At 46.8% G+C, this 119690-nt stretch overlaps 1 protein-coding gene across 3 annotated transcripts; it reads right to left on the bottom strand.

The window, feature by feature from the left end:
- Window positions 1-31798: 31798 nt before the first annotated feature.
- ZNF652 (zinc finger protein 652) lies at window positions 31799-91297 on the bottom strand. Of its 3 annotated transcripts, none has more exons than XM_032320022.1 (6): window positions 90944-91297; window positions 50575-51761; window positions 47748-47895; window positions 47285-47400; window positions 46697-46841; window positions 37887-38398 (listed from the first exon to the last, which is right to left on the bottom strand). In XM_032320022.1, the coding sequence occupies exons 2-6, from the start codon at window positions 51481-51483 to the stop codon at window positions 37887-37889; spliced, it is 1830 nt and encodes a 609-aa protein (XP_032175913.1). In that variant the 5' UTR covers window positions 51484-51761; window positions 90944-91297. The 3 variants fall into 3 exon arrangements, with proteins under 3 accessions (XP_032175915.1, XP_032175913.1, XP_032175914.1); XM_032320023.1 differs by lacking the exon at window positions 90944-91297 and adding an exon at window positions 90440-90926; XM_032320024.1 differs by lacking the exon at window positions 90944-91297 and having other exon boundaries at window positions 31799-38398; window positions 50575-51483.
- Between the last annotated feature and the right edge of the window lie 28393 nt (window positions 91298-119690).

Raw genomic sequence — 119690 nt, 5'->3', positions numbered from 1 at the left:
CTGGATGATTGATTAAAATCTTTTTCCCTCAGACTATCAGCTCCACGATGATGGGGACAAGAGCAGGTTTGCTCCCATTATGTCCCCGGCACCTGGCGTAGGCCCTCGTCTGGAGTAGCTGCTCAAAAACATTTATTGCCTGAATGATTATAAGACCCAGTCTCAGCTACTTAGGTGGGGGGTGGCCTTAGGCTGGGAATGACTCCATACAAGCTACCTCCCTTAACCTGGGCCATCTGACTGGAGATATGCTTGAAGGAAGGGCTGGCAGCTCAGCTTCTCTTGAGCAACCCGCCCCAAGGAGGAACCTTCCCATCCCCCAGTCAGGTCTGTGCTGTTGGGAGCTGGAGAAAATGCACCCTTAGAATAAGAGTCCAAGCAAAGGGAGAGTCCCTGGTATGTTCAGTAGGCTTTGTAATTTACAAAACACTGTCCGTAATTCACATTATTTTCCTGATGAGGAAGGTGAAGCAGAGAGAGGTCAGGGGACAAGTGCAAGGTGGCTAAGGCAACGCTTGAATGCAGGTCTTTCAAAACCAGCCAGTGTTTCTGAGGCCATTGTGTTGTACCAGGGGGGAGAAGCATTGCCCACCAGCAAAGCTGCCAAGAGCCTGGGGCTTTTGTTCCTCTTGATTCGTCCATCCATGTAGGCACACATGCACTCATTTCTTCAGGAGATGCAGGCTCTGATCGTGCCTCCGCGGGGGCCCCAGTCGAGCGTTCTGGAACAGTGGTCCCCCTGTGAATGGCCTGAGCTTGCTGGAGATATTTTTTTTGTGTTTACATATAAATGTGCATTTTTCATGTCAACTTTCAAAAGGTTCTCTGACACCACTTAACCTTCCCTCCCTGCTCTGCGAAATGTTTAAGAACCACTGGTGTCATACAGACTAACTCAGTATAAATGGACAGCAGTCCGTGGGCTCATCAGCCTGTCCTGCCTGTTTGGGTGACTGAGGCCCCAGCACGTGACCATCTCTGGCTCCCAAGAGATGAACCTGGTGTCTGGACCACATGAGTCATCCACTGGCCCCACTGACTTGGGACAGAGGCTCTTAGCCATGGCTCTGGGGAGAGAACCCCACGGAAACACACACACATGCGCACACACACGTACCCAACATCCCCAGCTCTACAGCTCCTGACTCCAGGAAACTACTTTGGTTTTGGTTCTTTCCCTTCAATATGAGTAACACACAACACCGCCCACAGGGGTGACATTTGCTGAGGGCTTGAGTGTGTCAGACTCTGTGATGCCTCCCTCCTCGCCCACCCCCCTTTTAAAAAATTTGTATTTAGGGGCACCTGGGTGGCTCAGTGGATTAAGCCGCTGCCTTCGGCTCGGGTCATGATCTCAGTGTCCTGGGATCGAGTCCCGCATCGGGCTCTTTGCTCGGCGGGAGCCTGCTTCTCTCTCTCTCTCTGCCTGACTCTCCGCCTACTTGTGATTTCTCTCTCTGTCAAATAAATAAATAAAATCTTTAAAAAAAAATTTGTATTTAAATTCTAGCTGGTTAACATCCTCCTAGTCTTTTTAAATCCCCACAACAGGCCTCTGAGTGGAGGAACTTGCCCAAGGCCTGGAAGAGGCAGACATGGACGTGGGATGGGGGTCGAGGAGAGCTCAGTGTGTTTAAGATCCTTTGGGATGGGGCTCCTACTAGCCCCTTTTGGGAACGAAGCCTAGATGCATCCTGCAAGAGTCAGTTCTTTCTTTCTTTCTTTCTTTCTTTCTTTCTTTCTTTCTTTCTTTCTTTCTTTTTCTTTCTTTCTCTTCATACAATTTCTTGAGCATCTTCTATATGCTGGGGATGTGTGGGGGCTTAGTAGCCGGCCTCCAAAATGGCTCTGATGAGGCCTCCATCCTAGTGTCCACACCCTCCGGCAGCCCCCATCTGCAAATACTGTGCCAGGGTGAGTGTGCTTGACCCATGGCGTGGGGCAGGTCTCTTCCAGTGTGAGTTATGACAGACTGCGCTTGGTTTAAGACCCAGGAGCGGTCTCTCACTCTCTTGTTCCCCCTCAGCTGCCCTGCTGTGGACAGCCCTGGCCCTGCAGGGGAAACTCACAAGGAAAGGAGCTCAAGCCTCAAGCCAGCAGCCAAGGCAGACCCGAGGCCCATCAACAACCACATGAGTGAGTCTGGGTGCAGCCCCCAAGCCCGGGTCAGGCTCTGAGATGACAATAATCTTGACAGGACTCTTGGCTCCCAGACACTGTGGAGATAATACACACTAGTTTGAAGCTGCTGAATTTTTAGGGTCATCTGTTACACAGCAAGAGAGAACCAGAGATACATCTGTAAACACAATTGCCATGGTTCTCACATTCTATTAAAGGAGGCAACCAGTGGAAGGAAGGAAGGAAGGAAGGGAGTGGGGGGAGAGGGAAAGAACCCAGTATGTCAGTTAGCAGGAAGTGCTATGGAGACAAATAAAGTAGGGAAATGGTAGGGGGAGCGGGGGAGGGAGCTTTGCTTTAAAAAGGGTGGCTAGGGAAAGTCTGACTGATAAGGGGCCAGTTAAGCAAAGACCTGAGGGAGTGAGCCTTGTAGAAATCTTCAAGATTGGGGAAAGAACTTCAGGCAGCACAAACAGCACGTGCAAAGGCCCTGGGGTGGAAGCATATCTAGATCATGTCACCTACCCAGCACATAGACTTTGTTTGGCTACTAGATTGATTGTCTTCACCAGGCCTGTCTTTGACCATCTCATCCCATGGCCTCCAGGAGTGGGAAGTGGCATGCTGGGCCCCCACTTCTCTCTGGTTCTCTCCCTAAAAGGCTTGGGCCCTCGACCTTGGCTCTGTGGCTGTATTCCTAGGACTGGGTCTCATGTTCTCAGGAGGTGGAAGTAACTGCAGCGACAGATCTTCCTAGCCTTCAGTCAGGGCTGGTGATCTGGGGCAAATCCAAGTGAGACTGCAGGACGAGAGAAGTGATGGCGGAAATGCAATTGGGACACAGAAATACTCCAATTTCAGAAGTCCTCCAATAATGTATGGGGCTAACTGGTAGAATCATCTAGCTCCATTCTCTTGCTGTAATTGTAGGTTATTCTTTGCCATTTACCTGTTTAGAGCAAGCAAGATATGAAGGGTGTCTCTGTGTCCTAGCAAAAGTGCCCAAAGCTGCCAATTTGATATGCACACCCACCTTGCCTCTTGGTAATAGATGTATTGCTTGGTAAGACCTGAGGGCTGCCTCTTTCTGTGCCCTCCTCCTGCTCAACCCAGGGATGCCTGCCTTGTCCTACAGTACATCCTCAGAGCCCCTCAGGGCTTCCCAAGCAGGCCCATGGCCATAGCAACCGTATTTTCCAGAGATCAGGGCAGTGAGCCTGAAGTGATAGGTAGAGACACAAACACAGGAGCTGAAGATGGGGATTTCTGGGAGAATGAAGGGCACAAGTAGCAGTGAGCTCTCCAAGAGACCTACTCATCCTCCGAGGGGCAGAGAAACTGTTCATTTATTCATTCATGCATTCTTTCAACAAATTTTTCTTTTTTTTTTTTTTTTTTTTTTTTGCATCAACAAATTTTTCTTAAACCTATCGTATGTCAGGACTGGGCTTGGTGCTGGAGAAACAATGTAAGCAAGACAGAGTTCCTGCCCTGGGATGCTTCTAGTCTCCTGGGGAGACAGACAGGTGCATCAGCGGGGGCCTGGTGATTCTGGTAAACATGGGAGGGACACCCATCACAGTTCAAGGGGAGGACAAAAGAGGAGTATATAGGTGTATTGACGTCAGGGGAAGGTTCCATGAAAAGTGACAATGACTTCTTTTTTTTTAAGAAGAAACAGAGAGCACAGGTTGGGGTAGGGGCAGAGGCAGAGGTAGAGGGAGAGGCAGGCTCCCCACTGAGCAGGGAGCCCTACCCAGCGCTCCATCCCAGGACCCCGGGATCATGACCTGAGTCAAAGGCAAACGCTTAGCCAAATGAGCCACCCAGGTGCCCCAAGAAGTGACTTCTAAGCCAAGACCTGCAGCATGAGTAGGAGTTAGAGGAAGAAGAAAACTATATCCAGGCAGAGAGAGAGTTTATGCAAAGGTCCTGAGGCGAGAGAGGTGGTAGAAAGAGCAGAAGGTAAAGGGTCTTGTGAGCTTCATCCCTAAGGGCCATGGGGAAACCACGGAAGGTTTGGAGCTTGGGACAGACACAATCACATCTGTGTTTTAGAGAGATCACTTTCATTGCTGTTACTGACTGCTCCTCCTCCTTCTCGTGGCCCTGTGGCCCTGTGGCCAAGCAGGGGCCTTGGGGGAGAGTGCTGGCCAGGCCAACCCAGTTCTCAGAGTGCTGGGGGGATAATGGCAGGCTCTTCTCTCTTCGGCTTCCCTACCGCACCTCAGCAGACTTCAGGGTCAGGTTCTGAGGGCTGCTATATTGGGCTGTTGTGGTGAGGGTTCCATTCCACCGCTGTCCACGCTGGGCAGGCTGCCCCCCGGATTGAGGGGTTATTTGTATCTTCTGGGTGGCGGGGCCTCCTCCCCAGAGCCATGGAACCCAAGATAACAGGGTAGCCTGGGAGCTGTTTATGAAAAGGCGGTCTAGGAGGGGGTGGGCAGAGCCCACGGGGACGGGGACTGCTGCCACAGATAGCAACTGGGGCGGGGAAGGCTGTGTAAATTACAGCTCCCGGAATAGAAGGGCCCAGAGGGAGTGGCGGGGCATCGTACCAGGGAAGCACTGGCGGCCGGCCAGGCCTGACCGGGCTCCGGGCCCCGCCGCAGGCAGAGGTGGGGTGGCCCCAGGGCTGGTGGCAGGGAGGCTCCTGGGGTTTGAGAGAGAACCCACCTGGGGTGACCTTCCAGGAGGGGTGAGGGCCATGAGTGGAGGGCAAGGCTGGGCTAAGGGAGGGGGTCTTGCCTGCCCCTGGAAGAGAGGATATTTCACAAGTGAGTGAGAGACGCTGTAAAAAGAACTAGGATGGGGACACCTGGGTGGATCAGTCTGTTAAGCATCTGCCTTCAGTTCAGGTCATGATCTCAGGGTCCTGGGATCGAGCTCCGTCTCGGGCTCCTTGCTCTGTGGAGAGCCTGCTTCTCCTCTGCTTGAGCTCTGTCTCTCTGTCTCTCTTTCTCTGACAAATAAATAAATAAAATCTTAAAAAAAAAAAAAACAAGAATGGCAGGCATCATCACAGCAGCTAGGTTAGGCAGTGCTCTGAGCGGCAGTGTACATCAGGTCTCCCTCATGGCTCCCCGTGACGTAGGTATTATGAGACCCACTTTATAGATGAGAACACTGAGGCCCATTGAGGTCAAGTATGGGCCAATTGGGGCTAGTGAGTGATAAACTTAAGATGCAAGTCCAGGTTTGTCTGACTTCAAAGCTTGGGCTGAGTCAGGGAGGCTGTTGGAAACCTTCGTCTCCCAGACTCAGTTTTCTCCTCTTTCTCGCGGATCACGGCTTGCTCTGGACCAGCCTCCAGAGCTGTAGGGATCACACGGGGACAGCATGATGTGCTGGGAAAGCTGCAGGTTGGAAGGCCTGGCTGAAGTGTGTGACCTACCCACCGCCTCCGTTTCTTTATCTGTAAAATGGGGATCATTGTAGGTAACTCAGAGGGTCCTCAGTGAAGCTAATGAGAATATCTACATGTGAAAGTATTTGTATTTTTGAAGGCAGATTGTAAACTGGAAGGTGCCACATTTCAAGTGATTAGGATGTGAAAGCCCAGTACTTACAAAGGCAATGATTTCCAGTTCACTAGGGGAGCTCACAACATCTTCCTTAGCTTAATCTTTTATTTTATTTTTTAAAAGCTTTTATTTGTTTGACACAGAGGGAGATGGTTAGAGAGGGGAACACAAACAGGGGGAATAGGAGAGGGAGAAGCAGGCTCCCCACTGAGCAGGTAGCCTGATGCGGGACTCGATCCCAGGATCCCGGGATCGTGACCTGAGCCAAAGGCAGATGCTAAACTACTGAGCCACCCAGGTGCTCCCCCTTTACTTAATTTTTAATTTTTAAAAAGATTTTATTTTATTATTTATTTGACAGACAGAGATCACAGTAGGCAGGGTGGGGGAGAAGCAGGCTCCCCGCGGAGTAGAGAACCCTATGTGGGGCTTGATCCCAGGACCCTGGGAGTATGACCTGAGCTGAAGGCAGAGTCTTTAACCCACTGAGCCACCCAGGCGCCCCCCCTTTTACTTAATTTTTAAAAAGATTTTATTTATTTATTGCGGGGGAGGGGCAGAAGGAGAGAAAGAGAGAAAATCTCAAGCAGACACCGCACTGAGCGTGGAGCCCAATGCAGGGCTTGATCTCATGACCCTGAGATTATGCCCTGAGCTGAAATCAAGAATTGGATGCTTAATGCACTGAGCTACCCCAATGCCCCCTGGAATATCCTCCTTTAAAATGAGGATTCAGGGATGCCTGCCTGGTTAGCTCAGTTGGTAGAGCATGTGACTTTTGGTCTCAAGGTCATTAGTTCAAGCCCTACCTTGGGTGCAGAGATCATACAGATAAAAACTTAAAAAAAAAGTTAAAGTAAAATGAGGAATCACCCCTTTGTTTATCCTTGGTAGATATTCAGTTTTCCTATAGGTTGTGGCTTAAAGCAAGGCACACCTGCATTTAAAAAAATGTATTATTATTTATTTATGTATTTACTGGTGAAGGTTTGGTGCCTTGAAACTCTATTCTTCTACTGCTATACCCAAGGTGCTGACGCTGAGGACGATCCCCTTCCCTCCAAACCCCCAAGTTCCCAGCACCACCAGCTGTTTCCTGAGCTAGTGGGTCTCCATACAGAGACATAGGTTTGGGGTGGATGACGCTTGTCCCCAGGCTACTACTGCTGGCTTTCTGAGCCTCCTGCCCTGCCTCGTGGGTTACTTAATGTCGTGCAAGATCCTCTGGTCTGCCCCAGGGGAAGTGCCGCAAGGAACCTCAGAGACTAGAACTTGCTGAATCATCTGCGGAGCCAAGGGCAGGTTAAGGGGACTGAGTCCCGGAAAAGGAGGTGACACCTGTCTGGCATCCTCACCAACGCTCCCCTCAGGCTTGACTGCCTCCTCTCTCTTTCTCCGGAGTACCACCACGGCAGGGAGTGCAGAACCACACCTTCCACCTGCAGATAACTCATCCCTAGCCCTGGGCAGTCCCTTTCCAAGGTCAGGTCTTCCCCTCCCCCGCCTCCCTGGGCCTGGGAGCTTCAACATCTACTTGGCCGCTGTCCTGGTGAGGGTTATGATCGAGCTGTTAGGACTGCTCATGGCTTGGGGAAATGCACCAGATGTGGCTGGCTCCTATCGCTGTCCACAAAATCACAGCTCCTGGCCAGCATGCGCACTGGGTCTATCCTAGGGAGCATTCCATGGAGAATAACCAAGACAGAATCCCTCCTGCACGTACTCGTTCCTGTGTGAATGTTTATTGCATACCTATCGTGTATCTGGACGTATTCTATGCTCCAGGGCTACAGTTTTGCCCTCATGGAGATCACATCTAAAAGGGAGAGGCAAACAACAAGTAAATATACCGAGTTCCAGAAGGCGATGTGTGTTACAGGGAATACAGAGAGCGGGAAGGGTACTGAGAGGGAGGAGGGGTGATCCTTAATCAAGGGCAGCTGGAAGCCTCACGGATGAGCTGTGGGAACCATGAGGGATCCAGCGGTGCAGACAGCTGGGGAAGAGCCTTCCAGCAGAGGAAACCAGCAGCAGGAGGCCAGGGGTTGAGTAGGGGGCAGTGGCTGGAAGGAGAGAGGTGTTCTCCAGAGAGAAGCAGGTTTGAAGGATGGAAGTTGAGTGCTGTGAAGATTTTCCTAAATTCTTTTTTTAAAAGATTTTATTTATTTGCGGCTCCTGGGTGGCTCAGTGGGTTAAAGCCTCTGCCTTCGGCTCGGGTCATGATCTCAGGGTCCTGGGATCGAGCCCGAGCCCCGCATCGGGCTCTCTGCTCAGTAGGGAGCCTGCTTCCCCTCCTCTCCCTCTACCTGCCTCTCTGCCTACTTGTGATCTTCTCTGTCAAATGGATGAATAAAAAAAATCTTTAAAAAAAAGATTTTATTTATTTATTTGACAGAGAGAGAGAGAGCACAAGCAGCGGGGAGTGGCAAGCAGAGGGAGAGGGAGAAGCAGGCTCCCGCTGAGCAGGGAGCCCAACATGGTGCTGCGTTCCAGGACTTGGAGATCATGACCTGAGCCAAAGGCAGATGCTCAACTGACAGAGCCACCCAGGCGCCCAGATTTTCCTAAATTCTAACTCAAGTCCCTCAAGCCAATGAGTTTAATTAAGCTGGATTAAGGGTTCAGGTCCCGATTTGCTGTTTCTTTGACTCTGACTTCACCTCACATCTCCAGGGAGAGTGGCTGAGCTTCCCTTGGAAGGCAGTGTTTCCTGAGCTCCTGCACAGCCCCAGCCTACCCTCTGCCTCTCCACACCACCCTGTCCTTTCCCACTCCCCCTCATCAAAGAAGACTCGCTTGCCTGCCCACCTGCCTTTACCCCTCCCCAAGCACAGCCCTGCTGAATGTCCTTATCACCTTCTGTGTCTTCTCTCTCTAGCTAGACTGAGAGCCCCAGTGGGTGGGACTCGACTCATTTTCAACTGCTTAGAGTTTATTGCCCTGGGCACCACACAGGTCTCTGTAAATACGCTTGAATTGATTCAGATGTGGATGCTCAAAATGGGCCAGCTCTCTTCCTGGGGCCGCATGGGCTCCAAGCAGCCTTCTGTGTACACCAGCCCTCCCATGGGCTTGAGGGATATGAGGAGGGCTGGAGGTGATCAAGCATGGGGGCAGAGGGAAAGCAATCTGGGGCTGACATTAGGAGAGTTGAGCTGGAATTTCTGATCCCTTTCCCCCACTCGGGACTTGACCATCTGCATACTAAAATCCTGTCACCTCTAGGACGTCCCACAAGATGAGACTGTGGTCTTTCAACCCCTGGGTCCCAATGAGGTGTCCCAGGAGCTGCTTAAGGCAGGGGAGGCTCAGTGAGTTCCCTCTGCCCCACTCCCATTCCGACAGGGGGAGGAACTTGCTTTTATTTATTTTACATGTGTGTTTCCAGGGATGGTTTCATTTCAAAAGAGGATTTCCTTCTAAGGACACACACACACACACACACACAAAACACGCATGCGCACACACTCTGCAAAACATCAATATAGCTGAAAGCGATAGAAACCTTGTTTCTGGGGTGCCTGGGTGGCTCAGTGGGTTAAGCCTCTGCCTTTGGCTCAGGTCATGGTCTCAGGGTCCTGGGATCGAGCCCCGCATCGGGCTCTCTGCTCAGCAGGAAGCCTGCTTCTCCCTCTATCTCTGCCTGCCTCTCTGCCTACTTGTGATCTCTCTCTCTCTCTCTCTGTCAAATAAATGAATAAAATCTTAAAAAAAAGAAAAAGAAAAAGAAACCTTGTTTCTAGGGGCACCTGGGTGGCTCAGTCGATAAAGCGTCTGCCTTTCGCTCAGGTCATGATCCCAGGGTCCTGGGAGCCCCACACCACTGCTTCTCCCTCTGCCTGCAGCTCCCCCAACTTGCGCTCTCTCTCACAAATAAATAAACATGATCTTTAAAAAAAAAAAAAAGAAAAAAAGAGGGACGCCTGGGTGGCTCAGTTGGTTAAGCAGCTGCCTTCGGCTCAGGTCATGATCCCAGCGTCCTGGGATCAAGTCCCGCATCCGGCTCCTTGCTCAGCAGGGAGCCTGCTTCTCCCTCTGCCTCTGCCTGCCATTCTGTCTGCCTGTGCTCTCTCTCTCTCTGATAAATAAATAAAATCTTAAAAAAAAAAAAAAAAAAAGAAAAAAAGAAACCTTGGCTCCAGAGCTGGTATTATCTGACCAGGGCTGGCCTCAGCCTCCTCATCTAGAAATAGGAGGCACATATGGAAATATTTCTCCAACCACAGGACGGTAGCTGTCCCGTCCCTCAAAGCAGTATTTTCTGACTATAATGTTTGTGACTGGGGAGCAGCTACTTTGGTGATTCTGACTCTACACACCAGGTCTTGACAAACACTACTTTTTAGAAAAACTCCTACCAGGGAATGATTTCTGGAAGGATATGTAAGGAACCAGTAAGGGCGGTCAGCTCTGGGGCAGGGAGCTGGGAGGCTTAACGTCGGGACAGGCAGGAAGAGTTACTCCCACTGTATTCTCGAATTTTGTACCATGTGCCTGTGTAGTTGCACCACATACATGGATAAATAAATGTGAGCGGGGGCACCTGGGTGGCTCAGTGGGTTAAGCTGCTGCCTTCGGCTCAGGTCATGATCTCAGGGTCCTGGGGTTGAGTCCCGCATCGGGCTCTCTGCTCAGCGGGGAGCCTGCTTCCCTCTCTCTCTCTGCCTACTTGTGATCTCTACCTGTCAAATAAATAAATAAATAAATAAAATCTTTAAAAAAAATCTGAGTGTATTTGAAAAACAAGTTTAAAACACTGAAAGCATGGTTTGAGTACAAGTTAAGAAATCGACACCACTGCAGACTGGAGCTGAACCACAGGGAAAGCCAGCAAACTTGTTCCCGAGGCCTCTGGGAGGACAGAGTGACCCAGGGATCTTAAGAGAAGGGGCGGGGGAGTCACCCAACCAACCTCTCCCTCAGGCAAAGCAAAAGGTGGGTGAGAGGGCTGGCGCATGTTTCCCTGCAAGGAGCTGCCAACGATGGCAGAGGTGTCAAAGCAGCAGAACACACAAGCCCAGGAACAAGTACTCCTGCATGGGCGGCCCCGCCTCGCCCCGCCCCGCCCCACTCTGGAGACAGACACTTTATAGCAAGTGCCTCCAGGCTTGGTGCTAATCTGCGGGCTGGGCTGTTCCCACCCTCCAATGTCAATCCCTCCAAGGCAAAATCCCGGTCTTGCTTCTCCAGTGTGTCTCCACCCCTGCGCCCCAGATGCACCCGCTTGAGAAGACTCTCCGCTGCCCCCCGCCAGGCAGAGGGGTGCTGCCACAGCCATAGCACCTGGCCACCAATACCTCACAGCTTAGACTCCGCCTTTTCCATTCCAGCTGGGCTCCGGATCCCCTTATGGGGGCAACGTTAGGATCATCTTGGTCTTCTGCCACCCCACCAGCCTGGGGAGGTGGCCAGCTGCTCCTTATCACACAAGCAGATGCGGAGAGACTTGGAAAGGGTTGATAACCCCACTTATTTTCTCCTGTTGCTTTGGTCATTATTAGGAATTTGTTAGGAGAGAGGGACGGGCAAAGGTATACCTTTAAGCTTATGTAATAACCTTTTTATTGTGTACTCCTATGGGCACAGGAGCTGGGCAGGCAAGTATAATTGTGATGCAGAGAAAAGGAAGAACACAACTTCTATGGGAGGCTGTTGCTTGCAGGGAAAGTATCCAGGAATATCAGGGCTGGAAGGCTTCTCTCTTACATAGATGGGAAACTAAGGCCCAAGGTCCACAAGGCTCAGGCCATCTTTAATAAGATTTATTAAGGAGAAAATAGGAGTGTTTGTTCTTAGCCTCCAATACTAATTGAGTGAAGCAGGGAAAGGTGGAGTCTGGGGGACAGATGGGGGTGGTGGTGTCCTCCTACCAAAGGAGGGCGGGGAGCCCAAAACAGGATCCAGGACCTCGGTCCTCCCTCCCTCATGCTTGGTGATCCTTAAGATTGTCTTTTCCTCCCCAGACCACGAAGACAGAGAAAGAGGGAGATTGGCCTGTCCTCTTCTGAGCCCAGAGCCTCACCCGGGGGGAACAACACTGAGGGACAGGAGTTCTCTAGTTCCTGTTAGTTCTGTTCCTTTAAGTTCTGGTGATGTGCTGGCCAAGTCCCTTCTCCCCTCAGTTTTGCCACCAGCGAAATGGGGTCTCTGTCCCTGCCACACTGCGTCGGCCAGGATGGCCTAGGAAGATCAAAGGAGAGGAGGGCAGAGGCCAGGTTCTGTGTCTGGCTGCCCGGAAACAAGTCCCTCCCCGCCCCCCCAGGGCCGGTCCCAAAGAGGCGTCTGGAAATTGCACCGAGCCAGCCAGTCTGGGAGGGAAACAATCGGCAGCCCCGACGCCGGGATCCGCGGACACAGAGCAGCTTTGCGGACGGCGGGGGCGGGGGCCAGGGCGGAGAAGGCGCGTGTCGCACGCACTCCGGGTCCCCACGGGTGGCCGCGGCCGCCCTTCCTCCCGGCGCTCGGCTCGGCGCGCGGCCCGCACGGCCCCAAGCGGCCCGGGCGCCCGCCGGGCGTTCCCCCTCCCCCCGCCCCCCGCTGCCTGGCGTGTGGCCCGGGGGGCCGAGCCGGTTACGTCCGGGAAGGACTAGCCGAGCAGCCGCGGGGACCCGGCGTCCGGCGGGCAGCGGTCCCCGCCCAGCTCCGGGCACGCCTCTGCGGGCGCCACGTCCCGGCGCGGGTGCGGTCCCCGGGCGCGACGCCCTCTCGGGGCGGGGTGGGGGCTGAGGTTGGGGGAGGCAGGCCCCTCGCCCGCCGCGCTCCTGTCCCCAAGAGGGGGCGCTTCCCGGACCCCCTTCACCGCCCCGACACTCGGTCAGCTGAGAGCTGGCAACTTGGGGGCCAGAAGCAAAGCCAACCGGGAAGAAGGGGCGCCGACGACCCGAGCCGGGGGGCCCTCCTCCACGGCCCCTCCGCTCGGGACGGCCGCCCCTGCCCCTGAACAAGCCAGAGCTAGCCCGTGAACTGTAGGATGACCTCCCACGCGGAGGAGGGTGGAGAGAACCTCCGGGTCTACCTTGTGGCTTGCGGGATGAGAAACCCAGGTCCCGAGAAAGGCCCTGACTTGCTCCAGGTCCCCACTCTAAGTCAGCGCCTCGCCCACGTCTGTGTCGCCCAGCCCAGGGCCCTTTCTCCGACACCCCGTACCCTATTTCAAATTAAATCAAATCCACCCTTGGGCTAAGGACAGCCAGACTTTTTGCCAAGAGTGGTTTGGCTAAATTAGTGAAATGCCAGACAAAAAAAATGGAAGGTTTCTAATAAAAGCTGTCTCCTCCGGCGGGGGTGTTCTCGGCGCTCACCCACTGTCTCCAAGGATCACCTGCTCAGCCTTGACAGAGGCAGGCAGCTCACTGCGGCAACACCCCCGCCCCGCCCCCCCTCATTTCTTGCCCCACCCCCTCCCCACACACAATGGCATTTTCTTCTCTGGTACCTGGAAGGGGCAGAAATGCCCAGCGGCCTCATATGACCCCTTGCCTGTGTGGTTTTTTTTGTTTTTTGTTTTTTGTTTTTATTCTTCCCCCTCCCCTTTTCTCTACCCTTAGAAACTGGCCAGGGCTGGGCAAGTGGGGATAGGAGAGGGATTTGGATCTTCTACTGTCTTTACCTCTAGCTAGAGTTCTTGCGTTCTACCCATTGCAGATCTCAAACTGTGATTACATGTAGATGTCCCTTGGTTCCCAGTCTTTACCAAGGGCTAATTTAACTATTGTCCAAACACACCAAGGCATGGTTTCAAACCACACCAAGGATGACTCTTTGCTTAAAAGTCCCACATCAAATGTAGCTCCTCCTAGATCCCAGGCCTGTCCCCCTGACTGTTCAGTGAGGAAATGGCCAGCTGCCCTGTGGTGGTAGATTACAAAACTTGGCTTAGTCAAGGCTGTCTGGGTCAGGGTAACCCAGAAGTGGAACCAAGAACCCCAGCTCAAAGTCTAGATCACCTTCAACATGTGTGGGATTGAGCAAATTATTCAACCCCTCTAAGACTTTGCCTCCAACCCCACTCCCTATTGGAGAACCACTCTGTCTTCTCACCTGTTAGGAAAACAGCATCTCATCTCACAGCGTAATGACTGACCTCAAGACACTTTTGGGTGATTGATCTATACTCACAGAAGGAAGAGAGGCACTTCTAACCTCCCAGTCCTTGTCATACCTGTGTGTATAATGTATATAAAGAATTCTATGTCCCTGATACCAGTTCTGTTGAGGGTTTAGGAATCCTGGGTCTTCTGCCTCTTTGTGTATCTCAGCCATTAGGGCCCAGTCCTGGAAGAAAGACTGATGTCATCACAGACTTTTAAATAGGGAAGCCACCTTCAAGATCATGCATCCTGACCCTCTCTCTCTCTCTCTCTTTTTTTTTTCTTTTAAAGATTTCATTTATTGGGCACCTGGGTGGCTCAGTCCCTAAGCGGCTGCCTTCGACTCAGGTCATGATCCCTCAGTCCTGGGATCGAGCCCCGCACTGGGCTCTCTGCTCAGTGGGATGCCTGCTTCTTCCACTCCCATTCCCCCTGCTTGCGTTCTCTCTCTCTCACTGTCTCTCTCCCTCTGTCAAATAAATAACATCTAAAAAAAAAAACCCACAAAGATTTCATTTTTTATTTGAGAGTGAGCAAGAGAAAGAGAGAGAGATCACAAGCGAGCACAAGCGGTAGGACGGGAGATGCAGAGGCCGAGGGAGAAGTACACCCCCCACGGAGCAGGGAGCCTGATACAGGACTCGAACCAGGACCCTGAGATCATGACCTGAACCAAAGGCAGGCGCTTAACCGACTGAGCCACCCAGGCACTCCCACTCGCTCTCTCATTTTGAAGCCATTCCATAGTCATTAATATGAATATTGAGTATCTGCCATGTGTTACCACTGAAGACTGTTCTCTTCGCTCAGGCTCACAGCGGGACTAGGAGATAAGTCAGACACTAGTTATAAACAGTGTGAGAAGAAGTGTGACAGTCATGTGCAGGGCATAGTCGGGACCAAGGAGGGACCAGCTCTGCTGGGGGAAGAATCCAATATACAGAGAAGGTGATAGCTGAGCTGGATTTTGAAGGACAAATGGTTGGCCCAGAAAGGTGGGTTGGGATAGAAGCTGAGTTGGGACTCCAACCCTGTTTCCTAGGCTGGTTGGTGCTCTTTCCTCGAATGGCCACTCTTTCTATCACCCTGAGACGACTCCCTAGGGAATCTGAAGACCTGAAATCCCAGCTGCCTGACTTGGGGCACCCATGCCGTAGTCTGGGAAAGGTCATGATGCTATTCAGCCTTGACCCTGCATCCATCGGCAAGACCAGACCAGCCTGGGCAACAGAGGGAGGAAATAAGAGCCAACCCATCCATCAGACAGGCCAACCCATCCATCAGACAGGCCATGCCAGGCAGCAGTGAAGATTCGAATCTTTCAAATTCTTGGCATAGCCTGGAGGGAAGCCAGGGTCTCATTCTGTTTTGCCTGGGCAAGGAGAGGAAGGAAAGGGAGGTTCCATTTCTTTCTCTACTCATAGGCACCAGAAGTATAGCCTGGTGAATCGAACAGTGGATTCTTGGTTGTCTGTGTATGGCTTTTCCACCAGAGGGGAAACTGTTTCCCAGACTTCCTGGTCCTTGCCATCTGGCATGGGGTGCTCAGAGGAGGCAAGTGTTTTGGTTCAGGACAAACCCAACTCAGAACGGCAACTGGCTGGGTTAAACGTGCAATTATAGAACAAACATCCAATAAAAACTTAGTTGGAGCCGACTGCTCTTTTTGGATTAGTCTCTATATTGCTTCCCTTCCTTTAAAATATGAATGAATTGGAATTTTTACATTATTTTAAAAGACCGGCATATGAGCACTGGGTGTTATACGCAGCTGATGAATCACTAAACTCTACCTCTGAAACTACTAATACACTCTCTGTTAATTCATCAGTTTTAAATTAAAAAAAAAAGCCTGGAATAAGAGAAATATGCAAGCGAAAGGATGAGAGAGGAGTGTTACAGGGAGGTCTTGGGACTGACTTCTTGAGGGGCAGAGCCACAGCAAAGCCGTGAACTTGCAGGCTGGTTTCATGGCCCCTTCGCTCTGGGGGGAGTCAGTTTCCTGACCTAGAACACGAGAGCTGAGGACCCAGGACCCCGAGATCATGACCTGAGCCGAAGGCAGATGCTTAACCAATGGGGCCACCCAGGCGCCCCTACAGAATTCTGACTCTTGAACCTTCACCTGCCTGATTTCATCTCTGCCGGGTGGAAAACAGTGTATCCTGGTGACCATCTCGCACATCAATCTAGAACGCCAGACTGAAGGAATATGGCCAGGGTGGAGAAGCAGAATTGTGTGCCCAGAACCCAGACCTGAGTGAGTGCTTGCAGAGTAGGGACAGGGAGGATGGTCTCAGGGACAGACAGAGGGAGGCTCTTGGCGGTGGGTGGGGGCGTGGCTAGAGGGAAGAAGGGGAGGCAGAAGAAGGACTAAGGACAGATCTGCCTGTGGCTGGTGAGGAGGCCTTGATGAAACCTGCTTTCCTGTCATTCCCACAAACTGTGGTTCAACTCATGTTCAACTCATGGGGCAGCTCTTGGGATCCACCAGAGTGGGTCCCCCACTTCTGGGAAGGGTTCAGATTCTCCCTCATTGGTGTCCTGAGCTGAAGTTCCCAGCTCTCTCTGGGACCTGTCCCCAGGATCTGAAAACTTGGATCCTAAAGAAGTGGAAAAACCCAAAACCCTTGAAAAGGGTTCTGTTCTTTCACTCAAGACAGTGGGTGTGAGTCCTAATAGACCCAACCCAAACATGTCACATCATCCCCAAATACATAATTCTGCTCATTCTCCTTGTGGTGGGGATCTGGGCAGAAAGACGGGGCTCCCCCACGACGAGAAAGGTAAATAAAGGAGTCTTAATTTGTAACCAGCTCTTGTTTGAAGTTCTAATTTTGTAGGTTGCCAAGGTGAGCATTATGTTGTGGTCTAAGATTGGCTGGCATCTTATTTGCTAACCCAAGCCGCCGTCATTGACCTTAGCCAGCCTACATTCCTGTTCTTTAAACGTTCTGTGGCTCCAGGGCTGCCCTGGGCTGCCATTTTCCTAATGAGTTCGCTGGATTTTAATCCACCACCAAGATGGCCACCGGGAATGGCTGTCCTGTCACGTGGGCCCCGAGGGAGACCTCACAAAACCCAGCTGTGAAGTCACAGCCCCAGTCAGAGAGCAGCTCGGTGCCATCCTAAACTAATTGTCATAAAGTCACAACCAGAAAGCAAGGAAAGTCCTTTCTGCACACAGAATACCCACGGTTCTCATTTTTCAGGTCAACATGCCTGACTCCAGGGGAGTGTCCCTCAGTCCTCTGACAGGAGAATCTCGCATTTGTCTGCTTCTGGCCCCCTGATTGTGGTCACTTCACCCCGAGGGGCTGCTGGGGACTGTGTTTCTGCATTCACCCTATGGGGACCCCTGCCCCTCTGCCCCCCGCCCCAAATATCAATACCTATCCATTTCCCCAAGGTGCTTTGTGTGTGTGTATGACTTCCCAGTGAAAGTCTTCTTTGGCTTGGTCTGTGCCCACCCACTCAGGCTGGCCACGTTCTGTGGTTACCATTCCTGCCATCCCACATACAACGTTATGGAACATGACTTACCTCCATTAACCCCGCGCACCAGTGGGCGGCATGGAATCCTGGTCTGCGGGGTTGAGGTCCTGAATGGTTTTCTCTTGCCTGGTCTCCCATTTCCCATCAAGTCCATATTAGTGCCTACCACACAACAGGGGCCTGGGACAGGTTAGCAGTGGCCTTAAATTGGGTTCCCTGGAAACTGATTTGGGAGCTGGAGGCTTACTGGTCACCCCACTGCTCCTTTTTTTTTTTTTTTAAATTTTAAAGATTTTATTTATTTATTTGAGAGACAGAGGGAATGAACGAGAGAGAGAGAGAGAGAGCACAAGCCAGGGGGAGAGGCGGAGGGAGAAGCACACTCCCTGTGGAGCAGGGAGCTCGATGCTGAGCTTGGTCCCAGGACTCCAGGATCATGACCCAAGCTGACAGCAGATGCCTAACTGACTGAGCCACCCAGCCACCACCCCCCCCACCCCGCTCTCTCTCTCCCTTTTTTTTTTTTTTTTTTAAATAAGCCCTCAGATAGTGATGTTGGCACAGGCCCCGTCTTAGTCAGGGCTCTACTGAAGGAGACAGGAAGACAGGAGGAGGTATCTCCCTCTCTAGCTGCGCCTTTATCTTCATATCCATCTGTATCATCTATCCGGAGATTTACCGCAACAACCGGCTTGCACAATTGCAGGCACCAGCCAGATGAATCCAAAGTTCAGCAGGCAGGCCCACAGGCTGAAGCTCCAAGGCAGGAGCAAGCACGGAATTTCTTCTTCTTCAGGGAAACCTCGGTGTTGATCTTAAGGCCTTTCAACTGATGAGATGCGGCCCACCACACTAGCCAGGATGGTCTCCTTTACTTAAAATTAATTAACGGTGGATATTAAATCGCATCACAGCAACACCTAGATTAGCATTTGGCTGAATAAGGGCACTCTAGCCTAGCCAAGTTGGCACACAGAACTAACCATCATGGGCCCTGTGGCAGGAAGGGCAAACCCATTCTCGGAATATGTGTTGATTCCAGTCATGATTAATTGTTGCTTCATCAATTGGAAGGCATCCAATCTAATCAACTTGTCATCAAGTGGCTGGTTGATTTTTTTGAGGGATGGTGATGCCATGTTAGGGGCATGGCATTGGTCTCTGAGAGATTTGTTCGTAGTAGCAGGATGAATCTTGGGAGTGGGAGCCCTTGCTAGCTGGCCCACTTATAGCTTTCATTAGGTACTCCCGTGGGTCTCCATTCATGCACCTGTTGAGTGAGGACTGGGCTCACCAATGTCAGGGTCTGGTTTATGTTCACTGGCCCGGTATTGGGTCTACTTAGTCGTGTAAATGCATTAACCATGGAGGAAGCCCAGTGATGGGCGTTAATGTGTAACGTGAAGATCTTCACATCTCATGCCCCTTCCCACAGGCCTGCCCCCCCATCTCATTACCATGCCTCTTTGTCCCTGATCTTTCAAACTTCCTCTCTCAAGCCCATGGCCAACCAGTCAAGCCATTTGTGGCTATCCATGTCTCTGGTATATTCCTACCTTGGGCTGTTTTTCTTTCCACACAGAGTCAATGCCCAGGTCCGTTGCCAAAGCTCTGCCTACTGGGAGTTTCCCTCGCTGCTGTTTTTCAAGATCACCCAGAGTAGGACCGTCCATAGTGTAGGCAATGTCTATTCCAAGCTTGCATCCCGCAAGCCAGCTGATCTGTGAACCAAGCTCTATGCTTTCCCCTCTACCTTCTGATGGTCATAAAAGACCCTCCAGCCCCACACCCTCTCCCAAATAGCCACCACACATGTGAGCTGAAGGCGAGGTACCAGTGTCAACAGTGGTGGCTTGCATGGGGTGCTGGGCCACATGCCTGTGTAGCTTGCGCCAACATCTTACCCATGTCCCCTGTTTTTGCCCAAGTGCACTCCTGGATATATATTCTTTGCATCTTAGAGTGCTGCTAGGCCCGTGTGACTTTATGCATTGGTGGGTCTGACAGCACTGAGCTCATGAGGGAAGGTTCTGGCTGCATAAACATTGATGGGCATGGTCAGGTGTTCTGTTTCTACCAGGATCCAGCAGCCTTCCAGAAGCTGTTCTGCAAAAGGTTTCTAATGATCTTACACAGATGGCACGGGCCCGTGTCTACATAATTCTCCTAACGGGGTTTGCCATAAGCTCCGCATAATTTCTTCACAGATGCCTCTAATGTCACAGCTGTAAAGCCCTCACCTGGCAAGGGGTAGGCCTGCTCGCCCCATGGCCTGGCCCTGCTGAAGAACCCTTTCCTATTCCAGACCCCGCTCGAAGTTGGCCTCACTCTGTGCCATCAGTGTCACGAGCTGAAGTAGGATGACTCAAGTATGGAAAGATGCCTCCAGAATCCAGAAGGGCCTCATAGGCATTACGCTTATTTTTGGGAGGTGAGAAGTGCAGGAGGAAGTAATGTGCCCTTTATTTCAGACACCCTGGATCGCTGGGTCTCTAGACATATCACTGGTCCTGCAGGTACATAAATCTTAAGGCTTGTTTCTCACCCTCTGGAGTATACATGTCTTAGCAAAGCCTCAATGTACTTGCCGCTTCTAGCCCATTGGTCTGGTTAACATGATATCACCAAGAGTCGGTCACTGTGATGCTCTCCAGAATGTCAGGTAGGTCCCTTTGGACCATATTATATCAGAGGGAATCGGGGGTGGTAACACAGGTAGGGGGGAGGGGGAATTAGACCATAATGTACACGTTTATCCATCTAAATGAATGTAAATTTGTCCTGATTCCCTTTGGCAGGGAGGGAGAAGAAAGCATTCAGTAGATCAGGGGCCATAAAGCAGGTGCCCAAGGCCATGTCAATCAGCTTTAGCCAAGACACCGCATCTGGCGCCCCCATTTTCTTTTTTTTCTTTGGCACCCTCATTTGGTCCATTTGAGCCCCCTAGGCTCTGTCTGGTTTTTGCAGGGACAGATTGGTGAATTTAATGAGGCGATCTTCGAGACGGCCGCTCCTGACATGTTCTGTTACTTCCTTCTCTGCAGATCACTGCCCCTCCCCCACCCCCAGATGTGACCCAGCCCTTCATTATGATCCTTGAACTCACCTCCTTCTGATGCTTGCTGCCATCTGGCCTCTGTAACCTAAAGATCCCATCATCCCCATTGCTGTTGGGGAGTCTAGGCCAACCTTATAGCACGCTGCAGCCCTTGACCCCAACCCAGAGGCATGGCGCAGCTCCTGTCCGTACGTGGCGGCTGTCTCCTGCAACTTCACGATATGGAGCTTGGGTCCTGAGAGTCCAGTCCACGCGGTCATCTGAAGGGGGACGTTTCATAGGTAAGTACTGGAGTCTAACAGGGACCAGAGTAATGAGGCACTGGCGAGTAAAATAACCAAAAAAACAAAAACCCAAAAATACAAAGAGAAATCAACAGTATCTAAGAATAGCAGATAAAAGGACCAGCCACTTCCCCTAATACTGAGATAGAGCCCTTAAGTGGGCTCCCCAGGGCTGAGACCTTTATCTCATCAAGAGGACACAGTCATGGCTCATCGAATGGCAGGAAAGTCGTCTTGCTGAGCAGATGGGTCTTGTGGGAAATTTGCCCTGCAGAACTCACCAAGATCTGCCCTCTGGGATGCCTGGTTTCCCAGGCGTAAGGAGGTCAGTCACTGGAGGCAGTCCATGCTCTAGTGTCTGAGGGGGTTGCTGGGGAAGCTGCTGGCCACTGGGTGTGTTGATGGCCAGGTCTTAGAACCAGACACTGGGGAAGCTGCCTGGGGCCACGGAAGTCAGAGGCTGGAGAGACTGCGGGAGCCTGCCAAGAGATTCACCCTAGAACCAGGAAGAGAACCCCTTTCTCCTGCAATGGATCAAAAATCGACAGCTGGCCCAGGACTTTTCTCCCTTTAGCAAGGCCAGTGCTTCCCTAGCTGGGTTGTGACTTGACCCTCATTACTGGGCTGGAGGCCAGGGGAAGGGAGGGGTCGATCCAGGGGGGTAGAGATCCACATTAGCTTTCACCAAGAGGGGGACGTTATCCTCTTGCCAGGAGGGGTGGACCACTTCTGCACTCCCAGAGGGTGAGAGGAAATATGGAACTTACTAGACCTAGATGTCCCCAACACAAATGTCAGAGTCCCACCCCTTCCCAACCAGGGTCTGGACCTTGTCATAGTGGCTTCTCCGTGGATAAGAATTCAACGTTATCTGGAGCTCTGCTGCTTTTATAAGTCAGTCTTGGGTCTGATCTTCAGCTTTTCTGCTTGCTGGCCACAAGAGACGAGAGTTGCTTCTTATGACCCCAAGGCAGTTAGATTTCTATTGCTGCATAAAAATTACCAGAAGCCGGGGTGCCTGGGTGGCATAGTCAGTTAAGTGCCTGACTCTTGGTTTTGGCTCAGGTCAAGATCTCAGGGTGGTGGGATCAAACCCCATGTGGGGCTCTGTGCTCAGTGCAGAGTCTGCTGGAGATTCTCTCTCTCTCTCTCTCCCCCTCTCCCTCTGCACCTCCCCCTGCTCTCCCTCTTTCTCAAATAAATAAACAAAATATTTTTAAAAAAAATTACCACTAGTGGGGTGCCTGGGTGGCTCAATGGGTTAAAGCCTCTGCCTTCAGCTCAGGTCATGATCCCAGGGTCCTGGGATTGAGCCCCGCACTGGGCTCTATGCTCAGCGGGGACCCTGCTCCCCCCCCCCCACTCCTCTGCCTCCCTCTCTGCCTACTTGGGATCTCTGTCAAATAAATAAATAAAATCTTAAAAAAAAAATTACCACTAGCAGCTGCTTAAAACCCCATCCATTGATTATCACGCAATTCTGTAGGAGTCTGGGTGGGCCGGACAGGGTTTTGCTCAGGGCATGAGGTCAGCTATGCCACGAAACACAGCATGATTGTAGGAGTAAGATTTCATCATAGTGACATGGCAGGTTTTGGGGATTAGGATGCGGAATCCTGGGGGGCCACTTGCAGACTTCTGCTGATCACGTTCCTGCAGAGTCACAGCCCTCCCAAATACAAAATACGTTCACCCCTCCTCCAGGTTTCCAAGGGTCTCATCCTATTACAGCATCAATTCAAAGACCAAAACCTCATCTAAGTATCATCAGCGACAAAGTCCAAACTTGCATGGTCCACATCAGACACAGAGAAGTTCCCTGAGTAGAACCCATTCAGAACAGCTCCTGGGCACAGTTTCTCTCCACCTATGGCCCCATGCAACCGAAGAATGAAGTTTCATGCCCCCCAACGCTACCAGCTTACAGGGCGAGACAGGCATCGAACAACAGTTATCGTTCAGTGCCAAAAGGGGGAAATGTCTCCAGTCCCAAGAAGTTTTAGAATCAAGTCAAGCAAACTCTGTTAGGGTTCAGGCCTGGGAATAATTCTTCACGGCTCAGGACTCTGCTCTTTGGGCTCTGGGGTCCACCCTCTGAGTCACTCTTCCTTTTCCTCATGAAAGAGAGCACGTGTTTACAGAGTGTTTACCGACCTGCTTTCCATCAGTAAAATTGGGGGAAGCCAAAAGCTTCTTTCGTTTTCTGTCTCTTCCAGTCCATCCTCATGCTGTTTCTCCAGGCATAAAGTTTTCAAGAACCGGTGGGCTTTGCCCGGAATGCCCAGGGATCTGCTCTGCTCTGTTAGACCAAAGGCTCTCCCCACCGATCTTTCTGGGATGATCCCCTCTGTTTGACTTCTGCTGGGAAGGCTAAGGGGCCACACTCCCTAAGCTTCCTAGAGCTTCCCTGACCCCAGTTTGGTTGAGACTATGAAGCATACCCTCGATAGAGACTGAATTGTGTCCCCCTGAAATTCATATGTTGAAATCCTAGCCCTTGAGAAGGTGACTTTATTTGGAAATAGGGCTGTTGTAAAGGCGATTCTCTAAGATGAGTCAACCTGGAATAGGGTGGGCTTTTAATCCAGTATGCCTGGTGTCCTTATAAAAGTGGGACTGTTGGATACACACACACGGGAGCTCCACGTAGAGATGGACCAGACACGGGTGATGCTTCTACAAGCCAAGGAAAGCCAAAGATGGCCAGCAGCCGGCCAGAAGTGGAAGAGAGGCACAGGACGGATGCTTGGCTTCGGAAGGAAGCAGCCCGAGGACACTTTGATCCTGGTTTTGTGGCAGAGGCGATGTATTTTTATTACCTAAGCCACCCAGTTTGTAGTCCTTCATCGCGGCAGCCTGGTACACTGATGCCATCCTTGCTCTCCTGTGACTGGCCTTTGGGTCCTTCTCAAGTAGGCAGAGAGGCAGGCAGAGAGAGAGAGAGGAGGAAGCAGGCTCCCCGCGGAGCAGAGAGCCCAACGTGGGGCTTGATCCCAGGACCCCGGGATCATGACCCGAGCTGAAGGCAGAGGCTTTAACCCACTGAGCCACCCAGGCACCCCTTCCCCTTAGTTTCTTTCTCTCCTCTTGCACTTTAATACAAGCAGCAAAAAGAGATAGGACTTGGTCTAGAAAATCTCACTGAAAACACTCAGGTTTATTGCTTGCAAGTTCTGTTTTCTGTATAGCTGCAAGACACAGTCCTGCTAAGCTTTCTGCCGCTACAGGACCAGAATTGCCCTTCCTTCAGTTTCAATGATATACTCCTCACCTCCTCCTGAGACCTGGCCATCAATGTCCTAGCGGCCAGGTTTCAGGGTGCTGCCCAGGGAACACGGTCTGCAGGACTGTAGTAGCGTCGTGGTGGGGGTGGGGTCAGTGTACCTACACTCGTGGTGAGCACAGCACAGTGGGAAGACTTGTGGAATCACTGCGTTGTACACCCGAGACCAATGTAAACCGTGTGTCACCTGCAATTCAGTTAAAAACACAACAGAGCACCAGCCGTGGCAAAAGCCGCTGCCTCAACGCTGGGTGTGGAGTTATCCTTCAGCACACGGGGTGGAAGAGATAAGCTCATGCACGGTCATCACGGGAAGTCATGGCAGGGACTGGGGAGCCGCTGAATACATCTGCTGTTGTTTGGACAAAATAAGAATTCTTTGTAATTATATATCCTGCAATCGCATTTGCCATGAAAGCTTTTTTTTTTTTTTTAAAGATTTTATTTGTTTATTTGACAGACAGAGATCACAAGTAGGCAGAGAGCCAGGCAGAGAGAGAGGGGGAAGCAGGGTCCCAGCTGAGCAGAGAGCCTGATGCAGGGCTCGATCCCAGAACCCTGAGATCATGACCTGAGCCGAATTCAGAGGTTCAACCCGCTGAGCCACCCAGGTACCCCTGCCACGAAGCTTTTTATTACACACTTTTATCAAAGATTAAAAAAAAAAAAAAAGAGCCCAGGTTTTATGGAGATTGAGCCTTTCTCTCTCTAAGGCAGCTCAGGGTCGGACTTTTCCTCCTGTTCTTCTGACCGGCAGTGTCTTTAACATACGTATTTTTACTAAGAGTCTGTCCAGAGCAATCTAGGCTTTTTCTAGAAGCTCAATTCCAGGGCCAGTCCCGTATTTTTAGATATTTTTGTCATGGCACTCTGCTTCGAAGTACCCACATCTGTTTTGCTTTTTACCGCTGTGTAACAAATATCGCAATGGATTTAAACAAGCCAACACTGACTTTCCTGTTTGTCTTTCACTGATGATTAAATACCACAGCCATCCATTATGTTTCCTTACTCCGTGAGCCCACTCACCAATAACCTTCAGCTTCTACTGTCCTTAGAACGAGCGCTTCCCCCAACCTCCCGAAAACCTGTGGCATCGCCCTCTCCCCACACCAAGCGCCCCCCCTTCTCCCAGCTCGCCACTAGTGACAGTTGGAACACTTGCACCACTCGCGCAGGAAAGCGTGTCAGTTCCACCTACCCCTGGTGATGGGGTCTTCAGCACCGGCTCCCCAGCGAGGGTCCCAAGTCCCAGTTTAGGCTCTTTTCCCCCCAGTCAATCCTGGCATCAACTCTGTCCAATCAGGCTCCTTAGGAACGGACTTGAATGCTGAGAATCAAAACCTGGAGAGTGGTCTGTGAAGTAGGCTTGGGCCAGGGTCAAGTTGGTTCCAGAGGTGAACTGATTCTGAAAGGGGGAGAATCTGGATGGTGCCCCACAGCATCTGCTATGATTATTGTCTTCTGTACCTCCTAATAGCTAATATTTGTACTTCATATTGTCTATTGCTGCTTCATAAATTACTCCCAAACTCAGGAGTGAAGAGTAGCAACTCATCATCTCATGGTTTCTGTTGGTCACGACTCTGAGCTCAGCTTAGAAGAGCATCTCTGGCTCGGGTCTCTCGTTAGGTCATCAAGCTGCTGGCTTGGGCTACAGTCACCTCTCAAGACTGCTGTGGCTAGCGAGCCCACTTCCAAGCTCACTCATGTGGCTGTTGGCAGGCCTCAGAAGACCACTTCCAAGTTCACTCACGTGGTTGCTAGCAAGCTTCTGTTCCCAGCCACGTCCTCCTTAGGCGGCCTGTGTTTTCATGACAGAGCCACTGGTGATTGGAACGACAGAGGCCACACCCAGTCCTTCCGTAACTAATCTTGAAAGTGACATCTGTCCCTTTGGTCATATTCTATTCTGTAGAAGCGAGTCACCGAATCCAGCCCAACCAAAGGGGAGAGGACCCCACAAGGGCATGGACATCAGGAGGTGGGGATCACTGGGGCCATCTTGGAGCTGCCTGTCACAGGCACGACCTGCCAAACACTGAGCTAAGCTGCATTGCTTCATTTAATCCTCACCATGACCTTGAGGGAGCTGCTATTAATATCCTCTTTTAGCAGATGTGGAAACAGGCTCAGAATGGTTAAACAGCTTGTTCACAGCCGCACAGATTATTGTGTGGGAGAGGAAAGATTGAGGCCCGATTTGTCTGTGAACAAGCCTGTGGTTCTCTTGTACTACAAGGTATCCCTCAATAACATCTCTGGAAGGATCTCCGGGAGGAGAGGTACCGGTCAGGGCTCTTTAGCCAGGCATCGCCTAATTCGGGAAGTTCAGCAATAAGGCTGGGAACACAGAGGAGCAGGCCAGAGGCCTGGCTGGAGGGGATCTCTGAAAATCAGTTGTGGATGTGAGGAGACCTGCCTTCCCTTCCAGTTGGCAGCTACTCTAAGTATGGACTGGAAACAAAGGGAGCAGGAACCTAAAAACAAATGAGCTATAACCCTTATTCAGATATGGCCAGAAAAGGTAAAGCTTCTTGCATAAGAACTATGCAATCTTATAAGCTCTTAATAACTGCTTGACCTAAATCCAAAGGCTGTTCCAAGTTATCCACTGCCGTGTAACAAAACACCCCAAATGTTAGTGGCTTACTGCAATAATAATTTACTGCTGGTGATTCTTTGGATTGGTGGGGCAGTTATTCTGCTGGTCTCACCTGGGCTCCTAAGCATGCATTAGACTGGAGGGTCAGTTAAGCTGAAGGCTCTGCGATGTCCTCACCCACGTGTCTGGTGCCTTGCCAGGGACCGCTGGCACCTCTCTCTCCACACAGGCATCATTGAGTGGTCTAGCCTGGGCTTCTGGTCTTACTGGGCAGACATGTTCCAGGTAAATAAAGGCAGAAGCTACAAGACAGCTTGAAGCATAGGTTCCAGGCCTGGCACCCCATTTTTCCCATTCTACTGGTCAAAGCAACCACAAGACAAGCCCAGATTCGGGAGGGTGGAGAAGGGCCACACTACTAACTGGGAGCTTACTGGGAGAAGTTGGGGGACACACCAAGACAGGGTGGGAACACTAGGGCGTGAGACCCATCCAGGGTCATTATTAATTTCATTTACAATGGAGGCCTTGAAAGGAAGTTCATGTTTGAATCGCGTTGAAGTACAGTTGACCCTTGACCCACATGGGTTTGAACTGTGAGTGTCCACACATAATGTGGATTTGGGGGAAACAGCACAGTACCGTAAAGGTATTTTCTCTTCCTTTTCTTCTTTTTTTAAGGTTTTATTTATTTGACAGAGATCACAAGTAGGCAGGCAGAGAGAGAGGAAGAAGCAGGCTCCCCGCCGAGCAGAGAGCCCGATGTGGGGCTCGACCCCAGGACCCTGGGATCATGACCTAACTGAAGGCAGAAGCTTTAACCCACTGAGCCACCCAGGCGCCCTGTATTTTCTCTTCCTTATGATTTTCTTAATAACATTTTTTCTCTAGCTTATTTTATAGTAAGAAAACAGTAAAAATGAGTATATAAAATGTGTGAATTGACACGTATGGGTCTGCCTTCCTGTCCACAGAAGGCTTTTAATAGTTAAGTCTGGTGCCGGTGGGGGTGGGGGGGTGGAGTCCGAAGTTATACACAGGTTTGTGACTGCACAGGGGGGCAGCACCCACAACCCCCATGCTGTTCAAGGGTCAACCGTGGTCCTAGTTACCTGATTCTGGTAGTGAGTCACAAGCCCCATGAGAAAGGACTGCACTGTGCCCGCGATTTGAACCGTGTCCACTGCAGGGTGCTGGAATGAGCAGTGGGCTAAGCTGTAGGAAGCTTCAGAGCTGGGACTTAGAAATAGAAACCCGTCATACTTAAGATGTTGGATGTTCCAGTTACAACAGATTTTGTATGTAGTGAATGCAGGCTGCCCGTTGGAATAAAACAATACACATATACACTGCCTTAGAACAGGATTCTGCAGACCACAGGTAGGACTTAGGAAAGATATTTGCCTTGAATTTTTAATTCATTTATATAAATAAGCTTATAGCTCTGCATATGGATTAGCTGAGTAATGAGAAGATGCGTTTCTTACCGTGGGTCATAGTCAAAGTTTGAAAGTCACAGATTTAGCATCTACCTGGGGTGTATGTGTATCTAGTCTATATCCAGGGGGGAAAAGTGTGTTAACCTCACTAGTCCGCGTGATAAGATGATTAAAAAGTGAGAGTGGTATTCTGTGATTTGGACCTTTCTGTTCCACTCTAAGAAGGTTTAAACAATGGGAACTTGAGCAGTCGGAGTGCTTTCCCATATCCTTCACTCCCGGGCGGGAATCCTCAGCCTCCTCAGCCAGAACGAAACAGGGTGGATCCCGAGCTGGAATGGCCGCGGGCTACGGTGGTAGCTCCCAGCGCCAGCCTCGCCCAGCATCTCACCACCTGACAGTGTATCAGCGCAGTATTTGTTTCTTGTTGAGTTTCCTCCACTTGGGACAGAAGCTCCATGGTCTCCATTCACCGTGTGAATCCCCACTGGCCAGATCAGTGCCCGGTGCATACTAGGCACTCAACAACCATTCAAACAATCGTGGGCTAAACAAATGAGGGAGTGAACAGGGGTGGGTGTAGGAAGAGAAGCCTCTGTCCCAGGGGTCCCAGGGCCATATCTTATGATCCTCGCTTTTCTTCTTTCCTTCCTTCCTTTTTTTTTTTTTTTAAGATTTTAATTTTTTTTTTTAATTTGTCAGAGAGAAAGAGAGAGCACAAGCAGGCAAAGGCAGAGGGAGAAGCAGACTCCCCACTGAGCAAGGAGCCTGATGTGGGACTCCATCCCAGGACTCTGGGATCATGACCTGAGCTGAAGGCAGCGGCTTAACCAATGGAGCCACCTAGGTGCCCCTGATCCTCGCTTTTCACGGAAGGTTCTCTGCTAAGCTGCTTCCACCCAGGCTTTCTGTTCTTTAGTCGTGATCTTTTCCTCAAACACTTGGATATGTTCAGATCGCGGCTCAGCTGGCCAGAGTGGCGTTGCTGAAACCCACCACCATGGAGCCCAGTGGCCCCAACTGATGAGAACCCTTCCCGTTGACTCTGGCCAGCAGCCCTGCAAATGGGTCTGCCTTCAGATAGAGGCCGTAGGCTCTGTGAGCTGGGCAGGCCCAAAGGCCACAGAAAACAACAGGTCAGGAATGTTCACCTTGCAAAAAAAAAAAAAAAAAAGGACAATTCACTGAGCAAGGAGAACTCAAAACGCTGCTGACAGAGGGTGAGAAGGAAAGGAAGAAAGACACACAACCGATATGGCTTTTTTTTCTTTTTTTTTTTTTTACTTTGAACATTAGCATTAAGTTTTGTTACCGTACACATCCAAAGGCCCAGCATGTCAGAAATAATCATGAAGTGGCACACCTTGTACCAGAGTCTCACGAGAATAAAATAGACAATGCTACATCGAGTGGTTAAAAATACACAAAAAAGTAGTTTTAACAGTCTATAAATTTTTTATACTTAAAATCATGATTGAGTTGAAATAAAAAAAAGTGCATTTCAATTGCTAAAAAAATAATATTGGTATAGTTAACACGGGGGGAGGGGGGTAAGTCAGTACGTTGAGGGACCTGACAGGATGCTGGAAGAGATGACTCAGGGAAGCGAGGCTAGCTGGGAGATGCGGGGGTGGGGAGCTTGGTTCTGCCTCGCTGCAGCTCCCTGGGGCCAAGAGCTCTCCTTTCCCCACCTGCAGAGATCCTGTCTTACCTACCTGTCACCTCCCCAACTGAAAGACTCCTCTACATTTTGCAGCAAGAGAGGTACCTGCCCTATGCCAGCGTCCAACTTGACCTTCAATTGCGTCTTCACAGAGGTAGGAGAGGGACGCTGCCCCCTTCTGGACTTGACACAAGTACCCCAGCCGCGTGGCCTGAATCCTTGGGACCTAGCAGGCGGAACAGGGACCAAGCAGCTTCTGTTTTTGTCAAACTCCTTTGGACAAATGTTCAACATTCAACAACGAGCTTTGTAAACCTAACGCTACACAATTCCTGGCAAGCAAACGGGATTTTCTTTCCTTTAAGAAATGAGGAAAAGTGCAAGTGATTTCAGTACTGTTGGGGAGAACGAAAAGAAAAATGAACAAGTTACACACCTGGCCGCCTGTTCCCTCAACCAATCACAGCTTCGGTTTTGCTCTTTGTCACGTGTGGGAGTGGGTCGGACTTGGCTGGGGCTGGGGGTGGTGGGGAAGGAGCCAGGCAGGGATCCGGTAAAGAAGCCCATTCGGGGTGCCGATGCCCCCTGCCTCTACAGGGTAAACAGTGACGATCGGGGGTCTGCCCTCAGTTAGGACCAGCAGGCTCACTGTGAGGAAGATGTTGCCAGGAGTACAGCAAACCTCGTGGTCAGAGTGCCCGTGAGGGTCAGGAGCTGCAGGACAAAGACCTGGACAGAGAGGGAATCACACACTGAATTCCAGCCTGGAGAAGCAGCTGGAGCTGGGGACCTCCCATGTGTCAGGATGCAGGGTTGGAACCCCCCACACACCCCGAGGACTTGCTCCCCGGCCTACCAGACCTGCCCTGGAGCGGAGGGGAGAAGCATTTCCTCTTTCCTACTCTGGAGTTGGCCCCGCTGCCTGTCCCTCTCTGAGATGTGGTCATCCCGCGCGGCTGGTGGGGTGTGTGAGAAAGAAGCAAGCAGGGCTGCCATCCTTCTGTGCAACCGAGCCCCCAAAGGAGGGTCCTAAGCTTTCCATCTCGGGGCACTGTTGTTTAAAGCAGCTCATTAAGATACCTTAAGATGTCACAAGGACCTGTGACCCACTCGCCTGTGTTTATTTGCATCCTGAAGGCTGAGCAACTACTGGACTTAGCAATAAGGGAAAATGTCTTAAAAACGAAGCCCAGAGCCCAGAGCCCAGAGAGGATATTCGACTTAAAAGCGGGCTCTTCCTACGTTTGAGAATAAAGAAGCTAAAGGACTTTGTTGCTCTCTTGTGGACAGAGCCAGTACTGCGGATGGAAGAGAATCAGGCCACCCGGACCCAGACGTGGAAAAAAATGCGGACTGAGACCGATGGAAGATGGAGAGGCAGTCAGCCGATTTTCAGAGGCTGCAGATCTGTCCTTTGGGATACATCTTTAGGAGTAAACACCTAAATCATGCCACAGTCGCTTTCTTTTTCCCTTTAGAAAAAAACTAACAAGTTGGGTCATCACGCACAGAAAGGGAGTGTTAAGAGATTCTAAAAGAGTAAAATATTTCCCAACTTTCAAACACAGTTAAGTGCAGCCTTGAGTCCTCTGCAGGATGTGATGTGACATGACATTTCTGCCCCTCTGGTCACATGGTCCCTGCTCCCCTGTGAAAGACAGGCAGGGAAGATGCCGGGTTCGCTCAGGGCGGGCAGGAGATTCAGAAACAACTGGGCTCTTTGGCACATCCGAGTCAGAGACAGGCTCTCCGGCTGACCCAAACTAGCAAATGCGAGGAATAAACTTCCTTCTGAAGTGAAGCCAAATGCGGCTCCCGTCCCTTCTTAGCCCGTTCCCATTTCCTACGTGTTCCCCAAATTGTTAAGTAGTCTGTAATATCCCTGATATCTCACCGGAGAAGCTCGAATAGTGTGAAAGGAACATGGAACTAGAAAGTGGAGGGGACACTTCTCAGGGTCCTTTGATACTTGCACCAAGCATACCTGATCTTAGAAGACATGGAACAAGCCAACAGTCTGTCTCAGGGATGTGGCTCCCCCGAGAGTGAGGCCACCATGCCTCTCCCCAACCTGCTGAACTGCCTGTGACTTCAGGGAGAAGCCACATGTTTCAAAGTAGTTACTTTAGGGAGCCAGTTCTAAGAAAAGAGGCAAACTTCTAGGTCAATAACAGGGACCATCAAGGCAAAGGAAAGTGGAAAGGATTTAAGCCACGTAACTCTTGTTACTTATTTCTGTAGTCTGCTTTTTTTTTTTTTTTTTTTGCATTCTGTAGACTGGCCTTTCAGTTTCAAATGGGCAGGGAGGCCTTCGGACGTCTTGAATTTATTCATCATCAAGCATAACCAATTCTCACAATTTTGCACTATCTCACCGATTAACGTACTGTCGCCAGGCAAAAAGGGTTAGGAATTTATTAACAGCTGCCTTCATGGACTCCCACTTTGTGTGGTTATTAGTCTTGAAAACCTGAGTATTAGTATTATTAACGTTAAGAAGAAAGGGACATGGCATTTTGGGTGAGAAAGGAACAATTATTGACTAAGACCCAAATACTCAATAACTTTCGTTCACGTGAAGAAAAGAAAATGCAACCCAAGTTCCTCATTTTAAAGAGTTCTATTTGTTTTCAGTGTTGGAGGAGAACCAAACAGGACCAAGGAACCCACACAACACCACACACGTCAGTTCTGACTGTGAAAGATGAGCCGAGTGCTACAACGGTTTATTGAGAAGGTGATCCTATCACACGGAGAACACGCACTGCAACCCCCTTTTTATTACATCCTTCATATATTATGTATCAATCACACTTTTAAAAATTAATGAGATGAGAACAAGTCGAAAAGAAGGTAACTGGAAGTTTCTGAGGGACAGGCGGATGAGAGAGGCAGGTCGACAACCAGTAAAGGACTTCTGATTAACCCAGAGAGCAATTTCAGATTCATCTGACTCCACTAGAATTATGGGTATAATCTTCCGGAATGTTTCTGGAAGAGAGAGGGCATGCAGGAGCAGCGCAGGGCAACAGCAGCATTCGGGGTCCCTTCATCAGGAAGGGGAGGCGTTCAGGGAGACCCACCATGAGAAGAAGCTGTTCAAAAGAGGTGCTCAGTGACCTTTCATTTTTAAAGGAGCATCTCGTTTCTGGTGAAAGGAAAGAGAACGAAGAGTAAGGATAAAATCTTTCATCATTAGCGATGGAGTAGGTCCAGAAATAAGATCAGAGCAAAAGCATAAAATGTCATTTAAAAGTGACATGGGAAAACAGAATGGGAATAGGTCCAGAATTCCCATCCAAGGGTCTAGCTACTTTGTAGAGCCAAACCCATGGGAATAATAAGGGAGATTTCCAATACTCAGGAGAATGAAATAATCAGAGGTAGGATTCAGACCAGGGAAAGAATGTTCTGGGATGCTGGCTTTTTGAAGGCACTCAAGAACAGAGTGAAAGACTGAGCTGCAGTGAGCTAACAGGGGGGTCGGGGAGGGGGTGGTCAGTGGGGTGGGGGGAAGTGTGGACTCACTTATCTGTCACAAGGAAATAAACACAACTCCAGGAACGTTGTGACAATACATATATTATCGAGGAATACATAGAGTAACAAGGTAGTAGAAATCCACTTTATAAGTAGTTTCTTACAACAAATATAGTTTCTGCTTAGGGAATAAGAAAGAGAAGTCTGTTTTCTGGATATGCCACTCTGCGAAACAGCTGTGACTTCAAATCAAGAACTGGATAAATGGCACATTATCTGGTTCTTTAGACAAATTTACTGAAGCTAAGGCTTCAGAGTTGGGACAACCAGGGAGTTTGCTTTTCCTTTGAATCTTGCAAAACCTATCCTCTAAGACAAAAAGATCTGATCATAGAGTCTATAAAAAGTCTAGAGAGTATAAAAGTAGAGAACTATGAAAGTGGACGTATTGATGGCAACTTTTATGGCTTCCATAGAAAGTGTGGGGAGGATCTCTGGTTTGCTTTATCGAGGTAGTGTCCAGGGCTGGAAGGCCATTGTCATTGAGTACACGTGCTACAGGTGACAGGAGCAGGGGAGTTCGGTTGTTCTTATTGCATGAAAATGCCACTCTCTCCAGTGGCTTAATGACCTTTCGTTCCTGAAAAGAAATGGTCTTTTGGGAAATTTCCTATCTTGGTTTAGGCAAAAAGAAATTAGAACCCAGTATCTATTTGCTCAATTTTATCGTCTGAAGGATTCCAAGAGAGCGGGTTTTTGTCACGGTAGAATAGTTGCTAAAATTCTTAAGTGAAACTTATCCCCCTTTTCAGGAGCCACTTCCCGTACCGTCTAGAACAGCACGGAAATGTTCACCATGTGGCTCATACAAGTTGTTTCTTCTATACAGTAGCTGAAACGGAAGGGTTTCCCTAACTTTTGTTTTCTCCTTTCTTCTTCCTCTTCTCTTTTATGATAACATCCCACCTACCACTCTGCTTCACTGACTGAAATCTGCAAGATGGGGAAAATAAATAACCATCGGCAACGGATTTCTATGTCTGCCTGAGCTTCTCAAAATGTAAAACCTCCAGTGATGTAAAAGAGAAACACACATATCCATTCGACAAACAGAAGAACTGAAAACAATTTCAAGAACGAGAAAATTCAAAGTCGACAAGCATCTCTTCAGCGGGCTTTTTGCCTTCAGTTAGTTTCCTAGGGACAATCAAATTACAGGGAGCCTTCTAACCACAAATGAAAAGGTACTTCCAACAAAGGTAGTTTTTAAAAAGATCGTACAACCACGGTCATGGCATGCTCAGTCATTAATTTAGACCAATTCACGTAAACGGTAGACTGTGGAAGTAAAATAACTGACTTGCAAAGATTTCTCGGAACTCCCATAAAGTCTTATGTGGAGCCTCCCTGCTTGCTAAAAAGAAAGAATCAAATCACAAATATACAGGGAAATGAAGCCACGTGCCTTTAAACTGCTCGTCTTATTTTTTTCATTTAAATTTAAAAAAAGTCTAACTCAGGATGAGCCTACCTGACTCGATTTGAGAAAGCAGCAAGCAGTCTTTCGTTAAGGCTAAGGAAGAGTTTATATCTGAATGCTAAATCTATGAGAAAAGACTAGAACAAGGAAAAGAAAAAAAAAAAGTAATGTCAACTCAAGAAAGTCCTTGGGGAATTTTCCTCCAGTAAGCCTTAACCCTACCAGCAATAGAAGCCTCTGAAGACAGTAAAATCAAATAATGAGAAAAGAGCCTCAATTGGATATCTATATAACGCTGAAGTGTGGCCTTGGTTTGTCTTAAAAGACAAAGGTCAGAGAAGGGCTGGGAACTCAAACCCCTCCATGGTTCTTTTTGTCATGAACAGATAGCAAGCAGGCATGAAGTTCTCAAGTCACAGGGAGCTGTGCTCACTGTCGGAGGGAACACACCAGAATGCAACTCTCATCTTAGTGAAGGACCCCAATCAGATTTCCAACCCTGAGTTTGAGTCTTAAGCACGTTCAACCTGATGCACATATATGTTTAAGGCTTAATCCTGCAGTTCTTGGGTTCAGAAACATGAATGTTGCAAATATTCTTAATGCATTTCATTATTTATATGTGATATATGACACTGATGAGGAGTCATTGTGTTCTGAGCAGTGTTCCTGAAGACCACAAACCCCAGGTCAGGGAAGGTATACCTATCTAGGGTTAAAAAAAAAAAAAAAAAAATTAGAAGCTTCCACATTGTTCCACAATACATTTCACTGTGAATTGTATTATGTGATGATGCTGATTAAAAAAAATTTTTTTGACTTTTTTTTTGCTTCTGTTAAGGGTGGTGGTGATTATTTGCTTAATACTGGTTTTCCTATGTAGTAGGCATTTTCTTATGGCTATATTCACTTGGATGAAAAAATCAAATATGACTACCTGAATTTTCCAGTGTATAATGATAGTACACTTCATAAAATAGTTGATTCAATGGTCTCAAGTCTAGAATTCAGAATTGTTGCCCAAAATGGTAAATGTATGTAGAACAAAATAAGGTACTGTAACCAATTAACAGCTTTAAAAAAACCATCTTAATATCATAGGTTTGGCCATTAAGTAATGACATGTCTACATGAAAGTGTAGATCCATCCACAAACCTGTCAATGGATGGGAAGGAGAGTGTGGAGGAAAGGGAGGCAACCACTATATAACAGTCACAAACAAGAAATTAACTTTCCTTACTGGTTTGGGTACCTGGGTGTCCAAAAACCGTATACAAAGTTTTAAAATAACATTCTTTAGAAATTACATCCACAAACAGGAAGAAAAGTAGGTCTTTGGATACTTTTCTGCCTCATTCCAAAATTTTCCTATGCTCATCATAGAACGAAAGGCAATAATCAGAAGGAAAAAGTGAGGAAATCTAAAACCAAAAACCTAGTAGAGAATGTGGTATTTACAAAATAGGGTCTTGACCTCACTTGAGAGTTCCATTTTTTCCTACCACAGAGCTAGTCAGCCAGAAAAGTGCTTGAGGCATATCCGCACATTTAATATTAAAAATAAATAAAAGCCAGGGTTCTGATTTAGGCAATGATCTAAGCACCTGAGGAAAGAAAAATGAAGAAATGTCCAGATTAAAAACACAGAGGGAGGGAGGGAGAGAGGGGGGGGGAGAGAGAGAGAGAGAGAGAGAGAGAGAGAAAGAAAAGCAGACCCAGCTTTGGAACTCAGTTCTCTGAGATTAGAAAAACAAACCCAAAACCAAAAAACACAATTTTCAGCTATACTGACTGAGTCTAGAGAAATCGGATCAGTTAAAGACGAGCAATAGGTTAGCCCTTCTCTTCAGCCCTTCCTATACAAGCTCCTGATCAATCATGCTCTCACAGAGCTTCCCAAACCTGGAAAAGTAACCTGTCTTAGAGGCATTAGAGACGCTGCCCTCACCACCTGTGGACACTGCTGTCACATAATTATCTGCAGAGAACAGGGCAGCAAAATGCAGGAGTTTTCTTTCCCTTGCTACAATTTAAACTGTGAGAGAACAGCTCGAAGTTGTGGATACAGCCGGTGAAGAGACATATTTGAAAAGTCATAGTCAGTTTGTTCTCATCCCAACTTCTCAGCTCCCGTCAGCAACATCACGTTTGTGATTTTAGTGTACTATTTTTATCTGGCCACAACAATTTTAGAAAAACACAGCAACCTCAAAACGAGCAGTGTATCATGAGACTTCCATTCGTCCTCGCCACAGGTAGAACACGGGCAAGGCCCGGGGACAGTGAGAAACAGACAGGACTCAGGACACACAACCCCCACTGCTTCCTCCTCCTGAGGGGGAACAGCTTGACTCGGGTTTTTAAAACCCGCAAAAGCTTTGGGTGACTTCCCCGGGGAAAGAGGCGACTCCCTGCAAATCGTTCCCTTTCACGTGGTGACCCCACCGAGTGAAACGCGGAGGCCGGGAAGGGGCATGTCAGCGAGCCTAACGCACTGACACTTGAGTGTGGGGCGGAGATCTGAAAGCAGAACGTCCTCGGGCAGAAACCTGGTGTCTGGAGACCCTCTCGGATACAGCTAGTCTCTGAAGCACCTTTGAGTTGTACGGATGTAAGAATAACTTTGAACTATAGAAGTTATATGCATCTTTAAGAATCACATTTTGCTGATTATAAAATTTTTTTTTCTATTTTACAACATAGGCCCAGCTACACTGAAAAAATTACACCGCTTATTGAAATACATTTCATTTTAGAAACAGACCACTAAAGAAGTCTATACAAAAACTCTAAAATAATTTCTGTAGTAAAATAAAGAGTGCGTTAGGAGAGCTACACAAAGAAGAAACTTCCCGTCTTTCTCTCTAATGCTGGATAGACTGGGAAAGACGGCCGGCTCCGCGGGGAAGCCAGCACCAAAAGCTGAAAAGAATTTGTTCGGATACACAGTGATACAATTAATGCTCTGGGTTAATCTCACAGCCTTCCCGATTAGTACAAAGGAAACCAGGCCTGTCTCCTCTTTGAGGAGAAGTCCGGGATATAAAAGCAGGCATACCTCATCAGCTGATAGGAAATTATAAAATTCCACAAGTCTGAGTATTTGAAATTTATAAAAGTCACCAGAAAATGCCAGCAAAGTGGCCTTTAGTTCGGTGGTTCCCCTGGTTTGGATGACCGTTCCCTCCGCGAGCTCCAGGTAGTCTTGGCGTTCACCCCCTCCGCGCGGCGGCTCGCCCGGACCGTGAGCGGCTCTCGGCGGAGGCCGGGGGGTCTGACAGCTCGGGAAGAGCCCGCCAGCCCCGTCTCCGCACCCGCACGCGGGCGCCCGGCTCGGGGACAACGCACGCGGGGAGAAGGGCGTTAGTGATGCTGCGCTGAGCTGTTCTTCTCGGCCAGGTGCCGCAGGAAGTTGTCCTCACCCTGGCCTCTGTGATTTAAGGGTTCGCTCTTAAAGAGAGCTGGAGGCGGGGGGAGGTGGGGGACCGGAGGGATGGGGAGGTGGTGTGGGTGGTGGGGGTGTGGGTGGATGTGGAGGTGCGAGAAGGGGTGGGGGATGGGCCGCGGGGGGAGAGTGCTCACGGGAGTCATACTGATCGGAGGGGTGGGGGTGGCGGGGGTGTTCACCACAGACGGAACTGGGGTCGCCGGGGACGTCGTAAGTGGGATCTGGACAGCAGGCGGCACGTTCACGGGGCTGGTCACCCGAAAGCACTTCTCCTTGTGGGCCTTGAGCATGTTGGAGAAGCGGAACCGCTGGCCACACACGTCGCACGGATAGGGCTTCTCGCCTGTGTGAGTTCGGCGGTGCCTCTTCATGTTGGGGCGGCTGGTGAAGCTTTTGCCACAGATTTCACAGATAAAGGGTTTCTCTCCTGAGATGAACACAGACACACAAAAAGATTAACATAGTGCAGGGTAATTAGGGGCTCCTTCTATGCCTCATCCTTAATGGGGACATTAGCACTCCTCTCCCTTACGCTATGTTATAGTCCCCAAAGTGTTTCCTGAAGTTGGGAATTAACAGGTAAGAGCAGATAAGAGTAAAACTCACATACAACCTACTATGGGAACACAGTTTAACAACAACAACAACAACAACATCAAAAAAAAAAGAGGCATCTAGGTAGTGATCCTTCACATCCTACACGAAGAACCCTTCCAATCACCTTCCTGCGCTCAAGGCAGCTAAAACCGGGGGCCTGTCTCTACCTCTGAAACTTAGGCAAAGTCCATCTGTTAGCCGCTTCTGAATTCCAAATAAAAGAAGGACTGCTAGAAATGTCCTGTGGGGCAAGCAAGTCTCTTCCGGTCAACCTGCACATAAGCCTTAGCGTGTGGCATACTTTCTGGTGTTGGACTTGGATGTGCTGGACGCCTCACCTGCCACCAGGCCTCCCACACGATGGTAGCTCCCCGTGGGAGAGCCTGTGGGCATTTCTGCAAACAAGTCCTTCATTCTGTGGGACTAGCTGGCCCATCTGAAGAGCACCCAGCATTCCAGGTACCAGCCTACTCACTGCCCCCAAGAGATTCTGGCAATGAGACCTGTCCCCACACCACGCCTAAATGTCCACGGGTGTGGGGAGGGCGGGGACGGGGATTGCTGGCCCTGGCTGAGAAGCAGGGGACCAAGGAGCCACAAAGGAAACGAAATTCCAGAATTCTAAAGGCACTGAGGGAGGAAATAAGGGCTTCATTTTTGGGGCTCCTAACTTTTCTTTGGACCATGACATGGTTCCACGGCTGGCCTGCTTCTCTACCTGGGCCACAGCAGGAAAAGAGATTTTTTTTGTTTTTTAATTTTTTTTTATTAACCAAGTTTTTTTTTCTTTTTTTAAAAGATTTCTTTATTTATTTGACAGACAGAGATCACAAGTAGGCAGAGAAGCAGGCAGACAGGAGGAAGCAGGCTCCCCGCCAAGCAGAGAGCCTGATGCAGGGCTAGATCCGAGGACCCTGAGATCATGACCTGGGCTGAAGGCAGAGGCTTTAACCCACTGAGCCACCCAGGTGCCCCATGAGATGGTTTTTGAACATGAACTTCATACGGAATGCTGCAGTTAGCACCTGTGTACATGTGTGTCAGGGACCACACCCCTGTACTGATTAATTCCTTCGTCAATTCTCAGTGCATGGCGCTTGTGCCTTTACCGTAGCTCCTGCTGCGAGAGGCTGTTCTCGCCCCGGCGGAGGCTCCCCATCCTTCCAACGGTACCCTCACTCTACTCCATACAGTAACAGCTGCCATATGGGGAGGCTTCCTGTGTGCCTGGTACCCTTCTGCCCACTTTCCAGCTGTGAATTCTGGTGATTCTCACAGTGACAGCCCGTATGAAGCCGTTGTTCCCACTTCTATTTACTGATAGGAAACTGAGGAACGTGCCTGAGTTCTACAGCTGGAGGAGAGCTAGGATTTCAAGCTGCCGTCTTGTTCTATCCGGAGCGTGCTTCTGGAACATCAAACACGGCACTTCACACCTTGATGCTTTGGGCGCCCCATGTGCATGAGGGAACATGAGATCCCTACTGTTCTGCACTCAGGGACCCCTTCATACACGCTGTACACGAGCAGAGAACACCTCTTCACCCATGTCGTGGTCCCTGTTCTCTCTGCCTTTGGAAACGGACAGCTCCCGCTGCCCTCCTTCTCTGAAAGCCAGAATTTTCCTCACTTCCTCAAGAGACTGGACTGTGCAGTCAGGAGGGATCAGTCTCGTCTGTAATCACCAATACTGGTTCCTGACATATTTCTGTTCTCTTTCAGCTTTTCTTTATTCAATCACTACCACTGCTAGACTCTTCACTGTGATTCATACGCAACTTCCTAGATAACTTCAGAGCCCACCTGGTTTTCCACCTTTTTTGATCTGTTTCCTCCAATTACCTAAAAACTTTGAAATCTCAGGGTGCCTGGGTGGCTCAGTGGGTTAAAGCTTCTGTCTTCAGCTCAGGTCATGGTCCCAGGGTCCTGGGATTGAGCCCCACATCGGGATCTCTGCTCAGCAGGAGGCCTGCTTCCTCCTCTCCTTCTGCCTGCCTCTCTGCTCATTAGTGATCTCTGTCTTCTGTCAAATAAATAAAATCTTTTAAAAAACCCCCAAAACGTCGTATCTCTGGTTAAACAGAATTAATTAAGTCAATATGGTATATCTATCTGATGGAAAGCGCCATTGAAAACAGTATTACGAAGGTACAGAAATCTAACTACTAACATGAAAATCCATAATCTATTAAGCTTATAGTCTATTAAATAAAATGGGCAAGTTATGAAAATGCACACATGGTATTATCCACTTTAAGTTAAAAATAGGTATAGAAAAAACATGGAAAGAACAACAAATGTCAGTGATTCTCTCTAGGTAATGGGATGATGACTGATGTTTTAAAACCTTTTTTAGGCTTACGTGCACTTTCTGTTTCTCTCAAATAAACACACTTTACTTGGATAATACAATGTTTTAAAAGCATACCTGTTTGACAAGCTCTCAACTCTCCTCCCCCACCCCGGGCTCTCCAGGGTTAGTACTCTTTACTCCCAACAACTATATGGAAACCGAGTCAAAGGACTCACTCTCTGAATTAGCCTAATTGGAGCAAACACTCTCACCCAACTCACTAACCACCTCTCAGCACACCAGGCCCTGCGTCCACAAACAGGATTCACTAAGCTTGCTGAAATATATGGACATTAACTCTCTGTTGCGTGTTCCACCCTGGATCAAATTCAGGATCTCTCTAACCATCGCCCCGTTTGTAGTCTTCTAGGCTAATAATGATTTGCCACAGAAAGGCCAAAAACTATTAGAACCCACCTACCACAACCCATGGGTTCAAATTAAAAATGGATTTTTTTTCTATTGCTTAGTCATCTTTTATTCATTTCCTGATGTCCTACCAAAATTCCCACATTTGTGGTTCCAGACGTAAGCCTACAATCCCACTTACCTCTAACTCTCACTACTCATTCGGCCCCATCCCCTGATTGTACTAATGAGTGATGTTAAGGTCTCCTTGAAACCTCCAGGTAAGCTTATAACAAGGGTGAAACAAGGAAAAATAAAAACGTAACATTTGCAATCCATCACCTGCATGACATCCCATTTTAAGACCTTCTTGGAACGGGGTGGCTGGAGGATACACTAAAACTAAGTCCATCAGGGTAACTAGAAAAGGACCTTGATCACCATCAATACACCTAAGGACATGACCTAGTTGCCACATATAAAACCAAGCTGACTGTAAGAAGCAGGAGTGTAATGCGTCTGAAGAATGAACGTTACACATGAAGGCAGAGATGCTACAGGAAGACACGAAAGAACAAGAATCTGTCCGGCGACCTAGCTGTCTTTTGCACTGTTCAAAGGAACAAGCAATCTGGCTTCCAGTCTACTCAGTAGGAATATCCTTGAGCCGCGATCAGAAATCTGTGTATGTATACATGCAGCCAAAATCTCTCTAAAGCCTTTAGCTTTAAACCCATTTTGCAAACTGCCTACTGGGTATTTCCACATGAATGTCCCATAGAGGTCTCAAAACTAGCAAGTGCAACATTAAATTCATTATCCTACTTGGCAATCCGGCTCCTCCTTCTACCGTTCTCTGTCTTGACAAATGGCATTCCAGACCCAAATCTGAGACTATCCCTTGATTCTTCCCTTTCACACCACCTTTATCTAATCAGTCCCCACACTCACCTGACCCCATGGTGTGTGTCGCTTTCACGGTACCTGCTGCCGTCACCTCAGTCCACGCCATCACCCCCATTCCCCAGATTACCGCCACGCCCACCTGACTGGTGTTGCCGTCTCTTTTCTTGCTCCCCACCTCCCGGCCCACCCTCTACCCTGCAGCCAGAGTGAACGTTCAGAATCGGGTTATAACCTGCTCAAAACCATTCAAGAACCTCCCACTATCCTTAGAATAAAGTCCAGACTTTTTTACGTGGCTTATGGTTTGTTTTGGTGACCTGGCACCTGCTTACTGCTCTCCAGTATCAGGTCTCATTGGACTTCCTGCCCAGCCACCCCCATCCACCAAAGTCCAGCCAACTTCATTTAGTTTCATGTACTTGCTCCGGGCTCTTCAGGGAAGCTTGCGTGTCTACCCAGCCTGACTGTGAGCCCTGTGAACCTGGGGACATTTCGGTCCTGTTCACTACAAGAGCCAAATTTAGTAAGTTCTTACTTAATGCTTACAAATCAGTATTTGTTGATTCTGAGACATACGTTCCCGGGCATACGGACATCTCTGACACGGACATCGGCCTCACACTTGATGGCATGCTGTGTTTGTTGGCGGCATTTCCTCGGCAGTGTACAAATTAGGTTTGTCTCACAAGGGATGGCTTCTTGGATTTGAGGACGGATGGTACTCACCACTAAGATCACTCAAGTACTTTCCTCTGCTGTAATGCCCTGGCCCTTCCAAACTTCTGATGATAATTTAGCTTCTAACATAGATTTTTATTCAGGCAAAGAACATGATGACCAAAGAAATAAGAGTTCTGAACCATCTGCCACTCAGCCTTTCCACTGTAAATTAATCAATCAGCAATTTCATCTATATGTCATTGAGACGATTTAACACAGATCGATCCCTCTGAGCCTGATCGTTTGAGTGCACTGCCTCGTCCTGGAAGCTGAGACCCAGACTCTAGAATGATGCGTTCTGCCCTCCCGATGTCCTGCCTATCCCTCCATTTTATGACTTGCTACGTTAAATTATGTTCAGAATCATTAAAATATGTGGTTCTGGAGTCAGGCTGCCTTGGACAAGTTATTTAATCTCTGAGCCTTAGTTTCCTCGTCTGATAAACAAAGCTCACAGCAGTAGGCAACTGCGATAAGTTGAAAATACAAGGAAAGCGCTCAGCGCAGTGTCTGGCACACAGCAGACACTCGATGCATTGTAGCGTTTCTGTGATCATGACTAGGATTATTACCACCTCTGTCCCTGTCTCTGGAGCAGAAGCTCCTCAAGGGCAAAAACCAGGTCTGAATTCATCCAGGCACTTAGCGCTGTACCTGGTACGAGGAAAATCAGCAATTACTCTATGCAGAAGTCACCCCACATCCACAACGTCCTGGCAAACCCTGGCTGAGTGCTGGGAAGCCTCCCTAGACAGGGTCTGCCTCACTTTTCCTTGACTGCAAAGAAACAGCCCAGTCAAGGGCAGTTCCTGCAATGGCCTTCATCACCAACAAAAATACCTAAAGGTGATTACTTCCAGCCTCAAAAGAGCTATCTCTTTTCTTCTTCAGGGCTAACCCTTCTCTTTGTATCTTCCCAAGTACTCCCGTCATCCTTCTGTAACACCAAGGGACCAGAGACCCAAAGAGGCCACAGTGAATGGGAGAGCAGGTGTGCCCAACCCCACTGGCCAGCCACTTTCCCAATGTATCATGAGCAATATGAAAAGGCAGATGACAAACCAGGGGAAAGTACCTTAATATTGGTGTGGAACAAGGTCCAGCATATGTAACTATATGTAAGGAGGTAGTAGAAACAAAGCAAAACAAAACAAAAAGCCAAACACTATAATGGCAAGGTGAACACGAAAAAGGCACAGGTGATTCCAGAAGGAAAATACACGGACACTCAGTAAGCGCAGGAGAGAACGTCTGATCTCACTTAGCATTGAATTAAATGCCAACGAACACAGTAAGAAACCATTTCCTACCTAGCAAGCCAGCAAGGGTATTATTTAGCATTGGAAAGGGTTGGGGAGAAGGGTGCTTTCGTGCACATCTAGTAAGAGTATATGTGGATGCCTATTTTGCAATATATACCAAGTCGTAAAAATGTGCACCTCTCCTTGCCCTAATAATCCCATTTCCAGGAATTCATCCTAAAAGAATCATCATGGATGTGTTAACCACAAAGCTATTTATCCAGTATTATTTGTAAAAGAAGAAAAACTGCAAAAAAGAATCATCTGAATGTCCAGTAGAGAACTGGATTTATAAAGTGGAAACAATGTCCTTTACTGTACAGGACTATTGTAAAGGTGACGTTGACTGTAGGAGGTAACATATGTAAAGCACTTAAGGCAGGGCCTGGCATATATGTGCATAATAAACAATGGCTATTATTACAGCAAATTTACCAGAAGGAATATTATACAACCATTAAAATGATATTGCCATTAATGACAAAATACAGTCAAAAGGAAAAGCCAGTTACAATAAAGACCCAATTTTTGTTTTATGTCTATATACATTAATAAACATTTATGTACAGTATCTATTTATATGTGTTAAGAAACTATAGAGTTTTCTCAAAATGTATGCTGTTAACAGTAATGATCTTTCAGTGATGATAATTTTTGTTATTAACTTTCGCATTTTCTAATAATATATATTTTTTTAAAGATTTTATTTATTTGACAGACAGAGATCACAAGTAGGCAGAGAGATAGAGAGGAAGAGAAGCAGGCTTCCCACGGAGCGGAGAGCCCGATGCGGGGCTCGATCCCAGGACCCTGGGATCATGACCTGAGCCGAAGGCAGAGGCTTTAACCCACTGAGCCACCCAGGCGCCCCTCTAATATATTTTTTAGTAAGTACGTACTACTCTCTTAACGAGAAGGGTGTTAGGAGGCTATATTTCTTTGGAAGAAATAGGAAGTACTGAGCTTGCCTCTGGTCAAAGAAGAATATTTAACATAAAATTTTATTCAACAAACACGTCAGTCACAAGATACTCTGGTTTCACATTATGGCCATTTCAGGGTCTACAGAGAGAAGGACGAAGGGGAAGGAAGGAAGAGAAAGAAAGGCAGAAGGAGAGAAGAGAGAACCGGGAGGAAGCCGTCCAGGAGAGGCGCAGAGAAGAGGAGGGCGGGACGAGGGTGTCAGGGCTCCTTCCAATTTCCCGATGCGGCCAACATCAGGGGGCGCCCACTGCGTCCCAAGCATCATGCATGAAAGTGACACAACTTGCCTTCAGAAAAGCTTATTTTTCACCTAGTTGCACAGTTTCCTGCTTTACAACAAAAAATCAAATCCTAAAAGCGACTCGGAACTAAGAGCCTGTCCAAGAGCCACCAAGTTTTAAGAGGAGAATTTGTTAATTACTCTGCTATATTGGGCTGTCCATCCACTTAGGCTTCCGAGTTCTCATTACCCTTTAGAGTGTAGCTGATTTCACTGAGCTCCTCTCATGACTCTTCATCTACGGGAATCCTTAAAGTCGGAGGGTGCTCTGCTCTGAATGGGAAAGAAGCCCACCAGGCAGGCACTTTTCTCGGGACTTCAACAGAAAAATGGGAACCAGAGCGACCCAGCCAAGGCAGAGTCTTCTCACCTCTGGCTGAGCAAAGACGAGCAAGGGCTAAGCACGCTCACCTCCCGTGGTTCTTTCTCGCTCTGCCACTCCGCGGACTGACACGATGTAGAATCCTGTGATTAGATTTTACTCAGAAACCTGAAAATGGGTCGTACTGTTCCATTTGTACCAAGACAGCTAAGCCCAGAACACCAAGTCAAGGCTGAGATGGAACGATGCAGTGTTTGCCTGGTGGAGGGGTGGGGTGGGGTGGGCACCAGGATTGTGGGGGGATGCTACTACTTCCGCCGGGTCCCTGAAAGCTGGGCAGCCAAATGCTTACAAGGGCCCCATCCACGCTAGGAAGCAGAACCCCCCAGAAATGAACAAAATGGTTAAAATGTGATTTAACTTCATCTGACGGGAGTTGTTCTGGAAAAGTGGTAATGTGGGGGAAATCCAATCCGATCAAACTTTAAGCACACTGAGAGGGTATTCTGTTTAAAGCCGTCAGTGTCCTTCAGCTCTGAGAGGTCCAGAAGCCTTTCCTTTAAAAAATACCACATGCATCGTGCACAGTGCACATACACAAGACAAGGGGCACACAATTTTAGGAGATCCTGGGCCCTAAGAAAAGGATCCAGCGTCTTGAAGGGACCCCCCCAGTTAAAAGGCACTCACAAATAATCCTTTCTTTCTTTCTTTCTTTCTTTTTTTTAAATGAACAGAGGGATGAAAGCCCAATTTTTCAGGCTAATCAGTCTGGATTTTTATACACCAGATTTACTTCAAGTCGAATTTGCCCTTAGAACACATGTTTGTGCTTTCCGTTTTCATGCAAACAGACTCACAGGCGATGGTGGACAAGCGCTAGAGACCTGGTGGCGCCGCCCCCGGATTCTTACCAGTGTGTGTCTTCATGTGCTCGTCGAAGTACTGCTTCATGTTGAAGTCCTTGCCGCACCACTGGCACATGAACTGCTTGTGGCCGATGTGGATGCTCATGTGGGAGCGCAGCTGGTACTTGTACTGGAACCTCTCATCACAGTTCTGCATGGGACACAGCGGGGACTCCTGAGGGCCAAGCGCAGCAGCTTCCCTGGAGCCCCCCCACAAAGCCTCCGAGATCAGGCTTCTCTTTCGTCCTTCAAACAGAATTTGCTGTGGCTGCTCTGGCTCTGCTCTCTTTCTGCCGCTCGGTTATTCGTAAAAGGGGAATTTCCCCCAATAATTAGCACTGTAGTCACACCCAACTTCTTCCGATTCCCGAGGGAAGGAGAGTAACTCCTCGTGTGTCTCTCCTGGGCTCGAGCTCGTCTGAGAGGATTGACGGCGTGGTAACGATGACCCTCCTCTACCCGGCAGTGAGGGAACATAGGGCGCCCGGAACACGCGTCTGGAGGGCCTCACGCCTGTCCTACGCACACCTCTCCTGCACTGCAAGCCACAAATACATGAGCTTGCCCCAGGCCTGGGGGAGCAGTGCTCCTTACCTCGCATCTGAAGGGCTTCTCTCCAGAATGCTGCAAGGAGTGCACCTTGAGAGACATGCTGCGTTTGAACGATTTTCCACAGGTTTCGCATGTAAATGGCATGTCTTTCGTGTGTGCTGCAACACAGAATGCACCGTACTCAGAATAAGGCCCCCGAAAAGCCCAAGCCGGGAAAGACTCATGTCCCACTGCAGGGGACTCATGCCGTCTGGACTTTCTACACTTTAACCTGTGAGGCCTTAATAGCAACGTTCTGAAGAGAAACAGAAATAACAAGGTTGGAAAAGAACCTGTCCCGGGCCAGTCGGTGGTGCGGACGGAGGACAAGCCGCAGTTAGTTTTGACAAGTTGGAACGGGTTAAAGAAGGCCCTTCCTCAGATCCTGCCCCATCCGAAGCATAAAACACACCAAAGAACAAGGACAAATTATAGGCGTGAGAGAAAAGCAGCAGAAGAAACTTACCAACCATGTGTTTCCGCACATGAGCCATGGTATAGAATTTCTTCTCACAAATTTCACAGGAAAACTTCTTTTCTGCATATCCATGGACGATCTTGATGTGCTCATGAAGGGACCAGAGTTTCTTGAATGATTTGTTACAGGAAACACACTGAGCAGGATAAATAGAAATAATCTTTATTTACAGGGGCTTGCAGAAAGCCATTGCTGCCTACTGGCTGACGAAATGGGTGTGCTTGCGATTCGCGGCACGAGGCCCGAATCCAAACAGATGCCAGTCCTCCCAGGAGCCCGGATGCCAATACCAACATCTGTACATTCTATTTTCCAAGACGCATCTTTTAGAGACGCTCTGGGAGTACGAAAACAATGGCCAAAAGTAAGACAAAAAAGAAATGGTAAGTTCTGCTAATGTAAAAGACTTGATTGCTTTCATCAAATTAATAGTGTACCCGTGGAGAGCTAAGTTTTGAAAAATAAATGGATTACGCAAAGCAGCTGCCTCCTCTACACAGGTCGCTATGCAGTTAACAGGTGTTTATCAGGGAATACAAACTAATTTTAAACAAGCACAAATAAAAGCGAGATAAAACACATATTAATGGTTATAGATCTGTGGAAGTAGAACAATGTTTCTGTACCTTAAAGAATGCATTTGAAGCCTTCCTTAACATGCATTATTGAGATTTTATTATATTTTCCCATATCTAATTTACTCTATGGAACACATCCCTCTGGCAGAATTTCCTGTAACTTCTCAGCCGTCAGTGTCCTCCTCCCCTTCCCCGGTAGCCAGCCCCAGATCTTCTATCCACGCATCTACAGGAAACACACGCAACAGTGCCTAGAGTTCCTTGTATTATGATTCAGTAATAGTCTGGGATATCAGGCATAAAGTGTATCAAAATAAAGTGCTTCTGGTTAAAGCAAAATGATACTAGAAAATTCTGGGTAACCACCGCCTTGGACATATTTAGGGGAACAAGTTATTCACGGGAAATAACAATCTCTGAACATCAGTCACTTCAGGAAACAAGGACTCTAGAAGAGTGAAAAAAAAAAAAAATCAGCCTCTGGTTGGACCTGCTTGAGAGGACAGACCTACCCCTACCAGCAGGCGGGGTTTCAGTTTTTCCTTGTTACTGGATCACCAGGATCATAAGGAGCCATATATGTATGAACAAAGCAGTATTCTTCAGGAATGTAAAGGGAGCTCTTTCAGCAGAATCCACAAAACCTGAATGTGAGCTAAAGTGCCTTATGGTGAGCAACAGTGAGGAAAGTCACAGAATGAGGATGTATTAAATGTTTCCTTTCTGTAACTTAATAAAACAAATTTAAGTTAAATTTGTTGAGCCTGGGTGGCTCAGCCATTAAGCAGCTGCCTTCAGCTCAGGTCATGATCCCAGGGTCCAGGGATCGGGCCCTGTGTCCAGCTCCTTGGCCAGCGGGAAGCCTGCTTCTCTCTCTCCCACTCCCCCTGCTTGTGTTCCCTCTCTCGCTGTGTCTCTCTCTGTCAAATAAATAAATTAAGTATTTTAAAAAACAGAAAAACCCCAAAACCCCACAATATGGACATGGAGCTATCCCTCTCATCATCAGGGCCCCAATCTCACCCCTAGGGTGCAGCACTGCACCACACTCCCCTGGGCCTGAACTGTCACAACCAAGTCCTAACCAAACAAGGAAGCGGGAGTTTCTGGAGGGTCTGGGCGCTTCGACTCAGCCTTTTTTTTTTTTTTAATTACCCAGCATGTAAGAGACCAAGTCACAACTGATGAATCAAAAAGCGGTGAATTTTTAGCAAACATAATTTATACTGAAGAAATCTCTTTAAAGTAAAGCAACGATCTCAGCTGTTGATGAAAAGCGAGAGGTAAAGTGAGAAGGAAGGAGAGCACTCCAGGTCAGGCGTACTCCAAGAAACAAACCCAAACAAAACAACTGCATTTTTCAAAAGAAGTTTGGCTTAAATACGGCACAACACATGTGTATTTTACACATCTTATGGAGACAGTAACAGACTTACCTTTTATAAATATTCATTAACGTGCATTCACAGGTATAAACCAATGCAGCTCAACGTAATATAATTCACTCGACATCATATAATTAACGCACCTCTTACCCTACCGCAATATAGTCCTTTTGAGACATCAGCCTGGTTTGAAAACCACATTGTTACCTTAATAATACTGCACAGAAGCATTACGTAAACCTAGTGCCAGGTGGGCAACATTTCCAACCAGCTCAGCCTCGGTTTAAAGTTTGCATACTCCCATGGGCTCAGCCTCTTGATAAATTTAATGTTGTCATCTCTCCACTGGTAAGAGCAACTCACTCCCGGAGATCTTCCGTTTTCACTGGTCTGAGTCATTACGGTTTTTGTCCCCAGCCGCTGCACTAGAATCTGGCATCCTTTCAGACCTAGAAGGGGACCTCTCTCTATTCCTGACCTTCACTCAGTATCGCCCACCTCGGCACAGAAGATGCCAGAATGAACTCTATATTACACGTCTCACGACCGTGAATCTCAGTGCAAAGCCGGTGTTGACTTTACCTCCCGGGCCATCAATCACCTACGACAGACTCCCCCTTCCAATGTACCTGCGTTCCCACTAGTCCAGCGTCAGGTAAATGCAATGCTTTTGAAAGAAAACGTTAAGCCTGGGTTTTCAAAAGACCCAAAGCAGGAGCTCTGAAAAAAGATAAATCGGTGACCACTGTCCCTTCAGCCTCTACGGTACTTATTCTCTTGGGCCGACGCCTGATGCGTCTGCACAGCCAGGTGCTATCCTGGGAAGTTTGCCCTCTCGGTGGTGAGACCTACCTGAATATTTTTTTCACAGTCTGTTTGCTGGTGAAGGGACAGCTCACTTTCCAGGACAAACTTCTTGCCACACTTATCACAAATCTGCATGCGCCTGTGAGTAACGTTCATGTGCTTCTCCAGGTACCAGCGCGTATTAAACACCCTGGGGCACTTCTCACAGGTCAGAGTCTCTTTCTCTTCGCACTTAGCTTTCTGGACGGGCGCTCTGGGCTCCTTGGCGGCCCGCTTCTTACGCTTGGGAGGCTCTGCGCTCTTCCTCCTCCCTCTCGTAGTCCTGGGAGTCGGGGATGCGGTCGCCGCAGCCACGGAGCCGGCCCTCCTGGTTCTCCTTTGGGTGACGCTGGCCTTCTCCGCCGTCTTCTCCTTCTTCTTCTGCCTTCCGTTCTCCCCGTAGTCGTTGCTGTCATCGGTGGCCTCTTCCTCACTCTCCTCCTCCTCCTCCTCACTGCTTGTCTTAAGAACAGGAGTCTCTTTGGACTGAGAAGAGACACCCTTTTCCCCTTTAGATACATTTAATGTTTGATTATTAAGGTTTACCTCCACTATGATCTGCTCCCTTTTGTAAGAGACTTCCTCCTCCTCCTCCTCCTCCTCTTCCGTGTCATCGGAATTCTCCCGGTCTTCTTTGACAGCGCGCACGTCAGACACTGCCCTTGGCTCCCTGAAATACGGCTGTTCCTCCGCTTCGTGGAGATGGGGCGTGCTCATCTTGGTGTCCACTAACACCGAGTAAGGACTGCCTGACTCCCTTTTGTACACTTTGGTGGACAGGTCAAGTTCTTGGTTGGCACCATGATAAAAGGTAGGCGGCACTGGAGCACGACGGCTGTCTTCCTGTGCCATTCCTGCTGCAGGCACGGCGCAGCTGTCCCCCGGCCCCTGCCGAGAGCTGGCTGTGTGGCTCATGGGTCAGGGGCCCAAGGGAGGACGCAGTTCAGACTGTAGAGAAATCGCTTCAAAACAGGGTAATTATTAAGATTCCAATCTTTTTCCATCCACAAAGAATCACTCAAATGGGGAAAAAAAAAAAAAAAAAAAAAAAAAAGGTGTTCCTGGAGGCTGTATGCAATTCTTCCAGTGTGGCAGCACCAAAGCGTAAGTCAGAAGGTTTGGTATGACGGCAAGAGCAGAGCACTAGTGACTTTTCTTTTGAGGAGAGCTGCAGATGACTTGGACCATCTTATCTACAAAGCAAAGCAAAGAGGAAAAAAGGTCAGATACCACGATTTCCTTCCCACAGCATGCACATACATCATACGACACGGCTGAAAAGGGCGCGACTCTTTGCAGAGGCAATTCCTGATCCTTGCTTAAAGGGTTCAGCGCGGACCATTGTTTTACCGGGCTACTGGTTTACTACATTCAACACCATTTTGTCAGAGTGTAGACTACAAGATAGCAGGAGTCTGTCTGTCCCGCACACTGAGCCACCCTTAGAGCTTAGCACAGTGCCAAGTACTTCGTGGGTGTTCGGTACGAATCTGATGACAAAACGGACAGGTACAGTCCCCTGGCATTCATTATGCTAGAGGCTATGGGACGAGCTGATATGGCAGAATATGTGGTCTCTGTCCACAGGAAGTTTATAGTCTTGTCGTCTAAACAGGTGTCCTAGGTGATACACGCAAGAGCTTTCCGCTGGCTGGCTTTGTTTTCAACACCAGTCACCACTGTCCACCAGTTAGGGCTCAAAGAACCAAGCTGGCTGTGAGCTAGGCACTGTGGACCAGGGAGACACAACAGCTAGTTGACGTAACTACAGAAGAGACAGAGACTGTCCGTGGCCTGAAGTAATGTATAATCTCGGGGGAGGTATTATTATAGATATTACTGGGTTCAGGTTCATCAGAGTAATTTCAAAGCTGCTAAGTATTTTTAAGTTTGTCCCATGGCTTAAAATCCACTCACTAGCCGGGGAATTCTTCATGTGTCTGTTGCACAGAAGTCTAATAAATTCTAAGAAACAGTAACCATCAGGTTGATACGGTTCCAAGAAAAATGAAACCATCCATTAAATAAAAGAGAGAGAGAGAGAGAGAGAGAGAGAGAAGGGTGCCTAACTTGCTTTGTGCCGCGGCTCACATTGCTGTTTGGCCAAAGACCTCATCCCTGAGTCATGACTAGTGCTGCGAGCACCTCCCCCATCCAGCCGACAGAAGGAAGGCAACCAGCACTCACTGAGGACCTGCCCCATGTACCAGCAGGCAAAGGGGCCTCTCCTTAGTCCTCTTTAACAGGTTCTTAAACTCATTTTTGATTTTATTTATTTATTTTTTACCAAAGTAATCACTAAAAAAAAAAAAGGCAAAGCGCACATCGTTGTCCAAGTCATGTACCCCGCAAGGTTTGTAGCAAGAAGAGTAGCCCTCTGCCGATTCTATCCTATCTCATCTCGTGGCCCAGAGATGAAAATGTTCAACTACTTTAGCTCCTCCTCCCCAGTATTTCCTTCCACTTTTTTTTTTTTTTAAGATTTTTATTTATTTGACAGAGAGAGAGAGTGAGAAAAAGTGCACAAACAGTGGGGAGAGGCAGAGGGAGAAGCAGACCCCCTGCTGAGCAGGGATTTCCCAATGTGGGACTCGATCCCAGGATTTTGGGATCATGACCTGAGCTGAAGGCAGAGGCTTAGCTGACTGAGCCACCCAGGCGCCCCCTCCTTCCATATTCCTAAACATGATTATATTTCTATTTCTTGAGGTTTTTCATTTTAAGATGTTACTGCTTGTCTCCCGCCAGTTTTTCTCACCTGACTGCCCCCAGTCCTCCCTCCCTCCTCCTGCGATAGTTCTACCATAGCTTCTCGGTAAGTCAATACTTATTCTTACATTATGACGACTCTAACATGTGGTCCCCAAATACTTTGTCATTCCTCGTTACTATCTTCTGTTTTCTTCATCCTTATGGATTTGCCCTTTTGAAAAAATGATTTGGGGCACCTGGGTAGCTCAGGTGGTTGAGCGTCCAGCTCCTGGTTTTGGGTCGGGCCATCATCTCAGGGTCAAGAGACCAAGTATCAGGCTCCGTGCTGTGCGTGGAGCCTGCTTGGGGTTCTCTCTCTCTCTCTCTCTCTCCCCGCCACCCTTCCCCCTACTTCTACCTCTTCCTTATAAAATAAATTAAAAATTAAAAAAAAATAAAAAATAAGGGTGCCTGGGTGCCTCAGTGGATTAAACGTCTGCCTTAGGTTCAGGTCATGATCTCAGGGTTGTGGGATCAACTCCACGGGGAGTCTGCTTCTCCCTCTGCCTGCTGCCCCCCCTGCCTGCATCCTCGCTCTCTGACAAATAAAATTTAAAAAAAATTAAAAATAGAAAAATTAGGAAGTGATTTTATACTTTCATTTCAGTGAAAGTTCGGAAAGTCCTGGTGATAAATGCCACCATGCTTTACTTGACATCTGCACATATATTTGTACTTATTTGTATTTATAAATAAGAAACTCATGCCTCTAAGAGGCTAAATAATTTGTCCAGTATTACATATCTATTAAATGACAGAAGCAGTGCCCAGCCCAGGCCTGCCTGACTCCACAGCTCATGGTCTGGCAATAGCTACTACTATTGCTACTCTGGCAAATGACACTCTAAAATAACTTAAACTTGGTTGTCCCTATAACCATGTATCTTTCTGCACATATCAAAATTTCCCGCCTCACACTTTCAGTAGGAAGATCTCAGTGGCTTTCAATTCTGCTTAGCCTTATTTTTGCCTGTGCCAGAACTTCTGACCCGTGGAACTAATCTAAATTACTACAAATACCATTAAACTTACTCACATTAATTATCTCAAATTAAACAAGGGAGGAGAGACAGTAAAATTCAATTAACCAGCAAAAGTTAGGAATTAAACAAAAAGCAGGAAGACAAAGAAAAATAATTGAGGGGGAAATCCTCTGTGGTCATAATGAATGTGTTCTTCCCAAAGACCTCTGGGCTCTTAGCCTTCAGGGCACGTGGCAGGACTGCGTGTTCTGACCCGGTCCCCTCCCCGCAGCTGGGTGGGGCCACGTGGCTACTTCTGGACCGGAGTACCTCCTGAGCAGGAGGGGCGCGCAGGACACGGCATTTTCTCACCAGTGAGACCCTCTGGCTCTCTTCCCTCTGCAACAGGGACCACCCATCTTCAAGATGACAACTGCTGTCACTGCTCTCCACCCAGGTCCCAGAGTGACAAAAATGACCTATGGGCTATGTGCGGTACAGTGGATTTTTTTTTCTTTTTCATTTAATTTTACCCAGAGTGTGTTTTTAAAACCTCTGAGATCTTACGTTGGTTAGTACTGGCCTCTCCTAGCTGATACAGACAGAACCCAGGAGTGGGTGTTGCCTCATCCAGAAAACTCAAACACATGGCAAAGGCTTAGGAGCTGGTGAAAAGGGGCCAGGAAACAGGTACAGGAGGCGAACAGGACAGCAGCGGTGAAATTCTCGGGGAGACTATCCCCTATTTCTCTCGGAAGCTAGAGAGCTCACGGCTCTAACAGGAAAATGCACTGTGACAGCAGCGTGTTGGTTACTATTGGCTGTATCTGACAAACCATTACACAGAAAGGCCGAATTCAGAAAAGAACTGATCGTTCAATAATCAGGATTAAAGGAGTTCAGAAAGTCAGCGATTTGTAGAGCTTAGAAGCAGACGCTTAATAAAAATAGAGGAGGTCTGGAGCGACAAATGCTGACTAGAATTTGGTCCTGAGGCAGGACCCAGCCGAAGACGTGCTTCCGCAGAGACGGGTAAAAACCGCCCAGTGGATTAAGGCGGCACCCGGCAAAGTAGCTTTTCTCAAAGAGACATGAGGAGGTTCTCTCCCCAAAGCAGCTTCTTAGTGTATTGGGCTACAAAGCCCATTTCTCTAATGTGAATTAGTCCAAATGCTATTAGGAAATGGGGAAATGATGTCAGTGTAATAGTAAAGTCCCCTCGGTTAATATGAGATTTCCCCCTGCAAGTTAATGTTTAGAGGGATCAAGAGAAAGCTTTCTCACAATGAACAAGACAGCCTTAGCAATACATGAAGACTGGGAGAAGAAAGCTGAACATCCTATTTCTGTACCTTCCTTTAACACAAGTACTGGCTGGTTCACCTGCTTCGTGAACCACTGATGCAAGCCCCGGGACTGGGGAGTGGTTTGGCGCCCCAGCATCATCTAGCTAACGGGGTTCTTCATGAATATGTACATGCATACAGTACATGTGTCAGCTATCTCAGTCCTCAGCTAGACAGCACACATAGCATTACTAAGTGAAAAGTTTAAAAAAAAAAGTAAGAAAACATAAAAAAAAAGTTTAAAAATTACTAAGTAAAAAGGGCTCAATTCACAGGGGAATTCTCTACTTAATAAGTTAGAAAATAAGACTGTTCTTTCTTTAAAAAAATTTATTTCATTTTATTCTATTTTAAATGATGCACACATATATGCCTTCCCATATAAACCTGAGACTGGAGTCTCCCCACTGTCACAATCGGGGAAACTCACGGAGACATCGACAAAGCACATGGTCACGATAGGACATGCAGTCTAACTGTTCACTTTAAAACACACATAGGCTTTCTCCCACATTCTGCTTTCTTCATTCCATCTTGGCACCTTTTCCCTTATCTCAGTTTTGATGATAATCTTCCTTTAATCTCCTTCCAGAAGATTTAAACTATCTCCTAAGAGCACAATTGAGTAAACTGTACAAAACCAAAAGCCCATTAGGGAAATCAGAACGTTCCAGGTTTCATTATCCAACTCTTAATGTGTGCCCTCAGTTCTAACTGACTTATTACTGCTCATCTTAACTTCCTTTTTCAGAGTACTCTTTAGGTGAGTACACAGAGCTCAAAGAACCTGAAAGTGGACAGAAGCTGCAAATAAGAAATAACCCTCACTGATATCTGAAGTTGTTCAAATTCATTTCTCTTTGGTATTAAGTTCTTAGAGATCATTTTCTCCTGCTTCTTAAAATAAATTCCAAACCAAAGCAGGTCATTCCTTAGTGGCTTGCTATAATTAATGTTACAGAACTTGGGAAAAAACTGGCATGTTTGTTAAGGGGTATACAAATTGAGAAGCGACAGAGCCTAGCACTCTATATGCCTGCCTGATCAGCTACTGGGAAGAAAATATAATCTTAAGAAAAAAATTAGGGGCACCTGGGTAGCTCAGTTGGTTAAGCTTCTGACTTTAGCTCAGGTCATGATCCCAGGGTTCTGGGATTGAGCCCCGCGTTGGGCTCCTTGCTGAGCAGGGAGTCTGCTTCTTCCTCTGCCCTTCCCTCCGCTCATGCTCTCTCTCTCTCTCTCAAATTAATAGATATAATCTTCAAAATAAATAAGTAAATCTTAAAAAAAGGAAAAAAACTAGAAAATATAATAGCATATTATAGATAGTAGTAAAATACAACTTCCAGAAAGTGCTTCTTTCTCATGCCATTTTTTTTCCCCAACGTGGACAAATAAGTTTACACAGTCTTCCAGAATGTGTATTTACATTTGTCTTAAAACAGCTTTGTTCCCTGGAACATTTTAACAGTTAATTTTTGAGAAGTCCAGCAGTTTTCTTTCTATTAAAATATACCTATACATCCTCCTCGTATGTCAAGAAGATTGTATTTGGGGCGAGCCTCCTCCAGCTGAAACGACAGCTCTGTAAAACGTATCACTCTGCTGCCTATGCTCATCCCACTTCCACCAGGCTGTCTGCCAAGCTCGAAATACTCGTGCACGGCCAGACTGCCCTCCTGCTGAGGGTAGAGGTTTCCAAAGTGCCCAACTGTCCATGAGGATCAGGCCAGAAGTACAACTACCAAGAGAGGGAAAGGAACAAGCAGGGAAAGAGAAGTGCATATCGGCAAAAATCCCCCCAAAAAGATCTACTAGGAAGAAGGGGCAGGATGACAACTGGGTCTGTGATAATAATGGTCTGATACTTTACTCAAAGCTTTACAGCTTTTGCAGAAGGCTACTCACTTCTTATTAGGAAAGTATGTTAGTGACACGTCTGCAAGTAACAACTAACCTCAGAGTCTTTGGACAGTCACATAACTATTTAACAACTACTATACACTCAAGTAAAAAAAAAAAGTAGAAATCTGAAAGTTGAGAAAAATCACACCTAGTTGGAGAAATTGGGAAAAGTCTTAAGGACAGTGTATTTCAGAAAAGCGTGAAGGACAAATGTATATATGTATATTATATTACATGTAATAAAGTAAACACACAAACAAGATAAAATAAATTAAAAATAAGTAAAAAAAATTGAAGTAGGGAAGATAATACTGAGAATTAAGATAAAATCAGCACAAACCATTTTATACTAAATATTCTGTCAGTACTGACAAAAACAAAAATTTAAATATCTGAATTATAATAAAAATTTTAAAAAAGATTATTTATTTATTTGACAGAGAGAGATCAGGCTTCCCACTGAGCAGGGAGCCCGATGCAGGGCTCAATCCCATGACCCTGGGACCATGACCTGAGCTGAAGGCAGATGCTTAACAACTGAGCCACACCAGCACCCTAATTTAAAAAATTTTTTAGAAGAATGTGTTCCTGGGGGCGCTTGGGTGGCTCAGTGGGTTAAGCCTCTGCCTTCAGCTTCATGGTCATGATCTTAAGGGTCCTGGGATCGAGCTCCGCTGGGTTCTCTGTTCAATGGAGAGCCTGTCCCCCCACCCCGCCCCGCCTGCCTCTCTGCCTACTTGTGATCTGTCAAATAAATAAATAAAATCTTAAAAAAAAAAAAAAAAGAATGTGTTCCTTATGAAATAATTATTTTACTTCTCTACCTGGTAATTAAGGGGTTTAAAACTCATATCCACACAAAAAGCTTAATTTTTTTAAAGATTTATTTGAGAGAGAGAAAGAGAGTGAGTGAATGGGGCGTGAGGGGCAGAGGGAAAATGTGAGAGAAAAATCAGATTCCCTGTAGAGTGCGGAGCCTGACCTGGGGCTGGATCCCAGGATCCTGAGATCATGACCCGAGCTGAAATCAAGAGTCAACCACTTAACCAACTGAGCCACCCGGGTGCCCCTAACTTTTTTTTTTCTTAAGATTTTATTTATTTATTTGAGAGGAGGAGAGGTAGAGGGAGAGGGAGAAGCAGACTCCCCACTGAGCAGGGAGCCGGATGCAGAACTCAGTCCCAGGACCCCAGGATCATGACCTGAGCCAGAGGCAGACACTTAACCGACTGAGCCACCCAGGCGCCCCTAAGTTTTTTCTTAATACAGCAGGTTCTACTTGTCTGAAATGAATGAAATCTCACTGTGTCCTTGTCTTTTTCTCAAGAAGAGCCTCTAAGAGTAAGACAACTTTCAAGACACTGACACTGGAAGTCTGACTACTTAAGATCCTAAACTGCTCCATAATTTTAACAAGTACAGTAAGAATCAATCAGACCTCTCTGATCTCGTTCTTGTATAGAAAACGAGCTATATTATTCTGGCAAGGAATGTGCGACCAAACAGTCTTAACGATGGGACCAATAACTATAGTTCATTTTCAGCCCAAGTTCTGGTAATGTCAACCCTTAAATTTTACCGATCTGTACTCAGTCTGCCAAGTTGAAAAGTGGGAGCCAAGAAAACCAACTGCCAAACCGGAAGCTCAGTAAACCGTACTCTCCGATGTGCCAAGTGCATACGGCAGTGGTGGTAATAATTTGCATTTACATGATGCCATGCAGTCTGCACAGAGCACATCTACCACACATCTATTAAACATTTATTAAGTGCCTACTATGTGTTCGGCATTGTAGGAGCTGGAGCCATCAAGGTGTGCACAGGTTTAACGAGGGAGGCAGACACGAAAACCAGCAATCACAGCACAGTGTAGTCAGGACCACTACTGAAGAGCACAGCCCAGGGGTGAAGGGCACACACTGGAGCCCGACCACCTGCCCTGAAAATCTGGCTCAGACACGTATCAGAGCTAGGTGGCCTTGGGCGAATTATTTAAGCTCTCTATGCCTCATTTTCTGCATCTGTAAAATGGGGATAATAATTGTGTCTGCCTCATGGTGTGTTACTGGGATTAAATGACTGATTAGTATAAACACAAGAGCACAGTTAGGTTTCTTCATTAAACACACTTGCCTCTACATATCAGGTACAGATGCAGGGCGGAAAACAGAACGGAAGACTGGTGTAAAAGGTGGCAGAGCTATCAGAGGAAGTTTCACAGATGAGATAAAGCTGGATGGAGCTTTTTTTTTTTTTTTTTTTTTTTTTTTTTTTTAAAGATTTTATTTATTCATTTGACACAGAGAGATCACAAGTAGGCAGAGAGGCAGGCAGAGAGAGAGAGAGGAGGAAGAAGGCTCCCCGCGGAGCAGAGAACCCGATGCGGGACTCGATCCCAGGACCCTGAGATCATGACCTGAGCCGAAGGCAGCGGCTTAACCCACTGAGCCACCCAGGCGCCCTGAGCTGGTTTTAAAGGACAAGCAGAAGTCAGAGAGATGGAGAAGGGAAGTAGGCAAGTTGCATGCAAGAAACTCAACATGAAAAAGACAGGAATGAAACCACATGGGGCTTTGTATGTCTCGCTTAAGCATCACCACCCTACAAAGACTTGGGACTGTTTTTCTATTTCAAAGCTGAGGCTCACTTTGCCCCTGTCATTGCTGGTTAAGTGTTGGAGTAAGGGCTGGAATTCTGGTTTTTTAACTCCTTGTCCTAGTTTACCAACCATCTTCTATTGAGCTAACATAGTAAATAACAACTACTTCAAGCAATCTACTGAGGCCTTGAACAGAAAAATATCTCTAATGATACAAAGTAAAAAAATTCTAGACTAGGGTTCGAGGGTCTAAGTTTTAACTTTAGCTAGTGAATGTCCACCTCCCTCCACAACGCCTGGAATGTTGGATTAATTCACATGGTGGGGGGTGCCTGGGTGGCCCAGTTGGTTAAGCATCTGACTGTAGTTCAGCTCATGATCTCGGGGTCCTGGGATGGAGCCCTTCCCTGGGCTCTGCCATCAGCAGGGACCCGGTTTGTCCCTCTGTCTTGGCCCCTGCTATGTTCGTTCTCTCTCTCTCTCATAAATAAATAAATCTTAAATGAAATTCACATGGATACATTTCAGTTTCCAGAGTGACTCATCAGCACTTTGTGTTTCACAGTAACCAGTCTGACCAAGTAAAGATTTAAATTATGTTTCTGTTTATTTTCTTGCAACAAAATTGTTAGTTTTCAACGGAAAAAACCTAAATAAAATCTGTGGACTTTAAACTCCAGGTGTAAAGTGCAAACACAGATACAAAATTTACCGCAAGAAAAGTTGTGTCACAAGATCAGTAGCATAAAACGTCCTTCAGTCCCAAAGGGGAGCACAAAATCAACCTGGGTTGCACTAGAAAAGCTACCAACACAACACGTGGGAGTCAACTCTACAACAAGCAAAACCTCAGACGACACACATCACTGCACCATATTTTAGATAAATACTATAAAATGTTCTCAGATGCCTATACTTTATATAGCTGAAAAATACAACTAATTTTAATGCAATCTCATCTAATACAATTTCATACAATTATTTTTTAAGCAGTCCATCTAATCCATTCTCTCTAAGAAATGGAACTGAGAAATGCCTGTCACCTTCAGTTTTAGACAAAGCTATTATAAAAATAGAATTCCACTGTAGTTTTTTTTTTTACACATGCATTTAAATGAGACTGCCATTGTGTTTCCTCACTAATACATAGGAGAAGCTAGGAAAAAGAGGACAAAGAGGTACTCCTCCTAAGGTACTACCTAATTACCTTCAAGCATCAACAGTACCCACATTTCCATAGAAGACAATAAAAATGAATACACATTACTCATCACAGTGGCTTAAGCAACCTTAACTTTCACCCCTAATCCCCTAGGGCCAAAGAAGAAATCAAATACTTAAGTAGGCTACACTGCTGGGCCTCGATGATCATGTAGTATATTCAGAACACCTTTCCATTACTCAATTCACAAACGTCATCTACAGATAGGAGAATGTAATTTAAACAAAGGAGTTCTTTTCAAAAGAGTAAGAGTTTTGTATTACTGCTCTCTTTTCCATTAAAATCTGACAAAGTCCTGGCTGCAGGAATGCTCAGATGAAATTCTGTGCCCTTAAAAACAGTCAGAACATACTCACGAGATACATAATCTTGGAAAATCTCAGTCTGGCCTTGACTGAAGTTGCTTTATGGAATGCAACTAGCTAATGCAACTAGTCTGTTTTCAGAATGGGTATCTACATGAGTACCCTGATCATTATTTAGTGATACTTTGCTCATTAGCTTTATTAAGAAAAACCGGAGACTTACAAGGCCTTATGAATCTTTCTTCACACTGTGGCTACCTATAATGTAAGCCATTAGGAGAGGCCTATCTATATGGCAACTGACAAGATCATCATGAATATGAATAAAAAATTCATTCAGAAAGTGACAATAACTGAGAAAGGCCCTCATTACATTCTTATATTTTACAGAAATAAAAATCACAAATATTTCAGACATGTAAACAACATCAGGATGCTATAATTTACATATTAGACCTACCAAAAGACTGTTACTGTTTTCTTGAAGGGTCCCTGGGTGGCTCAGTCAGTTAAGCTTCTGACTTTCACTCAGGTCATGATCCCAGGGTCTTGGAACCAAACCCCAAGTCTGGCTCCCTGCTAAGAAGGAAGTCTGCTTCTCCTTCTCCCTCTGTCTCCCTCCTGCTCATGCCCTCGCGCTCTCTCAAATAAATAAAATCTTAAAAAAAAAAAATTAACATTTGGGAAAAAAGTTTAACTAAGAGAGTCTTCAACCAGCAAAAATATGTGACAGCAGATGAGAAAGTTTAAACCAAACCATAACCCACCCAAAACATGGTCAATGGGAAAGAACAAATGCTAACATACCGCCCGCCTTTTCCTTCCCATAAGTCTGTTACTCTTCTTAGCAGCAATTCTTGAACTTTTGAGAATCTTTGGAAAATTAAAAATCTTCTCCCCCAGAAAAATGAACACACAAAACTTTACATGCAATTTCAAGGAGTTTGCCTATTTCCAAAAACCCATCCATGGAACCTTTAGGGATCCCAAAACCCCAAGCTAAGACCTCATATCAGAGAGCAGATTTTGCTCTTCCTTATTTGTAATGTATATTTAGATGAAGTATATAAATTAAGTTTTTCTCCTCTTCCTAACCTCCTTCCTCTCAATCTCTACAGCTCATCCATGATCACAAGTGAATTAACAGTTGAATGAGAAAACAGTGATGAATAACATTAAATGTAAAATAAAAGATCTTGTATGAACCCCAATATGCTAATTAACCAGGTATAAGACTTTGGACAAAGCAATTGATTTCACCTAGTTTCCCCCTGTAAAACTAGAATAATAGTACCCACATTGGGTACTGTTATAATCTGATAACAGATCTGATATAATCTGATAACAGGCAAAGCTTCCAGTAGTTGGGGGAAGGGTTCACTGCTGGCTCCTTTCTCCTTCTTGTTTGAGAAACTCTTTCTTAAAGAAGTTACAAATTATGGGTGGCAAAGCAGAGATTTTAGGGTTTGTTGCACCCATTTTTCCCTAGTGAACATGATGTAATGAAGATGAAAAAAGGCAAAAGATAGGGAAGGGAAAGTAAGTTTGAAAAATGAAATGGGCAGGCCCACCCAATTGGCTCAGTCCCTTAAATGTCCAACTCTGGATTTCAGCTCAGGTCATGCATGATCTCAGGGTTTTGAGATCAAGCCCTGCACTGGGCTCTGCACTGAGCATGAAGCCTGATTAATATTCTCTCTCTCCCTCTGTCCCCCATTCACTCTTTCTCTTTCCTGCCCTATAAATAAATATATAGAATGAAATGGGCTAAACAGACACACGAAAAGATGCTCAACATCACTCATCATCAGGGAAATGCAAATCAAAACCACAATGAGAGATCACCTCACACCTGTCAAAAGCACTAAAATCAAAAACACAGGAAACAACAAGTGATGGCGGCGATGTGGAGAGAAAGGAACCGTTGTGCACTGCTGATGGGAATATGAACTGGTGCAGCCTCTGTGGAAAACAGTGTGACAGTTCCTCAAAAAGTTAAACATAGAGTTACCATATGACCCAGCAATTTCACTCTTAGGTACAGTCAAGAGAACTGAAAATCAATGTTCATACAAAAACTTGCATATAAATGTTCATAGCATTACTCATAATGGCTCCAAATGGAATGCATGAGTAAAATGTGTATCCATACAACAGAATATTATCAAAAAAAGGAATGAAGTACTGGTACAAAGTACAGCATGGGTGAATCCTGAAAACATGCTAAATGAGAAAAGCCGGACCCAAAAGCCTACATGTTGTATGCTTCCATTTCTATGAAATGGTCACAAATAAGCAAATGCATGGAGACGGGTAGGCAGGAGAGGACGGCTAATGGATTCCAGGTTTCTTTTCGGGGGAATAAACATGTTTGGAATTAGACACTGGTGATGGTTGCACAACATTGTGAATATACAAAAACTACAGAACTGTACACTTTGAAAATGCGAGTTTTGTGGTAGATGAATTCTATCTAAAAAAAAAAAAAAACAAAAAAACAAAAAAACAGAGAAAACAAAATAGGCCATCCGGACACTAACAGTCTCAAGGTGGTCTGAAAAAATAAGATTATCTGAAAATTATGATAGTTTACATAAAAATGGTATTACTGGATGGTGAGGCAGGCCAGAAACTCAGAGCTGGGCTCTAATAGCAGGGATACAGTGACACTAAGCCAAACGGCGACCGTGCTCCACACAGCAAGCCAGGCTCCATCACCTTGCCAGCCCTGGGTTTCTGCACCCATACAGTTCAGGGGCTCCCTTCCCGCACTGACATTTACAGTTTGTGTTATTTGTTTTCATTCTTTTGCCGAAATCATCTGCTCACCTACTGCCACGTAGTCCATCCCAACCTTTTTTCTTTTTTTTTTTTTTTTTTTTAAGATTTTATTTATTTATTCATTTGACAGAGAGAGATCACAAGTAGATGGAGAGGCAGGCAGAGAGAGAGAGAGGGAAGCAGGCTCCCTGCTGAGCAGAGAGCCCGATGCGGGACTCGATCCCAGGAACCTGAGATCATGACCTGAGCCGAAGGCAGCGGCTTAACCCACTGAGCCACCCAGGCGCCCACCAACCTTTTCTTTTCATTTTTTTTTTTCTTCCCAACCTTTTCAACAAGAGAGGGCTGTCATACACTCCCCTCTCCACCCCTGGCTTCCCTGCACATTCCCAGGGAGCACTGCTTTTAAAATATGTCTCAGAATTTGCATTTAGATCATACTTTTTTATTTCTTACTAACCAAATATTAAAAAAAAAAAAAAAAAACAGCCATCTAACTTTTTGGTTAGACTGTCCAGCTTTGCCATAATTTCGATTTGATTTTTGAACATTAAAATGAGCTTATTGGGGTGCCTGGGCAGCTCAGTCAGTTAAGTGTCTGCCTCTGGCTTAGGTCATGATCTCAGGGTCCTGGGATTGAGCCCTGTGTCGGGCTCTCTGCTCAGCGGGGAGCCTGCTTCTCCCTCTCCCTTTTCCCCTCCCGCGCTCGTGCTTGCTCTCTCAAATAAATAAAATCTTTAAAATCAGCTTATGAATCTCAGGTTGGGGATGCCTGGATTAAGGGAATATATTATGTATGGTCTTGAAATAAATATGATACAAATGAGAACAAGCCCACAACCTTACCCATGGTATAGGTCAGGTTTTTCCAGAAACAGTTTTTCCAGAACTGGGTCCACCACACTTTCTCCGGGGGTAGAGACATGATCACACTTAACACCATTCCTTGGATGATTCTATTCAGTCCTTTGCCTTAGTAAGAAAGCATTTAAGGCAAGATGCCCAACAGGATGTGGAAGAAATCCATGAAGCCTCAGATACTAGCCAATATCCATTACTGCCTTTTCCTTTTTTTAATGGTCCTTTTTTTTTTTTTTTTAAACATACCTTGCAAGCTGAAAGAAATAAGACCAGGTGACCATGCCACAACTACATCAAAATTAAAGGCAAAAGCGATGGCACTGAGCACAACTTTACTCAGTAGAGGTGCTCCACACTGGATACTGGCAAATGGACCCAATGGATCCTCTCTCCCTTTTGGAAACAGAGCTGAGCACAGAGAAGTGGGTGGCTAGGGCTGGGGCTGTGACGCTCACCGCACTGAGTTACAGTTATGAATCTCACACGACCGTACATCCAGCATCTCACAGTCTTGGAAGTGACTGGACTCTGTTCACTAACCCTGTTATTCAAACACAAGGTTTAGTTACGAAAGCCCAGATCTCTTTTCCTCCAAACAGAGAAATAGCCTTTGATTTTTTTTCTGATTATAAAGGTGACATTTACAGTTAAAAGGGGTTTATACATTAAGCATTTTTAGAGACTTATTTATTTATTTCGGAGAAAGAGAAAGAGAGTCAGGGGAGGGGGGAGAGGGAGAGAGTCTCATGCAGACTCAGCACTGACCATGGAGCTCCATGCAGAGCTTGATCTCATAACCCTGAGATCATGACCTGAGCCAAAACCAAGAGTCGATGTTTAACTGAATGTGCCACCCAGGGGACCCCATGAAGCATTTTCTGTCCGATTCTCACACTCTACTTTTTATTCATAAGCTTTGACTATCACCTACATACAAAACACCAAGAATCTAATATAAGAAGATATTAACTACTCATTCCTTCAAATAATTACTGTGTTGGCCTTAATCTTCACAAGCTTAAAATGTGTTTGGAGAGCAAGCAACAATGCAGAAAAAATAAGTCACAATTGCCAAATAAAACAAATGCTATTTCTTTTAAAGGTGCTATACGATTATTTAAAAGGGCAAGAAGGATGTCGATGCACAGACTATGGAAGCCCTGTGCAGGGCATGAGAACTGAGCTAGGTCCTGACAAATGGGAAGGATGTGAAAAGGCAGAGAGGAAATTAAAAGGCAGGTGGAGGAGAGGACTGTGTGAGTGAAGCTGCCCTCAGGAATAAGCGGAGTATATTCTGGGGAGTGATCAACACAAAGGCCTAGCCAAAGGAGTCTGGCCAGGGATTAGGAGGTGATAGCCTTGTAAATACAGAGTAGGGACAGAAAATGGAGGGCTCTTACAGGGTGCCTGGGTGGCTCAGTGGGTTAAGCCGCTGCCTTCGGCTCAGGTCATGATCTCGGGGTCCTGGGATCGAGCCCCGCATCAGGCTCTCTGCTTAGCAGAGAGCCTGCTTCCCCCTCTGTCTGCCTCTCTGCCTAACCTGTGATCTTTCTCGGTCAAATAAATAAATAAATAAATAATCTTTAAAAAAAAAAAAAAAAAAAGGAGGGCTCTGATTGCAAGGCTGAGAAAAACACACAACACCAAAGGCAGATGGGCAAAAAAGGAGAAGTCAACAGAATTTGCTTATTAGATGTGATGGATAAAGAAAAAACTAGAACAAAGATGATATATACAATTTGAATTTCCATTCCTACAGCTAAGAGGAAAACACAGGTGGGAGAGGAGAAATGAAAAATATAAATAAGACAATCAGCCTCAAATTCAAAGAGAACATCTCTTTTGCACAGTGGCTAGAGAAGCCTTTTGCTAAATACTGCTAAAATTCCTTTACAGTGACAACCACTGCCGAAAAATTAAGGTCAAACCTCCTTCAAGGTTAGACCCCTCACCTTACCTCTCTACTCTCATGTCCTTCCACATCTCCCCACAAACCCTATGTACCAGTTTTAGGGTCTACTCAGAGTTCCCTGGGCATCCTAGAATTTCTCTATGTGGCCATTAGTGTATCCTGCCCCATCAGCCAAGAATGCCCCTATCTCCCTCCCCAACAAGTGAACCTAATTTTTCACTATTCAGTTCAAACACTACTTATTCTTCCTGAAATTCCCAGCCCTATTACTTCTCCTGTATTTGTAACTACTACCTCTAGTATCATTATTCATTCTATTTTGTATAACAATTGTTTACATGTCCATATTCCCATTGCCAGTGATTGGTGTAGAGGCAGGCCCAGGACCAAGTTTTGGTTAGTGAAATTTACATGGAAGTCAGCTGGGAGGCTTCTGAGAAAGACTTCCAAACTCTTAAAAGGCAAAAGAAAGCAATAACCACCCCCCGCTGGATGCCCTCTTGTCTGGATATGATGCCTAGAATGGAGGCGCCATCTTGCACACAGGATGGGAGATGGCCAAAGGACAAAGTAGACATCTCCAAGACGGCAGAGGAGAAAGGTGGAAAGAACGTGGGCCCTCGATGATGTCACTAAACCAGACTTTAACCAATCCTAGACTGAGGCTTCTTGCTACTTGTAATGACACATTTTCTCTATTTTGAGATTATTTTGAATTGGATTTTCTATCAGTTGAAAAATGAAAGCCTCCTACTTGATACAGTCACATTTAAGATGCAAACTAGACATCTAAGTACAGCTGTCAAGTTATCAGTTGGCTAAAAGAGTGTGGAGATCAAGGGGAAGTCAGGCCTGGAGGTGAATATTTGGGAGACAGCGGCATACGGAAAGAATTTAAATTTGGGGGCTGGGACAACAGGGTAAGTAAAGAAGACAAAGCTCTGGGGCACCCTCAGGGCAGAGGAGACCGCCAACAAAGAGAAGAGAAATGAACACAGAGGAAAAAGGAAACACTAAACTGCGGAGCACAGAAGGCAGGATATAAACACATTTTCTCAAGAAAGAAGAACTGGTCAGCTGTAGCAAATGCTGCACAGCGCTAAGACAGAGAAAACTGACCACTGAATTTAGTGGCTTAGTCGTTCCCTCACCTGCAGTCCCCTTTGTCCTTCGGGAAGCCCCGTGTTCCCTGGAAAACCAGCAGTCTTGAGTTAATTACATACAATACTGGCTCAGGGCTCAGGTTTGGGCTGGGTTCTGGAGCTCTCACTCCCCAGCGGGGGTGTGACCAGGAGGGAATGGAAGCTAAGGAAAAGAAGCCAGAGGAGTCGGAGTCAAAAGAAGGAAAAGGTCTGAGTTTGGTTTTTGAGAGATGGGAGAGACCTTGAGTGTGTTTGAATGCGGGTGGGAAGGAACACCTCTTGGCACAAAGAATCCATCACAAGAAAACATTCTGCAGTTCATTAGAGTGGGAGGTTAGTTCGTCAGGCTTTTAAAAAATTGTTTTTCAGAGGAAAGGTATGATAAAGCCACAATCTTTAGCTCCACCTCATTTCAGAACCTATCAACCCAAAGGGAAAAAAAAGGTATGTTACAAAAAGTAGTGATAGTAAATAGTAAATGAAAAGCGCCTAATTTTCTCTTGGTTATACTATAAAGATGGTCCTAACATTAAAACACAAACTCTAAGTACTAAACCACAAAGGTATCAAAAGCAAAGGAAATCTGTTACAGAGCTACCTAAAACCATTTGGCATACCGTCTTCGATACTTTCTCAAATCTTAAGAATTTTTTTCTTTGGGTCTTACTGAAGAAACGTGTTGTCTGGAGATAAGCTTTCTATACACTTGTGTATAACAACCACATAAGAAAATATTAAAACATTTTTATGTTCACTTCAGGAAATTCTTAAATTTAAAACCACTCCAAGTTAAAATATGACCACTTCAAAGAATATGGGATAATCTCAAAGTTAAGACCAAAACAGCTTTTGATACAAACCACTGCATGTTACAGAAACAGTAACCTAGTTTCATTTTGAGTGTAGTGTTTGTTGCCCTCAAGGGACAGGCAACTTTCGAGCAAGTTTTTTTCATTAAATGCCAGATAACAGGTAAAGCATAGGGGGGACAATTTCAATACATCTTCATAGGACAACTCATCTTAACTCTTCAGGTTAAAGAAAGAAAGGTCCAATCATTATGAACATACACACACCCCATACCAACAAACCTCTGTTAGTTACTGGTGACACAACAATAAAATTTTAACTCCAGGCTAACCTACAGAACATGTAGCAAGTTAACAATTTGCTTTTTAGGAGGGGGTAAAAAAACCCAAAAAACAAAAACACGCTCAGCATCACACAAAATTATTCTCGGCTATTTGCTTCCTGGCCCAAGAGCTGGTCAGTAATAACCTGAGCAGGAAAAGCTGATGGAAGATGTTCAAATCCAAGTTATTTTTCCCACACAGAATTCTTAATTGCCTTTTCCCAAAATAATGGTTCTCTATATTGAATTGTCAATGACTGTGCACGTTTCAGTAAGACAAAAATCCCAAACATCCAGGTTTCTGGATGAACAACCTGTTTTAAGATACTATCTGTGGGGTGCCTGGGTGGCTCAGTGGGTTAAGCTGCTGCATTTGGTACAGGTCATGATCTCAGAGCCCTGGGATCGAGCCCCGCATCGGACTCTCTGCTCATCAGGGAGTCTGTTTTCCCTTCTCTCTCTGCCTACTTGTGATCTCTCTCTCTCTGTAAAATAAATAAATAAAATCTTTAAAAAAAAAAAAAAAGACACTATCTGCTCATAAACTTCAGAGAAGTTACTTTTAAGGTATGAAATAAGTTAATTAGTAACAATACACACTTTGGAGATTTATATTTTAACTGCACTGGAATGTCTAAAAAAATGAGCCTATGAACAGCAAAGGCACCGAGCTCAAGAGGAAGTGAACAGACTCTTGGCTTGTAGACAAATGAGTAGGTGGAGGAAACATTTATGTGGGGAGGATGATTTTTATATAATGTTTCTTAATCTAAGGAAAACCACAGCTCTTCACAATATATGTGCTATAAATAGATGTAATAAAAAACCTGAACAAATATTTATTTGCTCACTTGTTTTGTTTTCTAAATAACTTTTGACATTACTCGAATCCAACGAGTGGTCAAGATCACCAAGCCAACATGACCAAGCAGGTTGCCCAGTCAGAGGCCTGAGGACATACAACTAAATTTAATTCCCCTTCATCTATTTATGTTGGAGAAAACATTTCAGTCAGCAACATGGACTCTGACTCCACATATACTGCCCTTAACCACAATCAAATAATTTTCACAGTAGTTCACATCAATGCAAATATTCTATCCCTACTTTTGGCAATTTCTTTAAGAAATGTGGCTAGAGTGATCAAAGCTAGTACTGATCACAGAAACATTGTTCAAGCAATCACTCCCTCCTTCCTCAGCTCCTCCCCCCGAAGAAACCACATTTATCTCAGAGTCACAAAGTTCCTGTCAGATAAGTACTAGTCTCTTTTATAAATGGAGGAAACTAAGGCCCACTGGCTAAAAGGTGAGTCAGAGGGATTCTGAAAGAGCAAGAAGTAGTTCAATATGTAACTTCTCTGTTCTTTTCTCCCTTAAAATCCAACCAGAGGACAGATGACTTTTTTTTTTTTAAGATTTTATTTACTTATTTATTTGTCAGAGAGAGAGAGGGAGAACACAAGCAGGCAGAGTGGCAGGCAGAGGCAGAGAGAGAAGCAGCTCCCCGCTGAACAAGGAGCCCGATGTGGAACTCAATCCCAGGACCCTGGGATCATGACCCGAGCCGAAGGCAGCGGCTTAACCAACAGAGCCACCCAGGCATCCTGACCTTTTTTTTTTTTTAAGTGGAGTGGAGAGGTGGTGGTAAGGAGATTACCTAGATTTTCTCATATTTTTATAATGAACATGTATTATTTCTATAATAAACAAAACATCTAATTCTAAACTAAAAAAATTGATGAAAATGATTTCATCATATTCCTTCAGATTCAATATACAGGATCATTTAGATGCAAGGGTTAATGAAAGTTGGAAAAAAGTGCAATCATAATTTAACTAAGCACAAAAAACACCTAAAATCTACACCAAGCCTCCAAGTATCAGCAGGCTTTTAGTAACAGTCAACCATTACTTACTGAGCACCGACAATACATCAGCTACCACAGACATTACTGTGGATGTAACAGATATGATCCCTGGTCTCAGGAAACTTAAGGATATAGTCAATTAGTTTATAAGTAGGGTGAGCTTATGTTCTACTTTGCTGGGCAAAGTCCTGAATTATACCTGATTCTTCCAAAGTAATTACTAATAATGCCCCTCTCACCTATCTCCCAGTCTGCACAATAAATTATATGATTACCTACTTATGCAAAAACAAATTACTTTTCCCACAGGGTACCATGTTCGTAAAATGTGTATCATTTCAAGATTTTATCTTTCTTTTTAAATTCATTTTATTCCTGGGATGCGTGGGTGGCTCTGAGCTCATGTCATGATCCCAGGGTCCTGGAATCGAGACCCACGCAGGGCTCCCTGCTCAGCAGAGCCACTCCCCCTGCTTGCGTTGTCTCTATCATTCTAACAAGGAAATAAAATCTTTTAAAAAATAAAATAAATAAAATAATTATTTTATTTCTTTTTATTTATTTCTTATGACACATTATTTTATTTCTTCTTATGACACATTATATTTTCTTTTTTCTTTTTTTTTAAAGATTTTATTTATTTATTTGACAGAGAGAGAGAGATCACAAGTAGGCAGAGCAGCAAGTAGAGATAGAGGGGGAAGCAGGCTCCCTGCTGAGCAGAGAACCCAATGCAGGGCTCGATCCCAGGACCCTGAGATCATGACCTGGGCCAAAGGCAGAGGCCCAACCTACTGAGCTACCCAGGCACCCCTATTAAATTTTCTTAAATTAGGGTGCCTGAGTGGCTCAGTGGGTTGGGGCCTCTGACTTCGACTCGGGTCATGGTTCCAGGGTTCTGGGATAGAGCCCTGCATCAGGCTCTCTGCTCGGCGGGGAGCCTGCTTCCCCCCTCTTTCTCTGCCTGCCTCTCTGCCCACTTGTGATCTCTGTCAAATAAATAAATAAAATCATTTTTAAAAAATCTTAAATTATAAAAAGTTATGGGGTGCCTGGGTGGCTCAGCCATTAAGCATCTGCCTTCAGCTCAGGTCATGATCCCAGGGCCCTGGGATCAAGCCCTGCATTGGGCTGCTTGCTCAGCGGGAAGCCTGCTTCCCCCTCTCCACTCCTCCTGCTTGTGTTCCCTCTCTCCCTGTTCGCTGTGTCTCTCTGTCAAATAAGTAAATAAAATCTTAAAATTATAAAAAGTTATTTATTTTAAACATATACCTCACTTTGCTATATGTACCTGTTATACAATGAAATCAAAGTTTTGCTATAATAAAGTAAGAGGAAATCAAAATCTGATTTTATCACATCAAAAATGTACACAAATAAATCAAATGAATAAAAAAAAAAAACCCAAAACTTTTAAGACTAAGAACCCCTGAGGGCAGGTAGTTCTTTTTAAAATATTACTTCAACATTCTAACCTATGTTTAGCTCAATACTGAGAACTTTTCAGATATTTCCTATTACAAGGAAAGAGGACAGAAAATGTCTAAGATGAGTCTGGAACATCTTGTCATAATGGAAAGCAAGGAAGCTATCAAAGACAGGAGCTGTTTCAAAAGACTCAGGGGATGCCTGGGTGGTTCAGATGGTTGAGTGGTTGAGCGTCTGACTCTTGATCTCAGCTCAGGTCTTGATCTCAGGGTGGTTGAGTTCAAGTCCCATGTTGGGCTCCATACTGGGCATGGAGACAGCTTAAAAAATAATAAAAAATAAAATAAAATGCAACTCTGTGACACTGAACATTAAAAAACAAAACACAACAAAAAGCTTGTAGCTCTAATGGGGTGCCTGGGTGGCTCAGTGGGTTAAAGACTCTGCCTTTGGCTCGGGTCATGATCCTGGGGTCCTGGGATGGAGCCCCACATCAGGCTCTCTGCTCAGCAGGGAGCCTGCTTCCTCCTCTCTCTCTGTCTGCCTCTCTGCCTACTTGTAATCTCTGTCTGTCAAATAAAATAAATAAAATCTTTAAAAAAAAAAAGCTTGTAGCTCTAAAAACTAATTTATAAAAAATAAAAGGGACTGGGGAACATGTTAAATAACCCCACATTGATGCAATCTGCAAAATCCAGACTGAGAAATTATACAACAAATGATCCAGATTCTTCAACTAAAACTGTAAGGGAAAAAACGAGAGAGAGAGAGAGAGAACAAAGGAAGGAGCATCTACAAGATTAAAGAGACTTAACAGACATATTAACTAATCACTCTTCTTTGGACCCCAATTCAACATCCTAGCCAGTGTCTGTTTAAAAAAAAAAAAAAAAAAGATTGAAAAAACAATTATGAGTTCACTGGGAAACATAAACACTGACTGAATACTTAATTATGTTCAGGAAGCTTTTTAGTGTAATAATGGTATGGTAGTTGTCTTATAAAGAAAGAATTCTTATATTTATAAATAATATGTTATGATGTCTAGAATGTTTTTTAAGTAATTTCTACACCAAACATGGGGCTCGAGCTCACAAACCAGAGATCATGAGTCAGATGCTCTACCAACTAAGCCAGGCAGCTATGTGCTCCTAGAATTGCTTCAAAGTAATTGGAAAGGTGAGTACAGTGAGGGTGGCTATATATGAAATAGACTGGCCATGGGAAATGGGCATATTAGGTTTGTCACACTTTTTATTTTTTATATTTGAGAATTTTTATAATATAAAAAGGTTTTCTTTTTCAAAAGCAGCATTATCTCCTTTGAGAGACCAAAAACAGTACCATAATTTAGAAACATAATGGGACCCTAACCTGAGAAAAAAATATTGTACAACCAGAATTAAATCTAAATTAATTTTTGGTATGACGAAGGAAGTGGGGAGCACATAAAATATACTGCGAAAATCCATTCATATTAGGACTACTGCCTATTTTATACAACTTAAATTCCTCTCTCTCAAAACAAATGCAGGCAATATGATATATTTCTGATTTAATTTAATCCCAAATATGCTCGCACATAATGATCAAAAATAAAGGAAAAATCGGGGCACCTGGGTGGCTCAGTGGGTTAAGGCCTCTGCCTTTGGCTCAGGTCATAATCCCAGGGTCCTGGGATCGAGTCCCACATCAGGCTCTCTGCTCAGCAGGGAGCCTGCTTCCCCCTCTCTCTCCCTGCCTCCTCTCTGCCTACTTGTGACCTCTGTCAAATAAATAAAATAAAGGAAAAATGAAACATGTTAGAAGTAAGACATTTTACCTAGGAAGGTCATTGCTCAGTCAAGGTTAGAATCCAACCTTCTAGACAGTAGCCACCACCGCATCTTGCTTTTAATTTGTCAAGGACAGAACAATAAAACCAAGCCAAAACCTTGGTCTTTATGTGTAACTAAGCATATCCGGCTGTAGGTGAGGCTGTAGATCTATATGGCTCAAGGGCACAGCCAGTGTTCCCGCAGGAACTGGCACTAAGGCCGCTCTGTGTGTGATCTCAAGCTGGTACCCTCGACAGCGGTTCTGCCACCTCCGTATGAACAGGTCCACCTAAGAGACTTATGCAAACACACACACATGTTTACAGACACACAGGTGCGAGAAGACGATCGTTTTAGATGGTTTTCTATCTCTGCCACACCGTGAGATGACCACGATTCCCTTTTTATTCAGTCCGTGCTGCCGCATCACCGTGAGCACAACGGTTTGAAGCATTTCACTGCACAAAAATTGAACGTCAGCACAGGTGATAACCACAGCTCTCACTGTTAAATAGAAAGTCACCTTCTTCCCTTCCTGGTTTGCTCCCTCCATCCTAAGTCAGCAATTTTCATGTATCCTCAGTTCTAAGCCACATATTCTATTGTTTCTAAAACAAGACTGCTACACATTTCCCCACAGTTCTAAGATGCTATTAAGTTTTTATTTTATGGTCAAGTCTGAGAAGATCCAGACAAATTTGCTCTAGTCTCTCTGACTGAGGCTCTAAACTTCTGCTCATTTTTGGCTGTTCCCTCTACCTTGCCCCACGATGTAAGGAACCAGTAAGTCCTAGGTTTACAAACTGCCCCGTCTTCCCTGTCCCAATGGCTAACACAACCTCCCAGTCCAGGCCCTGATCACCTCATACACAGCTTAGAACAATCTCTGATTCCCTCTTTTAAATTACTTTACACAGAGATCTTCTAAACTGCATTTCCCTAAAGAATGTGGATCACACAATTTCCTAGCTACAAAACCTTTATTGGTTTCTAAAGCCTTGGAAGAAAATACAGCTCCTCAGCAGAGCATTCCAAAAGCCCTCCACCATCTGAGCCCCACTTTTTTAGTGTTGGCTCCCAAAGGCCGCCTCTCCTACCTAACCTCCTCATGCTATTTTTCAAATACACCTTGATTTTTTCCACCTCTAAACCTTTGACTATGTCATCCTTTCCTTCTGCCTAAAACACTGCTCCCCGCCATTCAATTATAAAATCCTAGCCATCTTTCAAGACCTGGCTCAAATGCACCTTCCTCTTGAAGCTTTTCTTGACCACGTTTTTGTTTCCTAGAATGCTTAAGAGGACTTTTTGGTTGTTTAGAAAAAAAAAAGTGGCATGTTAATGAGTTAAATGACTTAAAGAGTTCCACTTATTCTGGGGGGAAAGTGATTTTTAAAAACCCACATCTGTTTGATGTTGCCAATTCCTTCCTCCTCTTCCATAGCTTCAAGGAACAATTCAAATTAGTATCATGGTTTGCCTTAGGGGGGATTCTGCGCATTAGCAAGTGTGGAGTAAAAGATACCCACGTATTTCCCTATCTATAATAGTATTCTGCCTCAAGGCCAGCACCTTTTCCTCAAGAAAAGCCAGTCATCGCAGTGTGTGAAACCATCCGGCATAGTAAACTGGTGACTATCACTTGCAATTAACAGACAAGTTAATTTCCTTATAGACAAACGATGGCTCCATCCCGTGTGCTCTGGGAGACAGCAGCTCGTAAGTATACCGGAATGCATAGTTCCACTGTGAATGAGCTACACTCCTCCACATTATAGATCGTGTTTTTATATGGAACACAGAGGGGTAGGGAAAAAACCTTTAAGCATATCCTAAAATGGCCTTGGGCAGAACTGTCTGAAAATGCCAAAAGATAACTTTCAAGGCATCAATGTTAAAGAGAACTGAAATTTATCTGAGTGGAGATCAGATGCATTATATATGACGCATACCATGTATGACTCAAATTAATCTATGAACAGATATTTTAGCTCATTTAAGCATAGAGTTTACGAGACTGACACGCTACCTACTGCGCTAACGAGGCACCTAAGCATAGGGTTTAAAAACCTGATTTAGGATGTTTCGAAATTGAAAAGGGATATTAGTTGAAAACCTAGTGAAATCTGAATTAACTCTGGAGTTGACAGTAATATACCAATCGTGCTTCCTCAGTTTATGTAATATTTTAACATGGTTAGGTAAGAATTTAACAATTGGGAACTGGATGAGGGGTATACAAATATTCTTTCTGCAACTTTTCTGTCAACCTCAAGCTATTCCAAAATTTAAAACTTATTTTAAAAAATTTAAAAAGAGGGGCACCTGACAGACTCAGTGCACGCCTGACCTTGGGGTTGTGAGTTCAATCCCCACGCTGGGTATAGAGATTATTTAAAAATAAAATCTAAAAAGTTTTAAAAGAGACTTATTGGGATTACAAAAATTGAGTTATAACCACCTTAATTAAGATTGTCTTTGGGTGGGGGGCGCCTGGGTGGCTCAGTGGGTTAAAGCCTCTGCCTTCGGCTCAGGTCATGATCCCAGTGTCCTGGGATCGAGCCCCCCATCGGGCTCTCTGCTCTGCCGGGAGCCTGCTTCCTCCTCTCTCTCTGCCTGCCTCTCTGCCTACTTGTGATCTCTGTCTGTCAAATAAATAAAATCTTAAAAAAAAAAAAAAGATTGTCTTTGGGGCACATGGGTGGCTCAGTCATTAAGTTGCTGCCTTCAGCTCAGGTCATGATCCCAGGGTCTTGGGATCGAGGCCCACATTGGGCTCCCTGCTCAGCGGGAAGCCTGCTTCTCCCTCTCCCACTCCGCCTGCTTGTGTTCCTTCTCTCTCTGTGTCTCTGTCAGATAAATAAATAAAATCTTAAAAATAAAAGATTATCTTTGAATATAAAAAAGCATATTGCTTTATCTGTTTATTTTTCTCCAAAGTGAGGTTTTTTAAAAACTGACTTTGCCTTTTTAAGCTTTGATATTTCTAAACATTCTCAGGTTTACTTGGTAAAGACTATCCATTAGCAAATGGGCTGGGTTTTTTCAACAGGATCCATGTACAAACATGCGTGCACACATTTTGTGGCCTGAATCCCAAACTGGCTAATGCCAGGGGAGCCTGACTGATGTGTGACATTACTGGGCACAGCCAATTACCAAAGTACGGTGTAACCTTCCTTAGAGGGGATCAGTGCTATTTTCCTAAGTGTGAAGTGTGCATACTTTTGGACCCAGCCATCCAAGAATTCACCATTAGAAGATAATGCCACAAGCATAAAAAGTTGTATATACAAGGGCAATCGCTGTAGCATTATTTATTATAACAAAAAACTTGAAGCCTAAGTAATGGTATGCACAGACAATGGCATACTACGGAGCCATCCAAATTATGATAGAGATTTATATTAATTAACACAAAAATAAGTCCACATCAGAAAAAATAAGACTAAAGGGCAGGATCATGCCATCTTATTAATGTAGAAGCTATGACTTTACAGTACGCATATGTACAGTCACACCTAGAGACATCCTAGGATGGGGTGAGGGTGGGGAAGGAGATTCTTTCTTTATACTTTTCTGTAATCCTTAAATAACTGTAAATAAGCATGTATAGTTTTTTTTTAGAAAAATAATAAGCCTATTCTTTTTTATGCTATATAGAAGCAATTTGTCTCATACTCAAAAAAGTCATTAAGGGCAAGTTCCTAAATATGTAATCTTTTAAAAAAATAGATCCCCCATTCATGACAGGAAATGGCAAAATATTTGTGATTAAACCTTATAAACTGTAACCTCAGAAAGCTGAGAAAGTTATATTATAACATCAGACATTAGCCAAAAGATTATAGGTTGTCAGTGCTAACAGTTAACATTAGCTATGTAATTTTTGCTTCTAGATGTGACACACACCATCACAATATTATGTTTAGCTCCAAAAGACAAAACTATAGTTATAAATATCAAGTAATTTCATACGGATTCCATTTATAAATATGTATACTGCTTCTAGTGTTTTTACTTTAGCTCAGAAGATCAGTCAAGAGACTTTTGGTACATAAGCAAACATAAATCTGTCCTCTTGCCAAGGATTTCTCTTTCCACATCAACGAATTTAGGAATTGCAGGAGAACTCACAGCACATTCAGTACTCCCTATTATATGAGAGACGAGGAAACAAGAAGCTCAGAAAAGTTAAAGGGCTCCTTTAAAGTCAATAGCTAGTTGCCAGCAGAGCTGGGCCTACCACCCAGATTCTGGTCATAAGGCCCCAAATGAATTATTTCTATACACCTGTTAGAATGGCTAAAATTTAAAAAAAGAAAAATACCAACAATATCAGGCACTGACAAAGATCCAGAACAAATGGAACTTTCATATGTTTCCAGTGTCAACGCAAAAGAACACATGGCTCTGGAAAACAGATCGACCTACACAGCACAGTATGTTCCAGAGGGGCCGTTCCCTGGGAGTCACCCTAGAGAAGTGAAAACTCACCATTCATCCCGAAACCTGTCCGTGAATATGTATGGACAGGTTCCATTTCCAAAAATGGAAATAATCCAAATGTCCTTCAACAGGTGAATGGAAAAACAATCTGTAATCCATTCACATCAATGGAATATTACTTGGCAATGAAAAAGGAACAGCTGAGACACACAAAAACTGGGATGTATCTCAAAGGCATTACGCCAAAAGAAATCAGTCTCAAAGGTTACATATGGTATGATCCCATTTATAGAACATTCTCCAGAAGAGAAAAGGATAGGGATGAGCAAGAGGTCATGGTGGGGGGCGGGGGGCAGAGCGGTGTCTGAAGGCCAAGGTGCTGCAGCAGGGAGTGTTTTCAGGTGACAGAATTGTTCTGTATCCTGACTGTGGTGGAGGTTACATGAATCTCTAACATGTACGGGTATTCACATAATGGTACACACCACAATGTCAATTTTACTGTACCTTACTTTGAAAGTTAAAACAAGGGACTTATTCAGTCTCTGGTTTCTAAAAGCCAGAAATACTAGGCGCCTGGGTGGTTCAGTTGTTAAGCAGCTGTCTTTGGCTCAGGTCATGATCCTGGGGTCCTGGGATCGAGCCCCACATCAGGCTCCCCACTTGGCAGGGAGTCTGCCTCTCCCTCTTCCACTCCTCCTGCTTGTGTTCCCTCTCTCATTGTGTCTCAGTCAAATAAATAAATAAAATCTTAAAAAAAAATTAAAGCCAGCAATACTTATGGGTTTTTAAATTCTATTTTTAAACTTCAGGGTTTTTCTTTTTTTTAAGACTTTTATTTATTTATTTGACAGACAGAGATTATAAGTAGGCAGAGCAGCAGGCAGAAAGAGAGGGGAAGCAGGCTCCCCATTGAGCAGAGAGCCCGATGTGGGGCTCGATCCCAGGACCCTGGGGATCATGACCCGAGCCTAAGGCAGAGGCTTTAACCCACTGAGCCACCCAGGTGCCCCAGTTTTTTTTTTTTTTTTTTAAGATTTATTTTATTTATTTTTTTTTTAAGATTTTATTTATTCATTTGACACAGAGAGATCACAAGTAGGCAGAGAGGCAGGCAGAGAGAGAGAGAGGAGGAAGCAGGCTCCCCGCGGAGCAGAGAACCCGATGCGGGACTCGATCCCAGGACCCTGAGATCATGACCTGAGCCGAAGGCAGCGGCTTAACCCACTGAGCCACCCAGGCGCCCTAAGATTTATTTTTTTGAGAGAAAGAGTATGTACATGTGCAAGTGAGCGGAAGGAAGGGGCAGAAGGAGAGGGAGAGAGAATCTTCAAGCAGACACCGCACTGTGTCAGAGTCTGATGTGGGGCTCGATCCCACAACCCTGAGATCATGACGAAGTGAAATCAAGAGTCAGACATTTAAATGAGACTGAGCTGCCCAGGTACCTCTAAACTTCAGTTTTTAATCAGCAAAATAGAATGATTTAACAGGCCCTTTCTCATAAAATCTCACTGCCAAGAAAAGAACATATTTAACTTGGCAAGTTACATAACCTCACTTTGTCTCAATTTCCCTGCTGGTAAAATGGAGTAATAATAATATACTACCTCAAAGGGTTATATGAGGATTAAATAGCAAATGCTTTGTAAAGGTTGATGAATAACAAAAATACAGACAGTATATATAACTCTGGAGACAGAAATCAAAGACAGTGTCAACCAAGTGACTTTAAAGTGTTATCCTTCTGGAGAACTAGGTTCCGATGAGTGCTTTTCTGACAGAGCTGTCTCTGAATGTAGTCCAACCCTGGAAATGGATTTTTACAGAGAAGTGAACACTCACTGCTGAGTCCTTGGGAGATTTTTATTCTGTAACCATTCTACATAAGCAAATTATTGTCTAAACCAGCTCTGTGTTAAAGAAAGTCATGTTATGGAGTTAAAAAAAAAAATCTTTCCACATATTCGTTAATCTCCTCAGCTCCATTTAACTTAATAAATAACAGGTAGACCGTGTGTATGTGTGTGTGTGTGTGTGTGTGTCTGTCTATTAAGCAACAGCAGGTGTAGTCTGTCTGTCTGTCTGTCTATTAAGCAGCAGCAGGTGTACTACCTCTTGGAATACCATAGCTTAAAACACTAGGCAAAATGAGGATCCAACCATAACCCTTCTAGAGTTTTTGGTCTTTAAGAATTGCCTTTCCAGAATCCATCAAAATCCTTGAGGAGAACACAGGCAGCAACCTCTTTGACCTCAGCCGCAGCAACATCTTCCTAGGAACATCGCCAAAGGCAAGGGAAGCAAGGGCAAAAATGAACTACTGGGATTTCATCAAGATCAAAAGCTTTTGCACAGTAAAGGAAACAGTTAACAAAATCAAAAGACAACTGACAGAATGGGAGAAGATATTCGCAAACGACATATCAGATAAAGGACTAGTTCCAAAATCTATAAAGAACTTAGCAAACTCAACACCCAAAGAACAAATAATCCAATCAAGAAATGGGCAGAGGACATGAACAGACATTTCTGCAAAGAAGACATCCAGATGGCCAACAGACACATGAAAAAGTGCTCCATATCACTCGGCATCAGGGAAATACAAATCAAAACCACAATGAGATATCACCTCACACCAGTCAGAATGGCTAAAATCAACAAGTCAGGAAATGACAGATGCTGGCGAGGATGTGGAGAAAGGGGAACCCTCCTACACTGTTGTTGGGAATGCAAGCTGGTGCAACCACTCTGGAAAACAGCATGGAGGTTCCTCAAAATGTTGAAAATAGAACTCCCCTATGACCCAGCAATTGCACTACTGGGTATTTACCCTAAAGATACAAACGCAGTGATCCAAAGGGGCACGTGCACCCGAATGTTTATAGCAGCAATGTCCACGATAGCCAAACTATGGAAAGAACCTAGATGTCCATCAACAGATGAATGGATCAAGAAGATGTGGTATATATACACAATGGAATACTATGCAGCCATCAAAAGAAATGAAATCTTGCCATTTGTGACAACATGGATGGAACTACAGCGTATCATGCTTAGCGAAATAAGTCAAGCAGAGAAAGACAACTATCATATGATCTCCCTGATATGAGGAAGTGGTGATGCAACATGGGGGCTTAAGTGGGTAGGAGAAGAATCAATGAAACAAGATGGGATTGGGAGGGAGACAAACCATAAGTGACTCTTAATCTCACAAAACAAACTGAGGGTTGCTAGGGGGAGGGGTGTTGGGAGAAGGGGGGTGGGGTTATGGACATTGGGGAGGGTATGTGCTTTGGTGAGTGCTGTGAAGTGTGTAAACCTGGCGATTCACAGACCTGTACCCCTGGGGATAAAAATATATGTTTATAAAAAATAAAAAATTAAAAAAAAAAAAGAATTGCCTTTCCAGGGGCGCCTGGGTGGCTCAGTGGGTTAAAGCCTCTGCCTTCTGCTCAGGTCATGATCCCAGGGTCCTGGGATTGAGCCCCACATCGGGCTCTCTGCTCTGCGGGGAGCCTGCTTCCTTTTCTCTCTCTCTCTGCCTACCTCTCTGCCTACTTGTGATCTTTGCCTGTCAAATAAATAAATAAAATCTTTAGGAAAAAAAAAAAAAAGAATTGCCTTTCTATCGGCACCTGGGTGGCTCAGTGGGTTAAAGCCTCTGCCTTAGGCTCAGGTCATGATCCCAGGGTCCTGGGATCGAGCCGCACATTGGGCTCTCTGCTCAGCAGAGAGCCTGCTTCCCCTTCGCTCTCTCTGCCTACCTGTGATCTTTGTCAAATAAATAAATTTTTAAAAAATCTTTTAAAAAAATTACTTTCTACATGGAATAAGGTCATAAATAAAATGGTTTTCTCCATGCCACATTACTTGGATTTCTACTTCAAACTTATACCTCTAAGCATGGCTTTTAATTTTAGCACTCTCCCAACCCCCATTTAATCCAGTAAGTCTCCGCTTAGGATCGACTTCAAGAAAATAATTTTTGCTAAGCACAAAAGGGTGATTTTCACATAGGGTGATTTTCAAACTGCCTGACCCACCCCAGTTTTGAGAAATGAATTGGAATAAAAAGACAACAGACTGCCTCACAACCAGTAAGGGTAAGTACTGTTTTCTGAAGGTTTCGTTTCAGTTGTGGGTGGGGTATGAATATGAGAACACATAGGACCACCCGTGCACTGCTGCTTACTGGGGGTCATGGTCAAAAAGTTTAAGAAAGAGTGCTATAGGGAATTCAGTAAACAGTTCTGCTTTACAGGTTTGTATTTTAATCATTATTTCCATGTTTGGACAAGAAGAGGGAGAAAATGACAATAGTGCAATTACAGCAAAAAAATGTAACCAAGTGCACTTTTCAACAGAAACATGGCGCCCCAGCAGGGATTATGGGCCAGGCCCAGGTGGCCATCAGAAGCACCTACCCCACCCCCTACCCCCCCACACCCCCACAGGGCTTTGGGGGCAGGCCCACTGCACTTCACAACATTCCAAACCAGGTTAACTATACTGAAGTACGTTTCTCCTGTTGCTATTTGTTTAAAACCTTGGGTTTCCAAAAAGTTTAAATGTATCACAGTTATAAAAATATTAAATAAACATTTTAAATAATTAACAATGCAAGAAGGATTATTATGTCATTATTATGAAATGAGGCAATGAAAGAAATATTTAGCAGTTAAAAGACAAATCTTTCAAGAGATGTAACTATTTTTAAGACATATTCTGTCATATTTAACCCCTCTTTAAGGATAAAAGTATATAGGGTTTACTCTCAGGTAGATTTGGGGATTCTCTTAATATTGTAAAAATCCAAGCTAGGCCTTTGAGAATGTACTTTAAAAAAAAAAAAAGTTTGAAATTATTTTGCTCCACTAAATATTTCAATATTTAATTTAAAATAGGACATTATAATTTTCCTATGGATAGCTGAAGGATGCTTTTTTAATGAAAAAATTATTTAGTGGGTATACATTGGATCAAAAATTTTAAGTACAGGGCGCCTGGCTGGCTCAGTGGGTTAAGCCTCTGCCTTCAGCTCAGGTCATGATCTCAGGGTTCTAGGATTAAGCCCCACATCCGCATCATCTCTCTGCTCAGCAGGGAGCCTACTTCCCCCCTCTCTCTTTGCCTGCCTTTCTGCCTACTTGTGATCTCTGTCAAACAAATAAATAAAATCTTTAAAAAGAAATTTTAAGTACAGAAAAAAATATAGTGAACAGAGCACCACTACTCATAACAGCCAAAACCAGAAATAATCCAAATGTCCATCAAAGGTAGAATGGACAACTTCGTACAACTAAATATTACATGAGGAAAAACTAATTGTTGTGACACATGAAAACATGAGTGAATTTTATAAACATAATTTTGAGCTAAGGACACTATACACACGAGTACACACTGTATTTCACCTATGTACAGCTTAGAGATTTTCCACAGCAATACACAGAGTTTCCTCATTCTTTTTTGCAGCTGAAAAATTTATTCTATTGCATGAATATATCCTAATTTATTTACCAAGTCTCCACTGACAGACATTTAGGTTTTACCCAAACTTTTGCTGAGTTTATTTAGATGAATTTGTATGCTAGAAAGAAAACCGTAGGGTTCTCTATAAGGAGGATCTTTTAGGCAAGGTAACTTCAAATCCCAGCTCTAAGAGTATATTAATACAGGAAAAGTCTCTGGGCAGCTGTGTCACAGTCTTAAGAGGAACTGGGGAAAAAAACATAGACTTACCTCTACAATTAAGATCACATACACTCTCCTCTTCCCCTCATAACAAAAAAAAAAACCAAAAAAACCTCAAAAAACCCCACACCTCACCATGTGTTTCAATGTTCACAGGCCACAGATAATACTTTAGAGACATTAAAATGATACTTGTGAAAGGATGAAAACAATTCATAAGGGCCTAGTTAAAATCTCTTTTTGTAGGCCACACAGAGTAATTAAGAAATCATACTCCAGGGGCGCCTGGGTGGCTCAGTGGGTTAAAGCCTCTGCCTTCGGCTCAGGTCATGATCCTGGGGTCCTGGGATCGAGCCCCACATCGGGCTCTCTGCTCAGCAGGGAGCCTGCTTCTCCCCCTCTCTCTGCCTGCTTGTGATTTCTGTCAAATAAATAAATAAAATCTTAAAAAAAAAAAAAAAAGAAATCATACTCCATCGAATCTCCAAAACTGAATCAAAAAGCTGAAAAGTCTAAATTCCAAAGCGGTTAAAGACTCTATCCTTCACTAGCATTAAAAACAAAAGGAATCACCCAACACTGTCTTTGTGAAATCCAGCTAAGAGTAAGAGCCCTCTGGTACCACACGCATAGCAAGACCAAGAAATCAGGCTCTGGGGTCATACTCCCACCATGCCTCTTCCTCTTTCTGCTCCCTTCCAACAATCCCTTCTCGCCACACACTGATTGGTTTATCAAGAAACTGACAGAAGCAACTACAGCTTGGCTAGGCCTTTGACTCTACTACACCAGAAAAAATAATAGTTTAAAAAAAAAAAAAGTTTCTCCTCCCCAGAAAAAGTTTACTTAGCAAAATGTCTTAAGAGTTGAGAAAAAAAATATCACATAGCATAAGTGCTCTTATTATTATTATTATTATACATCTGGCTGAGATTAAATTTTTTCAAGTGTTCTGCAAAATCTAAGGCAAGTCTAAGACCATTATTTGCCAATCCCTCTTTATCAGCAATCCAATACTAGTGACTGATTTCATTGATGGGAAAGCCTTACATGGCTCAGTAATAAAGAAAATAAGGATTAGCAGGGTCCCTTGAGGTAAAGCCTAATGCATTACCGATGTGTCTACCTTATCAGAAAAGTCTCGAGGTAACTCTTGTGGGTTTACAGACTTATCACAATGGTATCCTGCAAAAATGACAGAATAATTTAATTCTACATAAGCCAAGAAATTCTATTTTAAAAGCTCTATGCACTGAATAGAATCTACTTTCCAAAGGACTCCATCTCTTAAACTAGGTTTTAAAGAGAAAAAAAAAGTCATATTTTACCATAAGGTTACCTTTCGGCCTAAAAACAAGGCTAGGGATACACACCCACAATCTGTAGGTATAGACCTAAAGTGGAGAGTCGATAAAATGTGACAGGTAGGGGGACTTGACTTTTCTTTCCTTCACCCACCAAAGCAAAAATGCCTAAGGCACTCAAACTTATAACCCAAATAACAGTTTATGATCAAAACCTCAGATGAGCAATGGGAATTCTTTAGGAGAAAATGTTCATAAGTTTTTTTTTTAAATCAAACATAACTGCTATATAAACAAACAGATTAACTAAAATAAGCCTCTGATGTCTTCACGATTCTGTCAAGCACTTTATGGCTTACATTAACCATGAAAATTTACACAAGGCTTTGCACGTGATTCAACTCTGGACACAGAACTCATTGAGACACGTTAATGTCCTAAGACACCCCTTTCACCACACAAGCTCTGAATAGGCTTAAAACAAGCACAGCCTGTGGGTAGCACTGCAGAATTGGGGGCCAAGTTTTGTCGTCTTCACCATGTTCAGCCAGCCATAGAGCAACAAATCAAAGTTCCAATAAGCACACTGCACCTGCAAGGTTTAGGTATGCTCCAAGTCAAATATTTGCCATTTTTTCATCCCAAATCTGCACAAATGAAAGTATGCAGATCTTCGCACCAGGCCTCTTGCCAGCCAAAATGATCTCTCTTCCCTGCATCCGCTGTGTCCTAGCATTTACTGAGTCCTTACTAAGGACAGGGACATGCGGCAGGAACTGTGCTAACAGCTTGCATATCTTAGCTCTACCCCTTAAAACAAATCCCATCCTATTGCTGAGGAAACTGAGGCCAGAGAGGTCAAGGTGATTCGCCCCATGCCGCAAAGCTGGTAGCTGGTGGAGCTGATTTAAATCCTGTCCTGCCGGGCCCCAAAGGACCATCTCCCCGATCTTCCTTCAGCTAAATTCACTACCTGCAGCATAGTTTCCCTCTATCAAAGTAAATTCAAAAATTCAAGTGCTGTCAGACATGGTGACAGTAGGGGTGCCTGGGTGGCTCAGTGGGTTAAAGCCTCTGCCTTCCGGCTCCGGTCATGATCTCAGGGTCCCAGGATCAAGCCCTACATCGGGCTCTCTGCTCAGCGGGGAGCCTGCTTCCCCCACCCCCATCCCCGCCACCCCCCCCCCCGCCACCGCCCCCCTCCTGCCTACTTGTGATCTCTGCCTGTCAAATAAATAGAATCTTTAAAAAAAGAAAAGAAAAGAAAAGTAATGGTGACAGTAGCTGAGAAGACGACCATACCTACAGCTGGAGCACAAGATCCAAGAGTTCCCCACAAGGAAACGCCTTCACCGCCTGTAACATACCTAGGTCCAGAGGCTATGGTTCAAAATGTAAGAGACTCCACAGGGGTTTTTGTTATTGTTGCTATTGGCGGTCTCTCCACTGACTTTTTACAAGGGAAATGAAACTCAAGGGTATATTCACATTTTTGGTGAAATTACCTAAAACCCTTGAGTAAAGGGTGATTTTTTTTTTTTTTTTAAACGGTTCACTTTTACAGTTTACTGCTTTGCTAGGCTCCGGACACTTTCAAAAGCAAAATCGCATCAGCAGCATTACTAATCAACTTTCTTCTACAGACCTGAAAAGTATTTTCTTACCAAGCTACAAGATTACTTCCCATACTTTGAGCAGAAATGGAAACAGCTCTGGGCGTCACGAATCAGATCTGGAGGCCACAGTTGCAGAAAGGAGGTAGGTGCTGTTTCCCCTGAGTAGGAGCCGCTGATCTGAAACCTCCTAAGGGAAGGGTGTCTGAGGAAGAGTGTTGAAGAAACTAAAGCAAGCTGTTTGTATTAATGAGGGAGCTGCTGGCACTACTGCTTCTTAAGTGTTTCTCTGCCGTGCAATTGTTTCCCGGCTTCCAAGCTCTGAATCTGGCAGACAGAACGCTGTTCTCACAGCCATACGTGTTCTGCGATCAGCTGCTCCGTGGTGTGTGGGTGTTTAACTAGGTAAGTGACTGGTAAGAAGAGGTTCTGCAATTTTAAATCAAGGAAGCACACCATCCCCTGAGATTTTAGTGATCTGTCACTATAGGACGACGCTGACAAAGTAACATTATTTGTAACTTTGAAATGGTTTGGGGTTAGGATAGGCAAATAATTTCCAACAGTAATGCTCTAGGCGTGACACGAACAAAAAATATAACCTGTAATCCAAGCCACTTCAAGCATGTTTATTAGATAATAAAAAATGCAATATTTGCCATCTCAGCATGCTTTCAAACTTCACAGGGTACACTGCATAATTATTAGAATAGATGCTGTTCTTCAGGCGTGTGGAACAGGTTCTGTGCAAGATTCCAAAGCCCCCCTGCCTTCCAAACCTTCCAAAGAAATGTTAAAACCATGAATTGCTTAGCCTCTCAGAACCCCAAAAATGTAAAAAGGAAAGAAAGAAAGAAAGAAAGAAAGAGAGAAAGAGTGTCGAAGGATTTCTTCCTTAAGTAAAAAATGTCAGAACTGTAAGCTCCTGGAGACCTGGGGACTATGTTTTTTTAATGTCACTGCCCATCACAACACTATCACAAGTAGAATAAATCGCCCTTGGTTGAAATATAATCAAAAGGGCAAAGCTGGATGCAGAATGATTTAGAAAGAATAGCTGATATTTACCCCCTGCTTGTTGATAGAAAAGTGCAACGTTCATCCCTTGTTCTAAATTCTAAACACGGAGACTGAATTCCATAACTGCAACCAAGATCCTTCCATTAAAACAAAATTTTAAAATCGATGATTCTGGTGGCAATGTCATCCTGAATTATGACATGAAATCATATCTAATAAAGTCAAAAAATCTGCACGGAGCAGGTGCTCTATTATGGGAAAGATAAAGCCTTCTCTTAAGATATCAAATCAACCTCCATAAGCACATCGTGGACAGGCATCATGAAACAGACCACTGACTTTGCTTTTGAAATCTGCTACCTTTAGAAAACAGGGCAAGGAACATACATCATCAACTGCTCAAATTCAGACAAATTATCTTGACTCCAGTCTGAACTTTTTCTGAAATGCTCTCACACATCTCCTTTTTACAGGAAAACAGGGAATGATACCTTACAGACCCCTAACCCGCTGTAATCAAAGAACAAAACACAAGGATACACACACATCATCTACTTTGTTGCTCAGGACCAAAGTACTGTAATGTCAATCCTTAAGAAACAAAACAAAACACAAAACTCAAGTTCCTTTCACTTTTGCATAATACAGATCTCAACCTGACCGTCCCAGGACTAGCTTCAAGAGGACTGTAATGCACACAAAAATTAGGAGTGTCTCTTTCACCAAGAAGAGGACCCTGAAGGCTTCCATGATCCCAAAGAAAGGTTAAGAACCACTGAAGAAGACATTTCCAGAATTGCTAAATCTCAGAAGTGAACATTTTAAACAACATTATACTAAAGGAATTATCTATCTGAATGCATGGGCACAGTCCCCACACAGGCAACCAAGCTGCCTGCCAGTCCTGACCATCTCTATGCAGCTGACCCCTCTCAAATGAGCCCTAGGCGGGAACATCCCCCCCGGCATTCAGCCTGCACACACATGCCAGCCCCAGCAGCTCTTCATTCCTTAAGCATACACATGTTGTCAACAAAGCATGTGCTAGTTGTCATTCCCAGAACAATACAGGCCTGGCCATCTCTGGAAAAAAAAAAATACACATTCTTCCCCAAACATGACCCTATTTATTTACTATGTCTTGACGATCGATCTTAAATACGGAGACAAAATAAATGAAATGCTCACACACATGTATCTAATCAACCGAGGGAAAAAAAGCATCACTCAGGTGTTGCTGAGGGTACACAGGCGATGCAGATCAGGAAAACACTAGGATAACGATGCTTGAACATGGGGACAATCAAAGACACACTCACGCAGGAACATCCTGAGACCATGGTTGTGGAAAGAACCCTTCTCCAAAAGCAAAAGCACATTCCTTTGATTGGCACAAGCCCTTCCTGACAATGGATCCGCAATGACAGGGGCTGCTCTGGCAATCAGGAAGTGTGTGTGTGTGTGTGTGTGTGTGTGTGTGCGTGTGTGTATGTTGTGGGGGAGGGATGTACTAAATGTGATCAAAGACTGGTCCTCTTCAAAGAAGAACATATGGGATCTCAAATCGTCAAGACAGACTTCGAGGGTGAGGCAGGGGCATTTATCATTTCTACAGAAGACATCCCTCGACAATGAGCATGTTATGTGCAGATGTAACGGGGGTGTCACTACCATTAGTGTCTCCCATCTAAGAATCTTAAGTAGAGGCTGATTGGAGGGGAGGAGGAGGTGGGGGTGGAGAAAGGTCTGCATTACCCTCTGGGGTGAGTGTCGGACGCGTATACACCGATGCATTTTATCTCGGGCGGCACAATACTCCCAGGGGTTGGAGGTCTGGGCGCAACCGCAGGGCCGGGGAGGCAACGGGTGCAAGCTGCCAGCTGCAGGGCAGGGGAATGCTCGCAGGAGGACCGGTGCAAATCTCCCTCGGCCCGCTAACCCAGGCAACCCCAGCCTCCCCTCGGGCCTCTGGGCGAGCGGGCTCTCTGCAAAACTGGAGCCCGGCCCGGGTCCGGGAGGGAGGGGACGAAGGAGCAGAAGCGGGCGCCCCCGGCCCGAGCTCGCGACCAGGGGAGCGCAGTGCCCCGGGCCTCCCCGCCAGATGGGGGCTGCTCCGGCCTAGTGCACGCAGCTGCCTCGGCGAAGGGTTAACCCGGCGCCCGAACCCCGGCCGGCCCGGCGGGCGGCGAAGGAAGGGCTGCTGCAAGGGGCGCAGCCGCGACTGTGGCGTGTGCGTGGGGGGCAGGGGCCCCTACTCACCCTGGCCGGCCGCCTCCGCCTCCGCCGCCCCGACCGCCGCCTCGGCGGTCCATCCCTGCGGCGGGGGGCCTGTAGCCGCGGCGCTCGAGTAACAACCGCCGGCCGGGCCGGCCCCTCCCCCCCGCCCAACGTCTGTCCTCAGGGCCGCTCCACAGACCCGGCCTCGGCCGCCGCCGCCGCCGCCGCCGCCGCAGCGCTACGTGGCCGCCGCTCCGACGTCTCGCGACTCCCTTCCGAGCGCGCGAGGGCGAGCGGGGCCGGCGGGGCGGGCGGCGCGCGGGGAGGGAGGCAGGGGAGGGGGTGTGCGTGTGTGGTTGTGTGTGCGGAGCCGGGGGCAGGGAGGGAAGGCGAGCGGCGGCGAGAGCGCGCGCGCGCCCGCGCCCCGTCCCTCGCCCGCCTTCCCCCCCCCCCCCGCCCAACGGGGAGCCGACACCTCCCTCCGCCCGCCCCCCTGGCATCCCGGCCGCTGGGCGCGGCGGCGCGCATGCGCAACCCCTGGGGCCGGCCCTGGCGCACCTTTTCTCCCCGCTGCCACAATGTGAGCGCCCTGCCGCCCAGATAACCGCCGACTCCCGCTCCACCCCCGCCCTCCCCCACTCCGCCCACTGCTGAGCGCCCAGGTAAAGGCGTGGACTGCGCGTGCGCACCGCTCTCCCTGGGTCTGGGGGCGTGGTTGCTGAAAGGAAGCCAGAACGCAGAGTGGGAGGGAGCTGGGGGCGGAGGGTGTGAGCCTCCCCGAAGTAGGGGCGGGTTAGGATTAAGGAAAGGTAAAAGTGGAGAAAGGGGGCCGAAATAGGAAAGTGGGACCAAGTGAGATTTAGAAGTAAAGGAGCCTTTGGCTTATGAAATAAAATGTTTTAAGAAATCTTGACTGTAGCTTCTGTTACTGGAGGGTAGGGTGAGTGACAGAGGACAGAAATAAAGGAGACAAAATATAAGCAGTAGCGGTCATTCACCAGATAAATGGGACAGCTAAGAAAACCTGGGGAAATTTAGAGATTGCCGGAACAGTCAGAAAAACAAATTTAGAGCCGCGTTTGTTCTGTAGCCAGTAATAGGGAAGGGGTTGTGTGTGTGCTTGAGACACCGAATTGCTGTAAGAAAGGAAGCCTCCATTGAAAGTATTACAGCAATATGACTAATTAGCTATTAATCATTAATATAATTAATGGTACTATTAGCTAACAAGGTAGCATTTATGTGAGTTCCGAGCCAAGAGAGGGTGTCCGTAATTGTAAGTGCTTGGCGTTCGGAGAAGGAAGTGAGGCAGGCAAGGTAAAGACCTGGGGAAGAGAGGACCCAAGACAGTAACTTGGAGGGTCAGGATGACCCTTTCCCACCAGAAACCAAACTTCCCCGATGTTAAATCTTATCTCCATTGGAACTCCTCATCCTCCTTCCATTATGAAAAACACACTTAATAAATATCTTTGCATTAAGACCTACCTCTTGACCCATTTTCAATGCAACTACTTCTCTCCCAAATAACCATTCCTTCCTTTGCCCCCCTACCCCCCGAAAAAAAAAAATCCCTATAGCAAGTAAAATGACCTGAATCTGGGATAGGGTTAGGGGAGAGATTGAAACTTGATACACAAAAGTGTTCCAGGGCTAGCTCTGTCCTTGGCCCCTTTTCTGAAAACAGATGCTTGGTCTTTATTATCCTTGGACTCCACACTCCAGGGAGTGTAATTTGGCACCTTTGGGTTGTGTTCCTCAGTAGTGAGCGCCTTCGGTGGATAAACACTAAAAACGACATCATAATACAGCAGGTAGAGAGAAAATCTTCAGGCAGAGCAGGAGGAAATACGCATGTATAAATAATAAAAGGAAACACTTAGGGGCACCTGGTTGGCCCAGTTGGTGGGGCATGTGACTCTTGATCTCAGGTTTGTAAATTTGAGCCCACTTTGGGTGTAGAGATTATTAAATAAATAAGTAAAATAAAATCTTAAAAAAAAAAAAGGACTTAGATTTAATGCAAGAAAGAAGTTGGCCTCCACAGGGGCTGATGAGCTCAGAACATCCAACTGAGATGTCTAGTGTTGCCCTTCTAGGACATTTAATCCATTCCCTACTCTGCCTGTCAGGGCAATCCAGCTTAGAAGACCGCAGTGCATAGCAATGGCTAAAGAAGCAACATAACCTTCCAATTGTCTGTGACTCTCCACCCACAGGCCAGTCCCCCAAAGGGGTCCTAGTAATTAGAATAGCAATATTATTACCTTCTACTCGAGGAGTGCTTTATGGTTTCTGAAGGGAGATTATGTCCATTATCTCATGAGATCCTGTCTTTGAGGCAGGCAAGACAGGTATTATTACAGTGAAGGAAATTTGGGCCAAGGAATATTTAATGGCCCAGTCAATCACTCAACCCAGAAAACAATGGAGGGTTTGACTCTGAAAGACTGCTACATATTCCTGTGGGTAAAAATAGGTAGCCTTGGCACGTGATAGAGAATAATTTTAATGGACAATTCTATCTATACCTGTGTCTCCTCTCTTCCACGTGTATTCCCGCTTTTCTTCTCTTCAGGACCCTAGAGTTGGCCCCTGTGTTTCTGAAGCCTTGGTGACCAGTACTTTGGAAGCCTTTGGGGCCACAGGGCTGGCAAGGAGAACCCAGTTGCTCTGCTCTCTCTTAATTCTTCCCTTTCATATATCTACCCGCAGCAGGTAACTGCCAAACAGTGTCCTCTGTCAACGTGTCACAAGAAGAAGGCATCTGCTCTCAGCCAGACTGCTAAGCCCATCCCCCCTTCTTCAGCGGCTGACACTACAGCCGACAGTCAATGCAAGCACCATTTAGTACCCACATCTGGCCTCCCTGGAAGATCAGGCTTCTGTCATCCTGGTTTCCTGGCCGTGGATAGTTCTTCACTGACTTCTTCATTAAGGCAGTGGACAAAACCCAGAAGAAGCCATTTTTAAAAAAAAAAGATTTTATTTATTTATTTAACAGAGAGAGAGAGAGCATGAGCCAGGGGGAGTGGCAGAGAGAGAAGGAGAAACAGACTCCTCATTGAGCAAGGAACCCAACATAGGGCCTGATCCAGGAATCCTGTGATTGTGACCTGAGCTGATGGCAGCTGCATAACTGACTGAGCCACCCAGGCACCCCATAAAAGCCAATTTTAAAAAAAAGGTTTAGTAGACACACACACACACACACACACACACACACACATGAATATTACTCAGCCATAAAAAAGGATGAGATCTTGCCATTTACAACAAGGAGGGACCTAGAGTATTATGCTAAATGAACTAAGAGAAAAACAAATACCATATGATATCTGTTAGAAGTGGAATCTAAAAAAACAAATGAACAAACAAAAAGCAGAATCAGACCTACAAATGCAGAGAACAAAGTGATGGTTGCTGGAGGGGAAGAAAGGTGAGGTTGGAAAAAATGGGGTGGGGGGAGTGGGAGGTACAGGCTTCTAGTCATAGAATGAATAAGTCACAGGAATAAAAGGCACAGTGGAGGGAATATAGTCAATGCTATCGTAATGGGGGCACCTGGATGGCTCAGTGGGTTGAGCCTCTGTCTTCTGCTCAGATCATGATCTCGGGGTCCTGGGATCAAGCCCTGCATCTGGCTCTCTGCTCAGTGGGGAGCCTGCTTCCCCTTCTCTCTCTCTGCCTACTTATGATCTCTGTCAAATAAATGAAATTTTTTAAAAAAATGATATCATAACAGGATTGTATGGTGACAGGTGATAGCTACACTCATGGTGAGTACAGGATAAGGTAGAGGGCAGCTGAACCTCTGTGTTTTACACCTGGAACTAATGAAACACCGTTTGCCAATTATACTCAAATAAACAAAGACATAATTTTAGTACAGTTCTGCACACTTTGACAGTTCTGAAAACCTTCAGAGATGTCATTGAAACAGCAAACAGACATACCTGGTTCTTAAACGGCCTCCTGCAAGCTCCCAGTTCACTGCATTTCCACACTCCCCAAGCTTCCAAGAACATACCCGCAGTCACTGCTAGTTCTTAAGATCTCTACTTACATAGGGGCGGTGGCTGGGGCTTCCTGTCCCCTTATTAATAAGACCCAGTCCTAGCACATCAGACTTGCGGCTAGGGCCCTGGTCATGGGCTCCGAGGTTCTCATAGTTGCCGTGCTGCAACCTTTGCTCACTCCCTTCACATTTTAGACTCTGTGAAAAGACGGGATTATCTGGCTCTTACAGCCTCCCAGATCCAATACCTAGGATTCTATTCTAGAAAGTTGACTTTGTTCGCTAATGTCTTACAATGCCATTCCTTCGCTAAGAATCACTATCCAGTTCCTATCTGCGAGCCCTTTCTACAAGAAACTGCCCCCTTCACAGAATGGATAAAGCTGGCCTGGGCTCTCCTGTTTTATTCACTTCTTCTCTAAGTGATGGTGTTTACAGACAGCTCAGAAAGCTGGACTTTGGGCTTTTCTGCCATAGGGCTTGCATGCATATGTTTATGTTTATGCCCAGTATTAAAGGGATATGGGTCAAGGGCACTTTGACTCCTCGCCCCCTCACCTCCCACCACACCTGCTTGAATTCTAGTGAAGAGGTGAAATAAATGCCAGGATGTCTTGGAAGAAAAAGAAAGGACACCCTAAAAGGCCAGACCCATGAATGCAGCTGTTTTGTGCTGGGGATAGAGGTGAGGGAGGCTATGGGGAGAGACAGTGTCCCTTCAGGCAAAGCTTAGTTCAGCTGCAGCATGACCTGGGGCCATCATTTGACTCACAGTCCCCCAGCTAGGGTCTCTATATGCCAAAATGCATTTTATAATTATTTTTACAATATATAGATATTTATAAGATTTTATTTTTTATTCATTTGTCAGAGAGAATGCATATGCGCAAGAGACTGCATAAGCAGGGGGAGAAGCAGGCTCCCCACTGAACAAGGACCCCAATTTGGGACTTGATTCCAGGACGCTGGGATCGTGACCTGAGCCAAAGGCAGATGCCCAACGGACTGAGCCACCCAGGCGCCCCCACCCCCCGCCCTTTTTTTTTTTTTTTTTTTTTTTTTAAAATAACAACAGCAAATAAGAAGGAGATCTGGATGTTAATGATCACATGGCCAGAACTTGGGTCTCTAAGATCCAAGCTCCGGACTTTGTGACACTGTGCTGCGGTCCTTTGCTGGATGCCATACAAAGCAAATTAAACAGATGTGGTCTCTGCTCTCTGGAAGTTTGGACTTAAATGGACAGCCACAGTTCTGGCAAACATAACAGGGCAAAGTGATTCACAATCAGTTCCCAATAATAAATAAATGAATAATAAATAAATAAATGAGTTGAGTAGATAAGGAAAGCTAGGTTTACTGGGTCTACTAATTTTTTTAAGGCAATATATTTTTTGAAGATTTTATTTACTTATTTGGGAGAGAAAGAGAGCACAAGCAGGGGGAGCAGGACATAGGACTCAATCCCAGGAGCCTGGGATCATGACCTGAACCTGACCTGAAGGCAGACGCTTAACCAGCTGAGCCACCCAGGCACCCCAGGGAGAGGGCACTATTAATGAGGCTAAGGTCTTCAGCCAGTCCCACCTCTGCCTACTTGCTTTGCACATGGAAAAACACTGTAGCTGTGCTGCGCGCTCTTTCACTATTTTGGCTCCCTGTCTTCAAAGTTGTGTCAATGTTCCTGGAAACATCTACCAAGTGTCACCCAAGAGGGAATCAAGAACCATCATTATGAAATCATCTCTGCCCTTAAGTGACATCTTCAACCCTTTTCCTAAAAGCAAACCGTTGCAAAAGCTTCCATTCAACCTGCCTCTACCACCTCTGCTGATGGGAAAAGGACAGATGGATTCAGTGTCTATCCTATCCATAGAGAGCCTGAGATTCATCCTTATCCATACAAGACAGCAGGTTAGGACAGCACAGAGGTGGATTTGGAATTTGGGGGACATTAGTACTATTCCAGAAAAGCCAGGCCACCGCCCCACCTGCAACAGCTTAGCTTCCGAGTATCTAGGCAAAGGCAGAGAGGACCCTGGGGTTAGGGATGTGGGCAGCGGAGGGCAGCTTCACCCAGCAGAACATCCTTCTATCCCAACTATGGCAGGCCGATACCTCCTCTGGGGGTTCTGCCTCAGGGTCTTTCGCCAGCAGAGTGATCTAAGGCTGTTAAGTCCGAATTGTATTTGAGTCTTTAAAGAGGCTCACAGATTCATCTAAGCAGCATGCTTGATTGTTGTCTGTAATTGATGTGACATATACCCCAGAGGCATGCACCATGGTCCAATTGAAGTGATGGTTTTTCAAAAATTGGAATTAATTAATTAAAGAAGGCAGCTCTACATGGGCTGTGAGTTAGTGCCAAACTCCGTAACCCTAAACCAGCCAACCCACCCAACCGGCCTCACCACTCCAGGAGCAATCCTGAGGTTCTCAGGGAAGTGGGACGGGAGACCCAGGAGGCAGTGCAGGAGACAAGGGCTCCAAGGGGGATTTTTTTTTTTTTTTTTTTTGCGGGGTGGGGGGGTTGTGCATGTGTGTGTGGTGGGGGAGTCAGGGGACACTCTCCTAACTTTCAGAATCCCCCAGAATCTTGGCTCTTGAGAACAGCTTGGGTGCCAAAATAAGTGTGTTGGGCAGGGGTAGGCAACTGCGGGAGAGGGAAGGCAAGGTCCAAGGAGGTATGCAAGACTATGGGGAGGGGCCGTCAAGGGGCAAGAGGGTGTTCGGGGCTGAGGTGGGATGGGAGGAGGAGCTGTTGTCCACAGCAAAAGCAAGACGGACCTGCTCAGGTGAGGACCTCAAAGACTGGGGGTGGAGAGGACCCTGTGGGCGGAGCTCAGAGGAGGTGGAGCCCGCATGTGGGGGCGGGAACAAGGCCCTGTGGGCCTCTGGCATTCAGAGGAAGCATTAATTAAACCCCTGACCTGAGGGGTGCTTAACAAAGCTGTGGCAGCTTTTCATACGGGTTGAGTTAATAACAATAATAACAATAATAATAACAATTAACGATAATGAGACCTTATCTGCAGCAAGTTATTCTTAGAGCTTTGTAGGCATTAAGTCATTAATTCCCCTGGCCCCTCGGGCCACCTTTTTCTAGAAGTAATGGGAGTGCAAGAGGACACAGGCGATCCTTGTGCCTTTCTGCCCGTTGCTATTGGCTGGATGGGTTAGTTCGTTTAAAAATCCAGGGCTCTTAAGGACTTCATAATCTGGGGCGCCTGGGTGGCTCAGTGGGTTAAGGCCTCTGCCTTCCGCTCAGGTCATGATCCCAGGGTCCTGGGATCTGAGCCCCGCATCGGGCTCTCTGCTCAGCAGGAAGTCGGCTTCCCATCCTCTCTCTCTGCCTGCTTCTGCCTACTTGTGATCTCTGTCAAATAAATAAATAAAATCTTTTAAAAAGGGAGGGGCTTCATAAACTGTTACAAGCTCTTGCATTTATTTAGAAATGATGTGTAAATGGGACGAGTACAAAAATGTAGAACTCAGTCTCCACAAATGCCTAAACAACTTTGATGTGAAAACTCAAGCCCCACCCTAGAGCACCAGGTCAGTGTGTCACAATGGAGACGGACTTGGAAGTGACCAGTGACCACCTGTGAAGCCCTAACTAGTGGCGAGGCTGAGCCTCGGTTGCAAACAAGGTGAATTGGAGGACTTGGGGTGGCTACCTGCCGCAGACCAAGGAGGGAAATTTAGAGCGAAAACTCAAGGCTAGTTAACAGAGGGGGCTTATTCTATGTTAGGGGAATCACGTGGGGTGGAGCCTGGGAGCCAAAGCCTTGAGAAAACTTGAGTGCCAACAATGACCAGCCTTGTCGATTTCAACGGTTGTTTCATTTTCTGTATTTCACATAACAGTGAGTACTACAAAGTGTATGCACCTAGTCCAAAGACATGCTTTCATTTGCATCCCGTAGACCGTGAGAGCCATCATCCTTATCCTGGCCAAGATCAAAGACAATTAGAGCGTGCCTTGTGTAGCACGTTTTTAAACAAAAAATCTCAATATACTTAAACAGGGTATTCTGGTAGTCCTTAGATCACAGTGGTGGCATGATTCTCCCCATGAATAAAGGAGGCACGTGAGATCCAGAGCAAGAGCTAAGCTTATCTGAATCTCAGAGTTGAGCAGCAGCAGAAGACTCTGTCATGGTTTAGGACAGTGACCAACCCTCACTCTCCTGACCCTTGCTATCCTTCCAGAATCATGGCCTTCCTGTCCTTCTCTGAGTCACTGCAGAAAAAGTCACCCGTGAGAAGGTACTAGAACTTTCAGAACTTCGTAGACTGCATCAAAGAATATGCAGTAAAGTGTCACACACTGAAGCTGGGAACAGAATGTTCTGGTTAATAAAAGAATCTGGTTAACACAGTAGTACTAAACATTTAGTACTAAATACTAAAATTATTCATTGTTTATTTGAAATTCAGATGCACTGATTGTCTTGTATTTTATCTGGCAAACCTACTTGTAGGTTGACTGCTAGGAGATTCGTATTCACTCTTTCGGAATTTCTTAGAGAAAAATGCGACGGGGAGGAGAGGCATACTTTGAGAACTTCAGGATTATTGGTTCTGGCAAATGGGAACAGAGAAGATGGTCAAAATGTATTGAAGGAATCAAGGGACCCAGAACCAGGTGCCCACCAACTCTGATAAGCACACTCATCAACATACAGGGTACATGGATACAAATGTCAACAAGTCTTTCACTGGCTCCCACATCAAACTAAATGGTTATTTCACCATCTCACAGAAGAAAGCTTAAGACAAACCATTGTCTACTCCTTAGTATTATCCAACATCCAGACAGAATCCCACCTTATAACTGGAACAGATCAGGGCAGTCTCCTTCCCTCATTTCTTTATGCCAAAAGAGAGGAGGAAGACAAATGCCCCACAGAGAAATGTGCCATTTGGAGGAGCTGCCTGTTTCCTCTGGACCAGAGAATCCTCTGGTGCTCAGGTACCCCCTTCCCTATCTCTCTGATGGTCCTGGGGGAAATGGGCCCCTAGGGGGCTAGGTTTTGCTCTTCTTCATGACGTGGACTGTGAATGGCATTTTCTTGATCAAGTCTCTATGCTTAACACTTATGGAGTACCAAGATGTTCCCGATTCATTGAGTGCTTTCCGCTATCCTGTTTCACTTCTATTGTCCCGTATAATCCTCCCAACCGCCATTTGGGGTAGGTAGCTCCAGTTTACAGATGAGAAAACCAAGGCAGAGAGAAATGAAGTGGAAATGATCCAAGGTTACAGAGCTCTTTCATGGTGGGCTCAGCATTGAACCCAGGTTTAGACCCCTAAGCCTGCTGTTTTAACCAAGACTCTACACTGCCTAACACCCTAATACAGTCACACCAGCCTTCTGCTCAGAGCTCTTCAACGGTTTCTGCGGTAAGCAAACAATGGCCCCTGAAAGATGTCCATATTCTAAAGATGTCCACATCCTAATTCCTAACACCTGTGACTTTGCAGCTGAGATCGAGGTAAGGATCCTGAGATGCAGACTATATCCTCGATTATCCAGTGTAATCATGAAGGTCCTTAGAAGAGAGAGACGGGAGCGCAGGAGGCAGAGAGGGAGACGTGCCATGGAAGCAAGGGCCGGGAAGCTGTGAGCGCTCGCTCTGAAGATGGGAGAGGAACGTGAGTCAAGGAGTGTGGACAGCCTCGAGCAATGAGTAGGCAAAGAACTGATCTCCCCTAGAGCCTCCAGAAGGAACATAAACTGCGGACACCTTGATTTTGGCCCCGCAAAACCTCTGACCGCCAGAACTGTAGCATAATAAATCTGTGTTGTTGAAGCCATTGCATGGCTGGGAAAGCGTTATAGCAGCCGTAGAGTAGAACACGAATACAGCTCCCCATGACTTACAGGGAAATTGGATCGGCTCTGCAAGGCGTTCAAAGGGGCTTGAGGGGCGCCTGGGTGGCTCAGTGGGTTAAAGCCTCTGCCTTCGGCTCAGGTCATGGTCTCAGGGTCCTGGGATCGAGTCCTGCATCAGGCTCTCTGCTCAGCGGGGAGTCTGCTTCCCTTCCTCTCTCTCTGCCTGTCTCTCTGCCTACTTGTGATCTCTCTCTGTCAAATAAATAAATAAAATCTTTAAAAAAAGGGGGGGGGGCTTGAGTTATCAGCCCCGGTCCCCACCCCCACCCACACGGCCTGCCAGGCTTGACAGGTTGAACTCCTCCAGGATCTTCAAGGGGCCAGGGCCTCTCTCACTCCCGTGCATTCGCTCGTGCTATTTCTCCCACCTGGATCACAGACTCCTCACTTGTTTGTCTGGCAAAGTTCTCATCCTTTCTGTCTCAGCTCAAACAATACCTCCTCTGTGAAGCCTTTCCTGGGGCTCCTTTCTTGCATTTCATATGCACTCCCATTAAAGGACCTGTCTGTTCCCGTCCTGGACTATAAGCTATTTGAGGGCACAGGACCTCTCTTCTCGCCTTCGATCTCCCTTTGCACCCAGCACAGTCCTTGGCATGTGAAATAAAGGTCCCCGGAGACTAGAGCTCTTACCCAGACTTGTGCCCTGGACGTAATGCAACCCCTCCAGCCCCACCTCTCCTTGGATAACAAGCATTGGGAGAACCTTCCCTCCTACCCGCCCCATCTCCTCCCCTTTTCTCCCTTCCCCCTTCCTAGTGAGAGATGAAGACAAAGGAAATCAGGCATGGCCCTGTTTCATGTTCAAAAAAGAAGAAGGCACAAATCAAAGTTTTGTCACAGTCCCATGGTATCTACTGCGTACCATGCTTCTTCTCTGGGTCTCGGCTTCTTCAGCTGGGAAATGAGTCTAGAGACAAGATACACAGAAACAGGAGCTGTGCTGGCTTTGAACCCCATCGTATCCCCGCTACCCCCCCAACCCCGACCCCCGCGCTTAGCACTGCTCTTTACTCTCAAGTGAGTTCTCTGGTGTTGGGTGCTGAAGATCTTGGGGGAGACTTTCCCACATTCTTAGGGTTTGTGGTTTCTAATAGGCACGCCGACGTTAGGTATCATCTTGAGCAAAGGTTTCCCCACAGTCACTGCATTCATGGGACTGAGTTCCAGAATACTGAGTCAGATGTGTCTTCCGAGCCTCCAAACTCACCTGAGGGCTCTCCCATGGACACATCAGACACAGAGTTTCTTTCCAGTAGGAATTCTCTGATGTTGTATAAGATGGTTACTCCACCCAAAGAAAGACTTACTCATGTTTCTAACACTTACGAATTTTTTCCCCCTATATGAATTCTCTGATGTTTAATGAGAAGTAAAAGGCAAATGGAGGTCTCAGTAAAGGTCTATTGTGTACCCGGCCCTGTGCTCAGTGTGCCAAAGGAGTCCAAAACATACGGAAAGGCCTCTGCCCTCTAGAAGTTTGCAACCTGGTTGAGAAGACAAGATTCTTGTGTATGGAACAGTGGGGAAGCAGGGGACTGGGCCGCTGTGTGATCAACACCAAGCTGCATAGTTTAATGGGAATTAAACGAAATGTCAGAGAAAGAAGCATTCCACCAGAGATTAGGGAAAGGTGGCATCGGAGAGGCTATGCTTTAGCTCGACCTTCAAAGGAGGGCAGGGCTGAGGCTGCAGGACAGAAGAGAAATGTGTTTGGGATGTGGCTCTAGAGAGATGAGCTCCTCATCTAGGAGCTCACTGGTTTAGATTTTGGAAGAGAGAGGGACAGAGAGGGAGAGAGAGGGAGAAGGAGGGGGGGAGAAAAAAGGAAAAGAGAAGAAAGGAAAAGAAAAAAGAAAGGAAACGAAGGAAACTCTTCGCAGTATCGTGAGTTGCCCCTCCATTTCAGAAACCCCCACAGACTTAGGGCAGCAGCCTTTGAAAATTTTCTTTCTTGGGGCACCTGGGTGGCTCAGATGGTTAAGCAGCTGCCTCATGGTCTCTCCCCAGGTCATGATCTAAGGGTCCTGGGGTGGAGCCCTGCATTGGGCTCCCTGCTCGGTGGGAAGCCTGCTTCCCCCTCTCTGCCTGCCTCTGCCTACTTGTGATCTCTCTCTCTCTGTCAAATAAATAAATAAAAGTTTCAAAAAAATTTTTTTTCTTTCTCTAATGTGTTTCTCATTTTATTGCTCCAGCCACTTTCACTTTTACCAGGCACACCCAAGAAGGAACCCTCTAACACCACAATTCTTATGCACAGCCCCATCCCCCACCCCACCCCCCAGCATTCCTAGGGCCCATTTTAGAGTTCCCTGATCATGCACATCACCCTACCGCCAGTGACAGAGACGTCAAGTGGGGAGAGAAGGGCACCCACCCGTGTGCCCCAGGTAAGCACCCACTCCCCCAAGCCCTCCCTACGCTCAAAATCAACTCTGCCCGGGATGCTGACACTTGGAAAGAAGGAGAGAAAGAAGGAGAGTCATTGGATCCAAAGGCCTTTTACTTATGTCGGTTTTATAGAGGATTTTAGGGAGCCTGGGGAGTAGGGAGCTCTTTATGACTTGTCCTTGTTTTCTACATTCTGCAGAGGGCAGCCCACGAGCAAGGGGGTGGAATCTGCAGCGTCTGTCTCGTCTGGGTTAGACAGTTGGAAGACGTTTCTCCCAATTATAGTGGTTAAACACTGACTCAACAGCCCACAGCCTCAGGAGGTGTCCGAGCCTTCATTCACCGACAAGTCTCAAAATGAGACACGACAGCACCACCTGTCAGGGGCAGTGCCGTCAGAGACCAGAGGAGGGAGAGTGGATTTCACAGGCAGCAAGGTGGCAGCTTTCTGGAAGGATCTGACCACTCCTGGCAGGGAGGCGACATTGTGAAGGGGCTCCTCACTAAAATGGGTTTGTTTGTATGTGGAATTCTTAGGCTCTTGTTCCGACTCTGCTTCCTGCCTCACTTCCCTAGGAGACGGAATTTGGAATTCGGGAAGGGAGGGACCTCACCTCTGGGGGCTGGGGGGACATAGAATGGGGGCTGGCGCCTTTAGGGTCTTACCATGTGGACATCCTGTGTGACTCTTGTCCCCGCCTCCTCAGCAAGATACAATCCGCTCTGTGGGGAATCCAAGCAGGAAGTCAAAGAGATCTAAGAAGCCACAGTGGAAGGACAGCCCAGACTCTCAGCCCCGGGTGGCCGTCCAGTCTGACCACACACCACACTCTACTTTCAACACTGGTGTCTGTCCTCCCTGCGAGTTCATGGGCTCCCCCAGGGCAGGAGGCATGTCTGTCCTCATGGCCATCGGAGCCGGCTCAGTACCTGTCACAGTGCCGGGTACACAGCCACGGTTCAGTAAATGTTTGTTCAATAAATCAACAATCAACCTTGAACTTGCCTTAAAGAGCGCCTTGCTCTTGTTCAGAAGCAGAGCGACACGCAAACACTGGTGTGCTGGGGATGGGAAGGGACGCTGTTGGGTAATAATAATAATAATAATGATGATGATGATGATGATAGTTAGAAATACTTAGGTAGCCCTTGGAAAATAGCCGAAAAGTTCCAATTGTATCTTCTGAGCAACAGGGAAATGAGTGCAAGGTCTTCGGGTCACCCCCAGGAGCCGGTGAGTGGGTGGAGGCTTAACAGGCTGCGTTTGATCTGGAAGACGGGAGGGTCACCAAAGAACAGTGCTTCTTGGAGTGGCTTGGTCACTATGGCAAGCTCCAGAGATGACTTTCGTGGCCAGAGGCGGAATGGTTCAGCAGGGTGGCTGTCAGGATGAGCGCTACTCCTGTGTGAGCTCGGGGAGGTGGTGGTTGGAGCAGGAGCCGAAGCCAGCACTGTTACGGCCAAGAACGGCCAAGGAGGAAGAAGACGCCTCAGGATTCTGGTGTCCTATTGCATGGAGTGGGGGTGAAGCCAAAAGGGAAGATTTGTCTTTTTCCAGAGAGAGCTTCCTGAGGACAGAGGCCATCATGGGTTTTTTGTTTTTGTTTTTTGTTCTTTTTTTTTTTTTTTTAAGTTTATTTGTTTATTCATCTCTGCACCCAGCTTGGGGCTCCAACTCACAACCCTGAGATCAAGAGTCGCACACTCTTCCAACTGAGCCAGCCAGGCGCCCCTGACAGAGGCCTTATGTACCTACACCCGTAGCTCCAAGAAAAGGGCCTTACACGCAGTAGCTGCTAAATGAACATTTGGAAAAAGTGAGCTTGGCTGGTTGGCCGACTCTGGGAGGCCTGAGAGCACGTGGAGGCCATCGGAGTTCTCTTGCCTACCTTTTCTGCTCCAAGTGCCTTGGTCTATTCTTCTAAGCCATCCCTCCTCTATTTTAAACCAGACAATGGGGGCACCTGGGCAGCTCAGTGGGTTAAAGCATCTGCCTTCAGCTTGGGTCATGATCTCAGGGTCCTGGGATTGAGCCCCGCATCGGGCTCTCTGCTTAGCAGGGGGCCTGCTTCCCTTCCTCTCTCTGCCTGCCTCTCTGCCTACTTGTGATCTCTGTCAAATAAATAAAATCTTAAAAAAAAAAAACCAAACAAACCAAAAACCAAACAAATGAACAACAAAAAAAAAACCATACGATGTTCCCAAAGATTGTTACACTCTAGGTGGACCTGAAGTAGTAGAGAGGGCGATTCTAGCCCCTACAAGGCTGGGTCTCAACCTGCAGCTTTGCGGGCCACGCCCTCCCTTCTCCTGGGGCTCCCATGGCTAGGCTGGGTCCTTGCAGATTGTGGGGTCCCGCTCAGTTCCCCATCCTAGCATCTTGACAAGCAGCAGCATGTCACCATGGAGCCTCCTTGTGTTAACAAATGCAAACACACACACACACACACACACACACACACACACACACACACCACTTTCCTTGTCTCTGAGTCACTGTCTGTCCCTCTGCCTCTAGCCTGACCCATCTTTACAAGACTCTTCCTCTCCCGGGATGCTGTGCTGACTGTGGCCTCTGATGCGAGAGAGCTGGGCGTTCTGCACGTCTGCAGGGCTGGCCTCCCTCAGGGGCTTGGGCAAGATCCGCCCATATGGCAGGACCTTCCAGGGAGACGCGAAACCAAGAACCTGACCTCATGATGCCCGCAGCGTCTGGCAAGCAGGGCACCAGCTCTGCTGTCCTGGCCACAGTCCAATTCTCTCTTCTAGAATCCACACCTTCCCTGGGTCTCCTCCAGGCTGACAAGATCTGCCCCAGTTGGGGAAGGATAAGCCTGGCCTAGTGGTAGCGGATGGGAGGGGGAGGGAGGGTCTCTACTCTAGGACCTAGGTCGAATCATTCCTCAACTCCGTGCCTCAGTTTCCCCCTTGAGAAATTCTGACCGTGCTTCTAGGGTTAGGAAGCTGCTCAGCACTAGAAAGTTCCCTGAGCTCACGGGGTAAGAAACCTACAGTCTGGCTGCGTTTCCTCGCAGCCAGGAGCCGCCCCCCACCGTGCCCTGCCCCAGGAGGCCTCGCTGGTTGGTGGGGCCGGGCCAGCAAGGCAGGGTCCTGCAGGATGAAAGCTCAGAGAAGCCAGAGCAGGAATAATAATGATAATCATCAGTGGTGGCGTCTTAACCCTCCAGGAATGCAAGGCCCCACGCCCTGTGCGCCTCACACCCCAGGACACTCGAAGGGTTCCTCTCCCTTCATTTTATTGCAACGATCCCACAGTCTGCCATTCCCAGCCCAACCCTTCTGGGTTCCCAAGGAGTGCAGTCCAGCCACCGGCTCATCCACCACCCAGGTTCCATGGGAAGATTCGGCTCAACATGACCCAAGCCAACGGCAGGACAGAACGCCCAGCTCCCTGGAAACTCGGGCTCCAGGCTTTCCCAGAGAAGCCGCCTGCCCGCACCTGGCCTGGAGCACTTTCCCACAGAGCCATCTGGGTCTGGTCACCGTGGGGCCCAGGAGCATTGCCTGTGTCAATAGAACTCTGACTTCAAGGCCCGGCTGGCCCACAGACTGACTTGCCGTAGGACCGTGGGCGAGTTTGGTGTTGTTTCTGACTTCTTTGGGTTCGCTGCCTCACCTGCCTCAAAACTTTCGGAGACTCCCCATTGCTCACTGAAGATAAACTCTGGATCTCACAGTCTAGCGTGTGGCTGTTTAAAATCTGGTTCTTACCCAATTTTCCAGCCCCGCTCTTCTTTATCCTCTAGACACTGGCCGGAAGTAACCACTCACTGTTGGTCATACGTAGCCCATGCTTTTTCATGCGTCGCTCCAATCCTGCTTGGGAAATATCATGTCCTTCATCTACACCTGGCCAGCCCATCCCAGCCTTCAAAGCCCCAGCCAGAGTTCATTGCCAGCGTAGGTATGCTTGACCCTCGTCCCACCATGGAATGTTGGTTCCTCTTTGGGTAAAGCTCTCGAGTTCTGGGAGCCACCTCCTGTGGGGCTTGCTTGCTTATCTTTGTTGTTTTTTGTTTTGTTTTTTTAAAGATTTATTTATCTATTTAAAAGACAGAGTGAGAGAGAGAGAGAGCAGGGAAGGGGCAGAGGGAGAGGGAGAGAGAAACCCAGCAGACTCCAAGCTAAGTAGAGGCCTGGACGCAGGGCCCAATCCCATGACCCCAAGATCACACAACCTGAGCAGAAACCAAAAGTTGACCGCCCAACCAACTCTGCCGTCCAGGAGCCCTGCTTGCGTGGATCATCTCTGTGCTCAAGTCTCATTCATCTGCCTGTCCCCATCTGCCTAGTACAACGCCTTGTGCACGAGGAACGTGCTCAGTAAGTGTGGGACATAAATTATAGCCAAAAATCATCCCCACCCGCTACAATTCCCCACACAATTGTGCTTTGAAAAAATAAAAATAAGGGGTGCCTGGGTGGCTCAGTAGGTTAAGCCTTCAGCTCAGGTCATGGTCTCAGGGTCCTGGCATCAAGCCCTGCATTGGACTCTCTGCTCAGCAGGGAGTCTGCTGCCCGCCACTCCCCGCTCCCCGCCTGTCTCTCTGTCTACTTGTGATGTCTGTCAAATAAATAAATAAAATATAAAAAAAAAATAAAAACAATTATTTTAATGACTGTTTCAATCTCCTTACTGGTTATGGGTCTGTTCAGGCTTTCTATTTCTTCCTGGTTCAGTTGTGGTAGTTTATATGTTTCTAGGAATGCATCCATTTCACAATTATTTTAATATAAAAGTTTATGCTTGTACTTCTGCCCTCTCAGCATCCTTGCTAGTGGGGAGCGGGCCCCTGGGTCTCCCGTAAAGGTATTGGTTCCTTGGCTTTGACTCCTGGGCTGACCCGTGGGATACTTTCCCCGAGCAGTTGTGGGTCCAGTGTGACCTTGAACCTTTCCTAGTAGGAGGTGAGCCCTTCCCTCCTTGGAGAAGGGCAGTCCCACCCTCTGGGGGCTTCCGTTTTTCAAAGCCCCAGCGATGTCCATGCCCCAAAGGACTTATACACCAGAAGGCCCCCTGGGGTCATAAGGTGAAAGAGATTGAATGATGTGGGATGTGTTTAGAAACCTCTCACCTGGGTCCTTAGTAGAACCCTCAGAGCGGTGTTCAACCCGGCCTATTCTTGTTGTTAATAATAGTAACGTGACTTCAGTAACACCTTGTATCTACTGAATGCTTTTCTCCAGGGAGCTTGACTAATCTTCTCCTCCAGAAGGAAGAGAGGGACCCAGGCAATGAAAGAGAGGTGAGCCATTGCGGCCATGCTTTGAATAGAAGCATTCCTTGTTCTAAGAGGTAAATGCAATCTGTAGTATGACAGGTGTATGAAACTGATTGAGTAGGAGACCAGTGCGTGCCCTCGGACCCGAAAGCTCTGCCTTCAGGAACGCTTGCCCACATCAAACGATGCACAAGTGACAACTCCCGTGCCATCAGTGCTCATCAGTGAAGGGATTTGAGCATTGCACCCCGAATACGCATTCCGCGACACGGATCTCAAGACAGTGTAAACTTGGGGTGAGGTTCGTTTTCAACCATGGTAGAAGGGTAAGCTCATATTTCTTTTATTCTTTTTTGTTTGTTTTGTTTTAAAGTAAGCTCCATGCCCTCTGTGGGGCCTGAACTCACAACCCCAAGATCAAGAGTCACATATGTTACTGACTGAGCCGGCCAGGTGTCCTGGTTACTTCCCGTTTCAATATAATTGATAATTACAAATGACAAAAGAGTTCTCTGTGGCTCTCTTCATGTTAGACCTGATCAGACTGTAGACATTTTCACCTCGTGATGGGGCTTAAAAAAGAGCTCAGGGGCGCCTGGTTGGCTCAGTGGGTTAAAGCCTCTGCCGTTGGCTCAGGTCATGATCCCGGGGTCCTGGGATCAAGCCTCGCGTCAGGCTTCCTGCGCAGTGGGGAACCTGCTTCCCTCTCTCTCTGCCTGCCTCTCTGCCTATTTGTGATCTCTGTCTGTCAAATAAATAAATAAATAAATAAATAAAAAGCTCATCTGAGAAGCTGCAGCCATGTTATTTTCTCCTGTGCCGAATTAGGAATTTTTGCTCTGGGGTGTCTTTGCAGGAATTTCTCTCTCTCTCTCTACTTTTTTTTTTTTTTTTTTTTAAGATTCATCCATTTATTTGGGAGAAAGAGTGAGCAGGGGGAGGGGCAGAGAGAGGGAGAGAAGCAGATACCCTGTGGACTGGGGAGTCCTACACGATGTCAGGTTCAATCTCACAGCCCTGCCCCCACCACAAGATCACTACTGTGGCCTGAGCCAAAATCAAGAGTCAGCCGCTCAACGGACTGAGCCACCCAGGCACCCGCAGGAATCTTTTTCACCCCCACCTGCCCCTGCATCCACTTTTGGGGAAGTTGATTCCTTTCAAGTTAGATAACAGAATCCATAATGTCACTTAACCAGGTAATGTAAACTGTGATCCTCTGCGGTTTTCCAGCTGTGATCTGTAAACGTGGAGAGAGCCTTGTCCTCCACGCTCCCATGCTTCCCCCAGGAGCCCCCATGTGGCACACAATGGCCCTCCGCTCCCGTCCAGCCCCGTGTTGGAATCACAGCGAAGTTGTTGCCTTGACTCAGTCTGAGCAGGGGCTCTTCTGCCATCCCACCTCCTTTCCATCAGCGCACGCGCCAGTTCAGCCATCTCCAGCGCCCTCCTGGCTCTCTCAGCCCACCTCAAGGTCACTTCCAAAGCCTTCTTTGTAAAGCCCACTTCTCTCGCTTTATTCCCAAGGTCCATTAAGGGCCCCATGAAATGCTCCGTTGTACAGACGAGGAACCACAAACCGGATCCGTGGCTGAGCACCCTGACCCCTGCTAGGGCCATTTCAGCCTCCCGCCACGCTCTTCCCTTCTTTCACTCTCCACATCTCTGCGGGAGAAATCTGCCAGACACACAAGCCCGACTGGGGTCTCCCCTCTTCCTAGCCTCTCCATTTGCCACATGCCAATAGGGGAAAGTGTGAACTCTCGGCTTAACCCTACAGACCTTTCCAGACTGGTCACCCCTAGCCAACCACCCAGGAGTGGCCGAGGCCCGTGTTCACTCTTACTCAGCAATTCACATTCTTTCTGCTCTGCCTGCTGAATTCCGTCACTTAACCTCCAAGACCAGCAGCCCTGGCACCTTCCAAACACCGAAGTGTTTGAAATTTATTGCATCTCTCCACACCGTAGTGCTTGGAAGGAAACTCCCTAAGCCGACATGTGATGGTTGAGTTGCTTGTATCCTCCCCTCGATGCTGGTTCTTGAACACTTGGGCACAAATGTTATTTCTCTCTCTACCTTCCTCTTCCTGCTCCCTCCTTGCCCGGTGTGGTGGCAGACTCTCTGGGAAGGGCTGTCCCACGGACCTGCGGTGTCAGGCCTTTCTTCCCCATTGTCACCTGCACTATTCCCCCCCTTCCACACCCCCACACCTAACACTTAAAGTGATTACTAGGCACCGGGTATGGCTCTAGCCGTCTTGGGTATATCAGCTTACCCCATGCTGACCATAGCGCCGTGTAATGTGGGCACTTCTGGCGTGTCCATTTTATAGATGAGCAAACTGATGTCTGGGGAAGCCTCCTGACAGGCCTAGGTCACTCAGCTAGTCGGGGGCACAGCTAGAAGTCACACTCTGCCTCCTGGATCCGGAGCTCTGATCGTGACCTCTACGGCACCGGCAGTGCCCCATACCTCACTGACCTTCACCCCTCTCCCTTCCCTCCACAAGAGTGGCTGCTGTTCCCAAGGTCAGCGGACCAACCTTCCACCCTGCACAAGGCTGAGGGACCCGTGACCCAGATGGCTCTCTCCCCTGGACAAATGACAGGCACAACTGTGTCCCCGTTGTTCTTTTTTTTTTTTTTTTTTTAAAGATTTTATTTATTTATTTGACAGACAGAGGTCACAAGTAGGCAGAGAGGCAGGCAGAGAGAGAGGGGAGGAAGCAGGCTCCCTGCGGAGCAGAGAGCCCAACGTGGGGCTTGATCCCAGGACTCTGGGATCATGACCTGAGCCAAAGGCAGAGGCTTTAACCCACTGAGCCATCCAGGCGCCCCTCCACCCTGTTGTTCTTGCAAGGTGGGGGTCGGGGGTTGCTCTCTGCCTGCTCACTCCATTCCTGGGCCAAGGCTCTTTGCTGGGAGATCTGAAAACTGGCATCAGTGGGACCCTATCACTCTTCTGGGAGGGGCTGCCTGAAGAACACCCTCAACCCTGTCCCCTGCCCACTGGCCCCTCAGGCACCTGGAGGGCATTCCCCACCTTTCTACCCAATGGGCTTCAGCCATTAATAACAGCTCATTCTCCTCTGGGGCTCTTTGTCTCTTCTGCCTTGCCTCCCCACGCTTCCTTCCTGTTCTTCTTTCTCTTTACAACAAGAGTGGGTATTTTTAACCTGAGGTTTTCACTCACCTCTCACTGTCCAGCTAGGACTGGGCAGGGCTGCGTGCATGCTGGAGGGCTGAGAGCGGCATGCCAGCCTCGGAGGCCACCGCTGTGTCCCTCACCACTGGCTCCAGCCTTAGCCCTTGCCCTCCCCTCTGGTAAGCTCTCCCTCCTCTACTGGGGGAGGAAACACCCCCCACACTGGCTGTGGGTTGAAGCCTTGGGAACTGTACAGGACACATGGGGAGCTGAGCTTAGCCCTGGGGGAGGCAGTGAAGACCATCTGTGGAGCCAGGTGAAGTTCAAGAGTGCCAGAGCCTCACACATCCCCAGAAGGGCCACCAGGGCCATCTCTGAGGCCACCTGTGTGACCCACATTCCTGATGCCCTTTGGAGGCTCTAGGGGGACTTCTGGGGAATTCTCTCATCCTGGGAGATGCAGCTCAGAGAGCTCCCCTCACCGCTGCTCCCCCCCCCCCCCCCACTGCCCTCTTCAAAACTTCTGGAAGGTCTCTGCTGCCAGGAAGCCCTTTGTGCTCTAGCTCTCTGACCTCAGCCCCTAGCCCGGCCTCCCAGCCACTCTCCACTCGGTCCTCACCTGCTGGTCTCCAGGCCCCACCCTGTCTCATGTCTCATGATTCTCTGCACCCCAGGAGCTCAACAGAGAAATTTTGTTTGAAGCCTCAGCAACTGCAAAATGGGGAGATAACTGGCCTTTCAAGGTTCTGTTGTAATTGTTGCTTGTTTTGAAGTTCGGTTTCTGTGCCCCGCTTTCTCAAAAAAGAGAACAGTGGCAACTAAACAAGTTGGTGTCAGAGATTTTTTTTTCGTTTGTTTTAAAGCAACTGACGGTGACTCACTGTGGCCTGCTGGGCCCAGGGCTAATGTTCTCCAAAGAAAGTAAGCCATAGTCTTAATGACGGCCCGGGGCACTGCCGTGGCCTACTGCAAGCTCTGAGTCACTGCCAAGGAGCAAGGGCCTTGTTTTTCTGTCGGCCGTGTTTTAAAATTCCTTAAAAAATGAGCCCCCCTGTATAACGTACTACGGATTAAAAAGCAGGGAACAGATTTTCCACGCGGACCAGCGGGCCTTGAGGACTCGTCGATGAGACAGAATATCAGTCCCTCTCATCTCTTGCCTCCATCCTGGCCACACCTCTGTTTCATGCTCTGGTGATTGTCGCCACCCCGGAGCAACTGTCCCAGGGTCCCAAGGAGCGATTCCTCCTGGCCCCACCATGAGCTGTGGCTGCAACATTGTTCCGTCTCCTTTGTCCCTGGCCCGCCTTTATGAGTTGGTCAGTCATTCAGTCTACACACCTTTTTCAGGTGTCCCCCTTGGGCAGAAAGAGCCATGCTGGGTGGGTAGGAGGAGGCGGCAAAAGGAAGTAGGTCAGTTTTCTCCAGGGAGAAAACTCTCCCACCACAAGCACCTAGAGAGCCCCGTACTAGGCATCTCAGAATTAACAGGAGGAGAGGGAGACAAACATGGTGGGATTTATCAGAAAAGGCTTCCCGAAGGGGAGAGAGCTGAGCTTAACTTTGGCCGTCGATGAAGCTGTCCCAGTTGGGCAAATGGGTGCACAGAGATGGGGAGCCCATCTTGGCAGGAGGACCCATGATTCCCCAGCCACCTCTGCCAGGAAGCTGCCTTGGGAATCCTGAGCAGCCCCTTCCCCTCCAGGCTAACAGGCGATAAGGACGGGGGACCAGCCCCAGCAAGGAGGAAGTGGACTGGCTTCCTGTTTGTTTGTGAATCTCAGAGCAGCCCGTGCAGCCACGAACACCAGCTGAGCTGAGCAACCTTGGCCCAAGCTGAGGGTGCCAGGGAGCCCATCCACCCATTCAGCCAGCCCTTAACCAGCTGGGAGATGTGTCCTGGGGTGGCCATGCTCAGCTGGCTGGCTCCGTAGCAGTCATGCCAGCTTGGCAGGGACAGGAGGTGAAGTAATGACTTCCTTAAAAAAGCCAGAGTCACGCATTCATAACACGAAGCCTCTGTGCGGCTTGCAGGGGGGAGGGGGCTCAAGCATTGCCTTTCCCTGACCCCAAAGCTTATTTCCTAGGATCCTAGGCATGACTCTCTTGCTCTCTAGAGAAATCCTGTGCGGAGATCACCGATCACTAGGTCCTTTAAAAGAAATCAGGCAGCATGCACTGTGGTTTTGTTTGCAACAGCAAAATACTTGCAAACCACCACCAAGTCCTCCGCAAACCAACTGGTGACAACAAAACATGATAGATCCGTACAGAGAAAAATGCCGTAGCAAAAGAAGGGGGCGGCTTAGTAGATGCTGCTTTGGCAAGAATGCATGATTTTTCGTGTCTGGAAAGAAATTGAAGCAACCTGACAGTGGTTATTTTGAGGGAGAGGAACTGGGAGAAAAGTGGTAGGAAGGTTTCACTCTGCATTAGTTATCTTTTGGGACTGTTTGCCTTTTTTAGTAAGGTTTATATATTTCAAAAATATTACCTGCGAACAATGGAATTCTGCTCCATTCCGTTTTCTTCCTTACATGTCTCTGGATCCTTTAAAATAAAAAGCATCGGGGTGCCTGGCTGGTTCTGTCACAAGAGCATGCAAAATCTTCATCTCTGGGTTGTGAGTTCGAGCCCCATGTTGGGTAGAGCGATTACTTTAAACAAAACAAAACAGGGGTACCTGGGTGGCTCAGTGGTTTAAACCTCTGCCTTCGACTCAGGTGGCTCAGGTCATGATCTCAGGGTTCTGGGATCGAGCCCCGCGTCGGGCTCTCTGCCCAGCAGAGAGCCTGCTTCACCCCAACCCTCTCTGCCTGCCTCTCTGCCTACTTACGATCTCTTTCTCTGTCAAATAAATAAATAAATAAAATCTTTTAAAAAACCCCAAAAACTTAAAAAATGGCATTGAACCACTAAGGGTTATTTTTAAGGCAATATAAAGAATCAGGCAGTGTGCATTTATAAGATGAAGCTGGTGGGTCAGAGACTCTCCAGGAAAATTTATGGGAGAGGACGGGAAAATGCTTTGCTTTAAGATCTGTACGCATCAGTAAGGGACAGCATGGCCCGTTCTTCATTCCACTCCGTGGATTCCTTACGGCAAACGTTTGAGCTGTCTATGGCTTCCTTCCAAACACCTCCACTCCCACTTTCGTTCCCCATTCCATGGCCTCATCATTTTGCTTTTGACCCAAACCAAACAATAAGGAAGAGAAATCTGAAGGGAAGAAGAAAAACAATAGAAGGTACTTTGATACCCATGACACGATCACCTGTCATTTGGACCAACTTGTAAGAGCTTCTGTATAAAGGACCTGTGTCTGATTTGTCTTCTAATCCCAGGACCGTGCACAGTGGGTACCCGACAATCATTAGTGGGTGAATGCATGGAGCAACTTGTGGAAATGGTCCTTGTTTTCTACTGTTTGCTCCTCCTTAGGTGTACTTTGAGAAATTGGAAGAAAACTCCTGGAGCCTCAGAAAGAGAATCTGACATCTCCTTTGAGTTTCATTAGTTCATTAACAACTGCGGGAGCTCCCCAGATGGACCTCCGGCTGCCAAAGCCTGAGTACCCAGCTGCCCAGGAGCCTCCCGGGTCTAAGAAAGAAGTAAAGCTGAGCTGGGTGGCAATCTCCCACCTGGCAAAGAGGGGTAGCACCCGTTTGGCTGGTGGTTGGGGCGGGACACTTGGTATATTTACAGCCATAGATGCCCCAGGGTTTCTATATCCAGAAGTTGTCTACAAAGGGTCACCTCGACCTACTTACTTGTCCTCAGGGCTGGCGCTGACAGCCTGCTAGTCCTTCCCTGAGATCTTTTTCTGAACATCCTGTACTCACCGAGGTAGCCTGGCACCTGCAGGAGCAGGCAGGCTGCTGCCATCTAGTGGAGAAGAGAGACCACTGCCTACCCAGGCTGGCCTGAAACCCAAGGGTAATGGAAGGAACCTCCGACAACCGGGATTACGGCTTTCAAACTTTTGCAGCCATGGAGTCCTTCCTTCAAATGACAGCAATGGCTAGGGTCTTCATGTTGGACTGATCAATTCACTACTCTGGCTGCAGCAGGGGAAGGAGGGACTCAGAGCCCCACTGGACCTGAGGGACACTCCCCCCTGAGCTCAGTTGGCATATGGCTAATGGACTTCTGCTATCATTGTAAGGATGGGGAAATGGAGCCTTGGGGATATGAAGCGACCTGTGCAAACAGTGGCATAGGAAGGCTAGAACACAGAGTCCTTGTACAAAATGCACTCGGGCATTGGCCCAGTCAACTTGTGCAAACATGGTACAAACATGGGCTGGACACAGCTTGTGCTGAGTGCTCAGTCAAAACATCTATTCCAAGACATCTGGGTTCCTGGGGAGGAGAAGCCCTGAACCCTACTCCTCCTGCATCTTTTTGTTTGAATCAAATCAGAGTCGGACCCATCATGGTCCCTATGTTCCCTTCTCGATAGCCAGCATGCAATCAGGGGCACAGAGATGCCCATTGCTATCTCAGGATGCCAAAGAAGTTTCCGGGTCTCTGACACTGGAAGACGCAGCCAGTCCCACAGAACACAAATAGGGAACAAGAATATTTTGAGCATCTACTGTGCGCTGAGGCCTGCATTTTCACATTTGCTCATTGACTCCTCAACAATGCTGTGATGTGGATATTTATTTCCAGGTTTAAAAAAAATATATTATTCTTATTTTTTTTTAATTTTTAAATTTTTTAAAAAATTTACTTAACAGACAGAGATCACAAGTAGGTGGAGAAGCAGGCCGAGAGAGAGAGGGAGAAGCAGGCTCCCTGCTCAGCAGAGAGCCCGATGTGGGGCTCGATCTCAGGACCCTGGGACCATGACCTGGGCCAAAGGCAGAGACTTAACCCACTGAGCCACCCAGGCGCCCCTACTTATTTATTTTTTAAGTAATCTCTACACCCAATGTGGGGATCAAACTCACGACCTTGAGATCCAGAGTTGGATGCTCCAGGCACCTGGGTGACTCAGTTGGTTAAGGGTCCAACTCTTAGCTCAGGTCTTGATCTCAGGGTTATGAGTTCAAGCCCCGCATTGGGCTTCATGTGCCCAAAAAAAAAAAAAAAAAATTAAAAATAAAAAGTGTCACGTGCTATCTACCGACTGGGCTAGCCAGGCACTCCCATTTCCTCAGTTTTTTTTTGCTAAGAGAAAAATAGAATGCTTGAAGTATTTAAGTAATTTACCGAATGTCTCCCAACCTAATAAATGGCAGAATCAGACTCCAATCCCAAATCTTTCTAATTCTAGAACCCGTTTGCTTCCAATAAATGGAGTTGCTTTCTGGAGCAAGAAATTTGGGAAGTCCAGCCCAGCCCAGACTTGCCTTGGGTCAGGGCCTCCCAAAAGGGAAGACATTGTCTCTGTCCCTCACCTACGAGAGTCTAGACAGGGAAGAAAGTATGCTTGGGGAAGTGATGAAGACTTCACACGCGCTCACTCACCTGTGAGTGCAAGGAAAGATTTATATGACACGGAGCCTCAGATCTAAGACTGGCAAACTAGAGATGGGATGAAAGCAGCCCTGCTCAGAGGGTCAGGAGGCCTGAACTCCACCCCTGGCTTTGTCACCCGCATCCTGTGGGACGTAGGGCAAGTCCCCTCTCCCTCCTCACCTCGAGGAAGGGTTTGTTCCTGAGGATGTGAAAGTCTCTTGCTCAGTTTTCTCCTGTTGTGATTTCGGCAGGGGCGGAGTCAGACAAGGAAGGAGCCCTGAAGGAAGTGAGTTTTGGAAAGGATCTTGAAGAAGGGAGGGTTGGAGGAGGGAAATGCTCACACTGAGAGGTTGACAAAGGCAAGCAGGGACAAGAGGCAGTGGCTAGCGAGAGGCGGCAAGCTCCTGCTGTTGAATGCTTGGGAGAATTTCGGCCTGGCACAATCCACACTGAACAGCATCTGTAGCTCTTTTATCCAGGTTATCCAGGACCGATGTGGTCCTTTTAAAAAAAGATTTTGTTTACTTATTTGAGAGACCATGTGTGGGTGCATGGGCAGGGGGAGGGGCAGAGGCAGAGGGAGAAGCAGACTCCCCGCTGAGCAGGGACTGCCCCCCACCCTCCCGCCACGAGGAGCTCCATCCCAGGACCCTGGGATCATGACCTGAGCCAAAAACAGACACTTAACCAATGGAGCCACCCTGGTGTCCCCAGGATAGAGGTGGTATTTTTTTTTTTAATTTTTATTTTTTAAAGAGTTTATTTATTTATTTGACAGACAGAGATCACAAGTAGGCAGAGAGGCGGGCAGAGAGAGAGGAGGAAGCAGGCTCCCCACTGAGCAGAGAGCCTGATGCGAGGCTCGATCCCAGGACCCTGGAATCATGACCTGAGCCGAAGGCAGAGGCTTAACCCACTGAGCCACCCAGGCACCCCGATAGATGTGGTCTTAACCAAGAGACTTCTCCACCCAAGGGCTAAAACTCCCAGAGTCTCCTGTTTCTGGGAGCACTGGGCTCCCTTTCTTAGCTGTGGCCTCTCCTTGCTTTGGAAGGACGGTCCAGCAGCAAAACCCACCTGGAGGGCAAAAGGGTGGAAAGGAAGTGCTTTTACCCCAGATCTGGAGATCTTCGAAACTCTAGGGGACCGTCAGGTCCTTCCTAATTCCCATCTGTTTGCTACTGCCATTTATTCCCACCTCCTGTCTAGTTCAGAAACATGTGCAAACCACGGAGATCAGTGGGCATCATAAATCTGTGTGCCAGGGCCCTGGTGTCACTCTGTTTTCCAGATCGCCAAAGCCTCAGCCTTGTCACGAGAAGGAACTCTGGTGACAATTACACTGTATCAGACTTAAAGCCCTCAGCCTGCTTGGTGCCTGAGACTTCCAAATTCCGGGCTTCTTCCTCTTCTTCTCCAAGACTATCCAATCCCCTGAGTCAGGGCTGTGCAAACTTGTCCTGCAAAGTGGGGGGAAGAGTGTATACTTTTGGCTCTGCAGGCCATGAGGGGGTCTGCTGGAACTCTCCAGCTCTGCTGCTGAAGGGTAATGGGCATAGCTCTGTTTCAACAACACTTGACTTGTGGACACTGAAGTTTGAATTTCACCTAATTTTCATGAGTCACCAAATTGTCTTTCTTTTTTGATTTCCCCCAACCATTCAGAAGCATAAATACTACTGTTAGCTTGTAAGCTATACAGTTGCGCTGTTCTCAGCCAGTGGGCCCGTGGGCCGGGGGACCAGACCCCGGACCCAAGTGTTTGGAGGTGGTTCAGCCAAAATCAGGTGGTCCGAGCCTTTGTTCGATCCTGGCCTTTGTGGCTAATCTGGATGGCTGGGCTTACATTTCAGGGGTGACAACAGCTTTCAGCTCCCCCAAAGTGGCCTTGTCCTTTTGGCTTTTCTCTCTCTTCCAAGGTAGCTTGATTGGAGGGTGCTAGAAAGATCCCCTCCTCTCCATCCACCCAGGGTTCCATGCAAAAGGGGTTCTCTTTCACCTATAAGTGGTTTTCCTGAGCCAGTACATTTCCATGTTCTCGCTTCCAGCTCTGGGCACCCGGCCTTGCCCAAGCATCCCGGCTTCTACCAGCTCAGGCAGGCCTCATGGCTCTTTCCTTGTTGAATTCTCAATCCCCGTGTTGCCGGCATCCAGAGCCCGTGTTCTTCTTATAAAGCGAGACTTTATATGCTCGGAAAGCTGGGGCAAATCGGCCACAGACGAATTCCTTCAGAGGAGGGACTTTAAGTTGGGCCCAAAACAGGGAGAAGGACTGGGACTCATGGAGGGAGAGAGAAAGAAGTTCAAGACAGAAGCAGGAGGCACTGAGCTGCAGGCAGGCGACGGTGGCAAGGGCAGAGTCCCACATGGAGGCCATTTGAAGCAAGAGAATGAAGGCACTGTGACGTCGGGCTAGGGGGCACATCAGTGGAGGGGTTGGGCTGCTCGACCCTGAGCCTTGGATCCAGAGGAGCTTGAAGTAACTTAATGTGATGTTGCAGGGGGAGAGCTCAGGGGCCCGGCTTTTGACCCTCCGTCCCAACCTTGGTCCCGTGCTGTCTATAGCTCTTCATCTGGTCCTTCAATAAACACTCAGGAGCTCCCACGGGGAGCAGGGACCTTT

Source organism: Mustela erminea, chromosome 18, assembly GCF_009829155.1.
Source record: "Mustela erminea isolate mMusErm1 chromosome 18, mMusErm1.Pri, whole genome shotgun sequence".
Classification (NCBI taxonomy): Eukaryota; Metazoa; Chordata; class Mammalia; order Carnivora; family Mustelidae; genus Mustela; species Mustela erminea.
This window is presented reverse-complemented; position numbering and strand designations above follow the sequence as displayed.

What these genes read in the sequence shown, in the direction of transcription:
- ZNF652 (XM_032320022.1), bottom strand. Translation starts at nt 51,483, where the DNA reads ATGAGCCACACAGCCAGCTCTCGGCAGGGGCCGGGGGACAGCTGCGCC. An exon ending in ACTGTGAAAAAAATATTCAG is followed by an intron (nt 47,896 to 50,574) that starts GTAGGTCTCACC and finishes TATCCTGCTCAG; the next exon opens with TGTGTTTCCTGTAACAAATC. An exon ending in GCACATGAAGACACACACTG is followed by an intron (nt 38,399 to 46,696) that starts GTAAGAATCCGG and finishes TGTTCATCTCAG; the next exon opens with GAGAGAAACCCTTTATCTGT.